The sequence below is a fragment of the Epinephelus lanceolatus genome, chromosome 18 (genome assembly GCF_041903045.1).
Source record: "Epinephelus lanceolatus isolate andai-2023 chromosome 18, ASM4190304v1, whole genome shotgun sequence".
Lineage (NCBI taxonomy): Eukaryota > Metazoa > Chordata > Actinopteri > Perciformes > Serranidae > Epinephelus > Epinephelus lanceolatus.
This window is the reverse complement of record NC_135751.1, coordinates 37,065,306-37,209,484: the sequence shown is the minus strand read 5'-3', so window position 1 is coordinate 37,209,484 and position 144,179 is coordinate 37,065,306. Positions and strand designations below refer to the sequence as shown.

At 41.6% G+C, this 144,179-nt stretch overlaps 3 protein-coding genes and 1 non-coding gene across 5 annotated transcripts in view; 1 reads left to right on the top strand and 3 right to left on the bottom strand.

Annotated features, from left to right (window-relative positions):
- Nucleotides 1–55,996, bottom strand: part of pvalb6 (parvalbumin 6) — an 88,563-nt gene extending 32,567 nt beyond the window's left edge. The window contains exon 1 of the mRNA XM_033643786.2: nt 55,656–55,996. The gene's annotated coding sequence lies outside the window, so the exon portion shown is untranslated. The remainder of the gene's footprint in view (nt 1–55,655) is intronic.
- Nucleotides 55,997–76,929: 20,933 nt separating this feature from the next.
- Nucleotides 76,930–97,893, top strand: csf2rb (colony stimulating factor 2 receptor subunit beta). 2 transcript variants are annotated; one of them, XM_033644250.2, is made up of 16 exons: nt 76,930–77,063; nt 80,423–80,505; nt 80,668–80,821; nt 84,202–84,319; nt 84,846–85,027; nt 85,133–85,287; nt 87,292–87,436; nt 87,732–87,864; nt 87,958–88,112; nt 90,093–90,226; nt 90,343–90,517; nt 91,869–91,965; nt 92,968–93,034; nt 93,159–93,238; nt 93,405–93,564; nt 94,725–97,893. In XM_033644250.2, the coding sequence occupies exons 3-16, from the start codon at nt 80,716–80,718 to the stop codon at nt 95,112–95,114; spliced, it is 2,097 nt and encodes a 698-aa protein (XP_033500141.2). In that variant the 5' UTR covers nt 76,930–77,063; nt 80,423–80,505; nt 80,668–80,715; the 3' UTR covers nt 95,115–97,893. The 2 variants fall into 2 exon arrangements, with proteins under 2 accessions (XP_033500141.2, XP_033500142.2); XM_033644251.2 differs by lacking the exon at nt 76,930–77,063 and adding an exon at nt 77,070–77,205.
- A 9,132-nt stretch (nt 97,894–107,025) lies between these two features.
- Nucleotides 107,026–129,511, bottom strand: pdgfbb (platelet-derived growth factor beta polypeptide b). Its single transcript, XM_033643731.2, has 8 exons — nt 128,767–129,511; nt 117,083–117,179; nt 114,256–114,312; nt 110,813–111,006; nt 110,517–110,699; nt 109,552–110,401; nt 108,883–109,033; nt 107,026–108,726 (listed from the first exon to the last, which is right to left on the bottom strand). Exons 1-7 carry the CDS (start codon nt 128,830–128,832, stop codon nt 108,900–108,902), a joined length of 1,581 nt encoding a protein of 526 aa, XP_033499622.2. The 5' UTR covers nt 128,833–129,511; the 3' UTR covers nt 107,026–108,726; nt 108,883–108,899.
- An 11,255-nt stretch (nt 129,512–140,766) lies between these two features.
- On the bottom strand, nt 140,767–140,838 carry trnaq-cug (transfer RNA glutamine (anticodon CUG)). The gene has a single exon. It is a non-coding gene; the product is annotated as a tRNA-Gln (tRNA).
- Between the last annotated feature and the right edge of the window lie 3,341 nt (nt 140,839–144,179).

The following is a 144,179-nucleotide window of genomic DNA, read 5'->3' as shown; positions in this document are numbered from 1 at the left end:
CACTGCACTGCCATGCAGATGATACTCAACTCTACTTCTCCTTTTCAAGGTTAAAACATGTGTCTGAGTATGCCTGACTGAAATATCTATCTGTCATTTATGACCTCCTTCTTCCTTTGGAAATCCTGCCCAAAGCAAAACTGTTTGGATTATTCTTAACAACCACCTTACTGCATCATAAGAAAGAAGGTCTATTATGCTATGGAATAGATTGTAGCGTCAGTGCATGATTAATATTGGATGACACCTACTATATACTTCTCTTATCTATAACCACAAGGTCAGCCTTTTCTAAGCTCAACAGTTTCCTTTCATTCTTTAGAAAAAGGTTCTGTCAGTTTGATACACACACATTGTTGGCAGCTTGACTGCAATTTACAACACTGATATCAACTTGTACTCCACATGCCACTGCGCTGATTCAACTCTACATTTGCTCCTCACCTTGTGCATGGCTACTATAGAAAAATCACTGAGGTATTTGTTATTCTTTTATTAATCAGCCGATGTTCTTATCCAGTCACTGGATAGGAACATCTGCTAAATGCCGTAACAGCATATGATGGTAACTGAGGTTGCAGGTCTTTGACATTACTTGTCCTCAGCAATGTGCAGGCTGTCTTCACGCAGCAGGAAGGCTTTCTCTTAGCATCTGATCATATTATGCATTTAAAGCAAAGTTCCGCCATCAGCATCTTTCTTTGACAAGGTTTTTCATTCAGAGAAAACCAGTCTGCTTGATTCATTTAGTTCGGAGCAGCGTAAAGTGCTGAAGTTTGTGCAAAGTGACAGACATGATAGACGCGGACATGATAGAGGGAGAAAGACATAACAAAGAATGAGACTGCATGGAACAAATGCTGATAGAGACTAACTTCAGTGCAAGTACATCTCACCGGGACAATACTAAAGTACTTCTGAAGAAAAAAAAAACTATTTAAAGCATGCTCTAAGATTATGTTGTGATGTTTGTACATAAATAATATCATGGGGCATTTAGGGATATTTCACTATGCCAATACTGTAAGGAAATAAAACATGTTACAATATACCATCAACAAGTCGACAATATGAGTTGTGTCAGCCATTGCAAGAACCATAAAATCCATAAAAACAACTGAGGGTAATCAAAAAAACATGTAAATTTGTGAAATGTCAATACGCAAAGGCACTCTCTTTCAAAATGTATCATGACACACACTCACAGGTGTCTGAGAGAGAGGGAGAGAGACACAGAGAGACTGTTCTATGGCATCATCCCCGTCCTCTACAAGCACTATTACATTACTCTGTCTCAGCAGTTATTTTTCCATCTGTCTCTCTCTCGCACTGAAAAGGTGCAGAGTGAAAGAGTGGACTAAGAATGGCGAGGGAAACATGAAAGGTGGAGATGAATGAAAGAATAAAGAGGCAGAGAATGGGAGAAGAATGGAAAATATGACATGTTGAGCAGAGGGGTGGGACGATAGACAGACAGACAGATAGATAGACAGACAGATAGATAGATAGATAGATAGATAGATAGATAGATAGGGGGTGAGGGGGACATGATACTTGACAGCAAAAATGAGAATGAGACAGGAGAGGAGAGGAATGATTCGCCTCTTAATAAGAAATCCAATCCAATCTCGTCTGCTGTCTGTTTCTGTGTAAGTGTGTCCAATGTCTGTATGTTTGCCCGACACTCGTGCAGCAGGATCCACCTGCTTAATCATTGTTCTTTCTGCATAAACGCTAAGGCATTCAGCACCTCTAACACTATATAATCAGGTCCTTAAGATGCAAAAGACCAGCTGCAGGGCCTGCAGATAGCAGAAGCACAGAGATACCAAGAGACTTAGAGGACAGAAAGACTGATTGACCTGTCCGTACACACACAGAGGAACGACACCTCAGCAGAGAGAAGATAGGATGACAAAAAATGGAGGCAAAGGGCTGCATAGAGGAAAAGAGGATTTGTTGAATGAGATTTAAAGGAGGACGATATATGAGTGTGGTGACCTAAGATTCTCAGGCATCTTTCCATGAGTCTGTCTATTGTGCTGGATAGTACTGGAAGATGAGATCCCTCGGTGCAGTGTTAAAACTATCCACGCCATAAAGTGTCAGAGTTGTCGTTTTAAACAGCACCTTTGATAATTTCATCTTTATAACTATCATCACTTCATTTCCACTGTCATTGGGATTATGACAATGAGGTTGCCTCATTGCTGGCCTGATACCAAATGACTTTTCAAGCAATTTCACTATCGCAGACACATTTCTAATGCCAGAATAAAATCATGAGAGTTTTGATAGAGTTGTGGCATGCTCCCGTGATCTAAAACATTTGGTGGAGTTGGTCACAAGAGGTGTCTTAAAAGGTCCACAGTGTAGGATTCAGGGGGATTTAGTGGCATCTAGTGGATAGAATTGCAGATTGCAAACAACTGAAACTTCTCCTGTTCAGATTTCTTAAGTGTTCATTGTTCAAGAGGTTTTAACCAGGGGCTGAATGATCCGCAAAGGTCTCCTCCTCTGTAGTATCTATGAACAGACTCTACATTCAGTGAATGTAGAGTCTGTAGGCAAACCCCGGAGATCTTGCCTCCGGAAGAAGAGCGGAAGAGCCCTTGTTTTCAGTGCTAGGCTGTTTGTAGTCTGCATGATATTGATCAATCACGTTTGAGCCGGCTGCAGTTGTTGCCAGGTTAAACGCTCCGTGCGGTGAACTAACGAGGCGGAGCATAATTGGCGTCACTGCAAACTCTGAATCCACCGCAATGGTTCAGCGTATTTACTTATATATAAACGGAAGTCGGAAACGGAAATTCGCCTCCTGCCCAAATCAAACCGGAATGCCAAAAAATCGGGGGTCTGCCCCCAGAGGCTGCCGAAAGTCAGACACCGAATACAGCCAACGGGTTACAAGAATGCCTCCTCTCCAAAACAAACGGACCAGGTGATTAAAACCGGTAAAAATACTGAATAAAGCAGTTTTACGGAAAAAAAAATTCTCAAAGCTCTCATTGCGGAGGGGCTGCTAATTACGGTGGCTGATGCAAAAACACAAAAATCTAGAGTCAGTGTTTGGTTTGTCCATTCTGGGCCACTGCAAAGACCTAAAAGTGCAACATGGCGATCTCTGCAGACAAGGATCTGCTACCTATGTAGGAGTGCGGTCTCACTCCGAAGTTGTCGAAATCAGGCGCTTGGGCATTGACTTGCGGCATCAGAAACCAATGAAAAAAGGCATCCTTTAACATCTGCATTATACGTGGCCTGTTACTGTTATAGTTTAACAGCGCCCATTGGCGTCAGGGGGAAATGCGGCAGGACAGGGACGAAAGTTCAGGCAGCGAAAGTCTGATTCGGGGCGGGTGGGGCCAACAAACATCAACTTTCACCCGAGAGAGCGATGTTTGCGTCCTGTAAGATTCTAAAGCCAAACCCTGTTGTTTTTTTCCTAAACCCAACCATGAGTATGTTTACATGGACAGTTTAATTCCCTTTTCATTTGGAATGAAAGTTCATTCCTATTAAAAGTGATCTTGTAAACACCTAATTCGGAATGAAAATGGCCGATGCAATGGAAAATTCAATCCGATGTAAGGGGCTGGAATATTCCGTTTCTAATTCCGAATGACAGAATTTCTCGCACTTGTATACACTCATTCCTCTTTAAGTTCATTCCGGTCTTTCTGCGCATGCTCGTTTCCTTGCCCTTCTGGCGCAATGACGTATATAGCGCGCATAGCAACGGGCTGAGATAGAGCAGTCGGACCTGTTGCACTCACTGGTTTCCATTCGCCACAGCACGGTCTTCTACCTCCCTTCTTCGACCTTCTACCTCCCTTCTCCTCTCAACAGACAAAGCATTAGCAGAACAAGGTTGTTGTCGTACTGCTGCTTCAAGAATATAAGCAAAACAAGCCAGAAAAAGGCACTAAGAACAGCGGCGTCAAGCATCTTGTTATCCAGAGCGAGGACTACAGTGTTTTCTTCCGGTAAACGTAAACATGTAACATCCGCCCCGCCCCCTATCCAATCAGAAACCTTCCCTGCCCCAAACCTTGCGCAGATCCGAAAGAAGGCGATTGAACTGATCTCCCGTGTAAACCCTCATTCGGAATGAATATTTCTCATGTAAACTACCTGGAAACACTTTAATTCCGAATGATTTCATTCAGATTTATTTCATTCTGAATGAGAAGCCATGATGTAACGTGTTTGTTGTTGAAGGAAAAAAAATGTCAATTCGCATTGTTGTGCCAACATAGTATGTTTATTTGGAAAGAGACTGTATGGAAATCTTCTTGTGAAAACAGAAGTGTATTTTGAAAGAAGACAATGCATGTAGCAGGCAGAACTTGACATGGCAGTACCTTGCACTTCGTACGTAGACATGGAAATTCCATTACCAAACGTAAACATGCGACAAGGTCGGAGTGAGAATGTGTTGTATGCTACACACTGGACCTTTAAGTCAGTTTTGGACATTCCGGCAAAATCAAACATGTTTAATATTATTGGAAGTTTTTAGTCTTGGCACAAGCAGATGCTAAAGTTTAATGATGTGAATACTGGCAACAGATAGTTGCGCTCTCTCCAGCACCAAACAGGAAGCAGCAATATGGGTAGACAGTAATAATGGAGAGGGCTCCGCGGTCTCAAGAACGTGAACAAGTATCTTTTCTTTTGTACTGTGGACAAGTAGGAGGAACTGGTTGAGATGTGGAGTGAATAAAGGCAGGTATTTAAATCTGTGTGTATCTGATTCACCAACCAGCACCCTCTTTTAGTGAGAAATTTTTGATGGTTCACCTCTTCTTCCAATGTTCCCTTCCCACTAAAATAGCGCAGCCAACTAACAGAGGCTGGTGGCAAGTTGAAGCAACAAAATCAAAATGTAAAGTTTGTATGCAAATACAGTTTATCTTTATGGCTTATATTAATACTGGCTTGAAGAATACTACAAACACATGACACCTTTATCTTGTGTTATTAGAGCTATGTGTCTTTGCGGACATGGAGGGAAGTGATAATATGTAATATTTCTTAAAGGGAGTTTGGTGTAATATTTTCCACCAGGAAATAATCTCAAAAGAAAGTAGTAGTAGTCTTGCAAATAGTGACCCTGTTAGAGAGGGCATCAGAGTTCAGTCGTATAAAGGCTATTTCAAAGTATTTTAGTGTATGGTCGGTATTATCAGCTTGAGGCTTGAGACTTGTGTGCTTAGTTTGAAAACACAGACAGTAAAGAATATTAGTGTCACTACAAGATGCAGAGCTTCTCATTAAAGAAGATTCTTCTACAACTTGTCATATTTTTATAGATGTTGCCATCTTTCTTATTGTGCTGTTGAGACCTGGGGATGTGGTGACATTTATATATGTAAGACTCTGAGGTGAATAGGAGGAGCAGTCAGATCATGGTGATGGAAATCATCCAAATAGTCCTCTCCAATTTAATATGCTATCTAAATCATGTCCTTTCAAGTGTGTGTCTGTGAGGGGGTTATTCACACAGTATCTGGTGCCGGCCTTGGCTGGCAGAATAGTGTGAACCCCGGCAACAGGTGTATGGGAGTAGTTGAGACTGACTTCAGAAGCAATATGAGTTCCAACACCGTGTTATGAGAGTCGATGAGTATTCAAAGACACAGACAGAGAGAAGAAAGACGGACAAAACTTTTTCACCATGTTTAGGAGAAGTTTCCAAAGTTGTTTTTTTTTTTTTTTCTTTTTAAATCATCAGGAAGAGGGATGTTTATGAAAGAAGTATTTGTGAGACAACAAGATGGGTTCTTAAAGGTTTCAGCCCATCATGCAGCTGAGGGTTTGTGAGGTTTTACTGAGGGTAACTGGCGTCCCTAGAGGAGGCGCACTGTCACATCTCACAGTTCAAAGAGGAGGACCCAAATGCAGATACACCAGTCAGGCAGGATGATTGCAGGCTGGTTCCAGAGAACAAAACCAGGCAGGCAACAAAAACTGAAGAAACAGTATGAAACAAAATGACAGTACCAGAAAAAAATGCAAAAAAACTAAACCAGGAAAAAGGCAGAATAGATTCAGGATCATGAGGGAGACCAGGGAAAGCACACAGACTAAATACACATGGGACTAATTAACTAATGACACACAGGTGGGAGCGAAAACAGGCGGGAAAAAGACAAAGGCAGGAAGTTAAATAAGACATGGCACCTGAGGCGTGACCTTCAAAATAAAACCCCAGGACAATGAACAGTATCTGCAAAACATAATTTAAACCTTATCTCCAGCGACATCACAGCTAACTAAATTTGTGTTCAGCAGTTTAAATTTGTTTGGCTTCTAATGGGAGGAAATGGAAAATGCTTCTGATAGATATCATACGTTTTTAGAGCATTTAAAAGATAAGGTCCTTTATGAGGAAAAATAGGATATTTTATAAACGTGAACAAAAAAGATTAAATAATAAAAATATTTCTGATGTGTAATTCAAAGATCATTCAATACATTCAACATTTTATAGTGTTTGCTAAGTGAATGTAAGTAGTATTTCCAGTGTCAACGTTTCAGATCATATATGCTAAATATTAGGATTAACCTTCGTGCAAACACAATCCTGTGAAGGTGCATTTCCATCTACCTGTATTTGTGCGCAAGTGCCCCTGAGTGGAAACACCAAAAACGTGGAGGAAAAAAACAAAAAAAATAAATAAAAATTTAGAATTGGGAAAAGTGGAAAAGTTAGGTTATCAATAAAAGGTAAATGCCACTAAGTGCTATGGAAACATTCCGTGCATAAATTATGTGCCAAGGTTCAGAATTGCCCTTTTTTTTCTACTCGCTCGGAGTCAATTTTTACTTGCTTGTATACAAATGTCTTCATTCATTAGCTGTTTTTAAATAACAGCAAAGACGAAATTCAGTTGACAAGTTGTGACCTTTTTGGAAACTTGACGTGCTTCCGAAAAACAGCCCCTTGCTCTCAAATTTGCCACAAATTGCAAAACACAGTTAGCCTGGAAATCCAGACCCAAATCTAGGAAGATTTAGGGTCTTGCTATGAGTAATGCAAATGGCCCAACTCGAGGGGCGGTACCAAGCATGCATTTGAAAATATCACTGCACGCAATTGGATAACACTACAACCAATCAGAACAATACACAGGGTGACATATCCAGAGTTTAGCTACCAGCGGAGCTAACTGGTAGATTAGACTCTTGCTGTATCCGGTCAGCAAAACAGCAAAAACATCCTTCTTGCAAAGGAAAGACTCGAGCGCCGTCTTCTGTTCCTCTTTTAGAGAAAAAGCCAAGTCTAACTCGTTCATTGTAGCGGCCAAAGCTGTTTCAAACAACTGGTGTTCATCCGTAGCCATCTTGCAGTGTTTACTGACTGATCCCGGACTTTGTCGTCGCAGCGCTGTCGTCATCTGTTTAGCTCGCCTCTGGCCCGCCTATATCAGATACACCGATGTGATTGGTGCAGCTCAGCTCCAAGGGCATGGGTAATGAGCATCATTACTGATTGCCAGAGTGACTCGCTGAGCAAATTCAAATTGTGCTCTAGTGAGAACTCTGGATTTCCAGGGTACAATACAGTTGGAGTTTGCCCACATCCTCTAATTCCACCAAACTAAATTCCTGCTTGCGCTTTAGCTTGTAAACCTTTGGCGCTTTTCAAACTCAAGGAAAGATCCTAAAACGACCAAATTTCAAGGAGGCTTCATCATCGAATCCTGCCAAAGGACTGTTGCAATGTCAAGGACCCTTTGAATTCTACCGAGGACTGAGTCCTTCCTTCACAGAATTTTCAAGGATGCACATGTTTATCCTCAGCAACACAAGGTACCCTCAATTCTCTGTGAATGATTTGTCTAGCTGAAGAAGGGCCTCTTCATTGACACACACCTGGGCACTTGCTAGCCTGTTCCGATGTATGTTCACCGAATGCTAGCAAGGAGTCTTGTCTAACCTCTGTTGGACCTGAGTTGGAAATACCTGTCCTACCAAGGAAGCATCCTTGACTTTTCTCATGATGCTCATGAGTGCCCGATCGGTAATGCAAATGTGCAACTCTCAACATAGATGAGAATGAAGCGAGCTACTTCCATCAATTACTCCGGAGAAAACAATGTGTTCAATTCTTTTTTAATTACCAAGTTGCTAGGTTTACAAGTCCAATGTGGCTTTTTTTCTTGTCCCGGGCAATCAGGCAATCTTTGTTGTTGAACCCTGAGTACAGTCGTGACATACTGTCATTGCGTAGGCCACTGCAAGCTCTGTTCGTCATCTATGAATCGCTTGTAACACGCTTATGTGTGCTCACACGGCTGTTAAGAACTCGTCCAAGAGCACATTGCTGTGATATTTGTTGTTCAGAACTCTCTAGTTCCATTGTCCAGTGTGCTTTCCATTATTATTCATCCATTCTTTTCTGTCATTTGAGGTTTGATTGGGGCGCTTCAAATAATGTCCTCACCTCATTGTACCCTCTAATCTCCTGCAGTGGCATCTGACTGGAGAATTAGTGCCACCTACTGTTTATCTCGATGACCCAACTCCAAATATTTGCATTACAGAAGATGGAAAATAATGGAAATCTGTATTTTCTTTTGCAGAATTTCTGTGTGACAGGTGAGTAGAAGCAGAGCTGAGAGGAAGTCACAGATTGGCGCTTTTATTTTTAGAGTTCTGGTTCATACAGCCCATCATACAGTTTGTTACAGGTGGATACACTGATCTGAATTCCCGTGTGCACTAGTGTGAATGGCAGTCAGTGAAGAGAACTGAAGATTTTGTGTGTCATTTCTTCATATCTATGAGCAACAGGAGCTTTACAGCATTTAAAGAAAAATAAGTAGATGAGGGGAAGAATGCCCACACACACTCACACACTCCTGCATACACGCTACATGTAACCCCCTCCTACTCTCAGTTACAAACACCTACTCAACATATACATGTCAGTATGCAAATGTGCACACATACAGTGGACCTACACACATGCTACACACATGCATATTCTAAAAATGAACAAAGAAGCATTTGACCTTGAGGTTGGGTGTGTGCACAGGGAAATGTGTTGGTATGTGTGGGGTGTTAGCTGGGAAGTATATCGAATTCCAACAAATCACTAGTGTCAGGCAATAAAAAAGAGAAAATCTCTGAAGATTATTCCACCCTTAAATCCTCTCAAGCTTGAATTACACCAGCGGCACATGGCCACATCTGCACATTATGATAATAACCACCATCGACTGTCTGTCACAGACCGCCTGACGTTCATGTGTTCCTTTTGTTAATCCAAGGGCGACTTGGTGTCACCACACTACTAAATGCTGCACATTATAAAAACATTAGAGCGATAACAAGACCGGCGTTTGTGGGGAAAACAGCACCTGCTCTGCTCTCTCATCCTGCAGATGTCTGACTTTATTTGCTCTTTATGGCCAGTATAGGTTTAAGAGTCATTCCTAAGTGGATGGTCCATTAACACACATTATGCTAACTGGCTAACAGTGTGGTGTGAAAGCCAGCCGCATTGCAGTTGAAGTCTAATTTCAGTCAAGGACTCATGCGGGTGAAGGATTCTTCTGGACAACACTTTGCCAGTTTGAAAGCCACAAATTAAAGTCATTAGTGTACATTAATTAAGGGTGTGTGTGTGTGTGTGTGTGTGTGTGTGTGTGTGTGTGTGTGGTGTCACTGCAAACTCTGAATCCATCGCAATGGTTCAGCATATTTACTTATATATAAACGGAAGTCGGAAATTCGCCTCCTCCACCCAAATCAAACCGGAATGCCAAAAAATCGGGGGTCTGTCCCCATCGGCTGTATTGCCGTCTGCCGGAAGTCAGACGCCAAATACAGCCGATGGGTTCCGAGAATGGTATGGACTCGACATGGGGATCTTATCTGGAGCCCACTTGGGTAAAATCAACCATGTGGGAAATTGGCATGGGGCTATTGACTCAGTGGACAATCCCACATAGGGCCCATTCTTCAGCCCATTTTCAACCCACAAAGCAATGTTGGCTGGGGTGTACCTAATAAACTGGCAACTGAGTGTATGTGTGTATCTGTGTGTTACAGGGAGGGAAAGATGGGGTTTGACACCAGAGAGAAAGACACTATAATTAAGTCAGGTTAATGCACTGCCATCTCATGTGCATCGATCTACTGCCTGCTAATGTCCCATAGCGGCTTGACTTGTTAGACTTATTAAGTGCACACCTACAGCAGCAGTATGATGTGATTATATGAGAAAGCACTCACTCAACCTGCACTCGGAGCCATTGGTGCCGTCACTGAATGCGGCAGTAGTGACAGTAAAGATGGTTTAACGAAGTCATGCAAATGATGGATTTTTTTTTTTTATTCCCCCAGTGCAGCACCCGAAATGCAAAGTCTTCTTATCATATTGTAAAGAGAAAACGTCACGCCGTGTTTCAGTTTACGCCGTGCAGAAAGAGAAATTGGTTTCATTTTAATTCCTGGATTAAAATGAATTCCCCCACAACTAGCTGCGGTGCATTTTATGGAGGAGATAGCAGCAGAGTGTGGTTATAATTGAGCAGTTTGGGTGAGGTGTCGCCGAGCCTTTGAACAAACTGCATCATTCATGACTTCTGGGGAAACAGGCGTAATAAATCTTTCGAAGAATGGCTCACTATCACTGTTGGCTCTGCAGAATGAAGGTCCCGAGTAACAAAAGCCGCAGACAGAACTCACCTGTATCATCTTGGATTGTCGAATATTAGTCGGCAAATGTTAAACATTAACTCAGGGCTGAATTATAACAGAGGCTCCGGAGTGCATGTAGCCATAGAAAGTGGTTAGTATTGATGTTACTGATGTTATACAGCTAATGGAAAGTTTTAAAACCCCTATGGAGCACGTTGGCCAGTGGGCACTTAAAATATTAATACACTGAGGTATGTTTTGATTTAAATATAACTACTTATCTAATTTAATTTAATGGAAGAGAGGAGAAGAAGAAAAGAGAGGAGTTCTTTTAAAAACAGTCTGAGCTCCTCTGTGGTAGGGAAAAAAAAGCATCAACAACCTCAGGATTCAATTTCATGTTCAGTTTATTTTCTCGTGCTTTCATGCAGAGCTTGCCTCAGATCAAACAGCCTCCTCCAAATGTGACTTTATCTGCCGCTGGCTTACCCTTTGGCCTGTTCATTCATCACCACACACACACACGCACTGGTACTTCATGAGTCAGTAAATACGCCTGCTCATTAACCTCTCTGATCTGTTAATTGTTACATTACAGCAGCACACATAAGGCCTGTACATGCAAGTACTACAAGCACAAACTGCTTCCATCTGATTAAAATCATTCTGATGAGAGGTTCCAGCTTGGATGCTAAATAAAGTGATCTGATAAGATGTGTGTTTACACCTCCGGCCATCGTATCCAGAGTCCAGGACAAGCTCAACAAAGACTCACTCCTCTACTCATCCAGATCATCAGCACTTCTCCATCTTCCTCTCATCTCATCTTCACCTCTACCACCGCCGGCGTCTAGACCCCAGGGGTTTCCCTATTCGACTATGGATTCATCACGCTCCTTATATCGTACCATCTCGATAGGGTCTAATCGCCAAAGACTTTCCGCATTTTTCATTCTTCAGTGCACATGTTAATTAATATTCCTTTTACTATAAAATGAGTCTCTCCAGATTAAAGTAATTGTAACACAGGCTATTTTCTGTAGCTACAAAGTACAGATGCCCCCTAAAGACCTCACATGCAGACTACTGGTAGATGCTGCATTTTACCATTGTTACCCAAATCTCTCATATGCAGGCTGCTAATGGTAGTGATAGATGATTGTTATGGCCAGCGACTCCCACAACGTTACATAAGGCTACTTTTCAAAAGCAATGAATAAATGTATTCAGAGCACTCACATAAGAACACAGCACTAGCAATGGTGTCAGTAGAGTTTGAGGACACTGGGGCTAAGCTCGCACCTCTGTAGGGGAAATCCGGGTGAATCCTACCCTAGGAAAATTTATTGTCAGACAAGCTCTGTTTTTAATGCACTGTGGCTGTTTACATTCCAGATTAATTGTGACATTAAAGATGTCAGTCGTTGTTCGTAATTGACCTATGGCTAAGTCTCGCCCTCAAACGCAATGAGCCAATCACAGTGCGTATAGCCATTCCCATACACTCGGACATTCTCTACCTGGACGTCCATTGAAATGCATTACAGAAAGTCAGTTTTGTTCAGTTTTATGAGCTTTTTCTAAGATTTGAAGTTTAAAAATGGTCAAACGGTGTGCATGGGGTACATGCAACTCTGACACAAGGTATCCTGAGAGGCTGGACGACCAGGTGTATTTTTTACACTTTAAACCACATCTCAACCGAGAAAAGTGTCTCCTTTGGATAAAGTTGTGTGGTAACATTAGACCACAACATCAACTCAACGTGAATAAGATTAACAATGATGTCTACATCTGTTCTAAGGTAAGTCAACATCGTGTTTGAGGCAACATATTGTCACTTTGCTGGAAAGAAATATATTATCTTTAACATCTCTAGCTAACGTTAGCTAAAGTTAGCCTAAGGTTAGCTCCTAGCTGCGTTGTTGATCATGTCACCTTGTTTGCTGGGAGTTCATTAGCCTATTTTGTTCTAGTTTTGTACTTTGGTGATCGTACATCATTGTTAGCTGTTGTCCAAAGGGCTCTAGTTAAGCTAACGTTAACTTCTGGAGCTTAGCTTCATTAACTTATCTGTAATGGCAGAGATAACAAAGGTTGGCAAACGTTATGCTGAATGATTCAGTGTAAATACTGTAGCACCAAACTAACGGAGAGACACTCTTGGTAAAGATGGTAAAAAGGCCGTTATCCTTTTCTCATATTCTGAGCCAAAAACCTTAACTTCAGTGGCACTTTAACTTGTTGTCTTTGATGGTGACGGCAACAAGATGCGGTTCACAAGCGTACACTGTGACCTGTAAATTTTGGCTCATAATTTAAGCTTTTCATCGACCTTCTCAACAATAAAATGATGAATATATCCCTCCAATGCGTAGTTTAGGCCCTTTTGGTTACTTCTCAATGACATCTGATCGTTATGTCCCCAAAAATCATCAGTTGCCTCCTGCGAAATGCCGTGTACTGAGACACCTGCCATAGCGCCGGGCACTGAATGTTGATAGTTTGTTGAGTGAGTGGAGGGGGCGTGGCTTAGCCATAGGTCAATTAGTATCAGTATTGAGTAGAAATAGAACACTTGAAAACTGCTTTCATTAAACACTTACAGTAAACATTTGTTTACCGTTCGTGAAGTTTGTTTTGGAGTCACACCATAATGTTATGCAACGTGACTTTACAGAACCTTGGGATAAATCAGTATTACTCTGCAATTCATTCATAGCCTGGTAAGACCATCCTGATGACGTGAACTCAATTTTCTGTTTTGTCTCCGTATCAGTGTGGCGCAGCTGCCACCCCAAACACTTTCAGTAGGTGGGAGATCTCACCTTGACAGACAAACCCTTTCAGCCAGTCTTTGTAACAAACACCTGAGAACATCTTATTCATCACCAACAAAGCCAGCTGATAAATCAAGCTTTTGCCAAATCGAGTCAGAAGAAAGGCGAAAACATCTTTTCCTCCAAGAAACTCTGCAGGTCCATACTTTTGTTCTTTATTTCTGCAATAACTTCACTTATTGCTGTGTTTGCTCTACTAATCTTAGGCCTTGTTTACACGGATACCGATACAAAGAAAAACAGATTTTTATTTATTCTGTATAAAAAAAATTCCGGGTTTACACGATCAGTTGTGAAAACGATATCCCTGTTTACACGAAAACACAAAAACTGCATCTTTTTGCTGCAGTTAGCATGCCAGGCCAGTAGGTGGCGATACACCATATGTCAAACACCATAGAAGAACGTTCTGCACATGCACAGTGATTTGTTTTCCTCTTGGCACTAGTGATAAAAACAATGATAAACTACATTTTAACCTTATGTAGCATAGTTAGCTGCTATGCACTTACTAATATTGGGCCCAGCAGAAGTCTTGATGCAGTAGCGCTAAATTCATTTGTAAGCTCGTAAGTTGTCCCAAAAGAGCTAACAAAGCGTAAATAACCCGGCATATATCCACCATTGTTGTTGTGGTTCCCGGGCGCCTAATGGGCATGCACGAACTGGGTTGCAACGTCATCGTTTTCCGCCATCTAGCCTGTTTACACGTCTCCACAGACACGGATAATTTTAAAAACTTTCATTTTGGAAGCTGTTTTTGAAAATCTCTGTTTTAGTCGAGAAAAACGCTCATTACGTGTAAATGATAGGTGCAAACACAAATTTAAATACCCGTTTTCAAAAACATACAGAACTGTATAAACAGGCCCTTACAGTTAGCACTTTCGGGAGCCACCATTACTGTTCTGCAAGCTACGGTCTGCATTTTAAGTCATCACCGACAATGCCGTCCCTAATTGGCTGCTTACATTGTGGCGGTCTTACCGGGCGAGTTGATTCGAGGTGTTTGGGGCATGATCTAAAGAGTACGGTAGCTGCAATACACTCCTTAATCACATGGAGAGAAAGTACCAAACTACCTTAAAAGATTGTGACGCTTTGTGAGTTGTTGAGTTACAGGGAACTTTACAAAATTTTATGAAAAACTGTCTACAATAAATTCTATTATTTGTCCCCTCTTATAAATTTGACCACTGCTGGTGTGTTGGTTGTACACAAAAAATAATAGGGGTGGCTCTTTTGACATGGGCCGTTTGGTGGCGGTATATTTTGGCCTTACTTTCCCAGGAGGAGAGCTGGTAGTAGTGTTCCACGTTTTTCTCCTCACTGACTTGGTCAATCCATGTGAAATTTGGCACAGTGGTAGAGGGTCATGGGAGGATGCCAATGAAGCAATATTACATCAATTGGCCAAAGGGGGGCGCTATAGCAACCGATTGAAATTGCAAACTTTGAATGGGCATATCTCATGCCCCGTATGTCGTAGAGACATGAAACTTTGCACAGAGATGCCTCTCCTCATGAGGAACACGTTTGCCTCAAGAACCCATAACTTCCGCTTATATAGATTTTCCACCATTTTGACTTTTTTGAAAAACACTTCAAATGGATCTCTTCCTAGGAAGTTTGAGCGATCTGCATGAAACTGGGTGAACATAATCTAGGGACCAATATCTAAAGTTCCCTCTTGGCAAAAGTTGGAAAACTTACTAAAACTGAGCTTCTATAAGGCAATGAATATTGCGGAGGGCGTGGCTCATCACATAAAGGTGTATAACATCTCAAGGGTTTCACCCATCACCATGCAACTTTGTAGGCATATGACCACACATAATCTGAGGGGACCCCTCCATTATTGACCCCATCAAACAAAATGGGGGCGCTAGAGAGCTAATTTCTTATCTAGGCCTAACCGCCATATGGATTTTTACTAAACTTGGTAGATATGTAGAACAGGACGCCTCAAGGTGACTGGAGAAATTTAACTCTAATTGGCAACTGGGTGGCGCTATAACAACAGAAAAATGCTTAAAAATGGCTAAAATGCGACCGATCGCTGTGGCTCCCCCTGTGGACCAATGTTGGGGGTTTTTTTCTAATTTTTGGTATGACTAAGTCATGGTATGGTATGCTGTACTCAGTGGGTATGGAGTAGTATTTATATATTCTGGCAGAGGAAAAAAAGAGCTGCGGCTATAGCCCAATAGCCAGGCTCTGAACACATCCCTGAGCACTAGCATTAACAATTTTTGAGTAATACTCTTACAAAATCAGCACAGGGTGGAACTAAGAAACAGCATGTTGTGTGTGGCAAATGCACCAGCTACGTCACCAAATGTTACCACACGGGGCAAACGTGTGCGGAAAGAAACATTTTAGTATATCAACCACAGAGAACGGATTTAGCGTTTACTGGGTTCTAGGGTGCTAATATTTTTCTATTGAACAGATCATCAGAGGTTAAACCACCCCTCTTAACCTGATAAAAAATGTCTTACAATCGGGCCGGTCTCTTCTGATTAAGGTGGCTACATGAAGCGTTTTCTGATTATTAGTGGAATATTATAGTCTGTGTAAACACACCTTGTGACTCTGTGCCTGTTCTGACCTCACAGTGTTAATGTGCATGAACCTGCCCTGGGGATACGTTACATAATGTGCATTATATATGTTCTGAGCAGAGTGAGGGTCCACATAAGTGTTTACATGTTTGTGTAGGCATGTATGCATGACCATATGCCTTCACATATGTGAGTGGGATTTGTTAGTGCAGCTTACATGTGTAGGCTGAGCAGTAATCAGTACTGGAATCCATTACTGTATCGCCTCAAGTCCAATGATAATGTAGGAGTGAGCGTTATTCAGTCAGCAGTGCTCTGTAACATCACACTCCAGTCCTTCCCCTGACCAACAAGCTCTGTAGAGGAAGTGTGTGTGTGTGTGAGGAAAAAAAGTCTTTGCTCACAAACTCACAGAGCTCGTGAGAATGAATAATGATCAATACTCTGACCTTTGTTGTTGCCACCTGAAGGGTAGCTGCTGCACCCACGGGAGTCAGCGCTCAGCGGCCTGCATCAAAACTTAAAGCACCTATACCACTAACGCATGTCAGCATGTCAGTGTGTGTTTGTGTGTGTAGGGGAAGCACACACACACAGCTGCAGGGTATACAGTACTTCCTACATACTGCACAGCACTCCAAAGAGTCTTAACTCTTCTCTCATCTCACAGAACATGAAGAGATGAAGAGAACGTGGATCTGATAGAAGATAAGTGAAAGAGAGATCACGAAACAAAGGGGGTGAATGACAGGAAGGAGCAGGAGGTGTGTTTGTGATTTCCTCCAGTTTCCTCATCCACTAGCTGGCCTTTACTTTATCATTCATTCAAGTCTCTTTCCTATGTGCTTGGCAACAAAGACGCGAACAGCTACACACACATCAGGTCACGCACATTTTTCCCCCTCTCTCAAATCATATCACACACACCCGCAGGGACAGACACACACACACACCCGCACACAGAGGATTTCAGTTGTAGTAGTTGTTGAACTGGGCCTGCCAATAACCGCAGCTGACGAGGAATCGGAGGTGACAGATTGAGGCAGGTGAGGAGGAGAGCGGGGAGGTGGGAGAGGGAGACAAGGAGACTGACAGGGGGAGTAATTGGGTGAGGCGTGTGATGTCAGAGAGGGGGATGTGAAAGAGAGGAAGCGGAGAGTGGAGAGGTGGGGTAAAGGAGAGAAGATTACAGGACTGATGTCCCCTCATTCACTGCTGAATGTGTGATTCAGCTGCTGTGATGGGACAGATAAGAGGCCAAACTGTTTATGACCCCTTTACATTCTGTTTTTGCACTTACTCTTCTTACATGCACGAGTAGCATGACTCCAGGGATGGCAGCGTTAGTCAGTCGGTTGCTCAGTTTGTCCACCGCTTTGGTCAAGACTGAAATAACTCAAAAACTGCTACAGAAATTCATGTACCACTTAGGATAAATTGTAATCTTGTTGGTTGTCCTTTAACTTTTCATCTCACACCGTCATCCAATGAAAATACTTTGGTTTATGACTAAACACTTGCTAACAGTTCCAGTAGTGTCAACTGTTCTTTACATTAAGTGCTAATTAGCCAATGTTAGCATGCTAAGATGCTAAACTAAGATGCAGATAATAAACATTATTCCTGTTTAACATCAGCATGTTAAAATTGTCATTGTGAGCATGTTAGCATGCTAATATTAGCATTTAGGTCAAAGCACTGCTGTGCCTAACAACAGCCTTACAGAGCTGCTGGCAAGGCACTAGACTCTTTGGGCTTTACAAGTGCATTTAGGCCGTGTCAAACTCCAGCTATGCAAGTTAAATGATGCATAATCTGGGTGCAAAGTAAGGCCTCTCTAACTCCGCCAGGATGCCAAAGTCCTCGCTCCCCCCCTCCTCTGTTAAATGGTATCTCCCAGGCACACTACGTCATCAAACCATGTGATGTTTGGTATTGCCGGATCCAGGAAGCTCTTGACTTTTCAAAAATAACATTGTTTTTCTTTTATTTATGATGTATTTCACACCAGAGCAGCCTAAAAACACAAAGTCCAAAATCGCGATGGGTGGTCATGTCATGCCATTTTTTGACGAAAGTTCCAGCATTACTCGCGATCTTATGTGGAGCCGTTAGCGGGGACCTTATAAAAGGTAAGAGTCTTCCTCCTACCGCTATTTTTGGCTGAGATATACCGTCTAGAAAGTGGGATCATAACTTTCACGTTTCATATGGCTTTATTCGATGATGTTTTATGGTGTTTCTGTGTCATAAAGAACATCAGCTATCATAATCACACCTGATTTCAATAAGGTACAATGTTAGAAACTGGCTGACTGTTGTTTGATCACTGATAGTACTGTTTTGAAGCTGAGTGACCAACTTGTCTTTCGGAGCTCCGCCTGGATCTTTTCATGGAAAAAACACTGTAGAATGGTCATACTTTGAGCAATCTTCTTCAAATTTGAAACAAATGTTCATTGATAGTGTGTCTACAGCCCCACAGTGTCATTTACCTGCTCAGATGAAGCCACAGACAGTTATACATCCTGAAAACATTTTTTATTTTATTTTAGGCAAAATCTTCAATTTTTTACTGATTTCAGAGGCCCATTACTCTTTCTCTGTATCACCTATAGTGTTTCTGACACTTTCACAAGAAACTTCAGAGAGTTTTCTTTCTGGCAAGACCTCATGCATGCATGTAGTCAGAGCGGCTCAGAAGCTACAGTCATTTTAATTTGGGTATGTCATTTTAGGCGTTTCTGCTACAAAATGGGGGTGGAGCGCAAGAGGGTAAGGCATAAGGGGCAAAGCAGTTGTATTTAGTCCCTTAATTTATCATAGGGGTATTTTGGGCACACCTGGCGCACTTCACCTTACATGGCAGATTTAGCAAATTGGAGAAGTGAGTGGTCTCCTGCTGAGAGTAATGCAATAACAGCAGTAATGTCACTGCAGTAAATACTGCGTAACATTAAAATAGCAAAACTAAAAACTGTAGTTATAAACTTGACAGAGGAAACAGAACTAAACTCTTAGCTTCTAAAGTATTTAAGATACGATGCTCGTTGTGCGTAAAGGTGCTCAGAGTCTTAATAGGGAGTCAGACAGCAGCTCTGCTCTGATCTCTGCTATGTTCACATTTTACAGAATGTAAATAATATTTTGCAAGCAGAGTGTACGCGCATCTTACTATTTGAATACTGCACTCTTTAAAGAGCAGGAAAATACTGCGCCACTGACCATAGACCAGGTCTTTGTTGGTCAGTGGTGCAATCACATTCTGGTGCCTCAGAATAGCACTATGCTAACAATGCACTGGACACCACCTCATTATAAGACCTACAGGCCCATGGGCGCACAGATGGGCACAGTACAAGTACATCTGGTACTTACATAATGTGAGAGCTGGGCGTGAAGATGACTACTGCGTTGGTCTGAAACTAGTACTGACAGTTGTGCTACACTATGCAAATCTTGTTAAATCCCATCTAACATGTAGCCTATCTGAGAGAAAGAAAACAATCACACTATAAGCTAAGCAAAACTTCTTTTTCGCCTAACAAAACCACCAAGACATGATGTTTGCATAGTAGAAATTTTTCAAATTCACTTGTCTCCTTTCTAAGGCTTTTTCTTTTTTCCTCCTCATTCTCTCTGCCGTACCTCGACATCATCCCATGTCTCCTTCTCCTTTTCTTGTCAAGGTAACAGCTGGTGTCAGGCCACAGGAATGTGTTCTCTCTTCCTTTCTTTCTGGCCTTCTGGGAGAAACATCTGTCTCTCTCTCCCTCTCAGCTGGGCGCTGCCATCTGTCAGTTTCATCAAGGTCTCTGATGGCTTTCTCATTTCTCTCATTTCATCATCACGCCATTCTCTATTCAGGTGAGACGAATCGAGATCAGATGCTGTGCCTCAATGGGCAGGTGTCTCTTTGCATCTCAAGTAGCCACCAAATGCCTCATATCGAACGGAAACCATTCAAATGTAGAAAATATCAATTTTAAGACCAAAATGAAACCAATGCATTTCTGCAGTAATGGAAATTACTAACTGCTCAGATTGTAACTGAGTTACAGTAACTAAAAGTATGGTGATTGATCTCTTCTGCAAGTAAGAGTTTCTTACTTTTAATAATATCAACAGTAACCATCATATGAGTTCAGCGCACAGCGGACAGCACCAAAATCAAATAAAAACCTAACATAAACTTGCAAGCAAAATTAATATTCTACTCACTTCCAGCTGTTCAATTGTCACCAGGACTTCAAGCCAAGTTACTGAGAGGTTAGACACTTTATTTTATGATTTCATTGGCATATTTCGGCACTGCATTTAATACAGTTAAGTGGTAGTTAGGAATATTCTGTCACTCTGACAGCTGCCTCAGGATCTTTATGCAGGTTCCAGGATCCTCTTCCTTTATAGTACCTGACAGTGTAACATCACCTACTGTAAAATATTCTCTAGTTCATCATGGTTTCATGTCACACCACTCACTCTTCATGTCTGTCACAGTGAGGTGCTGCTCCAATACACTGGCACAGCTAAATATTTGATGTTTTCATCCGGTGATGTCCGGCAGCGATATTTGATTGTTATGCTAATAATGAAATCTGGAGAGTGAACATCTCCTCATGCAGAGGTGACGTTTGTCAGTCTGAAAGGAGCGCTATATCAGACATTCAGAGGAGTAATATAGCAGCAAAACCTTTTTAGCCCTAGCCCTTTTTAAATAGGAACTGTGCAAATGTGCAGGAAAGCTCAATCAGTCTTTTTTCAGCATTGGCAGTATAAAAACTAAATCAGGGAGTGCAGCAAAATGCTGCCTACCTACTTTTGTTTATACAGAATGTGCCTTTTTCGGGGCAATGGGGGGCGTGAGCAAGTAACAAAACGTGTGACGTAAACAGTGACGTGGGAGGGAAGCCGTGGCTGGTCAGTCCTTCGGCGACTCTCTCATAAGTTGGCCTGTCCGTCACCGTTCCAGTCATCTGACGGTTAATGGCCTCTTTGTTTGCGAGGGCAAGGAGGGTGCACAATTCCTTGTCTCCCCAGTTGCTCATCTTTACAGTGTCTGTCAGGTTTGCATTTCCCATTGCTGCTAGCTGCTCGCTAATTCCTGCTATCAGCTGTTTCCTGTTTATCCACCACCAGTGGCTCGCACGTGTGGCATCATCAACAGCTCCTCCCACAAGTCTTCAACAGCCCCTCCTGTTGCGGAAGGGCACCTCGTTCTTTTTAAACTAAAAGGGTTCCGCCAATATGTCTACCCTACGAGGTGGAAAATTGGGCACCTCGGATCAACTCGCCAATCTGGCTCTGTGTGTCTAAACGCTTGCAGCTTGCCGGCAAAACGGCCCAACATTCGCCGAAAATCTGGCAGTGTAAAAGGGGCTACTATTTGTTACGTAACGATATAGTGGAGTAATGGCGTCCTGAGCAGTGAATGAAGTCACACTTCCTCTGTGTGTGTTGTAATCTGACAAATCTCTAGACAAAAAGACCACAAAGAGATGCATAACAGCTACAAAGTCCATATGTCTCACTCTGGAGAGGTGGTGGGTCCTTTTGCATATCTGTGCCCACATGCCCATTATGTCATAATCCGCCTGCGGCTATTAACACCCTTAGCTGCCAGCCGCCAGCTCAGCCACCTTCATGAGAACCGTGTGCAGACAATCTGAATCAGACTATGCTCTGAATATTTTATACAGCTCCTTTAGTGAAACACACTTCAAACAAATAAAACAAAAGTAGTAAGATATTTTGGACAAGAAAATGTTCTTGTATTAGACCCACTGTTCTTTCAAATGACCATTACTTTAACCTCGTCTCTCACACGTCATTCGTTTCAATCTCCCACCAAAGTAAAAGAATCAATCTGCAGAAAAACTTTCCGCAAAGACATTTCATGGCTCCCATATTAGAGATTCATTACACACTGCGTCAGCTTGTCTCTGCCAGCTACACAATTTGAAAGATGCTTTTTAGGGTGAGTGAGTTTGGGAGGGAGGGAGGGTGTAACTTTTATCCATTTAATGCCAGAATGATGTTAGAATCCCTCCAAAGTCGTGCTCTGATGTCACACATTGGGACTGGAGCCAGACCGGACAGCAGAGTTAAACACCGAATAGTAACACAATGATGTTTCCCAACCTGTTCTTTCTATTGTCTGCTTTTTGTCTTATTTCAATTACAGTTTGGCCTCGTCCTCGCCTCCATTCTCCGCTTTTGCTTTGTTTCTCTATTTTCTTCCCTTTTTTTTCAATTTCACTTCCCCTCATTTGTCTGCGTGGCCCCTCGCCATCCTCTTGAAGCTGCAGAGACAATGTGTCCCTGCACCCCAAATTAACACCCTCATCTATTTCACTGCCTCTCCATCCTTCTCCTCCCTCTCATTTGGCTGTCCTTCCCTGACTCTCTCTACTCTCGTCTTCCCATATCCAACTCCCCTTATATTAATTTCATGCTTTTATTTTCTCTAAGCAACACACATCCATGTGGCCGCATCCTCCTCCCCCTCTCCTGGCGCAGTTTACATCCCCCATTCTCCCACCCTTAAATCCTTGATTCTCCCCCCTCCTGTTTATCTCTCTTCCTCCATTCCTGAGTCCCTCCGCTCCTCTGGCAGGTTCATTTGGCCGCAGCAGAGGGGCTCTTATGCTCCAGGTGTGGCGCATTGAATGATGACCACAGGAGGACCAGGATGTGGCTCACACACACACAGACACACACACACACACACACATGCAGTGAGCAGCCAATGGTCCCATCATTGCACCAACCCTTCTGTGCCCAGCATTTCTCCCTTTTTTCTTTTCTCTCTTTCCAGGAAAACTATCTGTCATGTTTTGCCAGTCAGCCTTTCCTATAATAATGCCTCATTCAGATAAGTGTTTCACATTGTGACTCATAAATGGGCTTATATAATATATAACAATTTTAAAGGTCCAGTGTGTAGGATTTATGGGGATATACTGGCAGAGATGGAATGCAATATAATAAGTATGTTTCCTTTAGTGTATAATTACCGAAAAATTAAAAACCATTGTGTTTTTGTTTCCTTAGAATGAACTGTTTATATCTACATAGGGAGCAGGTCCTTGTCTAAGGAGATTGCCATGTTGCGCTTTTGCATTGGCCACCATAGTTAAACGCCCCTCCGAGACGACAAAGTGAGAAAAACTCAGATTTTTTTTTTTTCCCATTAAACTGCTGAAAGGAGAAGTCCGGTATTTTGGGAGCAAACTGTGGTTTCTGTGATGATTTATTTGACATTTTGTGAAATCCATTGGTTTTCTATAGAAGCCTCATTGTCCGTTGGTAGTTATCCGCCACTGGAAACGGAAAGGGGGTTGTTCATGACAAGGTTGTAATCATTGTAGTCTTTTAGCTCAGTGAAAGTGCCGGCTCAACAGTGCTGTGTGCGCTCCTGGAGGAAGAGTGAGAACGAACGAAAAAGTTTTGTAATAAGTTTAAACAACTGCACAAAGGATTACTCACTTGTAAACAACCTTGGCAGTGCGATGCCTTTGAACACAACGCCAACCTTCTTCTTCTGCTTCTTCTCTGTGTCCCATTACATTGCAATAGTTTCCTGCCGGTTGGTGACACTCACGTAAAGGAGTATTTTCGCCATCAAGTGGGCTGGAGTGTATAACGCCTCAGGGTCAAACGAATGATCAAGCGGAAGTTTACACACGGGTGAAAAAAATAGTTCCACAATCGAGATGAGTAGCGAAAACACAGATGGAAACCACAGTTTGCAACGATTTTTATGTCAGAACATCAACGAACACCACTGACCACTCGGTGAGTTTCATGGCTTTGAAAACGTTGAGGGTGGCTTTAGGACAGGTTCACACATGGCCATAGGCAGCAGTGTTAAGCCAGGCAGGGGAAAGACAAATTCTCAGAAAATGAGCAATCGTCACTATTTTGGTCTAAACCACTCTATTTCATCATAAACAACCCAGAAATGGGGCTCAAAGTGCAGAATACCAGACTTCTCCTTTAATTCTGTGTCTTTCCCAGTTTAAGTCCCGGGTCCATTTGTTTTAGAAAGGAAAAGACCTCTGTGGATAATTTGGCCTCTGGTTAAACGCCCCTGATCATCTGGATCTGTAGTTATCAGAGAAAAAAGGTAAGCACAAATGCGGCGGCCAATCTCCGACATACCAAAGATCGTAGGGGAAACCCTGATGTGTAACATGAAACTGCTTTATTCAGCCTCTTTTCCAGTTTTAATTATCTCATACATTTTTTTGGGAGAGGAAGAGACCAACACATTCTCACTCTCAACTCATCAAAAATCATTGCTTGGCCAGTGGATCACATCTACAGATTACGTGCTAAGTATCCTCCTGCATCTGTTGTTGATGTTTTGCGACAGTGTGTCAGCTTTTACGCCTGTTACATGCTTTGTCACACAAAATACACTTCCCTTTTCACAGGAAAGGTACAATTTCTGCTCACGTACTGTACATTTTGTTTCAAAATAAACATACACAACTTAAAACACCACATATTTACATTTATTTTACTGTGCAACGAACACACATGGTTAGGTTGGCTCTACATTCATACAGGAAGTGGACACCAGCCTCCTGGGTGAAAGTCCGAAGTCATTTGACTCCTTCACCACCCCTTCTGCCCACCCTATAGGGACACATTGTTGCAGTGTGGTGTTTCAAACTGATGCCATCCGACGGCGTGTCATACTGCCGCAAAAGGCACTAGTTTTTCATCTGTGTCTAACATGGAAATCAATGACCAAATGGTGGTATTTGACGACTTTGGAATGACACTAGGTTGAAGAGGCATCGGCAGATAATTTGGTCCTTGCTGAAAACCTCCTGAATGTCTGGATTAGAAAAAACTTAAGCGCACATTAACGGTGCTTTCAGACCTAGAGTCGTCTCCTTTGGACTGAATCAGGGACTCATGTTGTTCCAAAGTTGTATAATTGCCTAGAGTTGGTTCGTGTTCTCACAGCAGCATTTACAAGAGGACCAGATCAAATGCCTTGTGTGAGAAAGCTGCTCTTGATTGGTCAGAATTTCCATGTGGGAAAAATCCAGGAAGTAAAGCAAACGTTGAAGAAGAGTACACTTGCAAGTTAAATGTGACACTTTCTAATGTCACAATGGAGGGACAACTACGCAGGTTGATTTTAGCGCTGCTCATCGTGGACTATATTGCTGTCATTGTTCATTTTAGTCAAACCATACAGTTTGAAAACGAGGCACAGCTCCAACTAGAAAACAATGTTTTGATGCATTGGATGTGCTGAATGTGCATATTAAGGCAGCACAGGAGGAGGTGCACATTAATAATCCTCCAGGACTGTAACATGCTCATGTTTAATCCAAACAATGTGTCATGTGACTGCAGTTGCTTCACATCCAGGTCGGAACACCTTCTCACCACAAACGAGACCACCTCTTCGTTCACACCTGCCCAAACGAACCGCACTTAGGAGGCAAACAAACTTGAGTTCAATCGGCTCCTGGTGAAAACCCTCAACACAGTCAACACCGTAGGAATTCTAACAGGGAGAGGTTTCTGCTGGTTTTAGTCTGCAGTCCTCACCATTAGATTCCCCCTAAATCTTACACACTGGACCTTTTATAGTCAGTCAGTTTTTCACATGAGAAACACACACACCCACACAAATGAGTGCTGCAGTCGTTTGAGGTCTGAGTCTCCATGAGACAAATGAGTATTCAATGCCATCTCCTCGTCCACTGGGTCCTCTGTAAGCCATTACTCCCTCCTCCTCTCCTCTCCTCTCTCTTCTTCTCATCCGAAATGGACTAATTCATCTAGCCGATTAAATAGACAGCAGCATCAATAGTTTTCAAGACTGCACTATCATAATTTTGCCTCCAGGCGCAATGAACTGTAAAAATGGCTATTATAACTTGTTGGTGGAGACAGAAGAATCACTGTATCTCAATGGGAGTTTTCTGAATGGAAGTAATCTTTCACGCTATAAAATCAGTGAGACATTTGCAACAGCCGAGGAAAATTTCTGAATTAATTACTTTTTGTATTGATATTTGTACGAGCCTGGCTTGAGGGACAGATTTATGTGGTTTCTGTATTTATCACAAAATGGAAATAGCTCCATTGTTCAATCAAGCGAGTACATAAAAGGTTTGGAACTGCAGCAAAACAATGCTGATGTAATACATTATATGTCTCATTTATTCAGTCCCCACCTCTGCGTGGTAATAGTTTTACTCCTAATAGTCATTGTGGAGTGAATAACGTGTCACTGCATGGAATTAATAGGTATTCCTGATAAAATGGAGCTTAACCATCTGAGCAAGGTGGCTCTCTTTCAGTCGTAGCATGTACCTGAGCTGGCACTTTCTCTGAGGGCAAGAGCACCAGTGAAATGAAGCCATGTTTGAATGAAAAGAAACATTAAGATGGCCTCTTGCCCTGCTCCACCAGGCAGAGAAGAGTTTGGGATGTACTGTGTGTCAAGCTGAGACAAGGCTGAGAAACCACCTTGGAAACAAGGGCATAGGTTTTGTTTCAACATTGGGTGGGACACCAATGAAACAGAGGTTTCCAGAAAACCAGCATCTGTTCAATTGGACGTGAGTCGAGACCGCTGACAGCCAAGCCAAATGGTGCATTCATGCGCTCCTTGGATGGTCATTCTTCAGACTTTGGCGTGTTTGTGAGCTTTAAGTTTAGCTAAGTTGTTGTTGACATCTACAACAGCATTTATCATCCAGATTAATGGAGTGTTTTTATGCCTTAACCAAAACCTGATTACACGACTTTAGTGACCATGATCACATTGCCGCTATTTAAGCATTCCTTCACTGGCTGCCTGTCCATTTTAGAATTGATTTTAAAACTTTAGACTTTGAAGGCCCTGCATGGAATGGCACTGAGCAACCTGGCTGAGCTTCTAAATCATTACTTACCTTCCCGTAACCTGAGGCCCTCTGATGAGACCCTGTTAGCTATACCCTCAGTCAAGGTGTTTGCTGTTAGAGCTCCAACCCTTTGGAATTACTTGGGGAAGTTAGACTAGAAAATGTACTGCCCTGTTTTAAATCGGCTCTCAAGACTTACTTTTACTGTCTGGCTTTTCTTGAATATTTTATCTGTCACTTGTTTTTTTTATGTGCACTTTTATCCATTTTCTTATTGCTATTCTTTATGCTGACTGTGAATTCATTGTTTTTCTGCTCCAGGTGCTATATAAATAATGTTATTATTTTTATTATTATTATTTTCAGTGCTACAAAGAAAATGCATTGCTCAGAGCTTTGAACAACACATTGATAAAGAAGAGCAAGGAAACCAATGCAGTCTCACTCCAAACTTGTCGAAATGTGGCACTTGGGCAGTGACTTGTGGGGTCAGACACTGACGAAAAAAGCCATCCTTTAACACTGGCATGATACGTGGCCAATTGCTGTTATAGTTTAAGGGCACTCAGCAGCGTCAGGGGAAACTCGGTGGGACAAGAACAAAGTAAAGGCGGCAAAAGTCTGCATAGGGCGGGTGGGAGAAGTGGTGGATGGGTCCAAGAAACAACAACTTTCACCCAGGAGAGTGGCGTTCGCGTCCCATAAGATTCTAAAGACAAACCCTGTTCTTTTTTCCTAAACTAACCACGTGCTTTTGTTGTTGAAGGAAAAAAAAAACCTCAAGTCGCAACTTAGAACTTGACACAGCATCCCAGAACGTCAACAACCAACACACCCAGGGTACCTTGCACATTGTGTGGACGTGGAAAGTCCATGACCAAACTTGTCATGGAATATGTGACGAAATCGGAGTGAGAATGTGTTGAGGAAACAGATCAGGTGAGCCATGATCGGGAACTCAATTTTAAGATTATTCCAACACCACATGAATGCACCAAAAGGCTGCAAAGGTCAACAGGAGGTCTGCTACCTACAAAAAACAACAGATTGTTGATCCGTTCTTTAACACTATTGAGTTTACATAGCCTACCTACATACAAGTGGGATGCTGAATCAATACATTGAAGTGAATATTTTACCCTTACTAATCCAAATGTATAGCCTGGAAATCCAGACCCAAATCTAGAAAGATTTAGGGTCTGGCTATGAGTAATGCAAATGGCCCAACTCGAGGGGCGGCACCAAGCATGCATTTGTAAATATCACTGCACGCAATTGGATAACACTACGACCAATCAGAACAATACACAGGGTGACATATCCAGAGCTTAGCTACCAGCGGAGCTAACTGGTAGATTAGACTCTTGCCGTATCCGGTCGGCAAAACAGCAAAAACATCCTTCTTGCAAAGGAAAGATTCAAGCGCCGTCCTCTGTTCCTCTTTTAGAGAAAAAGCCAAGTCTAACTCATTCATTGTAGCAGCCAAAGCTGTTTCAAACAACTGGTGTTCATCCGTAGCCATCTTGCAGTGTTTACTGACTGATTCCGGACTTCGTCGTCGCAGCGCTGTCGTCATCTGTTTAGCTCGCCTCTGGCCCGCCTATATCAGATACACCGATGTGATTGGTGCAGCTCGGCTCCAACGGCATGGTTAATGAGCATCATTACTGATTGCCAGAGTGACTCACTGAGCAAATTCAAATTGTGCTCTAGCGAGAACTCTGGATTTCCAGGGTACAATACAGTTGGAGTTTGCCCACATCCTCTAATTCCACCAAACTAAATTCCTGCTTGCGCTTTAGCTTGTAAACCTTTGGTGCTTTTCAAACTCAAGGAAAGATCCTAAAACGGCCAAATTTCAAGGAGGCTTCGTCATCGAATCCTCTCGCGAGAACTCTGGATAGGGTAGTAAATGTATATATGATGAAAGGTAATGCATTGAAGGGAAGTTTTGTGGGGTGGGCAGCACTAAATGTCAAGTGTGCATGTACCATAACAGAGTGTCAAGAAGAAACTGATGCCATATTCTGCAATGTCTCAAAACTTGAAAGGTCCAATAGATTTACATGCATCAACTCATAGGAAATGAAACTGTGAAAAGAATGGGTCCACCCATCACTACTCATCCCCTGCGTGTGTGTTGTAACAATGGAAGTCATTCAGCCTCAACTGGCTGCAAAACATTTTAAACCTGTTTTATTTTCTTTATTTGTTTGTTGGAGCTTTAGAAAAAGCTCTGAGTGATGTGCTGTCGAGTCTGTGCAAGTCCCGCAGGTAGATCATAAAACTGTTTATATAGAGTTGGGTTCCATTCATCTTTTATACTCGCTTTATCCCTTTCTGGGTTGCAGGGCGGGGCTGGAGCCATCCCAGCATGCATTGTGGTGAGAGGCAAATTATGCTGGACAGGTTGTTAGTCTATCACGAGGCTGACAAATACAGTATGACAGATAAAAACACTCACACCTGCCAGCAATTTAAAGCCCCTAATTCATCTAACCTGCATGTTTTTGAACTGTGGAAGGAAAGCCACTCACCACTCTGCCAAAGTATGCGCAGTCATCAACCTTGTGTTTTCCCTGTTTTGAATATTAAATTGCAGATGAGCAGGATGTGATGGCATGTACTTTGCTTCACCGTCAGAATTCAAATGATACACATGCCCTTGACTTTGACTGTGAAATGTCTGTTTTTAAGCGTTGTGATCGCTGTCACCATCCTGCCGGCTGCACGTCAATCAGAGTGATCTCCCATCCTCCTTCTCTTCACTGCGCCGCCTCATCCTTTTTACTGCCTTGTTCTCTTGTTTTATTCTTCAGCATTGCAAGACACAGAGCCTGAAGGCCAGGGTGCTGCCAAGACACACATACACACACCTCCAAAATGCACCCACACACTCATGCATGGATTCACTCTAAGAGAGCAGGTACTGCACACATGCACAAAAAAAACACACATATAGGACTGTACTGGTTGGTGCATTCGTGCCAGACTGTCACTGTATGAGGGTCAGAGTCTCTTGCATGCAGTATACATGGTACTGTATGTAGCTCCATGTATGTGATGTGGGATGAAAGTTCGCAAGTGCAAGTTCTGCCAGGAAACTTAGTCCTGTGATGGTGAGGCACAACAAGCGTATTGCCGTGTGACTCAGTCACACTATGGCGAGGGTGGGAAGACACGCCTGAAGGTTCTGGGTCAGATACAACAGCAATGAAGAGAGAGTTGTGTAGAAGACGATTAAAGGGATAGTGCACCCAAAAATGAAAATATTGCCGAGGGAGGCTCAGGTGAAGTTTTAGAGTCCTCACATCCCTTGCAGAGATCCCAGGAGAGAGGAGGTAGCAACACAACTCCACCTAATTGAGGCTGACGGCGCCCCAGATTAAAACGTCCAAAAACACATAATTGAATCCACAAAGTATCTCCATACTGCTCGTCCGTAGTGATCCAAGTGTGCTGAAGCCCCGACATAAAAAGTTTCCAAGTTGTTTGGAAAAACGTCACTGTGTTTTTAGCCTCACTGTAGCCTGTAGCTCTAACTGCCTCTCTGTGTATACCGAGCTCACGTGTGCGCCCTTGCCCTTTACCAGACCCTCCCTCGGCATATGGGTGAGTAGATAATGGCTGAATTTTCATTTTTGGGTGCACTATCCCTTTAAGATTAGTTGCCGTTGCTCCATTATTGTAAAGTCTATGAATGGAAAGATCCAACATGCTAATGCACATTTGAAGACATCGCCCAGATGTGCTGATCACTGGGATGATTTGCTTTGAATGTTTAAACAAGTTTATTCAAGGAGGAGTTATTTCAAACACTCCTTCTAAAGTGTAAGTTTTATTTCTTATTATTCAGTATATTTTTGTGTTTATCATTGCATAGCATAAGAGATGCTTTTTAGTTTTATAGCCTGTTGTGAGCGGTTGTATTTTGGGAAGCTGTTTGCTCAGTGTTATAATCAAGTGAAATGTTCCTTATCTTTGTAACGAAAAAGTGTACCAAAAGATACCAGTGGACATAACGTTCCCTCAGTCACCAGCAGGGTTTTGTCCATTTTTGACACTTGCACTACATGTTCAAATAAAATGAAGAGACATATTCTTATGTATTTGTTGTCTGTACCAAAATTGTGCTGAACTGTGACTCCTAAACCAGGAAATCAACTGAACCATGACTGCTGTGCACCGTTACACCCTTGCTGTCAAATAGAGCTGCATTCCCACCCTAAAACTTTTGGTATAGTACGTTTAGTACCGTACGTAACCCATACCGACATGTACCTAGATCCTAGATCTGTCTAGCATTTCCACTGCAAACAGTACTACTAGCTCTCGCTGTATTTCCTCTTCACCGGTAATGCAGAGGGAAGTCTGCACCCCATTTATCATCCACAGAACAAGGCTGCATGCCAACATTTTCAGAGCAAAATAGAACAGGCTGCAGTGGGCGTCTCTCTCCATGGGATATTTAAAAGTAGCGTGTTTGTGCATTGTGTCCTTGAGTTTAGTGGTGCTGGAGCACTGTGGAACAATACTCTGCCACATTTTTCTCCAAGTGAGGATTAGACTTTATTTAGTTTACATACATGGTTTGTTTGTTCATGTAAATTGAAGATGTGTTGATGGAGTCAGTAACATGCAAGTTCTCGGCAGTCGGCACAGTGAATTAACTTATTTTCTCTCAGTCTAGCTGCTACCTGTTAACTAGTAAAGATAAAAAGGCAGCAAAACATGCTTTCATTTTTTAGTTATAGTTGATTTATGTATGAACAGAGGTTACATAACCTTCAAAACCAGCCACAACTCACCCCTGAGCAAGAGTGGCTGTTCTCTATTAACCAATCAGACTGCAGTGTTTCTAGCTTCACCTCTAAATGCAGGGTCAGTGTGTTCGGGACTGCAACAGAGGGGGGACCAAAAGTGGGAACAGTTCTCTTGGTACCATCAACAATTTCTCACAACGGGGACGCAGAAATAACCATTCTAATGTGCACTGATATGACCTGAACTGAACCAGACTGCTTGGTGGAAACTAGGCTCAATACAAAGTTTGTTTCAACAAGAAGCAGGTCTTTTGAAATCAGTGTCACACACACAGGAGCAGCTACAACACACACATCATTCTGTCGTCCTATACAGTGGAATTCTGCCGGCATATGATTTTCTTTGACACTGATGGATTCATGAAATGGAAAACAACAAAAAAGAAAGTGAGGCTAGGTGCAAGAAAGTGTAGCTTTAACCTTCACCTTCGACTGCACCAAGAGAACATTCTCAGAGTTACACTCTACGCCATAAGAATCTTTAAGTACTGTTATTTGTCACTGACGGCGCCGTTATAGAGGGGCTGACTAGTTTACTGTAGTGTCTTAAAAGAGTGTTGGCGCCATAGTGTGTGTGTGTGTGTGTGTGTGTGTGTGTGTGTGTGAGAGAGAGTTTGTGTCTCCCCATCTGAAAATACTGCAGTCTTCGTCATGCCTGGCTGCCTCACAGAAGTGTGATGTAAGGGCCTGGTTTTCTCCTCGGCTGCTTTAAAGTGATGAAGTCCAGTTTGGCTGGGCTTTGTTTAGGGAAAACACTAAATCAAACCAGACAGACATCGATCGTGTGTGTGTGTGTGTGTGTGGTAGCTGGGTTGGCACTTAGGGCAATGCAACACAAAAATGGTGTGAGTCCTGAATAAATGGGGTCATGAGAGTCACGTGTCTCATTTCCTACACACACCTCTTGCAGGGCAGCGGTCTACACACTCATACACACACACACACACACACAAAATATGAAACATAAGCGTCCATAATCACACAAACAAAACACCCCCCGGCCTTTTGGTGCCGATCCTCCTCTCCCTCCTCTCCTTCCTCTTCCTCTCCCCCTGCCTTCTCTTTGTTTCCTCTAATGTTGTCGCTCTGTCTTGCTCTCTGCCAGCCGCCCCACGCAGCGTGCCAGCTTGAGTGAAGCTTCGACAGTGTTTGCCCTTCCGTCCAGCGGACACGGCTTGGGATCCTATGAGGTGAATGGCAGACAGGCCCGATTTGTGTTGATTTTAATATGGGTTGATGGATTCTGAAGTCTGACTCACTGCCCGCCGTCTGTGAGGGGCGCAGGGCAACCTTGCCTGGTTAAGAGTAACCGCTTACTTCATCGGTGCCGCGGTGGGTCTAACACTGGTCTTGTCCTTCTCAGGATGGAAAAGCCGCTTTTGGTGTCCTGCTCAAAGGCACTTCAGACACATGCTTGTTAGAAAAACAGTCTTTCTACTCACTATGCAATCCTGATGCGTCAATGGCCTGAGGGACTACGCAGGGGTGAAGTTTACACACACACAGAGAATTCCCTTCAAGTTCAGTTTGAGTTCTGTATTTGCTCTAGGTCACTGAAAGACACATTTACAAATGAAAAGACTCACCACCGATTACACACATGAAGTTCAGTTTACTCATCACCAGGAGTGGGCTACTGCTCAGGCAGTCAAAACATTTGTGTCACTCTGCTTTCCAGAGTTTTAAACAGGGTCATTTTGAAAGAAGGGGCATTTAAGTCCAGTTCAGACCAAAGATTCATGCCGAGTCAAAACCATTTTAGTACGTTGCAGAGAAAACTCAAGCCGGCTGATGATGTCACCTGCAACTCCACTGGTCAAATCGTTGATTTAAGAACGTAAGGCACGTCGCCTGTTTCTACAGCTAGTCAGCTTGTAGTGAAGTCAAAATGGCTGCAGAGGTGGTCCGTCCCCGCCAAGCCCTCTGTTTCTGTCCTCACATGTGCCGGTTGTCAGATGGTGTGATGCTGCTGCTGGCTGTACGTGCTTACGCCCCCTCAACGTTTCATCACTACTACAAATGCAGCTGTAGCCAGTATCTCACTATCACTGTCCTCATTCATATTTCAAGAAGCTACAAATTATATTCAGCCACAAAATAAACCTGAAAAGCTGCAAATCAGAACAGAAGTACAGAGAGTTGTTGCATAGAGATGATACACCATCTCATGTAGTTGCATTAGTGTGATTCGGCAGGTTGTTAGAACGTTGCAGAATGGCGCATTGCAAGAAGTTGCCTGTTTCAACTCGTCCCGCCGAGAATCTTTGAGTGTGAGCTGTGTTGTAGAAGGTAGGGAGGGTCTAAAGAAAGATTGTGCTATCAAGTTGCATTACGGGAAACACAAGATTTAGTGCATCTGCTGCTTCATAATCAGTCTCCTCCCCAACTTTATGGACGTGCAATACCAAACCACTGGGTTGGCCTTGACAAACGTATCCATGTGGCCGCAGGCACTTTCGAAAATGCTTGGCAAGTGATTGGATGAACCATCTGTCTGTCACCTTTGTCGCCAGGAGAAGTGCAAAAGCATCTGTTCTACTGAGGAAAACCTTCCTTTCTTTGCTCTTGTTTCAATGAAGAATACTCTCCAGTTCTGATTTAATAACTGAAACTATTTCAGCATCTATGCTGACTTCTTTAGGAGCTGCCATTTGTGTTTTGAACTACTGGTGGTTCAGACACGTATGCATTGTGATCTCATGGTCTCTCAAGTCTTGCTTGATCTTGAAGTATTGTGAGAATCTAGGTGCTGTGATGCCGTACCTGATGTGTGTTACAGGGCAGAGTAAAAGTTATTTGGATGTAATTCCAGCTATTAAACAGTTACTGTGAGGAATGTAATTAAAACAGCCTTATCACGTACCTTTAGTCCTGCTAGTACTGGGGTGAACTCTGACCCTGAAAATCAAAACCTGTGTTGTAGATATCTGTGGTGGGACTCCTGAACTGCTTGCATAATGTAGAAATCACGCTTAACAATTCCACTATCTGTACACTTGTGCATGACATCACCAATTGAAGTCTGGCAAACAATAAACAAGAGTAGAGAGTTTCATTCAAGTTTAGAGAGCAAAGCAGGACTCAAACTGTTAAAATGAATCATTTAGACGTTTTATAACCCTATTTAAAATTAAAATTATTTTTAGTTTGTTTGTCACTTGCTCATTTCTGATCCAAAAAACAACTCAAAGGGAAAGAGAAATTGATCTCATTCTTACGTTTGGATTTGTCACGGGTCACTTTTTGTTGCCCTTTATTTTAAAGCCACATGTGATGTCCCCTGTGAAAGCAGACTCAGTGTTACTGGGATTATCTTACAGAGGAAAGTCAAAGCTCCACTGATCGATATAACTGATCTGGACATGGAATGAAAGGACTCGCTGTGATGTGAAAGGGTCACTGATACTGTCGATCCCACTGAGAATCAGCACCCCACTCTGCAACAACATGTCATTTTCATTCACAGTGACCCCATGACACATTTTGATGTGTTTTACACACTGTTGGAAAAACGAGAAGTGCACGTCACACACTGAGCGAGCCGCCTGTTAATGACGCTGTGGCCTAATGGGCATGTAGCTACTTCCATGTTTCAGATGATACGTCATGTTTGTAGTCGACCAATGAAGATGAGTTTACATATCACCTTGGTTTCGTCCTTCACCTTCTCAAAATGATCCCACACTTTGGATTTCCTGCCCGACATGTTATTAACTAGCCTGTGGAATAACCGCAGGTACCAGCCCTGGAAATTAACCTGACTCCTGTCTGACTGCTGAGCGTGGACACTTCCTGTGTCTGTCCTTTCAGATTAAAGTCCCACATGGTCCAGTCATGTAGGTTTGGATTTATTTTGACCAATGAAATCTTGACAACTAATGACCTTTCTGGCTGACTGACATTTGGTCGACCATTAATGGGCAGCCCTGACGAAAACCCACTGTCCTGGATCCTGCCTTGTTACTATAACATTAAGCCTTTCATTCACAATTTCAGGGAGACAGAGAGGGAGAGTGGCACTGAGTAGGACTAGAGTGTGGTTGTTGAGTGTTCACTGCTCCCTTGTCATAATTTATGCCTTTAAAAGCTCCAAGCTTGTGTTTATCGTCTGAATTTGGTGATGAGTTTCATATTCCGAAAGCCAAGACTTTATCTGAAACCCCAAATTTTCAAGGCTGAGTTAGGGTACCCAAATGCAGGACAGCAGGCTTTCAATGTAGCTGGTAGAAGACATACAAAACAGGTCAGCAACAAAAGCGACAATGCCGGCAAAAGTAACTCAAAGTACTAACAAAAAAAAACACACTAACTGAGCAGGATGGCATGAGGAACATGAGGAACAAACACAGACAATCTGACCAAGAACAGAGGAACTGGACAGGTACAAATAGGCACAAGGTGAGGTGACTGCAGAACTAGCGAGGTACAGGTGAAACGTATCAGGGCAGATCAGACAATCAAAACTGGAGGGAGAACACACAGAGGCAAGAAGTGAAGTGGTGAGGTGAATAAAACAGGAAACACTAAATGAAATGAAATAAAATGAATAATAGAATCAAACAAAAGACAAACATGATCTCAAGAGGAGATCAGGGCAGATCTTGACACAAATGACCAAAAATCAAGACAAATCCATGTTTGTCTATAAATGAGGTGTTGCGTCACCCGCTTTGCTTTGTGAGCAGCTTTGGGCCATGATCGAGGAGACTCTGTATCTTCCTTACTTGGAACGAACAATGAAACCACATCTCTGAAGACTATTCAACAGCCCGTCCTTTATCAAACACATCTCAAGTACACCTTTGTTTGTCTTCATTCTACCTTTTGTCTTTGTATCTTTCCTCCCCTGGTCCTGTATCTTCTTTTCATCTCTACATATTCTCTTTCCCTCTCGGCGTGTCTCTATTTCCACCTCTCTTTGTCATCTCGCCTTTTTGTCTGTCGAGCAGCTTTAGCGCCCTATTGTCGCCTCCCTTTTCTTTTGGTGGGACGCATTCACTCCCGTCTCCCCATTCTCTTCTGGCCTACAGCATTATGGGCTACCCAAATAAAGAAAGGAAAACACAATTTGTATTCTGGACCACGTCTGTGATGTGAGAGGAAAGCAGAGAGAGGGAGGGGAGAGAAAAGAGGCAGCGAGGAGAGGAGGGGTTGTTAAAGTCACAGTTTGAAGTTGGTTAAATTCATTGGACATATAGTGGGATGTCTGGAGGCGTTTGCCTACATTGTTGGAAGATTTGTTTCTTCTTCAGAGGGGAAGTTTGACCTTGAGTCAACACGGCAAAATGCATGTCAGATACCACACCGCCATTCACTTCCTATCATGAATATGACTCACTATGCTGCTACTTTAAATTAGGCATTTATCTTGAGCATCATTCATCCATCTCATTTTGAGCATCATTACACAAATGGTTTGTATATTGACACATGACTTGACTGCACTGCGCTTGGTGGTTGTTTAGGACTGTCTAAATATAGACTGTATCCTCACAGTTGGATAATGATGTGTTTAGCAGAGTAGGAGAGTGTGTGGGATGGCGATCCACACATCAACTCAAGCGCTCATCGATACACTTCTCTCAGCGCTGGTGGCATGCTGTGTGTACAAGCACTCGGATCTGCATCTCCGCGAGTGAGCAACGCTTGCCCGCACGCATGAGTGTGCACGGGGATGCCAATTTATGCCAGTATGTGTGTGTTGCCCTGTATCCCTAACCCCGGCAGTGATGCCTGGTCAGCAGCAGCAGCTGACACCCTCTTGTCACTGACAGCAACTCCTGCAGTGGTGAGGGAGAGATTGAGCGGGGGGGGTAGAGCTCCACTGACCTTGCAGCAGAAAGCCCCAACAGTTACAGCAGTAGTAGCATCCTCTCCACTGCTCAAACACAAAGACACTCGCTCCAAGAGGGGCTTTCACATCAACACACACACTCCCTCACAGCGTCTCGTGTTCATTCTGACACTCGGTCCACACTCTAGTGCTTAGGACTCGCCTCGGGCTTGTTTGACGAGGCAGGCCTTCTTACAAAGCGAGAGAAAGAGAGCAGGATGGAAAATGGGTGGAGGGCAAGGGGCTGAGGATGGAACACGCACATTCACATAAAGGGAGGAAATGTGCAGTCATTCATGAAGCCATAAAAGACAGAGATGGTGTAGCTTAGGTAGATCTTGAGGAGAGGACGTGAAAAGAGAAATACCGAGTCCTGATGGTTTGCTGGATCTTCCTACAGGCAACTGTAGTCTGTAGTCGGGGTATCACCTCTAGTCATGGCAATGCAGTTGACCTTAAAGGGATAGTTCAGATTTGAAGTGGGGTTATATGGGGTACACTGACTACAGATAAGATGTCAGTCAGCACGCCCGCCCAGTTTGGAGAGGCAGGTTGGAGTCTGCTGTTGGCAGGGGCTGCAGCAAAATGCATTTTAGCCACCTAAAAAAATCAATATCATTTTAAGTGCACACTACATTATGACTATTTTCACCGCTTAACTTTTCTGTCACACAGTCCGCTTTGGTGAAGAAACTGTTTTCCCCCATCTGTGTTCTCATCAAAGCCAGACTCCATTGAGAAAAACAGTTCTAGCTCACTGATCACAGGAGCTGCTGGTCGACTACTACTTTGATCAGTTTGTTAGTTTGTGTGACTTTGGCATTAAAAACAGTCAGTTCGGATTCGCCAAAGTCACACAATAACACAAACTAACTAACTAACTTCTGTGTTCAGCGATGTTAAATCACCGTTTGTCACAATGGAGTCTGGCTTTAAGGAGCGAATATAACAGCTTCATTTCCCTGCTGGAAATCAATGTATGGCATTAAGGTAAAGCAGTGAACATACTCTCAATGGCATGCACTTAAAGTGACATTGATTTTTTTAGCTGGGAATTTTTTAGTTGGTTAAAATATGCTTCGATGCTTACCTCTTCACAGTTGTACATTGTTCGGCTGCCATGATGGACCCCACAGCCTGATTCTCCAGACTGTGGGCATGAGTGATGAAGACTATTATCATTGCTCCATTCTTCCAAATGAATGGCATTTTTTAGAGGTTAGAGATGCTCAAAGACTCATGAAACTTTGCACACGCAGCAGAAGTGGTTCAAAATTTGATAATTCATGGGTCTCATGCTGGGGGGACTGTAGCCCTTTTTTAAACAGGAGTTGTGCAAATTTGCAGGAAAGCCCAATCAGTCTTTTTTCAGCATTGGCAGTATAAAAACAAAATCAGGGAGTGCAGCAAAATGCCGCCTGCCTACTTTTGTTTATACAGAATGCACCTTTTTCAGGGCAATGGGGGCGTGAGCAAGTAACAAAACGTGTAACTCAGCGTGTGACGTAAACAGTGACGTGGGAGGGAAGCCGCAGCTGGTCAGTCCTTCAGCGATTCTCACATAAGTTGGCCCGTTCTTCACCGTTCCCATCATCTGACAGTTAATGGCCTCTTCGTGTGCGAGGACAAGGAGGGCGCGCAATTCCTTGTCTCCCCAGTTGCTCATCTTTACAGTGTCTGTCAGGTTTGTGTTTCCCTCTTGCTACTAGCTGCTTGCTAATTCCTGCTATCAACTGTTTCCTGTTTACCCACCGCCAGTGGTTCGCACTTGCAGCGTCATCAACAGCTCCTCCCACAAGTCTTCAACAGCCCCTCCCGTGGCGGAAGGCCACCTTGGTCTGTTTAAACTAAAAGGGTTCTGCCAATATGTCTACCCTACGAGGCGGAAAATTGGGCACCTCGGATCAACTCACCAATCCGGCTCTGTGTGTCTAAACGCTCGCAGCTTGCCGGCAAAACGGCCCAACATTTGCGGGAAATCTGACAGTGTAAAAGGGGCTTATGACTCAGTATGAACCTACAAAACTTCAACAAAGTGACCCCCATGGTACGTTTCACCTACATGTAAGAAATTTGGTAAGCATATATAACATCTCCAGACGTACAAAAAAGCGCCTTGGAGCCAAACCCTAAACCCAACAGGAAGTCAGCCTTTTTGAATTAACTGTGCAATTTTACTGTATTTTAGAGATTTTACTCAATTGACTTCAGATTTCGTATGCTTGCCTACCGCACTGAATGTGCTAGGTTCAGCACTATGGTAAACATGCCTCGTCTCCATGAGCATACAGCTGCTGTACATGTAAGGTAATGTGTTTCCACTTCCACAGAAAGGTCCCCCTGTAACAAAAACCTTTTCTCCCTAGAAGTGCAATATCAAGGTGTCGTCTGTCTCCAACTCAACGCCTCTTACTGATGATAACGCAGGCCTCAGCCCGGAGTCACCAGATTGAATATGACACTGAAGTGAATGGGTCTCATGAAGGAGCGCAGTATGGGATAAACATTGTAATTGAGTGTCGCTCCTGCTGCTGGCTTCTGTTTATCCTGCTGGATCAGATCACTGATATGAATTCTGAATGAGAACATCACGGTATTTAAACCCTTGAGATGTGTTTTATTGCCTGCAACCTACAGAGAAATACTATTCAAGTTCAATCATTTTCTTTGCTGCGTCTCACAGAGTTGTGGAGACTTAGTGTGGCATATTGATCCATGAGAATGAGACAAAGTGTTTATACTTTTTAACTCTGCAGACCTTTCGACAGATCTGTTACCACCACAAATGCACTCTGTGAGCAACACTTGATTTAAATTTTGGTCAGGTATCCAAAGACATCAAGTTAAATTCAGGGTGGTAATGGCAGACTCCACCACTAGCAATGACAACTGCTTTGTAGAGAGGTAGTTTCAGACAGAAAACATTAAATTGTCATCACTGAGAAGATGTTTGTGATCATGAAAAGTATAATAGTCAAAATTGGGTTATGTTTTCTTGAAAATCATTTTAGAGCTGTAGCTTTAAAAAACAGTGTCAACCTACTGTGTGTTTATGTGACAAGCTGGAGCAGTCTGAATTTTATTTTATTTTTTAAGTAATTTACACATTAAGGGTGTTTTCAATTTAGGTACGATTATTCTTACTGTGCCCAAGTACAATGCCCCCCATCTCCACTCCCCACAATAGTAATGTTATGTATTGGTGCAGCTGGGGGTGTCATCAACAGGGACTGACGGAGCAGCAATGGAGCAATTGCTTTCAGGTGCAGAGCTCTTCGAAGACAGTGAAACCAGATCTGAGTCCGCCCAACGGACTCAGCAGCTGCACTGCTGTCTGATATATTTGTATTAAATTCATAACGACTTAAAATCTCCTTGTAGTTGTGTTAAATACCAGTCTGCTTCCATGTTTTGGAACAGTTGGTGTTCACACCTGATGAACGTCCGAGAGTACACATGAAACGTACTCAAGACTAGCCTGGCGAAACTATCCTGATCTCGCGAGCTCATATTCGATTTCGCTCCTCAGATCAGTCTGGCTATGCAATCATAAAGGCGAATTTTGGCATCGGTTTTGGCTAAACGGGCCAATCACAACCGTTTATTACTTTGGGGCGGGTTATTTGAAATCACTGAAAGCTTTCATTGAAAAAAAGGATGTGTTTGCCGTCCTTCCTACGGGGTTTGGTAAAAGTTTTATTTACCAACTGGCTCGGTTGATCGGGAAAACGATGGGACTCAGTGAAAACCCAGTGGCTATTGTTGTTTCTCCACCAGTTGCTCTCATGGAGGAGCAGGTCAGGGAAGAGACCAAGCTGGGAATCACAGCCATGCAACTCGGAGTTACAGTGAGGAGGAAATCCACAAAGACGGCAACACTCTTTCCCAGACATCATCACAGCTCATCTCCACTGCAGCTTGCTGGTCTGTTTACAGTGGCGTTGTGCTAGCCTACGTCACACATTTCCTTTACTCTGATTGGTTTTCCGTCATTCCAATTGCGTGAAGGGGCTCTTTGAGTGACAGCCATCGATACCGCCCCTCGGGAATAGAGGAAATGTACAGTCCGTGTCCAGACCCATTCGCGTTTTGCAAAGTGGGTCTGACAACGCCAGGCTAACTCAAGACCACCTTTTCAAGTGAACTCAGGCACAGATTGGCGTACCATGCCTGGGTACGGTACACAGTGCTCACACTGATCAATTATTGGCACTAATGGACTTTGGAGTCATGTGTACCCAGAACCTGGCCCAGGTCTCTGATATGAAAACCCCCTAAAGGTGGTCCAATAACCCCTATTAACCTCAAGTCATGTCACTTCAGAATCTGTTTAGTCTCAAGACTACAAGTAAAGAAATGAAAAAGATTTGGGGGTGTGGAGTAAGAGAGAAGTGACCTCACCAAATCTCTGCAGCCTGCTTCTCAGCTCCTTGGTAGTGGTTCAAGGCTACGTTAGCTGCTATTAGCATAGCACAAGCAAATCTCTGAAGCGTTGGCAGTTGCACTTGAAAAGAGCCTTTATAGTCTTCCAAGCACTCAAAGTGCTTTTATACTACACTACACACTGCATGTTACATTCACCCATTCATTCATACACTGTTGGGCGAGGCTACCATACAAGGTGCCACTTGCTACTCACACATCTACATAAAGCCCCGTTTCCACCGAGCAGTACGGTACGGTACAATTTAGTTCGGTACGCTTTTTTTCCAATACCCCATTTTTGGTCACCCTTCTGTTGGAGTACCTGTACCAATCACATCGGTGTATCTGATATAGGCGGGTCAGAGGCGAGCTAAACAGGTGACGACAGCGCTACGAAGACGAAGTCCGGAATCAGTCAGTAAACACTGCAAGATGGCTACGGATGAACACCAGTTGTTCGAAACGGCTTTGGCTGCTACAATGAACGAGTTAGACTTGGCTTTTTCTCTAAAAGAGAAACAGAGGACGGCGCTTGAATCTTTCCTTTGCAAGAAGGACGTTTTTGCTGTTTTGCCGACTGGATACGGCAAGAGTCTAATCTACTAGTTAGCTCCGCTGGTAGCTAAGCTCTGGATATGTCACCCTGTGTATTGTTCTGATTGGTCGTAGTGTTATCCAATTGCATGCAGTGATATTTTCAAATGCATGCTTGGAGCCGCCCCTCGAGTTGGGCCATTTGCATTACTCATAGCCGGACCCTAAATCTTTCTAGATTTGGGTCTGGATTTCCAGGCTAGCACAGTGGTACTGTTTGCCGCGGAAACGCTAAGCAGACCTAGGTTCCAGGTACCATGTCTGATAGGTTACTTTTGGTTCCAAAGGTTCCATACCGTAAGTGTTTGGGGGAAACAGGGCTTATCTGAAGCAATTTGGAGCCAAGTATCTTGCCCAAGGAGGTGGGGATCGAACCACAGATCTCCTGATTAGTGGACAACCAAATCTCCGACTGAACCCCAGCTGCCTTCTGCTTTATAGGTGATGTAAGTGCCAGGTTTTGAAGAGAGAAGAATATGTGGAATAAAACGGGTGATAACTCTGGTTCTGCTGCATTGATTAATCAATGTTTTTTAAAGAGTGCAATGTAAAACAGTAAGTATCAGTTGTTTCTGTTATTGTCCTCCAGACTCCTTTTTCTTCTTGTCTTTCTTTTTTATAAAGAAGAGTTGTACAGCCTGGCGTATGTTAAGCACCAATACACCAAAGTAAATTCCATGTATGTAAAAACCTTCTTGGCAATAAACCAGATTCTGATTCTGCACAAATGTTTTACTTAATTTTTAGCATGTTTCTTGCATGGACACCCTTTACCTGGTCACACCTTTAAATCCGTCCACCCCTCAGCAGTTATGTTTACAAGAGAGATAGGCGGGAAGTTTTGATGTTACAACATTTGTTTTGGATTGAGGTCAGCTTCAGGTCAGCTGTGTGCTCAAAGCTTTGGGCCAAAGCCCAGACCAGGCTCAATGAATCGGGCTATAGTGTCAGAATTTTCTGGCCCATGATCTGCTGGGAATGTTTCAGCATAAAGCCGAGTATAGTAGGCAATAATACAGAGATTGAGCCAGGGACGAGAGCATATGGGTGATGGGATAAGGATTGCGGATTAAATTAAATGTAGAGTCAGGGAATTGGAAAAAAAAGGTCAGACAAAAGGGGAATACAGGAAGCGGAGGAAGCGATAAATGGAAGAAAAACTTCCCTGGCCTTTGTTCCTGAGGGGGCAGGATGCGTCCGGGAGATATGACACTCAAGGAGGATTGATGGATATTGTTCACAACGATTGCTGCTTTGCAAGGCCACAGCCACGGCTCATCTCGCCTAATCTCTGCTATTGAGATGAGCTGTCATTCACTTCACGGGTTGATAAGGCAATTCCATCTGACCACTGACAGTTGGTTGCTCTACATTAACTTGAGCTGTTTCAAGATAACTCTGCTTTACATACAGGGCACCAGGCCTGTACGGCACTTCTTCCTTTTCCCAGTTGTTCTCTGGTGTTGCGCTGGGAGCCAAGAAGTTTTCACTCACTTTGAATAATCCTACTTTGAAAACATGAGATGTGGAACAAGAACGGGGAACAGGTAAAGAATTTAAAGTGGTGCTCCATTTACGGAAAGTTTTTTTTTATGAACTTTTAAGAACAAAACTACAGATTAGCAAGTAGGAAAAATATGCAGGTATTTTCTACAGAGATTTTCAAGGACATTTTTAAAAATATTCACATACAATATGTATTGTAAATTTAAGGATTGGTGACCACTTAGAATAGTTTGACATTTTGGGAAAAAAAAAGCTCATTAACTTCTTACCAAGAGTCCCATGAGACAATTGACACCACTCTGTGTCTCGAGAGTGGCATCAATGTTTTTATCTAACTCAATACATATCCCAACATCTGTCAGACCCATCTTGTCCCTGTTTAAATGGAAATGTAAGACTATGATCAAATTAAAAATGAATGTGGACCAAATCCAATTTTTTTGCTCTCCCGTGACATGGATCAGATTTTTTCAGATCCAGTTTTTTCCAATCAGATTTAGGACACTTTCATGTGTGTTCCCTCATCCGATACATGTCAGATCACTGGCCATTTGACCACTGTTAGAACACTCATTTATGTTCATGGTTGTTTTCCTCATACATTCATAGTTTGTCCGACTTATGCCGGAATTCTACTGGATGCTTGTCTGTTGCCAAATGGCTGCGCTGGTTATCCACTGCGTGCTCCGCCGTCCGTCAACACCCACCGGCTGCGTACCACAAAACCAGAGGAGTAGTAGGAAGACATCTCGGTGCACCTCCATGATTCTCTCTTCGTCCATGGTGTCAGCTGGGTGAAATGACATCTGAAAACCTCTGACCTGTTGACTTCCTATGCCCATTATTACGTTTTTAAGGTGTAGTGCAGGGAAATATGATCCACCGTGAACACTGAGTATTTTATTTTGAAAATTAACCTGATGTTTTATTTTGTTTCTGTGCACGACTTCCTGCCCCGCACGATCTGCTCTGTGCTGAATTGCTGCGTTGTGCTCTGGCATCTGGCTAAAATAGAAGTCCTGCGTATCTGTTGTGGAAACGTATCGGCTCCGCTGCCGTTCCGAGCGCAGACGCAGCCCACACACATCTGGTGGAATTTGGGGGTTATACTTGGGTCTGCAGGTGCTGATCACTCACCATACAGTGTTGAAGTCGTCTGTTAAAACTACAGAAAGCTGTTGTAGTTGTACTGCTGCTGCTGTAGGCTGCCCCAGTTGCAAGCCAATAGAACTAACAGACAGGCTTTGTTTGCCTTTATAGATAGGACAGACAGACAGAAAAGTGGGAGAGAGCAGAGGATGACACTTAGCAAAGGGGCCACAGGTTGAAATCAAACCTGTGTTGCTGCAAAGGACTCGGCCTCTATGGGCCGCACACTCTACCAGGTGAGCTAGAGGTCCCTGCCAGATGCTTTCTATCAGGGACTGCATACCGGGTGCTGTAACCATAGACTGTATGGATAATGAATGATATGACAGCTCACCAAAAGCCAAAAATCCTCGTCTGTACAGTGGGAGAAGGTAGAGACACACTGTCCATCTTTATATACAGCCATTGACCATGACAGCATTGTCATCAGGGGCCAACAGAGATATTAGAAAGTAGCCTTGGACATTCTTAGGTTTTGCAAGAACTGTTCCTCCACGAAACTCTCCACCTCACAGCCCCGCCACTCCTGACTCTTCTCCTGGTCGCACCCAAACCTCTCTCTCCACAGAACTACCAGCAACAGCTGCTGATGGACCTTGTGGATCGAAAGCCTGTTATGCTGAAAACATATGCCCAATTCTCCACAGGACCACTTCTTTAAAAATATGCTGCACAATCTCCCAAACAGAAGCACATGGTTAATTATTATGCAGAACAACCTCATCGGACATCCCTGCTATGACGATCATTTAGGAGATGAAGCTTGCATCGCTATGTCGTTCCTCCTTTGCAAATGTCACGTCTTTTATTGCCATTTCAACGTGCATGTGTGTGATGTTACTAGATGCATGTGAGGCATTTTGGGGCAGAGATCCATATGGGTCACATCAAACATGAATGTGAACAGTCAAGGTAGAAAGATCAAGCCGTGAGATGTAGCCTATGTCTTCGTTGTCAATGAGAGTGAAGCCTTATGGTGAGAGATACCTCCCCCAGTTAGCCAGTTGCTTAACCTGAAGCCTTAATTTTAGAAAGTAGTTGAGGCTACAGTTTGTTCAGAAAGTCTTGCAGCTTGCTAAGGATGACACTGAAAGTGACGTTAGCTTAACACAAACCATCACCTGTACGCTACCACTTGCTGTCATCACTACCACAAAGGGCCCCCTCTCAATTCATCAGAATGGACAATGGGAAAAAACACAAATGATGCTGGGCACTTTTTCAAGTCCAAGTTTTTCCACCCAAGGTGTTAAGGGCACTCCTGTAAGAACCAATGAATGAGCAGGATTTCTATAATTCAGCACTGGCAAAACAAAATGACATTTCTCAACCGAGTAAACGTTTAAACTTTGAATAGATACACTGCGTTAAAATTCAACCACGACTTTGTTCCCTAAAGACGGAGGCTTTAAGTGGCTTAGATAAAATAGGTCACATCATCATCCTACTTAATTTTTCTTTTCTTAAAAAAAGATCGAGCTCTAAAATAAGAAATGTCTCGATCCATTTTTACTCGCTCTTCCTCCCAGCTGACCACAGGTTGGTTAATGAGCTCATTTAAGAGGTCATGGGTTTTCTAATTGGAAGTGGCTTGACTCCTGTTGCACTGGGATGACCTCTGTGACCGTCTAAAGTTAGTATCAACTTTCTGACCTCTTTAAAAATACTCGCGCTTCTGCCACCGCTGTCCTTACATATAACACCTAACCCTGAAATAGCTCAAAGAACCTTCTGGACCTGAGTTCTCCCTCAAGGCAAAGAAGTGAGTTGCTTGAGGAACATCTGACAAAATTGAGGTGTAAGAGCAGAAATGAGCTGCAGGACAGAACATCCTCAAACCAAAGGCCCTCAGAGTGACGCTGGTATTGCAGTTTAGCCACCACTGGGCAGCATAACACCTGAGACCTTTCCATTCATTGCGTACAACACCTTCACATGACCTCACAAATTCCAGCTGAGCATTGTCTGGCAGGACACCGTGCCCCGCTTCAATCCCATCACTTATCCAAATATTAGCTGAACCGCAGCATCTGATGTTTCAATAGACGCTGTTCACTTCACGCTCATAATTCCTTATTAGTAGGTGGCTCCGTTCCCGTGCCGCTGCCACCCACACAAACAATGACCTGTGCATTACAGCATTACACCAGTGTCTGCAGACGTACACACAGAAGCTAATAAGCCCCGAACCTGCAGTGTCAGGCACGTTTTTCACTGTTCATCCTGCGTATCGGCGAGACCATCAAGCACCCTCCAGATGCCAGTCGTCTAGCACAACATCTGTCCTTGACCTTGGCGATGAAGACTCACCAGTGACGAGACTGTCTGCCTATCACAGCCCTCTGTCTGGGCCCATTATGATAACAAGTTTTACGTGTGTGTGTGTGTGTGTGTGTGTTTTGTGTCAGTGTGATTGGCTGGTTGGTGAGAAATTCATGTTATCTGTGACCTGCTCTGCATCAGTGCACACTTTGTCTGTGTGTGTGCTTCTGTATAAGCCCATTTGTATCAGTTTGCATCTGCAGGACAAGGTCCAGTGACCCGTGTTGCTATGGTATATCGTGTGTGTGTGTGTGTGTGTGTGTGTGTGTGTGTGTGTGTGTGTGTGAGAGAGTGTGTGTATTATCAACCCAAGATGACTTTGCATGCAGCCTGATAAGCAAATGCAGTATAAAGTATACTGCATGCATGTTTGACACTGAGTGTTTCTGATTTCCCTTCTTTTCTCAAACCCTCAGCAAAAAAAAAAATCATCTTCCTCATTCTCTTTTATCAGAATCTGTTCTTTAATTTAAGGGCCCTGAACACGGGGTTAATTGTGTTTTCCATGACAAAATCAGCCCAAATGCAAATCATCTCTGAGCGACCTCTGCGCCGCGGCTGAATGGTGTTTTAATTATCCAGACAACCCCTTAAGTGGCGGAGAAACCGTAGTGGCCATATGCTCAGCAGTCACAACTTATCTCACAGTTGCATATGAGCTCACAGGTGGTGGGGGGGCCGCGTAGAAAAAGATGACAGCTGATTTAAACGACAGTGAAACGAGGGAAAATTGGTTGTGGGAAGTAGGCAGGCGGGAGAAAGGAAAAATAAAGGTCAAGGTGAAAAACTAAGATCACAGAGAAAGCTGTTTCCCAGGGCGCATCTTTCCATGGATGTTTGCCCACATGAGCGCCCTGCTTCCATCTGACTACTCGCAATTAACTGATCCTCTCACCTACGATAACAAGCCCACACAAACAGCCGCCCCTCTATCCTTCCCAGTAAAATGACATTTCCCTAACCAGTCCACCCACTGGCAGGCTTCCATCTTACTCACATTCACTGTTATGTCTCCACACAACAATGAACTGCAGAGGAGAGAAAATAGACAACCAGAGGGCAATTGGCAATGTGGGACACAGGATAGGCTCCCTGACCATACGCGGGAATACACACAAACATGCTGTATCACACACACACATGCGTGCTAACACACAATCATCACCCCCAGTGGCTCATAATGTTTTTTTCATTGTGTGTGGTCTGGACAATGCAGCCAAGGTAGTGAAGGATAATGAATCCATTTCTATGGGCAGTTTGACAATACATGTAGCTGTGTGTGTGTGTGTTTCTGTTGCTTTGTGCATTTTTAGCCACGCTAGCTGTGTGGCCCTGGGAATGGCTATGGCAAAATATCTCTTGGTTGGTCCAACACTGTGGCTCTGCAGACCAGCGTTTGAGATCAACTGTAACTAAATGGTTTTATTGTGCCTAAATGTGACCACACATTAACTGACATAATAATAATAATAGTTTTATTTGTATAGCACTTATGTAAACAAGGTTACAAAGTGCTTCACAAAGTACATGAAAGGAAAAGGAAATAAAATTCAAAAGCTTCAAATCAAAAAAGTACAAATTGTGCATTAAAAGGAAAACCTCTCATATGAAAGTATGTTTTAAGCAATGATTTAAAAACAGGTAATGTGCTAGCCAGCCTAATCTAGCTAGTAGAGAATTCCAGAGCTTCGGGGCCTCAATGGCAAAAGCCCGGTCACCTTTAGCTACCAAGCTCGATTTAGGGATGACTAGCCAAGGTAGACTTGAGGATGTCAGGTCACGACTTTGAGCATAGGTAGTCAGAAGCTAAGCTACATAACTATAACCATGTTGAGCTTTAAAAGTTATTAAAATAATCTCAAAATCAATTCTGGAGTTCACAGGCAACCAGTGGAGGGAGGTGAGAATTGGGGTGATATGTGACCTATGATTCGACCCAGTTATAATACGAACTGCAGCATTCTGCACCAGCTGAAGCCGAGCTACTGAAGATTTACTGAGGCACGTAAACAATGCGTTACAGTGGTCAAGGCAAAGAGAATACAAAAGCATGAATAAGCTTCTCTAGGCCAGGAAAAGAAACAACTGAATTAATTTTGGTAATATTTCATAGGTGGAAGTAACAGGATTTAATGAGATTAGTGACATGTATCATCTACATAATAACGTATAAATGTAATGTATCTCTGATTTGAAGAAACATACGATTCCAAAATTCATTCTGGTGATAGGGTTATTGTTTGTATGTTTTCTGGGGGTAGTTTTTTGTGAAATGTCTCAACAACTATTGCAAAGACGAATGCATTTCCATAATTAACCCTTTGACCTCTTCAATAGAAATGGTCAGCCAGTGCCTACATTTGTATTTTTGCTTACTGTGATGTCGTATCTTCAAATGCCTCATATCCCTAGAATCTGCACAACCTAAGCTAAAAAGTTATTTAAGTCAATAAACCATAATAACTGATAAAAGTACGCAGATTGTGCCTTTGGGGGAAAAAAATCCAGTAGGTTTTTACATCAAATTTTACAAACAAAAAAACACAAAACATGTAAACCCAAACAATTTTTAAATGTAGAAACATAAACAACATATTTCTTAACACTCCCAAGTTTCTTAACACAAGCACAAGCACACACAAGTTATACAAATTATGCACATTATTTAGTTTTGCAATATTGTCATTTTTATTGACAAAGTGCAAAGGCATTTATCACTCATTCCTCTGGCACCACCGTACATTTTTGCATGGTTTTGCACCGAACGTGAAATAGTACAATGATGTCACTACTAGTGTACAATGTAACGACACTGAAGACAGAAGTCTTAGCCTTCTGCTATCTAGCTATTCTGGTTTTTATTTTAGACAGACATAGATATATATACACAAGATTATGCAAACAACAATCTCAGGCATTATGGGGAACGTCCAGCACAATTATGATATAATACCATGTTTGCACTGCACGTAAGGTAAGGTGTTAAAGGTGTTAACATGATGACAGGGAAGACAAAAATCTTATCTTTCTGCTGCAAAAAGAATGAATGGTCTAGCTATTATGATTTTATTTTACTTCTGTTTAAGCCACAGTGATCTTAAAGGGTTAATACAAGCAAAGCAAGTGATACCAGCCCTACCTGTACTTTGTGTTTAGTGCTATTTAGTAAATGGTACTGTGGCTAACATGCTAATGTACGATGATGAACATTGTATACGTCCTACCTGCTAAATATCAACATGCTAGCATTATGAGCATGTTAGCATGCTGAGGTTAGCATTTAGCTCAAAGCGCCACATTACAGCTTCACAGAGCTGCAGATTCTTGTTTTACATTAGTGCCATTTGAATGAGTCAGAATTTAAACCAGTTGAGATTTCAATATTTAAAATGACCCTCCATTACACCTCATTATATTTCAAATAATTTCATACTTTTAGATTGATTTTTAATTTGCGCTAACATAAGGGCAGATATATGCACACCCTGTTAATGATAACCATTAAGTGTAAGGACTTAGTCACACATTTTAGAACAAGCATTGAAGCAAGCTTTCTTTGGATCATTTACCTCATAATAGACTAAAGCATGGGCCATTATGCTTTAGTGTAGACAAAAGAACAGTTTACCAACCCTCCATGTGCCACGTCAGGGGAGAGCACATTACAGGAGTAGTCTACAGTATCAGAAAAATTACTGTTTGAATGCAGTTTAGATGTTTGTGCCTCCTTTAGCAAGAGTGAGCGTCAGCTTTTTCCAGTGGTGGATTTTCTTGTGACAATTTTCACATGAGGATGTCCGTTCAGTTCAGCAGATGTGCCGACTGCCCTTCAACCGAGCAAAACATGGATATACAAGAGTGGATATTGTGTCGGTGTGAAGGACTGTGCCTGGATCTTTGTACTGTGACAGAGGGAAGTGCACACAGACAGACACAGATACACACCTTTTTTTTATTCATCTCAACTGACAGGCCACAGGGGTCACCTCAAACCAGCACTTAGCAGCACTTAGAGCTCCTGCAGTTAATCAGTGCACTTAATAGGACCAACTAGACCACATATTGTTAATGCACACGCACATATACACACACACACGCTGAGTGAAGTCCCAGTCTGACTGTTACGGTGCTTAAATACCTTTCCCGGTCCACCTGTCCCAATCCCACCGACGCCGGTCTGCAATTTCTCCTACACTGGTTCTCCACGCTTCCCTAAACACAACAGCATCTGCACTGCATAGCTAAACACACACACACACACACACACACTTTCATTTATTTATTTATTTATTTATTTCTCTTTCTTTCTCCTTCTCACCCACTCATCCACCTTCCTGTCCCTCCTCTCCTCTTCCTCTTCCAATCTATACACAGACTTAAAAAACCATTCCCTCTCACACAAACGTCCCATACCCACACTGTGAGGTCTCCTCCCAGAGGAGCATTATATCACACCTGGGTATTTCACACTCCACAGAGCTCCACCCTCGTTAAATTACTGATTTCCCATGAAATCAGGAGAGGATATGCTACCATGCATCACGCTTGACTTTTATATCTAATGGAGAAGTGGTGATAAAGTTTATGGGTACGTATGATGTGTGAGTGTAAGAGTGGAGAAAGATGGGCAGGAGGAGAGGTCCACAGGGGCATGTGGATGGTGTAAGAATAGCCTATATAGAAAAGGGAAAGAATAGGATTTTTGAACAATAATGGCTGCTTAGTTTTAGGGTCTCCTCTGTATTGAGGCCGATTAAAATACTTCCATGTCTCACCCTGTCTTACCCAAATTATCTCTTAAATGGGTCAAAGCCTATCTGTCTAACTTTCTCTATTTCCTTGCCTATGAAACATACTTGTGGTGTACCTCAAGGATAGATTCTGGGCTCTGTTCTTTTTTCTATTAAAATGCTTTCCTATGGTCGACATATTGTTTTGTATATATGCAGACGATGCACGATTATATCCTCCTGACAACCCTGCTGATTTTTTAAGTTTGGCTGCCCTAAAGGACTGACTTGAAGATGTTGGATGATGGGTACCTTTGTCCATTTTAACAAGGACAAGATTGAGGGACCAGTTTCCTTACTCAGTCTGAATTGAACCTATTCCATTATTGGATTATTGCAGTTTGCAGTCAGAAAAAAGGCAATAAATCATCTGCAGTTTGTCCCAAATGCAGCTTCTTGGATTTTAACTAAAACTATACGGAAAAAATACGTTAAACCAATTTTAACAACTCTTCATTAGCTTCCCATTGTTTCCAGTGAACTCTGTCTCCTAGAAATGATTGTATGTCACTAAACTGCATCCTCAAATACCTTTTTGTGGCAACATAATCGCTGCCTGGTTTATGTTCAGAGACTTTTCTTTCAGGTAACTAAACACTACATTTAGGGTCCATGCAGGCTTCATAAGATAAGAGGTAGCTGAGGATAGGGATATCAGGATCAAGGGTTTTTATTAGCCCCTAAGTTTCTTCCTGATCTGATACTTCTATTCGTCTAGAACATAATGCATCATCAATGACAGCAAAGTGCAAGAGACTCCACTCTGAGCTGAAATGAAATGTGAGCTCATAACTTTGACAAATAACATAAATAAAAAGTCTCATTCTTCATTTTACTGTTGTTTATGACACGTGGAGGAGAGATGGGGAGTTGGAGAAGTGACCAGAGCTGCACTCTTTGCATTGCTGTGCAGGAAAGCTACGCGAGCTGTGTGACAGCTGATGTAAAACAAAGGATCAGATTGAGTTCTCGATATATAGCTCAATATAGCTGATCCAAATCAGTTTGAAGAAAATGCCTTGGTTGGCCCCAGTAGTGATTTTTGAGATCAGATGAGGACATCACTAATTCGGGCTATGGTTCGGTGTGCAAAGTGCAAGACCTTGAAACAAAAACCCCGGGTTCATGAGTAGATGCTGTATTGCGAGATTGCCAAATTTGGTGAAAACAACTGAAATAAGCTCTCAGGGAACTTTTTGCTAATACATTCAGTATCAAATTTTTTGTCAAGTACGTTAATTAGCAGCATTTCCTCATTATCTTAATAGAAAACGTAATTTGCTCAGCATTACGTTTCCCTTAAGACATATTTGTGGTTTCAATTTTAGTATATATAAACTTAATTTCTAGGAGACAGGGCTGTTCTCCAGGACCATTAAAATGATTGACTGATGATGACTCACTTACAAGGCTCCAAGCTATATCTCTGAACTATCATACCCATTCATATAGGATGACCATGCATTTTCTTTCATGGCCACTAAACTGTGGAATGAATTACCGTTCACAATCTGCACCTCTGTTAGCTCACTTTTTTAAAATTAGTATGATTACACACCCCCGGGGCCATATTACACTTCTTTTTTTAATTTATTATTGTATCAAATTTATCCAAATTTAATTTCAAGCTGTGCCAACAGCATGAGTCCAGGCATGGAAATGTCACTCAGTCCATTGTTTTGGTCCAGACTAAAATATCTAATTAAGTATTAGATGAATTGCCTTGACATTTTGTACAACCATTCATAATCTCCAGATTCCTTCTGATTTTGGTTATGCCCTGGCATCTCCAGCACCACAACAAGGTTGACATTTATAGTTCAAAGAAAAATATCTTGACAAGTATTGGACGGACTGCCGTGAACTTTGCTACAAATATACAAGATTACCAGAGGATAAATTGTAATGACTTTTCCTCCAGCGCCACAGCATGTCAAAGTTTTTCTTTATAACATCAACTTCTATCAACATCTAGACGTCTAAACTTCTCATCAAATATTGACCTTATTGTTCTTATCTTTGTCTCTACACTGTGACCTGAGAGGGTATCTGAAGTTACCCATCTCTCCTCCACCCTTTCTTACCTCCGTCTTTCCCCCTCCTTCATCACCTCCCTGCCCTTCAAGTCTAACGCACCAACAGCTCTCCATCCCCTCCCCTCCCCAAACAAATGTCACTTTCTAATTGGCCTGGTTTGGCGAGGCAGGAGAGCATCGCTGTTTGGACAGCTGTTAATCTAAGAGGGTTGGCGATGGCAGAGGGATTGTGCCAGTGACGGTGGCGGGGAGAGGGATGACAATCTGGAGCAGCACTGAGAATGACGCAATGAGGCAGAAAGACTTAAAAGAAGAAAAAAAGAAGTTTGAGTCTGGCGCAAAATCACCGCTCGCGCCAGTCTGTCCACACATCTGTCATTGTGACACTCTGTTGTGCTGATGAAAAAAAATAAAATAAATGGGAACCACAAATTAAAATGCAGCGTCACTATACATCTCTCACCCTCTGCACGTTCCTGTACAGTAGACTGTGTAGGTAATATTAATGTACAAGCGCATACCCTGCAGTTTCATTCAAGCATCTGCTCCGAAGCCTCAGCATCACCCTCACAGGAATGTAATGGGTTTTCACCCCTCTTCATTCTCTTTCTTTCACACACATACACACACAATGAAGCACACACAGGCACACAGCGCTCGGGGAACCAATCACCATCGCCTGTTTTCAGGTCCTGTTTGTGAATGGGATTTTTTACGGGAGAGGAGGAGGCAGGCACCGCTGCATTTGTAGGCATGCAACTGCCACACCGGGGGAAACATCAGCATCCCGTTTCTGAATTATTTCTCTCCCTCTGTGTTGGCTGCTCTCTAATCCATTTTTTATGTCTTTGGTTTGTTTTTTCTCACGCCCTCATTTCCATTTTTGGTTTTCTTTGCATCTTCTTGAACTCTGTCTGACTCTGTCTTTTTTGATGCAGCAGTCGATTGTGACTGCTGCATCAAAATAGCATTTCTTTTTCCATGCTTTTCTTCCACTTTTCCCCTCACACACCATCACCGCCATCATCATCATCATCATCATCATTGCCTCTTTTGCATCTTTCTCACTCTCCTGTCATGTCACTCTCCCATATACTGCAGAACAGCTGGCTTTCTCCACTACCCTTATTCTCTTCTTTTCACCAGCCATCCCATCTGCCTCCTGAAGCAGCAGCTGATGCATGTAAGGTTAATGACCACCAACACACACTGACACACACACATAGACACTTACCTCCAGTGACAGGGTCTTCGTCCCGAGTGCTTCTGAATCCTCAGTAGTTGGAGGAAGAGCGGCGAGCCTGCGAGCTTCTTGCGGCTGGAGAGAAGTGGAGGACAGAAAGAGAGAAAGAGACAGAAAGAGGGAGAGAAAGAGAGATAAAAGACAAGAGACAGCAGAGAGAGTGAGAGGTATGAAGAGAGAGAGAGAGAAAGTGGACTAGAGCAGGCGGGCTGTGTGATCCAAGAGGAGGAAGAGGAGGAGGAGGAGGGTGCTCCGGCTGGCTGGAGGTGAGATGAAGGGGAGAAAGGGAGAGGGAGGGAGAGATAAAGGAAGAGGGAGGGAGAGAGTGAGGGTGCGCTGGATTGGGATAGGAGGGGATTGTGTGATGTTTGAGAGGAGGAGGAGGGATTGCAGGGAGCGGAGGGTGAGGAAAGTTGGAGCGAGGAGGGAGGAAGGAAGGGTAAGGATGCAGAGACTGAGGGAGGGAGGGAAAGGTGATTAGAGGGGACAGAGAAGGCAGAGAGCATAGAAACAGGTATGCTGTAATCCAGAGGGCTTTGATTTATTGGCAATAAGTGAAACCATCACACCTCACAACTCTCTCTTTACTCCATTACAACTGCAACCTTTCACAGCCGTCAAAATCACACAAGCACCACTCATGTCAGGCCGTCACATGCCGCCCGTCTCATGGACACAGTCAGTTTGAGAGTGGAGAAAATGCCCTTCTATCCATTAAATCACACTGTAATCCAATCCTGTGTTGGTGTGTTGCAGTACGGATACCGCAATTAACTTTGCAGCAATAACTTACAGGAGCCGGCGGACAAAGAGGCCGGGTGAGAGAAACAGCAGAGCGGGAGACGCAAGAGAAGGTGAAGGAAGAGGAGCTGGCTGAGTTCTGTGAGAGCTGGAGACCAAAATGGAATCGGGGGAACGTGGTACGCTAAGGAAAGGATGCAGTGATAATGACAGAGGGCATTAGACAGGACATGTGGAGAGTGGAGGGAGAGGAGCAGATTGGCCTCTGGCTAAATGCACTCAGGGATGAAAGAACGTTGAAGAAGTGAGGAGGAAGGGAGAGGGAAAAGGAGGCTGAATGGAGGATGGTGATATTGTGAAAATCAACTGATCTGTCATGTGCCTTTCAGAGAGTTTAAGGAGGGTGACATGCACGGTAATGTACAGTATGTAACCTAGAAACACATTAGAGTCATGAAACAACAGGCCCCCGGGCACACACAAGTAAAAGCCCCCATCCCTCCTGTATAAGAGCTGGGAACCAAGGCTGCAGGTTTGTCATCATTTTGCACCTTGTTTTAGTCATTTTCCATCTCTATGTGACTGTTGTTTGTCTCTTTATGATGGTTTTGTGTCTGTTCGGTATTTTGTGTTCGTAGTTTTTTGTTTTTGTGCTTGTTTTTGTCTCTTTGTAGACCTTGTGTGTCTCTTTGTAGTAATTTTGCAGCTTTTTTCAGTCGTTTTGCATCTGTTCGTGATTGTTTTTTGTCTCTTTGTGGTTGTTTTGTGTTGCCTAGTCTCTTTTTTTGTTGTCATTTTTTTTTTTACTTTTTGTGGTTGTTTGGTATTTTGTGTTTGTAGTCTTGTTTTCATGCTCCTTTTTTGTCTCATTACAGTCATTATGTGTCTCTTTTTGGTCATTTTGCAGTATTTGTAGTCATCTGTTTGTGGTTGTTTTTTGTCTCTTTATGCTCATTTTGCATCTCTTTGTAGTTGTTTTACATCTGTTTGGTATTTTCTGTTTGTGGTCTTGTTTTTGTCGTTTTTGCAGCTTTTTTTGTTATTTTGCATTTGTTTTTGATTGTTTTTTCATTTTTGTCATTCTATGGCTGTTTTGCATCTCTTTGTCTCATTTTGTGTCTCTTTGTAGTCGTTTCGTGTCTCTTTGTAGTCATTTTGCAGCTGTTTTTGATAGCTTTTTGACTTTTTATGACCACTTTGCATCTGTTTGGAATTTTGTGTTAATTTTTGTCTCTTTGTAGTCCTCGTGTGTCTTTGTAGTCATTTTGCAGCTTTTTTCAGTCGTTTTGCACCTGTTCATGATTGCTTTTTGTCTCTTTGTGGTTGTTTTGCATCTCTCTGGTGTTTTGTGTTGCCTAGTCTCTTTTTTTGTTGTCATTTTTTTGTCTTTTTGTGGTTGTTTGTTTTCATGCTCCTTTTTTGTCTCTTTATAGTCATTATGTGTCTCTTTTTGGTCATTTTGCAGTATTTGTAGTCACCTGTTTGTGGTTGGTTTTTTGTCTATTTATGCTCATTTTGTGTGTGTTTGGTATTTTGTGTTTGTGGTCCTTGTTTTTGTGCTGTTTTTTGTCTCTGTAAACGTCTCTTTGTAGTCGTTTTGCATCTGTTTGTGATTGTTTTTTGTCTCTTTATGGTTGTTTTGCATCTCTGGTGTTTTGTGTTACCTAGTCTTTCTGTTTTTGTTGTCATTTTTTTTTTACTTTTTGTGGTTGTTTGGTATTTTGTGTTTGTAATCTTTTGTTTTCATGCTCCTTTTTTGTCTATTTATAGTCGTTATGTGTCTCTTTATGCTCATTTTGCATCTCTTTGTAGTTGTTTTACATCTGTTTTTGATAGCTTTTTGACTTTTTATGACCACTTTGCATCTGTTTGGAATTTTGTGTTTCTAGTCTTTTGTGTTCATTTTTTGTCTCTTTGTAGTCCTTGTCTCTTTGTAGTCGTTTTGCATCTTTTTTCAGTCGTTTTGCATCTGTTTGTGCTTGTTTTTGTCTCTTTGTTGTTGTTGTTTTGCATCTCTCTGGTGTTTTGTGTTGCCTAGTCTCTTTTTTTGTTGTCATTTTTTTGTCTTTTTGTGGTTGTTTGTTTTCATGCTCCTTTTTTGTCTCTTTATAGTCATTATGTGTCTTTTTGGTCATTTTGCAGTATTTGCAGTCATCTGTTTGTGGTTGTTTTTTGTCTCTTTATGCTCATTTTGCATGTGTTTGGTATTTTGTGTTTGCAGTCTTAGTTTTTGTGCTGTTTTTTGTCTCTGTAAACGTCTCTTTGTAGTCGTTTTGCATCTGTTTGTGATTGTTTTTTTGTCTCTTTATGGTTGTTTTGCATCTCTGGTGTTTTGTGTTACCTAGTCTTTCTGTTTTTGTTGTCATTTTTTTGTCTTTTTGTGGTTGTTTGGTATTTTGTGTTTGTAATCTTTTGTTTTCATGCTCCTTTTTTGTCTATTTATAGTCGTTACGTGTCTCTTTTCGGTCATTTTGCAGTATTTGTTTGTGGTTGTTTTTTGTCTCTTTATGCTCATTTTGCATCTCTTTGTAGTTGTTTTACATCTGTTTGGTATTTTCTGTTTGAGGTCTTGTTTTTGTTGTTCTTGCAGCTTTTTTTAGTCATTTTGCATTTGTTTTTGTTTTTGTTTTCTTTTTTGTCCTTTCATGGCTGTTTTGCATCTATTTGTTGTCATTTTGCAGCTGTTTTTGATAGCTTTTTTCTTTTTATGACCGCTTTGCATTTGTTTGGAATTTTGTGTTTCTGGTCTTTTGTTTTTGTGTTCATTTTTTGTCTTCTTGTAGTCTTTTTGTGTCTCTTTGTGATCAGTTTGTAGCTTTATTAGTCATTTTTGCATCCATTTGTGTCTTTTTATGGCAGTTTTGTGTGTCTGAGGATGTTTTGCTTCTGTTTCGTATTTTGTGTTTGTAGTCTTTCATTTCTGTGCTCATTTTTTGTCTCTTTGTCATCATGATGTGTTTCTTACAGCTTTCTTAGACATTTTGCATCTTGTAACTGTGATTGCTTTTTGTGTTTTGTATCTCTCTGTGGACAGTTTGCATCCGTTTTGTATTTAATGTTTGTATGTTCTTTTGTTTCTGTGCCGGTTTTTGTCTCTTTGTGGTCATTTTGCAGTTGTTTTTTTGTCATTCTGCATCTGTTTTTAATTGTTGTGGTTGTGTTTGTTTTTCTTTGGGGTTTTTTGTCCTTTCAGGCCCGTTCTGCATCTCTTTAATCATTTTGCATCTGTTTGGTGTTTTGTGTTTGTAGTCTTTTGTTTTCAGGTCTGTTTTTTGTGTATTTTGCAGCTTACTTAAGTCGTTATGCATTTGTTTTTGATTGGGGTTTTTTGTCACTCTATGGCAGTTTTCCATCTTTTTTTAGTTTTTTTTTTTTTTTGCATTTTTCTGGTATTTTGTGTTTGTAGTCTTGATGTTTTTGTGGTTGTTTTCTTTATAGTAGTTTTGCATCTCTTTGTAGTCACTTTGTTTTTCTTTGTGGTCATTTTGCTGTAGTTTATTTGATTTTGATCATTTTCTGTCTCTTTGTAGTCATTGATATTCATGGACAGGATCTGAAGGCACAGCTCGGGGTTGAAGGGGTCCAGTTTGGTGAACTCAGAATTGCATCTCTGCTTTTTGCAGATGATGTTGTTTTGTTGGCCTCATCACACCGTGACCTCCAGCATGCACTGGGACGGTGTGCAGCCGAGTGTGGAGTGGTCAGGATGAGAGTCAGCACCTACCAGTCTGAGGGCATGGTGCTCTGCTGGAAAAAGGTGGATTGCCCCCTCTGGACTGGGAGAGAGTTACTACCCCAAGTGAAGGAGTTCGAGTATCTTCGGGTCTTGTTCACGAGTGAGGGTAGAAGTGAGTGGTCTTTTCATTTTTTTGCAGTCACGTTACGTCTTTTCTTACACCTCTTTGTGGTCGTTTTTGTCTCTTTTTAGTCATTTTGTGTCTCTTCTCTGTATCTTTGAAATCATGTTGTGGGTCTTTGCACCTGTTTTGTTCTTACAGTCATTTCTTTGTGGTCATTTTCCATCTTTGTTGTCATTTGCTTCTTTCTGTGGTTGTTTTGCTTCTGTTTTTAGTCGCTCTACGTCTCTCACACTTCATTGACTTTTCAACAACCAATGTTAACAGTCACTTCAAATAGAGGCTCTGTCTGCCTAAGCCGGATAGGCCTGTTCGGTAATCCATCCATGATTACAGAGTGGTGAGAGAAATCCTGCAAGGTGTTGAATTATGTGCAATTATAAGCTTGTGTGTTTTCTTTTTGCATATTTATGTGGCCATGTCTGTGACTGTTTTACCTTTGCAGGCGTGTGTATCCTTGAATGCACTGAAAAATGCAGCATTGGGAAAAAAGAACACCTTAGGGACATGGTTTTGGAATAAAGGTACTGATTTACGGGTCAAGTCTCATTCATCACAGTAAGCACCTGAGGGGCATTAAAGGACCTGCGATAATACAGATGTGATGCATTTGAAATCTCTATTTGTATTCCGTGTCAGAGGTCCAGGTCAGCTACGGCGCCTTGGAGCTGACGAGGCAAAGATTCATTTTCTCAAGGTGAGGACTCATTTGCTCAAGGACACTTCAGCAGGGTGGATGCTGGCCAACAAAGAGCTTAATCCTGGGACTTCTTGTCTCTTTTTCAAAAATAGCTTTACTCAGCTGTTTAAACACACCACTGACAGGAGCAGTCCATTTCCATAAAAGCCAGCTAAAATCAAGCTTTCAAAAAAAAAAAAAAACTAGAATGGCCCGAGGCTTGCCTGTAATGTGTTGTTTTCCCACACACTAATGTGCTGCACTGTGATTCTCGGGCAAATCACCCTCCAGAAAGTCTGTGCGTGGATTTGTGCTGCGAGCAAAGTCCAATTTTGTGTTTGTAAAATAGATGGACAGCGAGAGATACAGGCGCAGTTCCAGCTTTGAGGGATTTTGCCTCACAAGTTGCTACATTTCTGTCGACTCCAGAGCTGCAGATCAGACTGTGGCTGTCAGTCCTACACGAGCACCACTGGCGGTAAAAGAGGAAGTGAAAGCTCACACTCTGAAGTAAAGCACAATTTACTTATTCAGATATAAATCATGGTTTGGTTCTTGACTTTTCTCAGTGCCATTTTGAATGTTCTGTAGCCGTCATTGAGAACATTACTATAGCAGCAAACAGCTATTTGCTATGTAAAGATGTGGACATCCTGAGCAGATAATGAAGTCACACTCCCTCTGTGTGTATTGTAATCCCAACTTCTCTGTGTGTGTTGTGGTAGACGATCAGACTTCAAGTGCATGACTCCTGTGTGTATCCCATTGGCTAGCTAACTGCTGCCTCTCTGCACTGCGCTCATATGACAGTTAACGTTGACAACGGGACAGCGGTTTCCCTGAAGCATTGTGCCCATGTTGTGGTTCCCCCTGGTTGACAATGACAGCTCTGTCAGCACTGTTGCAGTTGTTAGCACTGCTCACGCTGTTAGCACTGTTAGCTGCTAGCCACCAGCTCAGAACTGTGCAGACTACCTGAATCAGACTCTGAATCATGCATACAAAGGATGTCAATGGTTAACCGCTGAGAAAATTTTTGACCAGTTACTACTAGGGTTGGGAACGATTAACCGATACGACCGGATATCCAGTTTGACAAGCGAGAGATACGGCTACGTCGGTAGCAGCCTCCTCAATCGATACGAATCAGCCATGAATCCTTAGATGAATCGATTGTAGAGTCATGGATCGGGTATCGCGAGACTAGCAATCGGTTGACTGACTTTAACAGTTTGCATCTCAAAAACAACGCGAGAGCCGGCGGCATGCTCTGTAGCAGGCATTACTGACAACGATAATGGATGTAAACATCAGCACCAGCTTGACCAGTGCAGATGAGGAACAGAAGCTAATGCTGGTTGGATAAACCAGGGAGCAGCCAAGCCGCAGCAGAAACTAAAGGCAAATCCTGCCAGGTGTGGTTGAACGCGGGGTCACAGACACAGACAGAAATACATATTCCTGTCAAATACGGAGACCATAGTGCTCCGCGGCGGCGACCGAGAAGCCCGGCTCCAGGTCCAAGAAGTCTTCGTCGGTGTCATGACTGCCCAGAAATACCAGGCGAACCGTGGCAGCACACAGGTATGTGACATGTCAGAGGAGAAACGAGCCGTTCACATTTCCACAAACCTCACCACACTTTAGGGACTGTTCTTTACTTGTCAGGGGAGGAGGGTGGCTGGTTGATTTTTATTTTATTTATTTATTTTATTTTGATCCCCCCCCCCCCCTTATGTTAATCACTTATTGATGCTGTTTTTGAAGTATGAATAAGTCAATAAGTAATTTATTCCACTGAAATATCATTGATGTATTATAGAAAAGTGATTTATCTTTTTATAAATGACAAACACAGAGTGTAGCAAACACAGAGAAATAGTCTGACATGCTGTCAGTGATAAGCTGCTAGTCATCACAGTCCATGATATTAACTAATAACAGGAGATGTCAGATTCAGCCCCTACATTGCATGTTATTATTTTATTCTGCTTTATGTTTATATTGTACAGCGTTATAATAAACTTTATTCCAGACTCAAGTCCATATAAGATACATACAAAAACACAGACAATACAATAAAAACAACACAACAAGTAGGTTTAAAACACTTAAATTTTACTTAAAGTTCACTTAAAGTTTAAAACTTCTTCTCATTTTTATATTGATCCCATCCAACAAAATGATGTTCATTCAGCAAGACTTATTTTTGGTCCATGTCTAAAAATAAATACATTTGACATTTGATTTTGTTGTTGTTTACAGTTGACTTTTTATTTTATTTTTGCCAGTGCCATACAGCAACAATGCTTGGGGATGTGGTCTTTTACAAATTTGAAAATACTGTAAGAATGTCACTTTTATAGAATTGGCTTCTTTATTTTATAATGTAGGATTAATGTCTACATCAACAAATGTTAACCATAGAATCGTATCGAATTGCATCAAATCGTATTGTTCCTGCACTGTATCGAATCGTATTAAAATCATATTAAAAATATATTGTTTTTGAATCGTATCGTAACCCGTGTATCTAGATACGTATCGAATCGTCTATCACAGAGAGATTCCCAACCCTAGTTACTACACATGTTGGTTTATAGGTTAACTTTGCCACTCTTCAGTTTACTGCACTTCGCAACAACCAGGTCTGGTGGGAGTTATCTAGCGGTGCCTCTCGTTATGTGATTACCTCTAGTAACAACATCCTGACCCAGCAATGTTGCTGTTGAAATATTGTACCCTTCCACCTTCTGGTCTGCCCCCATACAGCCCAGGTGAGTTAGCAGCTCATTTTTTTAGCCACAAACCCCCTTTGGCATTGCTGTTAACTCTGTCAGCACAGTTAGCAGTGTCAGCACAGCATGTGGTGCTAACATAGTTAACAATGCTAAAAAGGGTTTGCAGCTCAAAAAGAAGCCACTTCCCATCCCAATCGCCCACACTGATGGCTAACCAAGTACGTCCCACACGGTTATGCGAGGGCTGCCTTGGTACCAAGTGGGTATGGGCCCAAAATGGGCATCTTATCTGAGGCCCACTGAGGGAAACCCACCCATGTGGGTAACCCATGAACAATCCCATATATGGCCCATTTTTCAGCCCATTTATTACACAAATGGGTCCCACATACAAATGTTGACTGGGTTACTTGCGCTATACTGGGGGAGACTGGAAGGTGGCTACCATGCAACACCGTCCCACCACCGGAACTGCATTACCAGTGCTTTAATGCCTCTGCACCAGTAATAGCTGTGCACAAAGGCATTATGTTTTCGGGTTGTTCATCTGTTCCATCCTTGTAAACGCAATATCTCAAGAACGCCTAAAAGGAATCTCTTCAAATTTGGCACAAATGTCAACTTGGACTCAAAATTAACTAATTCGTTTTTGGTGGTCAAAGGTCAAGGTCACTGTGACCTTGTCTGTCTCAATCTTGTGAATGCGATATCTCCACAACAATGTGAAGGAATTTCTTTAAATTTGACACAAACGTCCACTTGGACTGAAAAATAAACTAATTACAATTTTGTGGTCAAAGGTTAAAGGTCAAGGTCAGTGTGACCTCAAAAAATATGATTTGGCCACTATTTATGACAAAATTTCACACAAATGTCTAACAGGATAAATATTATTAAGTGGTGACATTTTATATCCAAAAGGTCAAAGGTCAGCTTCCACGTGACATCATAATGTTCCGCATTACACACTTTCTAAGGCCTTTACTCAGGGTCATATTTCAGGAACAGATGGTCAGATACTGTGTTGGTGACTAATCTTTGGTGTCCACATTGAAACTGTTCATTGTACAGATCTTCTGTGCTGCTGGGGGAAGATATAAGTGAAGCATCCATGTTTTTGAAGACATAGATGTAAACTGTACGAGAAACTTGACAGGTGCACAGAGGCGTACAACCACAGGGCCTTATTCTAGTTCTTAGAAAGTAACAAAAATAAAAATTTAAAATTAATTAAACATTTGTTACCGTTAATAGGCATCAGGCTCTCAGGCTAAACTAAATTAACTGAAACTGACATCCCTAATTGATAGACTACGCTCTGAATGTTGCAAACAGCTCCTCTACGAAATGAGAGACGTAAGAGAAGTACCATCATTGCTCTCGGGCTATAACATGCTTTGTATTGCTGAGGGAATTCTTTTGAATGCTTATGTCATTTCAATGGCTGCATGCGCCAGCGATGACACTGGCATAAATTTCAATGTGATTTTTCTTGCTTTCATTGTTCTCAAGTGATTTTGGGAAACAGGCAGTAATAGAAGTCAACTGTGCTGTGACGGTTACAACACTGTGTGTGTGTGTGTGTGTGTATGTGTGTGTTAGTGTGTGTGTGCCCTGTGATAGAGAGAGACGGAGCAAAATTAATGAGACAGGAGAAAGAGAGCAAGACGTGTCTCCTCCAGCTGTTTATCAGCCCAGAGCACTCTGCTCAGATTAAACTACAACTACTTTATAATTACTATAATGTATTCTTATTGGACAAGTATGCCTTTCTTAATAAAGAGTCCAATAATTGACTCTCCCCGTCTTTCTCCTGCTCTGCCCCCCCCCCTCTCTCTGAAACACTCACTATTGATCTCATTAATTTACATTACATTCTCATTAGCCTCAAAGAGTATTTAATTTTACACCACCAGGATGATGGCTGTGCAATGGTGAAAGAAGCACTATTACTCAACACCAACAGATGGGTCCAATCATTCCAATCATGCTCTATATAAATCCCATTAGCACTGAGTAATTAAAATCATACAGTCAGGTCCATAATTATTTGGACAATGATACAGTTGTCGTCATTTTGGCTCTGTACACCACCACAATGGGTTTTAAATGAAACAATGAATACCTGCTTAAAGTGCAGATTCTCAGCTTTCATTTAAGGCTTTTTTCAAAAATGTAGTATGAACCGTGTAGGAATGACAACCATTTCTTCACACAGTCCCCCGACTTTAAGGGCTCATAAGTATTTGGACAAACTAACATAATCATCAATTAAACAGTCAGTTTTAATACTTGGTTGCAAATCCTTTACAGTCAATGACTGCCTGAAGTGTTGGACACATAGGCATCATCAGATGCTGGGTTTCTTCCCTGGTGATGCTCTGCCAGCCCTTTACTGCAGCCGTCTGCACTTCCTGCTTGTGTTTTGGGTGTTTTGCCCTCAGTTTTGGCTTCAGCAAGAGAAACGCATGCTCAGTTGGATTCAGGTCAGATAATATGACTTGGCCATTGCACAACATTCCACTTCTTTGCCTTAAAAATGTCTTTGGTTGCTTTTGCAATATGCTTCAGGTCATTGTCCAACTGCACTGTGAAGCATCGTCCAATGAGTTTTGAAGCATTTGGTTGAATCTGAGCAGATAATGGTGCCCCAAACACTTCAGCTTTCATCCTGCTGCTCTTGTAAGCAAGACAAGACTTCACTAGAATAAATACAGAGGGTTTATCACAAGATGCAAACCATTGGTTAGCCTTAAAAATGGAAGGCCAGATTAGAGTTTGTCAAAAACCATCTAAAAAGCCTGTACAGTTGTGGAACAGCATACTATGGACAGATAAAACAAAGATCAACTACCAGAATGATGGGAAGACAAGAGACGGAAGAAGGGAAGGAACTGCTCATGATCCAAAGCACACCACCTCATCAGTGAAGCATGGTGGAGGTACTGTTATGTCATGGCCATGTATGGCTGCCAGTGGAACTGGTTCTCTTGTATTTATTGATGATGTGACTACTGACAAGAGCAGCAGGATGAAAGCTGAAGTGTTTGGGGCACCATTATCTGCTCAGATTCAACCAAATGCTTCAAAACTCATTGGACGATGCTTCACAGTGCAGTTGGACAATGACCTGAAGCATACTGCAAAAGCAACCAAAGACATTTTTAAGACAAAGAAGTGGAATGTTGTGCAATGGCCAAGTCATCTCATCTGACCTGAATCCAACTGAGCATGCGTTTCTCTTGCTGAAGCCAAAACTGAGGGCAAAACACCCAAAACACAAGCAGGAAGTGCAGACGGCTGCAGTAAAGGGCTGGCAGAGCATCACCAGGGAAGAAACCCAGCATCTGATGATGCCTATGTGTCCAACACTTCAGGCAGTCATTGACTGTAAAGGATTTGCAACCAAGTATTAAAACTGACTGTTTAATTGATGATTATGTTAGTTTGTCCAAATACTTATGAGCCCTTAAAGTCGGGGGACTGTGTGAAGAAATGGTTGTAATTCCTACACGGTTCATACTACATTTTTGAAAAAAACCTTAAATGAAAGCTGAGAGTCTGCACTTTAAGCAGGTATTCATTGTTTCATTTAAAACCCATTGTGGTGGTGTACAGAGCCAAAATGACGACAACTGTATCATTGTCCAAATAATTATGGACCTGACTGTATTGTTCTTATTGATCAATTAATTCTTTCATTTAATCTGTCAAAATGACTTTAGTTGCAGAATACAATCCTTTAATATGACTTGTCTTGTCTGTGGAAATCAGACTGTCTGCTTTCTATTCCACTGCTTGTTTCTGCTGTGAGAGTTGTGTGTCTTCATAAATGAGATTCCTCTCTGAGTTGAAGGTGGAATTCCACCCTAAAAAAGCATTTTGCAGAATACACTCTGATCCCTGACTGTAAATCTCTCAAATCCTTTGCATGCAGATTGCTTTTACTTAACTGTTGCATAGGTGTGCAAAAATCGCCAAAAGGACGAACATGTCTCTGTTAAATCAACCACAGATCTGTAATTGAGACCATAAATCCACGTACACATACACTGCTCAAGCTGCAAGGCAGGATTTATAACGGTACAACTTTGTTATCAGTAGGAATCACAAAGTGGGACAGCAGCAGAGGTGCACCACATCCTCCGAAAATGATTCACTGAAATTTAAAGGCAGTGCACGAACTCAGCAGAGAGCGCTGGATGTGCCTTTTGTACAAAGCTGTCACATGTTAGAAAATAAAAACAACCTTCACAGACAAAAGAAAATAACCTAAACAAACAATAATCTTGTGTCTCTCTCTTTGTGTATATTTGCTATAGGGCTGAACAGGATGCAGAGTGGTGAAGCTGTTAGTGGTGAAGAGGAAATAAAAGTTTCCGTTTGGCTCATGCTCAGTCAAATCAACTAAACCACATTATTAAAAGGGACAGTTGATCCCAAACTCAAGAGTACATATTTTTCCTTTTACTGGTTAGGGTACGACAATAATAACTGCCCTAGATTTTCATGTTGGGCTAGAAAATCTAGCAACTCATTTGCCCAGCTGAGCGATGTTGAAATTGAATTAATCACGTTGTTTTTTTTCCAGGGCTGATGATGAGAAGTAGTTAAGGAGTGAGCCATCTCACTTCCTTGTCATCTCTATTGAGAATTGAATATGCAAACTACCGATCAGGCACTTGCGAGAAATTGCGCTGTTTAAAGTCAAAGGTTATGGGCTGAAGCACACATGAGCATTTCAGCTATCCTGAAAACAAGTTTAGTTGGCTGGCAATAGAAGATGTGGGCAAATTCCAATTATGTTTTGTATGGTTTTATATTGGAAAGAAGGCCGACTCTCTACAGCTGATTACACTCTGTGAGCCTGCTGCAAATGTGCTTTAAAATCTAGTATTTTGCTTTATAATGACCATTGACAATAAATTTTATTTTAAGTCTGGAGTCTGAATATAAATGAATGTGTGACCATGTCTTCTCTTAAACACTTGTAATGTGTTTTATGTGTCCAGCTTTTGGTGTGTGTGTGTGTGTGTGTGTGTGTGTGTGTGTGTGTGTGTCTGACGCATTGTGAAAACACGCTGTGGCTGTTGACATTTCATTTGGAGCTGACGGTCTCTGGAACTGATGTTATTTACCGAGAGATAAAGTCATTCAAACAGAAACAGATTGGAACCCCCAGAGGTGGTTGCATAATTAGATAACCCAAACCTCTGGCACTCAGCACTGCTGGATGGTTTTTATGCTATCCTGTGAATTTATCTGATTCAGTCCGCTCTGTGGGAGCGAAAGGCTCTGTTCACTCAAGACAAAATCATTTGACAAAGACTGAAATAAACTACCACAAGCATGTTGTTATCATCCATCCATCTACAGCAGAGATGTGTTACTGAACAGCAGTTGTGGCTTGCGATCACTAGGTGGCATGATTGAGGTTGAAATAAGACTGCTGAGCTGCCTGGTGTATTCACAGTGACATTATTATAATGCTTAGTGATTTTACTGTTGTGTCATTGTATGATTATGGTGCAATCTCAAGACTGCACAAGGAGTGAACAGCTGGATATGAAGATATGCTGCGTGCATCATGGGTGGATTACTGAACAGGCCTACCTTCCAAAGTGTCCCTCAGATGCACTGACAGGAAGAGACTCGACATGACCACAAAGAGACCAAAGATAGAAAAGAACTGTAAAGTGTCACAGCAACACAACCCATGGGCACTCTGGGTGCTATGTCTTGGGGCTAACAGTCGACGAGGGCTTCCAGGGCTTGGCTGCCCATACAGCGTACATACCTGTACATTACCAGAGTGTGAGCATTCTCTGCCAGGTTTAAGGTAAGGGATGTGGGCCTACCTGTTGCATGGCTGTCCCAGAACTGATCCAGCAGCCGTCACTCGGTCAGCTCGCTCTGCACGGTCCAACACTGCTTTGCTGTTTTTGTAAACATTAAAGACGCAGACAATCACAGCATTCAGAAACATCTTTCCCCAACTGCAGTTCCCCACCTGGTCTGAATTGTCTCCTTTAATTACTTTGGCACGCCCCCTTTCAAACTTACACAGGCTCTATGCCTAGGTAAGCCCAACCCACCAGTCTGACAGCCACACAGGACAGCCAGCATGAAGAATTAGCAATAGAGACACAAAATGGCTACAAAGAGACAAAAAAAACACCAAAAAGTCAACAAAAGCCCCGTTTCCACCGAGTTCAGTTCAGTTCAGTTCACTTTTTTTCCACATTTCCACTGTGAAAAGTTGTGGATGTTTCTGTCCCGTCCCCATGTTTGGTCCCCCCTCTGTTGGGGTACCTAGCACACAGATCTGGTACTAAAAGGTGGAGCTGTGAACACTGCAGTCTGATTGGTCAGTAGAGGACGGTCACTCTGCTCAGGGCTGAGTTGTGTCTGGTTTTGAGGCTCATGTAACCACTGTTCATACTGTGGAGAGTTTTATTAGTAAACTGTGACTATAAAATGAAAGGATGTTTTGCTGCCTCTCACAGCAGCTGGAGTCTGAGAAAAAATAACTTCATTCACTGGGCCGACTGCCGGCAACTTTTAAGGTGGAACGTTAACTTGTGATGTTGTCACTTGACAATATGAATCAACCAACACACCTTAAATTTTAATACGACCTTTCAACTTTGACCATTCTATTGTTTTTTATTGTCTCTCTTGGATGACATACACTTATAGTACTGAGTGGATCTTCAAGCCTTTATGTATATTAATTTTGCCTGGGTTATATGAGCTGCATATTCTAATCCTCACTCGGAGAAAAAAAAAAAAAAAGCGTTGCAGAGCGTCGTTCCTGTGGACTCCAGCAACACTAAACCCCTGAGCTTGCCTGAGAAGGACTAAATGCACAAAGCTGCTATTTTTAAATATCCCATGGAGAGAGAGTCTCACTGCAGCCTGTTTTGTTTTGTTCTGAAAATGCCAACGTGCAGCCTCGTTCTGTGGACAATAAACAAGGTGCAGACTTCTATTTGTGTCACCGGTGAAGAGCCAGGACATACAGCAAGTGCTTGACAGACCAGTGAGTGACCCGCCCACATTTAAGGGTACTGTTTGCGGTGGAAACACTAAGCAGACCTAGGGTCTAGGTACCATGTCTGAAGGGTTACTTTTTAAGTTCCAAAGGTACCATACAGAAAGTGTTTGGTGGAGACAGGGCTAACATTACCACAAAGAGACACAAAACAACCTGAAAAATGATGCAAAATTAGTGAGAGATGCAATACCACCACAACTTTTGTGAGTCTTGCTCCTGTGTAGGAGAGGTAATGGGGCCTTTTTTCACCCTGCGCCCTGTCTCACAATCCACCCATGGTATGCCTAAGAAGTCGAAGAGTGACCTATGTCACCAGTATCTAGTCACCCATGTGAGTCATTAACATCGGTCATCATTTTGGTGCCATATGTAAATTATTTATTTGGCATTTCTTTGTAAAAACCACAATCTGATACACTTCTCAAGAAAACAACCCTCTGAGCTCAGGTCCCATCATTCAGCCGTGTCCTGTTCTGACCACATGTCATGTCTTGACACAAACAAACCTCAAGTAGCTGATGTGTAAAGATCAGCAACTTGGTTGGTGAGTTCCTCATTGTTTCTGAGAACTAGAGGAAAGGTTTTTTTGTTTTGTTTTTTAAAGGTCTCTAGAGAAAGAAGCTATTCTAGTCTTCCCAACACACCAAACCCACTGTGAAGTGCTGAAACTGACAGCTCTGCAGCAACACTTGTGGTTGAATATCTGTTGGTATTGTCATGAAAAACAACTACACCCTGTGAATGTTCACGCAACACACAGAGGCATTTTGTTGTTTTAATGATATGTTTTTCATCTATTTTGATTCAATACATGTTTTGTTTTGCAGACTTCAGCTTCACTCTACAGTAACGACCATTAGATTTAAAATCAATGTGTGAAGTATTTGAAGTATGAACTGCAGCAAAGTGGCAGCAGCTGAAATGAGGAATTGGCCATATCTTCACTCATCATCAACTTTTCTCAGGCTGAGGCGTTAAAGTTATTCGTTAGCAGGAAGTCTGAGAGACAGCGAACGAAAGGGTCAGCTTTGACTAACAAATAAGCAGAATAATGAAGCTGACTTGACGTGAGCTGGGTTTTCGATCAAAAGCAATAATAAATTACCAGCAAATAACAACACTGAGCTGTGTTTTTATCTACTACTTTTCCCATAAACATCTAACGCTATCCAAGCATGTTCCTCGCTTTTCCAGCATGGCCTTAAAACGTCCTTTACATTTTACATCTGTGTCACGTTGATTCTGCAGGGTTTTTCTTCTGCCTCGTGACTCAAAGGCATCAAGACTGCGATGCGGCTCATGATCTGAGACAAGTGAACCGCTGCATCTGTCAGACGGCATCAAGACTTTAAAGCCGCGTTGAAACGACAAGTGTAACTGTAGCACAAATGCAATGCATGGCGCGCTGCCATGTAAACTCCATGTGGCAGAGACGTGGGGACGAGACACAAGACACTGAGCATCAAAGAGTGTACTGTCTTTGCTGAGAGAAAAAAGATCTGAAAGACGTGTGAGTCAGAGCTCAGTTTCTAAGATGTTTTGAGGAATTAATATTGAAGGGAAAGTGAAAAGGGGCTCCTATGCAAACTGAGAAAAAGCCCACTTTCATATGTGAAATGTCACTTAGTTTTCCTATTAAATGGATACTTATGTTTAAATGTATATTTTGTGAGCTCTATTTATTTAAAAAAAAATAAATTTTAATCAACACTGAACTCATCAAAACAGGTGAAAAATCAGAGCACTTTTTATTTTATTCATTCTATCGATGTAAAGATGTTCTGTGTGTGATTCATGTGTGTAGGGTTGGTGGTTGAGGTGTTCTGACTCAAAATGAGTTCAGCAGACTAGAAAGCGTCCACCCAGAATGAGTCAGTATCACAACAGTAAAGCAGAGAGACAGCTTTTACTCTGTTTAAACATTTAACTCCTAACAAGGTTTTACCAACATTTAGGCATTTATAAAATATCCTCTTCAAAATTAGAACAGAGATGTAACTCATACTCCCAACCACATGCTCAATATTTAACTACAACTGTACAATATTAAATACGTGTTTTTCAATTGGACAAATCCATCTACCGTTTTTATTTCTTCAGCAGTAATCAGTGTGTAGTTGCTGCCATGTTGAGGCAGAGGGTACTTCTTTGTAGCTGTGGCTGAGGGTGAGAGGCTGTCAGCAGATAAACAGATCTGTGTGGGTACATGAGACCCTAAAAAAGAGGCTGGATCATGGGGAGTACCACCAGTTGGTCCAGGAGCTTCTCCTCCATCATGGACGTTTACAGGCAGATTTTAGGATGACTCAGGGGCAGTTTGACAACCTGCTGTCTCTAACTCTGGATATCCAGCAACCGATACCACCAGTGTCAAGAACGTGGCACCACTGGGACTCAAATGCACACTCTGGAGACGGTAGTGAGGTTTAACAAAAAATCTTTACTTGAAAACACACAAAACAAAAACACTCTCAATGGAGGAAAAAGGTACTAACAAAAAACGCTCTCTTGGAGGATCGAACAATTGTACTAAGGCTTGCAAACAAAACAAAGATGTGAAACAAAAACCTGGTAACATGAATGGATGGCTTGGACACTAGACAGTACTCTCCTGATCAACAAGACAAGACGAACTGACACAAGACAAAGGGAGACAAGGACTATTTATACATGAGGTGGGAGGAACACAGGTGAGACCAATCAGGGAGCGTTGCCAGGTGTACGATAATTATCGTATTTGTACGATAATTTGGCCCTCTGTACGACGTACGATCAATAATCCCAAAAAAGGCCAAATGTATGATAATTTGACCATTTCATGAATGTGTGGTTGTAATCAGTATGCCGGAGTTTTTTTGTGGGCCCTGAAGGCATCTGTTCCCATGTGACATGTTTCCAGCCAATCGCACTGTGCTTAGTGTGAGATACGGGTAGCCTCGCGTCACCAGGCTCTTCAAGTATGGCGAAAAGCCTGGTTTCCATTCACTCTGAATTTTGTCTGGATCTGGTTCCGGTCTAGAGAGTGGATCTGGAATTCACCAAATTCGCCAAAGTACGAGTGTTCACCAAAGTAAAACTTTAAATTCTGGCGCACCATCGATTTCCATCTCCAGTTTACTACCATATTGTTGTTGTTGTGGTTGTTGTTGTTGTTGTGGTTGATAGAGCATGCTACATGGCGAGCATCACGCAGTTTTCCTCTCTCTTCCGCCCCCACTGCCCCAGACTTTAGTGAAAAAATGCATTTACAAACTACAGGTAAAATGTACAAAACTAAGATCAAGTGCCTGTTAAATAAAACAGACAACTGAAATAGACAATAATTTGTAATACAATTAAATACAATGAAAGAAAAAGGTTAACTTTCTTGTAAATTCTTTAAATTAAAAAGTTTCACCGCATTTTTATTAGCTTGGTGCTTTTATTTTGACGGAAAGGCGCACCCATCGAATTCCGGATCCTGTCTCTCTCGCCCTGGTTCCAGTTGCTTACCAAAATGGCCACTAAACGCCCCAGACTAGATACGGGTGACGTTTGTCTCTGAACAATGAGCACGATTGGCTGAATGGTCAGCTGTACCCGCCCCACGAGGCGCTAGGACCATTGTTTACCAACTGTTAACTTGTTGTCGTGACCACCACAGAAGGCCCGCCTCTCAAATCATCTGATTGGACAATGGGATAAAAGATGATGAAAAAATAAGATGACGTGAGGTTTTTCAACTCAAGGAGTTCAGAGTGCTCTGCGAAAAAGGCCAGGCGCCTAGAGCGCAGAAATGCAAGGCATGCAGCAAAAAGTGCGAGCAAAAAGCTTCAGTCTCATTTTAAACAATTACAAAAAGCTACGTCAAGCTGCTAAAACGCTTTCTGTGTGATCAGGGCCACACTCTGCTGTCAATCATGTCAAACGCTCCATGAACTGTGATTAAACTTTCAAACTAGACAGCGCTGATCGAATATGAGTCGAGTCTGTCACTGTGTTGCCTATTTCTCACCTCAAATGTTCTCAGTATCATATTTTAGCGTACAGTTTAGCTGTAAAATGAGAAGGTTGGTCGAGCCAGTGGGCGGTGCTTGGTACTTTCCAACATGGTGGCTGAGTCACAAACCTTGTTTTTGTTGTTGTTGTTGTTGTATGTGCGGCAGTCGATCCTAGCCAAGTATGTCTGTGTCATGTACTTCCTTCAGAACATTGTGACAGTTTCATTAAATATGACACCAAGGAATTTTTTTTTTCTGTGTCGACAATATTAGCGACGCAACAACTGGGTGTTGGTCATTTTCACTGGAAAGTGGTGACATGAAGCAACAAACTGACGCATGGCACTGTTGACATGCTACAAACAAAGGTTGAGACTAGACACACCCTCCACACACACATACACACACACACACACAAAGCACACAAAACACTCACAGAGAATATGGGGGGAAAAAACAGGAACTGAGGAAGTGCTATCATAGGTGGGGAAACACCAGAGCTAGGTTAAAAACTCAAAAGAGAGAACAATTTTAACAAAATAGAGGAACATGCCAGCTAGAAAAAAAAGAATTAATATAAACAAATACATAGAGAAATACACAAAAATAATAGATACAAAATAAAAAAGACATAAAGTTCAATTTAAAGCCAGACTGATAAGGTAACAGTGGGGATGATTGAAAGGCCACTATAAGATAAGACAAGACAAGACAAGACAAGACAAGACAAGACAAGATAAGATAAGATAAGATAAGATAAGATAAGATAAGGTGAGGTGAGGTGAGATGAGAGACGAGATAAGATAAGATGAGATAAGATCAGATGAGATGAGACAAGATGAAAGGAGAGATGGGATAAGACGAGATGAGACAAGATGAGATGAGGTGAGATAAGATAAGATAAGACGAGATAAGACAAGGTAGGGTAAGATAAGATAAGGTAAGATGAGATGAGATGAGGTGAGGTGAGGTGAGGTGAGGTGAGAGATGAGAGACGAGATAAGACAAGATAAGATAAGATAAGACGAGATGAGACGAGAGACGAGACAAGACGAGATAAGATGAGATGAGAGGAGACGAGACGAGATAAGACGAGACAAGACGAGATAAGAGATAAGATAAGATAATGTTGCAGCTGCTCTAGGTGGAGCTAATTTTACCTACTTTATATCCTGTGTCTGTAGTTTATTAATCTGCATTAATATAAGACAAATAGCAGTGAAGTAAGTGCCTACATTCAAAATATTCAAGCAAAGTACAACTACCTCAAAACTGTACTCTATACAGTTTAATTCTATTCTATTAGTTTTTTTTCACCACTGAAAATATGCTTAATTTACTTTATCTCCATCTTGCAGATCATTAACTTATATTTTATCTTTTTTTTTTTTTTACTAAATTTACTCTCGTCAGTCTAATCTACTGTAAATCACTCATGCTCTGAAAAGGAACAAATTTTGAATTCAAAATTACACATTTTCCTCATGTAGCAATGTGAAACTGTTCCCACTCAAAAGAAGTGGGTGAACCACACACCAAGACATCAGCGGATCACCCACGGACGACACATGCATTACACCCACCTCTGACTTATAGCTGCGAGGTGAGACCAGTTCTTTGGGGCGTTCAAAGTCACTTGTAGGAAAATGGAAAGCATCTGAAGTAGCAGTTAAAGTAAGCCAGTTTAAGGGGAAGTAGCTGTAATCATATAAATGTGGTTATTTCTATTGTTTCAGAATGTAAACAATTATCTTAATCATGATATCTGACAGATGGAGGTTTCAGCCACATGTGGCAGAGCTAAAGGAAATGTGCTGTTATCTCAAAGCATGAGGTTCATCAACCACTGATACTTGTTTTGAGGCAGATCTTGAGCAGCCACATCATGAAACCAAAATATGTATCCTCTGTGACACCAGAGATCCAAACTGGTTTGATTTATGGCTTTTAAACAGGAAATGTGAAATGGATGTCTGTTACAAGAGGGGCCCTGATTCACCAGAGCATCAGATGTACTTAACTTTTATTGAGCCTTTGTCATTTCTGTTATCGGATAATTTTAAGTGTTTCTGTGTTTATATACGTCGGTACGTTCTGACTTTCTACAGCAGCTCCAAAATAATTCAAGTCTTCAAATCAACATTTGCAAACCAAACCAAAGAGCTGACTGTGCATGAAGGTCAACATGACATTAAGTGTCAGAGTGGACAGAAAGGGGAAACTGAGATCATCACAGAGGAAACTCCCACAGAGTTCTCGACAATCTTCATGAGGACTCAGCTGACAAGAAGGAAGCAACACTGAGAGACAGACAGACCGACCAAAGGAGTCTTTATCATGTCAGGTAGGAGGCAGATTTACTGGATATGAAAGAAAGTCTTGCAGGGAAAGTTATGTCACACTGATTCTCACATGAATCAGTGTGTCGTTTCAAAGCTTGAACTCGTCTGAATCTGTAAATATCACCAAACAAGAAGAGTTTATGTGTAAGTTCAGCTCTAATTCCACAGATATGATCATCTGAAAGGAGTAAGTCAAAGGCAACTAGACTTTGTTAGATGTAATGATTAAATGTGTTGATGACAGGTTACATGTTGACATCCTGTGACTCAGACCTGACTTAAATTACAGTGAATTTTCATCAGACAAGAGTTTTGTAACTCTGTAAACGTAGCAATAATAACTGTGTTGCATTAAAAAGCTGATCATATCACCCAGACACCAAAATCAGTGTACATTTATATCATTTTATGATAACAGGACTTCTCAGGTGCTTTACTGTCACTTTCCATCATGTGCAGGTTTTCCACGCATCTGCTCGTATTTGGGTTAATCTCAGTTTGCCTTTGAGTTCACCCGTCTGATATTTTTCATGTGAGCGTCACTGTGAGACGTGTCGTCGTGCTCGGCTGTGTGGCCACATCACCATATTATTTGGTTTCAAAGTCAGTGTTGGATTCCCACATTCACCTGAAGGGGCTGTCCCCACAAACCTGCTACTTTAAACAGCAGCTACAGAGGAAGAAGATGAGTCTGTTATGAGCGACCCTTAAAATCCCCCCTCTGGTTTATCGTTGTTTCCCTGCGCTGAAATTCTCACAGCTCTCCTTTATTCTCTGTGGGCTGTCTGTTGATGTTATTTCTTTGACTACATATTTCCTGTTTTATTTGAAGATACTCTAACTTTAAAAGGCTACAATGGTGTGCCGTAGGATTTAGTGATAACCACACATTTTATTATTGCAATATTCAACTGGGAGTATACATAAAAGCTATAAATGAATTTCTAACTGTCTGTATCAGTATGTTGTGTGCACCCATGTTCTTGGACAGAGGCAAACTCTAGCTAGAAGATTTAATTTAATTTAATTTAATTTAATATGGGGCGTCGGTGGTTTAGTGGATAGAGCAGGTGCCCCACGTACAAGGCTGTTTGCCACAGCGTCCCGGGTTCGACTCCAGCCTGTGGCCCTTTGCTGCATGTCATTACCCCCCTCTCTCTCCCCTTTCATGCTTAGCTGTCCTATCTATAAAGGAAATAATGCCCAAATAAATATTGTTAAAAAAAAAATATATCTAATCTAATCTAATTTAATTTAATTTAATTTAATTTAATTCAATTTAATTCAAATACACTTCACGTGGACCCTATTTGTTCCTGTTTGTTCACGTGTGGGAATTATTAGTGTGTGACACATCAGAGAAAAAAAAAAGTCCCAAAAAAGCACATGTTAAAGAAGCGATTGTGTGCAGATATAAATACAGGTGTGCCTTAAGATTTTGGCCCTTTGGTGTGACTTGGGCACGAAAAGTTTGAAAACCACTACCTTAAACTACTCAGACGCCATGTTCTGTCTGTAGTCATCATCAACTACGTTCGAAAAAAGAAGAGGTTTTGTTATTTGTTTCTCTCACCCTTTCCTGTCACTCTGAACTTGTACAGTTAAATAAAGGCTGAATAAATAAACAAATAAATATCACATTATATTTGTATGTACCTGAATTATTTTTCTTGTATGCTCTTTGTGCATATATATGTATAGCATATCTTTATATATCGTACAACTTCAATTAAAAGCCTAGTCCCAGTTAAACACCCAGTCCCTTTTACCAGCCCAGTGTGGCTACAGATTTACCTCAAATTATGTGACTCAGCTACCCTGTAAGTTATTCATATTCCTTTAGTCCTTAAGGGTCCTCAGATCAAAAGAATTAAAGGGGTTTTTCATAAGAATGAACCCAACTTGTGAGGATTGTTTTAACAGGATAAAGTGGTGTTGTGTTGGTATGCTGAGTGCCGTAACTCATCCTCTTTCTGATGCGCTGTCAGTCAGAGCGAGATCAGATGAATGATTCATAACTGATAGATTGTCTGAAGTCTGATTTTACACGTAATATTCATACTGGTTTAAATAAGCAATATGATTGTATTTCCTGATCTTTGCTGAGCAACAGTTTTGTGTTAAAGGTATTAAAGGCCCGTCCCAAATATAAGCCTGCTGAGCCCGGGCAGATATTAGCCCGGGCTACTAATTTACAGTATTCATGTATTTAAAACTGTTTTTAACACCTTTTTTACCACTCTCTTTTATTTATTTATTTATTTAGTTAGTTAGTTATTGATTTGTTATTGGTCGTGTTTTCATCATTACTTTATTCTGCTTCTTGTATCTGCTTTTATTGTCTTGTAAAGCACCTCATAACATCTGTTTCTAAAAGTGCAATATAAATTAAAAAAAAAATTATTATTAATTATTACTATTTATTTTAAAATGACAGTAATTGTTTAATTTATTAGAGATATAATAATAAAAATAATAATAACAATAATTATTATTATTAGTAGTAGTAGTATATTATTTATTATGGTTTTTAGAAGCTGATAAATGATGAATTTTTTGTTAATTTCATGGTGCAGAATGGATTATTGTCCAGAAATGACAATGTTGTGTTAAATAAGCGTGGACACAGATACTCAAATTTACAAGAAAAAGCAAATTTAACAAAACAAATTAATAAACAATGAAATTACAACAATAAACAAATAAAAAATATCAACCCTAGATTTGCAAATCTCTCCAGAGCTACTTTGAAAATGTTTTGTTTTGCAAGTTTTTATGTGTCACTACACTTTGGCTCAGGTTTGGTTAGGTTTCAACACAAACAGCACTTTGCTAGAGGTTGGCAAAGATCATGGTTTGGGTTCAAATTATTTCTTGAATCATGGAAACTTAAATCACACCAGAGTTTGCCTGAATCTGAGGTTACCATCTAGACACAACCCAACTTAATGGAAACAGAATTTGCATCATAGTGGTGAAAAACTGGATTTTATTAAAGGGATTATATCCATTTGGCACAAAACATTTAATTCTAAAATGTGCATAAAATAGGCGCAAAACTGAAATCAATTACACTGCACTATGTCATGTTGGATCAGCATTCTATTAACGACCTTTTGCAGCTCACTTCCGTTATATTGAGATTCACTTCTGTCCCAAAAACTTTAAAAAACAGCCTTTTCTTAGAAGTTTTAAGCAGAAGTTTTCTCTAGAGCGTGATCTGTGCCAGGCTGCGTATATTAAAGCAGAGTAGTAAAGCCACTCGTCTGTGTCACCAGCATTTGGTATTTATTTATTGATGTGTTTGGTCCCCAGTGACAGCGTGTGTGTGTGTGTGTTTGTGTGTGTGTCTTTCTCTCAGGGCCTGTGACATGTGAGACAGAGAGATAAGAGGCAAGCGGATGTGAGGTGACATCCCACAACAAGCAGACACTCAAAGAGGAAGTGAGTGCTGGGTCCTGTGGTCATGACTCATTTCTTCACTATTTCTAGTAAATGAACATATTCCCCCCCCCCCCCCCCCCCCTCCCCGCTGTCTGTTTATGCACAGCTGTTCGCCTCGTGTGCGATCATCTGAATGATGTTAACACTCAGTAAATTTTACAGAGACCAGCTCAGAGAAAAAGGCGCACCTGGCCCCATGTGTCACCAGGAATGATGCCTCTCTTCTGGGTTGTGCTTTGGTCAACGTTTCCTCCTCTGGTTCTCCTCTGTGGTCAAGATTGTTGTCGCGTCCATGAGAGCAGCAGCTCACAGAGCGGTGAGTCTCCACAGTCATGTTAATGTTTTAGTATTAAATCCTTGAAAATTGTCTGTTTGAATATTTCAGATTATAAATTGAATCATTGCTGAGCTGATTCTGTACATTTTGGGATGTTTTTCCATACTATCTCTGTGACACATCATATTTATATAAAGACGTACAATCACTAATGGAAGGTATTTAAGTGCATTTACTTTAGTATTACTATTTTCTGCTACTTTATACTTCTATCCACCACAATTCAGAGAGAAACCTGTACTTTTTGACTCATTAATCCAACTGACTGTTTCCAGTTAATTTGCTTGTTTTGCAAATGATAATAATTTCCCATACAAAACATGTTGTCAGTCTTTGAAATGGGATCGACTGTTCAGTGAAAAAACAGTTTAAGACATCCCAGACTAGATAGATAGATCCTTTATTGTCATTGTATGTTACACTTTGTTGGAGCAATCCAGTTGGCAGCATATAAATGTTTGCACATGCACCAACACACACTCGCTCATCGCATAATTCCACTTATTTCCAAGTCCGTTATGGCACCTTGGGTGGGTGAGGTGGAGGGTGGGTGTCACAAAGGCTTGATGGGGGAAGCCGATGATCCTCTCAGCCGTCTTGACAACCCACTCCAGGTATTTCTTTTCAGCCGCAGTGCAGGTGGCGTAGCACACAGTACAGCAGCATGTTATTATGCTCTCAATTGTACAGCGGTAAAAGTGGATCTGAAGTTCCTGAGGAATCCTGTCACATTTCAGGGTCCTCAGAAAGAACATTCTTTGCTGCTGCTCTTTTGATGATGTGGGAGGTGTTCAGACTCCAGCTATGTGCACCCCCAGGAACTTAAAGCTTGCAACTGTCCCTACCTCTTCCCCGTTAATGTACAGTCCACTGTGATGAGTTTATAATTCAGTTTTATATTTTTATGGAGAGTGAAAAAAAAAATTTGTTGTAGCAATACTTGAGTCTCATTTCATTGCAACTTGTGTCTCAAGAATGAGATGTTTCAAAACACTCTTAGGTTTCAGTATTCTTATTGCACAAAGGTTTTTAAGACAGAGATATCCTCATAAGATTGAAGTCGTTAAAGGAAATGGCCACTTTAGAATGAAAATACAGACAGTACTTAATCACCCTCATGCCAACAAGAAGTCCAGTGTAGTGTTTTTAATGCACAAAACTCATTCGGGGTATTGGAGGATAACAGCCAGCCGGATTTTTCCATACACTTGAAGAGCATGGAACCCGCATTTTGAAAATGTAATAAAACTCCGCTAATGCATTTCAAAAACATCAGAATGGCTCGTTCGTCGTAATCAAAGTGCCCTGAAGTGGCATGCAAAATTGACTTGAAAAGACGTAATTTACCCCACTTTTATAGCATCATTTCTCACCGTGGTCAGTTAGCATGCCCTGCAGGCGTGCTGTGTTTACACAAAAAGGTCAATTATGGTGTACCACAAGGGTCTGTGCTTGGTCCCATTCTCTTTACTATTTACATGCTACCCCTCAGTTCATTAATCAATAAATACAAATTAGGTTCCCACTTTTACGCAGATGATACTCAGCTCTACATATCCACCAAGCTTGACACCTCTCATCAACTGATCCATCTAGAACAGTGCACACAAGAAATCAAACAATGGATGTCGTCAAACTTCCTTCTCTTGAATACTGAAAAAACTGAAATGTTAATCCTAGGTCCAAAGCACATCAGAAACAAATTCTGCAATCTCACCGTAAACTTAGCTGGTTCTATCATTTCACAAAGCCGCCGTGTTATAAATCCCTGTATTTTATTCGATCCTAATCTCTCCTTTGAAGACCATATTAATAATATAACAAAAACAGCATATTTTCACCTACGTAATGTTGTCAAGATTCGTCCCATTCTCTCCATGACTGATGCAGAAACACTGGTTCACGCTTTTGTCTCATCCCGATTAGATTATTGCAATACACTTTTCTCTGGCTCACCAAATTCAACCATTAGGAAACTACAACTCGTTCAGAATGCTGCTGCCAGGATATTAATCAGAACCAGAAAATTTGACCATATCACCCCTGTTCTCATTTCATTACACTCGCTCCCTGTACACACTAGATCGGACTTCAAGATTCTGCTTTTAACTTATAAAATATTACACGGACTTGCACCATCCTACTTATCATCTCTACTTACTCCACGTTTATCAATCAGGCCTCCACGATCCCATAATGTCGGTCTCCTATCCATCCCCAAAATTAATAAATCATCAGCAGGTGGTAGGGCCTTCTCATACCGAGCCCCTCTCCTCTGGAACCGCCTTCCCATTCAAATCCGTGAACACACCTTTTTGCATCTACTTTTAACATCACTTAGTCTCTGTCCTTACATACTACATCATGGTCATCTACTACTACTCAGTCATTGTGCGCATCAATTTATCTTTAGTTTTTTATATATACAAGTGCCAATGTTATTTTTGTTTTTCTTTGTTTTCATTTTGTTTTGTTTGTTTATTTTGTTCTACATAGTCATTTCACTTGTTTTTATATATTTTATTTGTAATTTGCTTATGTGTTTTTATGTACAGCCCAATGAGGCATTTTTTGACTTGACTTGACTTGACTTGACTTGACATGGCAACTCGCATGAGGCTAGCTGATGGCTAATGGTGGTGCTAGTTCTTGAGGCCATTTCCTTTAAAGATTAAATGACCCAAAACTCAAGTAGTTAACTGAACCAAAAAAGCCTTAATGTCTTAATACTACTACAATATATATGTAAAATGCAATGTAAATGCATTTTACACAAAAGAATCTCAAACTTTTTTCCACCTCTGGTTAAGGCTTTGGTTCCTGACCAGGGGTCCTGACCTCCACTAGGAGTTGTCAAGACTTCACACTTGATTTTTAGTTGTGTATAAACTGACTTATATCAGCAATTCATTCATTTCTGGAAGGAAAAATGAAACCGTTATAAATGAGATAAGATACAGACTTTAAAAAAACAACAACAACCTTACAGCACAAGGGCACAGTGAGGGCCTGAACACGAGCTACAGTCACAGAGCCATCAGTCGCTGCTATACAGCCTCATCCTGCATCACAACCAAAGACCTAATAGACCAATGGCAAGTGTCAGGGGGAAGAAAACACTGAGTTTGTCCCAAAAAAAAAGATTAGAAGTGTGTTTTAAAATAAATGATAAAAAAAATACATAATTTGTGTAAAAAGTTACTACAAATATCAGGAAAATTCATTCAAATCGCTCATTTTACACAAACTTCCTGCTGTTATTGCGCTCACTATTTGTGTAAATAGTTGCAATCAATGGCAAATAAGAGCAATTTAGCAACTGACCAATTACCAACAACACTTCCTCTTCCCTCTGTCAGTGTCTGTGTTGCTGAGATCCTTAAAATGCTACAATGACTACGAGTCCTACGTCCACTGCTATTGGAGGGAACGTGGAAACACGACACCGCAGCTCTGGTTCAAGAAGGGAAAAAACAAGTAAGAACAACATCAGGGGGAACAACAACCCAAACGCCGAAATAACTGTTGCCATTGTGCATTTATGCAAACCAGAAATATGTCACATTTGTATGTTTTATATGAAGTGTGTAACATTTCTTTACACTTCAATTGTCAGTGTTATGTTGTGACAATGCTGTTGTTATCATGTTAGGTTTAGGCACAAAAACCACTTGATTGTCGTTAAGAAAACATCATGTTTTGGCTTTAAATACCTGATTTTGTCGCCACAACCACAGCTGGATATGTCCCAACCCCTATGCTCACCTTTGTTTCCCATCATCCCTTTCTCCTCCTGATGAGAGACGTAGCTGATATACATAGCATCTGAACTTATTCCTTTAGAAATGTTGATATGATACACATAAAATGTACAAATGTGACGTATCTGTGGTATGTTTGGAGGCTGGCTGGTTGTCAAGACTCAGGATATAATGAAGGATTATGAGCAATATATCAGTGTGTTAAGTGTTCTGTCCCACAGCTCTGTGTCGTGTCGTTGCAGGGAGCAGTGTGTGCCTTATGGCACTAAAGAACAAGATGCAAGTGGCCACAGGACTGTGCAGTGCAGGTACAAAACACGTGCATTTTCCATCGGCATCGAACACACCGTCTTCTTCCTCAAGGACAAAACACAGAGAAATTGCTCGTCTGTCCAACACAAGCGTCTGGATCTTTCTCAGCACTGTGAGTTTATCTGTCCATCATAACTGTGACATTTACTGTGATGATAACGATAGAAATATTCAGAAGTGTCATGGCTTGAGCTCTGTGTGTTTTTGTGTTGTGCAGTGAGGGCACGCCCACCAATGAATCTGTCCATACATGATGGAGGTGATGGAGGTCAATGGCTCAGTTGGTCCAGCCCTTACTCCTCGTCCTCCACCCTGAACAGAAACATCACATATCAGCTCAGCTACAGGACAGATGGACAGGACAGCTGGACGGTCAGCATCACACATAATGTATACATACCATAGATGGTGTAAAGGAAGTGGACATAGTCACTAGGAAGTCACCCATTGGTTTCTGGACTATCGTTTCCTTACGCCAAAGGTGACCTGGCTACAGCGTATAAGGTCACTAAGCATAGCAAATGCTAAGTTACTAGCTAACTCAAGCTAACTAGCTTGGTTAGCAAGGTGCATTTGTAATTAATTTAGATGCTAATTTTAGCTTGCGGAAAAAAAGACTTAAGATAAAATGTACTTACTGGGAAAAAAAGAACAGCCAACTACGTATGCTTGATTTATAATGGACACATCCGCAAGGTTCGCAAGGTTTTCACCCGTCCGCGTTTTGTAACTACACGAACCTGGATGTTTCGGGGAAGTAAGTTTGCGAAAATATCAGTTTGCCATGAAGAGAAACACAGAGTATAAAAGTTCCAGGTTAAACGTTTTGTCGTAACGATTCCACGTCATCTTTCATCTGTATACGACCGTCCATTCAGAAAGCATAACTGAGGCTTTGGAGTGTCTTACAACTGGACAAGATTGTTTAGGCACCAAAAAAACTTAAATGAACTGAAAACAGACTGTTTCTGTAAATAGACGCACTTGTATAGCTCTATAACTATTCAGTAAGCATTCACACGCTCTCACACACTGATGGAACAGACATCGGGAGCAATTTTGGGACCAGCTTCTTGCCCAAGGATACTTCAACATGCAGACTGGAGGAGCCGGGGATCGAATCGTCGATCGGCGGTTTGAAGACAAAAACACAGACAACACCCAAAACCAAATTAACAACTATTTAAATGTACACTGTCCCACGTTGCTGCACCTCTGTCCTTAGTGACAGGTTGTCGTGGCAGTGACTTGTCAGTCACAAGGTAGTCACGCCGTAAAGCATACCCTGCTTTATCGTCTATTTTACTCTAAATGGGACCATAATTTACCAAATGGACACCGTGCTGTATTGAAGAAGACTTTAAAGTAGCGACTGAGGCCATAAACACATTAGGAAAATGTTTACTGAGGGAATAAATCAAATAAGAAGACAGATCATTTTCTCATTGACTTTGTAGGTTTCCAATCAGTGAAGCCATAACTTGACACTCCAATCGTCCCGTTCGTCTTAATCCACAAAAGCAAAAGTCCACAGGACTTTAACTGATTACTTCAAAACCCAGAGATGGTACAGAAACAATCTTTAATTTCCAAATCCAAAAATATCCAGAAAGAAGAGGAAAAGAAAAAGGTACCAGATATAAAAGATAGTAGGTCAAAAAAACTGTCTGGCTCCACTGTGATTAACTCTCTCAAATCCAAAAACTCCCCCTACTGATGAGAGTTTAAAAAAGTGGCATTAAAGGTACAATACAATTATAATAATAATACCTGTATCTTAAAATTGCATTTAGGCTCCCACAGACTTGTATACAATCAGACTTATTTCTGCAACAAGTGTTGTCACCCTCTGCTGGCCATTAGAAAAATGCATGTTTAAGGCACTTGAGCATTGGCGTCACTTTTCAGACGCCGAGGCTATGTCCACTTCTTTTATACTAATACACACTCTACCAGCTTTTGACCATGTGACAAACAATTGTTGTTGAAATCATGAAGTGGGTTTTGAAAGTTTTTTAGAATCTGAGAAACTTTTGTAAGTCTACGAATTTCTAAAACATTCTGCTATATATTTAGTTATGATAACAAAATGATGACAGTGATATGGCTAGAATGCTGATGTTTAGCAGGTCTAAAATCTACCATGTCACCCATTTCAGTTTATAGCATGTTAGCATGCTAAATGTCACCATAAAAACAAATAAGACACTCCAGACCTATAGCTAGCTGCTAATGCTAATAGGTGTATTTGATTCTTTAAATCCCGGCACACTGACACAAACACAAAAAGGTTACTGTTCCAAATATTTCTGTGATCTTGAATTCAACATTCTGTAAGCCAGAGCTCTCACACATTTCTTTCCGTCCTCTGTACAGTCTGAGGAGGTCACAAACACCAGCGTGAAACTAGAGAAGCGATTGTTGCTTCAGGGTCGCAGGTATAAAGCCAGGGTGAGGGCCCGGGTCAGCGTGGGTCAGTGGAGCGACTGGAGTCCTGTGGTGACTTGGCACACTGAAGAAGGTGAGTCAAAGACAGCATTCAGTGTCATTTTAAACCTTATATGCGATTATATAACAGCCACTATGGATCATTTTCTGTACAAACTTGTTTCAACTCTGAAATTTCTGAGTGAAACCATTTGGCTCAGATATTTAATGTACTGGATCATTTGAGTCCAGAAGGGTCTTCTGATACAGACACTGCTCCTTATCTTCTGTCCTCACATTTCTAATCTTTTCCCTCTGTCCATTTTCATGGGAAAAGTCTGGAGCTTTGCAGCTGTTGTTATTAACTCTCTTTCTCTCTGTGGCTCTAGACACTGGGCACTTTCCCAGTTTGCACTGTGTGCTGGGCGGAGAGAAGGAGGTGGTGTGTAGCTGGGAGGTGAGCAGAGAGATGGCTCACTTCATTACCTACCAGCTGGCATGTGGACACAGCCAGGATGCAATGTAAGTCGACAATACCACCTGGCTGAGGCTGAAAAACTGCATCCAGTTATCATTCATTCATTCCTCTCCTCTCCTTTTAATCCCTGCCTTCAGGTCTGAGAGATGCTGTGTGAACCAAACCGTCAGCCCTGACCTCAGCAGGGCAGTGGTGAGGTACAGCTGCTCGCTGACTGTCGCAGACCCTGCACATCTACTCGTCGAGCTCCAACCAGCACGCAATGCCAAGAGTTTTAAGGCCGACCAACACAGTGAGTGGAGACGAGACAGAGGGCACAACATTGTAGAAGAGATTTTGTGTGTGTGTGTGTGTGTGTGTGTGTGCGTGTGTGTAAGGGGTGGGGGTGGGTCTCTTTGAGCAGAGTAGGGAGCAGAGATAACGCGTCGTGCCAAATTAAAAACACACAATGGTGTGATAAAACTGCAGAGAGCTGTGCAGAGCAACTGTGATGTGATTAAGTGTCCCCACCTAGTGTTTGAATGACACTACTGCATCCCTGTTAGCCAGTAAGATCATGGTTTGGTCATTAAACCACTTACACATAACACACTTGTCCAAATATTCACCAAAAGACAAACAAGACTCTTTTCATGTCGTCAGTAATAACTAAAAAAAGTGTACGTCTGCTTTTAAAAACTCTACCATCTAGTAAGCTGTTAATCACAGCCAACCACACAATGAAAGAATATAAATTAAAAAGAGCCATATTTATGAATTTTAATGTTTATTTTAATTTGAGTTATATTTATGCTAGTTTATAGTACACTTACACTCAATAATCTGGCACCTCACCATTTAGGCATTCATACACATGACTTGCTGCTACAAACTTAACCCTGTTAGCAATGTTTAACTATTTTAATTATTTAAAATGTCCTGTACATAAGTATGTTGTTTCATTGGAATAAAAATTGTAACCAGTCATCTAATTTATAAAATATTTAAGCAGGCATGTTGTTGCAAAGATAGAAGAAATTATATGAATAAATATTTCTTTTATTTCAGTTACGTGCATATGGAGAAACAAAGATTATTTCACATAAATTTTCTCACAGTCAATAACCGAAAAAAGGAACAGGCTGAAGCCCCAGGGTTAATCCTATCCTATCCTATCCTATCTTAACCAAAGGATAACCCAGAACATCAGCAATGCCAAAGAAAGGAAATAAATAAATAATTAAATACATTATACTCTAAATTATAATCCTCAATTCTTTATTATAATCATTTTACATTTTAAGGGTTTTTAAAAACTACACAATTTCAAATCAGCACTGAGTCAATTCCATAACTTGACTCCTAACACTGAAACACATCTGTATTTTACGTTGGTTCTCACTGTACATTTTTAAATTATAATTTCCTTCCCATAATTTAAAGGATCTTTGAATACAGACAGGAAGGCTTCTGTTCCCAACTAGAAGAAATATTTCCAATGATTGATGAGTAGATTCACAATGACCTGCTTTATGTATTTCTCTAAGAGCTCTTTTGTGAAGTCTAATTATAGGGTCTATATTTGTTTTATATGCATTTCCCCAAATTTTAGCACAGTAGGACATGTATGGCATTACAAGTGGACAGTACATTATATACAAACATCTCTTATTCAACAACTCCCTAATTCTAAAAAGAACACCAGTACATTTAGACATTTGTTCTATATGTGGCTTCCAACAAAGTTGATGTGTTATCATGCCCAAAAATGTTGTTTCATATAATCTTTTAATTAATTCTAATTTTAAATTCAGTTTTAATTCAATTTTATATTTGGTTTTATCTTCATTTAGTGATAACTTATTATCAGCAAATCATTTTTTCAACATGATCAGTTCCCTTTCTACTGTTTTTAATGAGTCTTTCATGTCATCACCTGAACAAAAAAATCAGCATTTGCATCATCAGCAAATGTTTCAAATATCAATGTCTTAGATACCATAAAAATATCCTTTAAAAAAAAAAGTATAAATAATTTAGGTCCCAATACCGAACCTTGTGGAACGCCACAGGGACTCTCCTATTCAGGATGAGAAATACTAAATGGATCCTTGAGGGGAAAATTATGATCCCCCTTCATTGTTTGATTGATTGTTTTGTGACTGTTAGACATGCATAGTCACTTCTTGATTGTATCAAAGCCGTGAAGGACATTTCTTGATACATTTTTAATCCAATCCAATCCAATAAAAAACGTTTCTTTCATTAAGTTACAAATTGTTTTGTTGTGCAGTTCGTCCCAACCCACCAAGGCAGGTGAAAGTGAGGCAGAAAGGCAGCAACTGGATCGTGGAATGGACTGAGCCCAGCACAGCTTCAAAACTCAGACTGAACTATCAGGTGTGCTATTACAGGACACAAGATCAGGTGAGACACTTTTATATTAGTGTTTTTCTTTCTGTCCAACTGTACACCTGTATTACAGTCCCTTCATACTACCCACAATAACCCTTTCATTGATTCTATTCGCATTCCTTTTTAAGGGATCTTCCATCTTGCAAAACATTTCTGAGGGGTCCATGTCCCTGAGCATTCTGGGAGCTTCTCTGGCTCCATCTGAGAGCTACAAGGTCAAGGTCAGGTCACTGGTTTTTCCTGCTCACTACAAGGGAATCCCCTCTGAATGGACCGACCCTGTGGAGTGGACCTCGCTTAAAGGTACTTTACAATCGCAGCATGCACGAATACATGCAGTGCTAATACATTCCACATGTGTGTGATCTCAAACAAACATTCAGAAACAGAGTTTGGGGAATTACTTTTTGTTATTTATTGCATTTTATTCTTCTCTGGATAAAGTATCCAGTTTATTCAGAAATAATAACATGAGCCAAAAGTCAAGAGTGGTGATGTGGTAAGAAGATAGTTTTGTTGTAGTGGAGGATCAAGACGGGGCTGATGGCAGGGAATGGAGTCTGGTGGCAGCAGAGATGATTGAGACCAGGGCTAGTGTGAGTGTGGAAAGGGGCAAAGTGTGGAGTAGTTTGGCGACTAGGAGGTTGCAGGCAGGTAGGACAGGAGACAAGCATTAGGACAGGCAGGTGGGTGAGGATCCTGGGACACAGGAGAGACAACTGAGTCACACAAAACACAGGGACAATAATTCACTAGTGACTTAAGTTTGCATGTTTTCACAATTGGTCCTTTTCAGCCCTCATAGCAGACTCAGAGCAGTGACTCAGCATTTTTTGCACATATGTGAACACTCTAAGAGAACTCAGACCCCTCTGAAGCAAACCGAACTCAGACTCAGTTCGGTTCGCTTCAAGTCCGTTGCATGGTTCACTTAACCTGTGCATTGTGACCACAAAGCGCTCCAAGTTTGCTTTGCTCTTTGCCATTGTATTTAGCCCTCTAGATCACATGCTGTTGCACTGGGACACTTGAGAAAATATATAAAACCATGTTGGCCTGTAACGCTTGGACGCAGGATGAGGAGTAGTTTTGTCCAAAGAAAGTTCTGCATGTCTTCAGATGTGGAATGCAGAATACAGCAACAGTCCACAGCACAGAAACACTAAGGTTTTCCTCCAGAGAACTGAGTCCTCTTTCAAATGAGTCCTATTTCTGTTGGTCCACTTTTTGGTGCACTTTAAGAGGACTGAGTTCAGTTTGATTTAAAAGGACTATATGTAAAAACACCCATTAGCTGGCCTGAAGGGTAGCTGCCACTGTGTTTGAAATGACTGTCTTGCAAAGAATGGTTGAAGAGCCGGGGTAGATATACTGCATGCTGATGGGCTGATGAGCTGATAAGCAGTAGGTGAGCAGAGTGGAGGTGGTGATAAGCCGATTGCAGACAGGTGAGCCTGATGAGCAGAGCCACAAGCCGAGAATAAGGAAGAGAGACCACACCACACCGGGACACACACAGAAAACACATGAGAGAGAAAGACAGGGGAGCACTGAGAACACAGGGAGGGTACCGCTACTGTCATTGTACCACATATCATCAATGATCACCATCATTCTCAGTGACATCATAACTTGGTTTTCTGTTCCCTGACAGCCGCCTGGTCCCTAACAACCCTGATATATTTCACCATCAGCGTATTAGTGGCTGCAGTCTTCCTCACACTCTATTGCACCATTCCAGCCTGTCAAAGGTACTTTTTCATGTCATATTTGTGCATCTTCCTTTTCCTCCAAACTAGAGATTGCCTGAAAAGTTAAAGTCTTGTTAAATCAAGTAAAATGTCTGGACCCACTGGGTGTCAGTCTGACAGCGATAAGCCTCTGGGGGCGAGGGCCAATGGGCCTCAGTGCACAGACATGAAAAATGGTGCGTTGGTTTTGTACTCGGAAGTCGGAAGTGGGAATGACGTCACCTCCGAGTTGACAACAGTTTTTTGCATTCTAGTTGACGATGGTGGACAAGTTGGGAAAAAACATGGACGCCCGCAAGAAAGCCTTTGTTGCCTTTGCACTTTCAGAGACAGCTTCAAAACCATCATGAACTCCAACTGATGAACGCTGCAGATGACGCTGACCTAATGTAAAACAAATAAGATAAAACTGCTATAAACAGTACAGAGCGTTTACTCACTATGTATGTGACCGGCAGCCATCTTGAATTCGTAAGTCGGGGTTGATGCGGTTGCTCTGAGTTTCCGAGTTGGAAATCCAATCTCAGGGTGCGTTCAAGTTTAAACTTCCGACTGGGAACTGGGAACTGGGAATTTCCAACCTCTGAGTACAAAACAAACGCACCAATAGGCCCCACCATTTTTCCTACGTATAGGACCAAGATACACAGACTTTTATCTTTTGGGAATTTTTGGGTTAAGATATATATATGATTCTAAAAAAGCTGACGCATTTGAATACTGATTTGGGTGTCAAAAATACCATGGCAACAGTAGATGCTCCAAAGCTTCGAAGCATTTGGGACAGTCTTACTAAAAACATTTTAAAAAAAAATTTAAGCATCAATGTTTTCACTTTGCCCCTACATATATTTACCTTATGGAAATGTTTTGCTTTTTTAAAACATGAAAGAAGCACACTTCACCATTTGACATTTTATTTACATGAAAATAAATAAATGACAGGTGTGTTTTCAGTCATGGATGATAAAACTTTTTGCATGCTATCTTTTGTACAAACAGGAAGGTGGTTATGTGGGTGGACTCAGTTCCTTCTCCAGGCAAAAGCAAAATCCTGTCTGAGCTCAAGGTGAGACTGATTTTATAGTTTGGCTGAATTATTCCCATTTCTGCTGTGCCAAGAAATAATTCTGCATATTTATGGATTTGTCCAATTGTATTTTCTAATGTGTAAACCATGATGTATTTTCCAGTCTGCCACCAGCCGGACCCTGGTGCAGAGTGAGAGCACGTCCATCTGCAAAGTGCAGCATTTGGACAGCATATCCACATGGTAATAAGTTTCACACTCAACATTACCTAATAAATGATATTAACATATTTCTTTATCATGAAGGAAAAAAGGAGGATGTTTGGATGCAGCTGCAATAATTTAGGAAAAGCATGAAAGGATGAATAACTGATGATTCCCTGCTCTCTCTCTCTCTCTCGTGCTGCAGCTCCTCAGACGTTTCGCTGTGGTCAACTAAGGACACTGAAAGACAGCTTCTGGAGCAGGACGAGGGCTGCTGGCAGTGTGACCCGCCCTCTCCTGCTGAAAAGGTTAACGTCTCTGACACGTCCTCCATGAGCTTCAGTGGGCCGTACATCTTCTGTCAGGTCAGTTACTCACAGTCAGTGGAGTTTGTCAGGTATCCAGGTGAATTTTTCAAACAGTATGCTTTTGTGTTTTATGTCAGCTGATATATGTATTTATAAAACTGCCACAGATATTTGAGTGCCTTTCATGCAAAGATCTGTAGATGAACACATGTCTTAAAGGAATAGTTAGACATTTTGGTTAATAAAAAATAATAATTCGCAAACTTGCCCGCTTTAGATGGAAAGAAAACTGTAAAAACGACATGTTGAGGTTTTACGTTAGGTTATGTAACAGACGATTTCTTGGCCAGTTTCGGGACAAGAAATGATGCATCACATCACCCTGGACAGAGCCAAGCTAGCTGTTTCCCTTCTAGCCTTTATGCTAAGCTAAGCTAACCGACTGCTAGCTGTAGCTTCATAAGAAAAAAAGATGATGAACTATTTTGTTAACGTGTTAATAGCAGTAAAAGGTAATGCAAATTCCTTTTAATGCCACCAATTATTTTTACACATGTACCTTCTATAATTATGACCCTCCGCCCACCCGTTTGGGAAATCAGGAAGCGATGCAGCAGTAACATTACAAGCAGAAACAAACCTCCGTGAGCAGAAATGGATAAAGAAAGGCATCTTTTGAACAGCAAGTTCAGCTTTAAAGCTCTGCCATGATTCTTTAGGCAAGACCGACGTTATTTGCATTTACTATCGATAGCGGAGTTACCACCAGAGTACGTTCGGCTGCTTTAAAAAATGGGAGTGTTTAGTCAACCTTTACGAGTGTAAAGTTAGACACTACATTGTGTTATAGCATATTTGTCCACTCCCATGTTGATAAGCACATTGAAAACTTGAAAAATATCCCTTAAAGGTACATTTAGAACAGATAAATAATGTGCGATTAATTTGCAAATAATCATGAGTTAACTAAGGACAATCATGCCATTAATCGGGATTTAATATTTGAATCATTTGATGGCCCTTTAAATGCTATATCATGCCTCAAGTACTAGAGAAATATAGTGAGAACAAAAGCAATTCAGGCTGCAGACTTGCAATAGGATCACTCCAGCTTTGATACAGCGATCCACAGCTTAAAACAAATGTGGTCTAGGGGCGTAAAGTGGAGGGACCAGCCGTAAAGTTCCACACTGAACTGCATTGTTTCTATCTGACAGTCATCAAGCCGCAAGTCAGTGGATGTCCAGTGTGCAGAGAAAGAGGAAGAACAAGAAACACCATCAGATGACTCCCCGACTTCCTCGGGGACTTTCACTCTTTATGGTGAAGGTTATGTTTGTCTGCCACACCGCAGTGTCTCCAGGTCCACGCAGGATCTTGTGTCTCACAGCGACGCCAACACCAACAAACACAGGCACGACAGCGCTGAGCAGGACCGGCAGTGTCCAGATAAGTTGGACGTCCAGCCAGCCCTCAGCGAGCCCACCAGCAGTCACCACCCTCCAGCATATACCTCAGGACCTTGCTCTCCCTGGCCTCAGGAGGGCAACGTGCAGGCCTCGGGGTACTGCCACCTCCCCATGGCTTTCATGAGAGCAGCAAAGTGATGTGCAGCATGCAAGCTCAGAGCATCTCAAGGACAAACTGTGAAGCTTTCTCAGCAGAGATTAAGAACAGTTAATCAATCAGTATTTTCTTGTTTTATTATAAGCTTTTCACTTTATTCTATGCTAAGTGTGCTTCCATGTGAAATGTGTTATTAATGGGTTTTTACACATTAAAAAGAAACCACATTGCTTGGTTTCATGTCTTATCAGACCTAACATCAGGTTGGACGTCTAACCAATGGAGGGCAGCAGTGAGCTGAGCCTGGGAGTGCAACGCAAGTAAATCTAAGGGATGGACTAAATAACTCTTTGTCTTTGAGCTTTTTTTGGAAACTTCCTCGCACATTCCAGCTCAGGATGATATAACAGGAGCATCCTGCGATCTAATGCAATGCAATACAACAGCTTTGTTTAAAGGACTACTTTTGTTCAGTCCAGAATATTTCATTTAATGTTCAAAGAGATTCTTCATTTCTCCAGAAAAGGAATCATTTACTGCACCTTGTACATTTCTCTAAGCATGTACAGAATGTGCGTGTCTGAACACAAACTCTTAAAGCCTCTGGAAACCCAAATCCACAATAGCCTTCTAACTATGTAATTTAAATTGCATAAATTTAAATTGTAAAACAATTAGAAATCTGTTTCCATCCAAATTCGAAATATCTGTCTTTTAAGTTTTTGTACATTCTTGAAATTGGGTTTAATTTGGCCGTGGTTATCTCTGAGATTTATTAGGCAATAAATTCCAAACCAATCATAAATCATCAGTCAGTTGTCTCATCCCGCCCCCCAGTGGCAGCGCAACAAAACCTTTCTGCTCCAGCTAAATCTGCCTTTTAGTCTGATGTTTAGAAAATACAGATCGTAAACTGGCTGAACCGCTCGGCTGCGACCCAGCGGAGGCTCTGCCTCCGGCGGGCTCCCAGCAGCACTCGAATCAGGTTGACTGGCTCCAGAGCCCGGACAATCCGAGCCTTTGCAGCTCATGGAGCTGCAGGAAGAGGCGGCTTGTGAGCGGCCGGGCTTGCCCCTTGGGCCCGGTGCCCGCGTCGGCTCGCGGGGAGGGGACGTAATGTGCACCCTTCCTCACCCCTAACCCCAAGCAGTTAGCTTTGCTACGCATAAACATATCCCCAATCGCGGAGGTGATGCTGCAGGAAACAACACAATTTTAGCCGGAGGGGAACATTATTCGAGGCGGGCCAATACTTCTACACAACGCCAGAGAGACGGCCAGCCGGCACCGGTCTCTCCCGCTTTGACGGTCGGTGTGTGTGTCAGAGTAAAGACATATTTAATCTGTTAAGACTGGATGTGTTTGAATGAAAAAGGCTATTATCAGAAAAACGGAGCAGATTTATGTTTTCAATGAAAACGTATCTCAATGAAGAAAGGCAAAGCGCTAGCCTCCCGTTGTCATTCATCTCAGCTAACGGCCCGGGCTCAACCGGGCACGTCTGCAGCGCGAGTCCGTAGCAGCTCGCCCCCCTGTTAATCAATTACAGCGGCTCCACCGGCAACGAGAGTGGCGCGACAACTCTCTATTTAACGCGGCTCTTCTATTGTTTATCCGTGACACTGTGTCCGTGGCGGACATTTGAAAGCGAGTAGATGACAAACAGTACAGTAAACTTGTAGATAACTCAAATATATGTAATAACTTAGGTGGAAAATGCTTTACATTTCATGCAGCCTACATGCAGCCTCTCGGCTCAGCAAACGGTAAACAACCCCGCTGGCTTCTCTACGTGTCGCTTCCGTACGCAGTCAGTGGAGCCCAAATGAATACGCCGCAATGTAACATTAATATGAATCACGAAACATTTTGAAACTTACCAATCAGTGACCACCTGAAAGGAATCATTTTCAGCTTCTGCTTCGTCCTCTGAATCATCAGAGGGCTCAAACATGTACAGCTGGATTAAATTTGTGGCAGCCATTGCTGAGCCAGGGAGATGTCAATCAAATGAGGGAGCTGTCAATCAGAGCGTTGTCTGCCACGCCCACTCTGTCCTGGCAAGTGGTCTAAACAGCAAAATGAGCTGTTTTTAAACCAGGTTTTCTAATAGTTATTAATGGTTATTTTCACTCAGACTTTTGTGGATGATTAATGAGACACTCGACTTTGATATAATATATGCATTTTTACCATTTCAAGCTGTGTTTCCTAAGGCTTTAACTCTTTTACTTAAATTTCCTGCGACTCACAGCTGGTGTAAGAAGCAGAATTATGTAAACTGCATTTCATGGGAAAAGCATGTAAGTTTATTGATACCATGTTCGCTGTGGTTGTGTATGCGTGTTTGCACAAAGGTGTGTGAGTTAGGACCTTGTTGTCAAGGCTGTAGCCTATGTGTTGCTGAATGTACCTGTACCTTACATATATAAAGGATGTTGATGAGCTGATGCTATCTTCTGTGTGGCACTGTTAAATGACAACAGAGACATTTGAAATGCCACTGATAATATGTTAAAGCTACCTTTAATACATGAGACGTGCCATCTTCTGCAGGTATGTTACTTTTATTATCGATCTGTGTTGATGTCAGTTGTTGATCATAAATGAGATGCAAAGTTTGCTGCACTTTTGTATAGTGATATGGTTTTAAACTTGTAAAATTGTGTATATGTTTTATGGCACAAACATACAGTTTTCAGACTGGCTGTCAAACTGCGTGGCATATGTTGACAGTTTATTAGGTACACCTGGCTAAAGCTAATGCAGCTTACACAACTGTCCTACAATAAATCCTACGGTCATGAAGGTTATAGTGTAGTGGAGTAGTTTTGCGTTGCTATGTGTGGTATTTATTCAGTTTTGGGAAATTACAATGTCTAGAAAGCATCAGTGGCTGCAGCTGACAGGGACAGCTAACAGCAGCAGCAAAGCTAACATCAGGACTTCATCTGTTAAAAGCCTCCCGTTGTCGGATACGACATGAAACTACTCCAGTTAGCTCAATCATGTTGTAACTAAGACATCCGCTGGGAAAAAATATTTTTTTCACACACCATTTATTGAGTTACTGAGTTAGTACAGACACCACTAACGGCTAACAGCTAACAGTTAGCCCAGCTAATCTACGATAACCATGTTATTAATTACAAAACATGCACACAGAAATAGTAATGTTTGTTAAATCTTTGTGTTTATAGACTTTACAAACATATATACAGTACAGGCCAAAAGTTTGGACACACCTTCTCATTCAATGCGTTTTCTTTATTTTCATGACTATTTACATTGTAGATTCTCACTGAAGGCATCAAAACTATGAATGAACACATGTGGAGTTATGTACTTAACAAAAAAAGGTGAAATAACTGAAAACATGTTTTATATTCTAGTTTCTTCAAAATAGCCACCCTTTGCTCTGATTACTGCTTTGCACACTCTTGGCATTCTCTCGATGAGCTTCAAGAGGTAGTCACCTGAAATGGTTTCCACTTCCCAGGTGTGCCTTATCAGGGTTAATTAGTGGAATTTCTTGCTTTATCAATGGGGTTGGGACCATCAGTTGTGTTGTGCAGAAGTCAGGTTAATACACAGCCGACAGCCCTATTGGACAACTGTTAAAATTCATATTATGGCAAGAACCAATCAGCTAACTAAAGAAAAACGAGTGGCCATCATTACTTTAAGAAATGAAGGTCAGTCAGTCCGGAAAATTGCAAAAACTTTAAATGTGTCCCCAAGTGGAGTCGCAAAAACCATCAAGCGCTACAACGAAACTGGCACACATAAGGACCGACCCAGGAAAGGAAGACCAAGAGTCACCTCTGCTTCTGAGGATAAGTTCATCCGAGTCACCAGCCTCAGAAATCGCAAGTTAACAGCAGCTCAGATCAGAGACCAGATGAATGCCACACAGAGTTCTAGCAGCAGACCCATCTCTAGAACAACTGTTAAGAGGAGACTGCGCCAATCAGGCCTTCATGGTCAAATAGCTGCTAGGAAACCACTGCTAAGGAGAGGCAACAAGCAGAAGAGTTTTGTTTGGGCCAAGAAACACAAGGAATGGACATTAGACCAGTGGAAATCTGTGCTTTGGTCTGATGAGTCCAAATTTGAGATCTTTGGTTCCAACCGCCGTGTCTTTGTGAGACGCAGAAAAGGTGAACGGATGGATTCCACATGCCTGGTTCCCACTGTGAAGCATGGAGGAGGAGGTGTGATGGTGTGGGGGTGTTTTGCTGGTGACACTGTTGGGGATTTATTCAAAATTGAAGGCACACTGAACCAGCATGGCTACCACAGCATCCTGCAGCGACATGCCATCCCATCCGGTCTGCGTTTAGTTGGACGATCATTTATTTTTCAACAGGACAATGACCCCAAACACACCTCCAGGCTGTGTAAGGGCTATTTGACCAAGAAGGAGAGTGATGGAGTGCTGCGGCAGATGACCTGGCCTCCACAGTCACCGGACCTGAACCCAATCGAGATGGTTTGGGGTGAGCTGGACCGCAGAGTGAAGGCAAAGGGGCCAACAAGTGCTAAACACCTCTGGGAACTCCTTCAAGACTGTTGGAAAACCATTTCAGGTGACTACCTCTTGAAGCTCATGGAGAGAATGCCAAGAGTGTGCAAAGCAGTAATCAGAGCAAAGGGTGGCTATTTGAAGAAACTAGAATATAAAACATGTTTTCAGTTATTTCACCTTTTTTTGTTAAGTACATAACTCCACATGTGTTCATTCATAGTTTTGATGCCTTCAGTGAGAATCTACAATGTCAATAGTCATGAAAATAAAGAAAACGCATTGAATGAGAAGGTGTGTCCAAACTTTTGGCCTGTACTGTATATATAGCTAAACTCTGCTGGTTTTCTACCCAGAAGTATTTGTAAACAACAAGGCGATTCCCTCTATACCTAACGCACCTGGTACCCGGTGTTTCTATCATTTTGTCCACTTTATTTACATCAGTGGAAGTAGCCTTCTGTAACAACTGGTGAACCAGGTGAGAGTGGACTCAAACGTTGTCCAGCTCTCCTCATGTAACAGCCAGTCTCCCGGTATCTCCTCCATGCTCTTGAGACTGTGCTGGGCGACAAAGCAAACTTTCTTGCTACTGCACGTATGGATGAGCCATCTTGGATTGTGATGTGACATTCGTGAACAAGTCGAGTCTTTGAACCGGCTCTTTGAAGTGAACAAGTGAATCGGCTCTTTAGAGTAAACGAGCCAGTTCCTAATTTCTTTGTTTGTCTAGTTTGCATGTTACCCAGCATGCAGTTCGGACACACTGGAACAAGTCTGAATTTAGACTATAAACTTGTTATTGAGAGCGTTTTGGGGGTGTTTTGGAATAGGGGGAGGTTGTGGGTTATTCTGGTACGAACGGGACATGTTCTGGACTGTTTTGTGAATGTTTGTGTGCACGTGACCGTGACATTTTATTCACGTCATGTTGATGACCCCCCACGGTAGGAAGCAAACCCACTATCCACTAGCACTTGCTTGTATTGACAGGCTTGTTGATTATAAAGGGCGTTGCTATGGCTACACCAAACTTTATATCTGCAGAGTCTATTCTGGGTCCACGTCACAATATCCAGATCACATGATGTGATAAATCAGCAATGCGATTCGTCACTGAACCCACTAAACCCACACACACAAAAAAAATACAAAAACAAACAAAAAACAACAACGAACGAACCGCATCTTTGAACCGGCTCTTCAAAGTGAACTAGAGCCAAAGAACCGGCTCTCACAAGTGAACGAGAAATCCCATCACTAATCTTGGAGGAGCTGGACTACCTGTGCAACCTGATTGGGCTGCAGGTACCGCCTCATGCTACCAGCAGTGACAAGGACACTAGCAGAAGACAAAACTAGAGAAGAATCTGCAGGAAGGATAAGGAGAGAGCAACTGTCTGTGGACACCACATGTAAAACCGTTTCTGGGGGTTGTCTTGCTTTTGCCTCTCCATTGCACCTGTAATGAGACCATACATGTACGTGTGCTAAAACTGGAGCCAGAACAGCTTTCAGTTTACTTCGGGTATGCTTTGGACTGGCATTTTAGGTGAATTTAGGTGAATTTCAAAGGGTGCATATTAAGTTTTAACAGGTGCAGCATTTTCAGTTTAGACATGTAGGCCCATGTACAGAAGGTGTATATCACTGCGTTTGCAAAACTGTATAACTAGAGTCTCTCTGTCTCACTCACATGCACGGAGATGCATATTCTCATTATTATCTAATTTATTGCTCTGTTTATCTGCACATCTGTCGAGCCTCACAGGGCTGTGCAGAGCATTCAGGTTTATCAGTTTCTGGAGGCATCTGCAAGTGTGTAATACAAACGGTGTACATACGTGTGTGCGGTTGCAATGCAGAATTACTAACAGCTTGATATTGTTAACATATAAGCAATGCATAAGTCTTTCTTGTCTCTGTAGAGAGAACACAATGCTGGAATTCCAGGCATGCTGATATCAACTTCCTGTGTTTTCAGCCCATCGCTAGGTACAACTTCCTGTCTGTTGAGGCTTGAGGAGCAGTTTGACACACAACAACTGAGTCATGATGCCCGCGAAGACGTTAACCCACTCCTTTATATGGCCTTGACCATGGTAGTGGAAGGAGAAGGGACGGTGGGTTTTCCCAGCATTCCTGGATTTTTCAGATGCACCACAAAACAGTGACATTCCTCACAGTCTCCGTCTGTCGGCTATTGTTCACTGGAAGGACAGGGTGCTTTGAGAGAGTGAGTGTGTATATGAACGAGTGACAGATTCATATTGATCTGCATCAGTGCAGAGAGAAAATGAAGGACAAAGGTTGACCAGAGTGAGTGTGTATGTGCTTGATGACAGGGTGGTTATGTGGTCATCTGTGTACAGCATGTCCCTGTCCTTTGTCGTACATAAAAACAGGAAAATAAAAGCGCTGGAAGGTGTAGGGAGTGCGTGGCGCCACACGGATGCTTGTGTAACCTCCTGTTCAAAGGCCTCCTGTTTCCTCGCTACTGTACATCAGGGAATTCAGGTCATACCCAAACACAGACAGTTGTGTCTTCGAAGGCAGCTTGTCAGGGCAGATTTTAAAGGTCTGAAACCTGTCCTCATAAACCAAATCATTCTTTTGATACCACAAATGGGTGATCATGTAAACTCACACGCTCTAGCTCAGTAGAAACTACCACCATTCACAACATGACAGTTTAAAGTCCCTGTGAAACAGGAGTTAGAGTGTCTTTGTCTTCCGTACAGCGATGTATTTGCCCGTGAAACAAATTTTTTGATTGGTGTACAGTTACAAAAGAGATTTAAATCAGATTGGACTGCTGAAAGTGGGTGGGTTTAGAGTTTAGAGTTGAAATAAGAGCCTAAATTTGTACGTCGCGGTCATTCGTTTTTTGTTTCGAAATAACAAATTGAAACACGGAAAACCAACCATTATCCGTTTTTTGTTTTGAAATGACCAAACGAAAAAGGAAAAAAACGATCCATCTCCTGTTTTTTATTTGATAATAAAGAAAAGAAAAACGGAAAACGAATCGTTATCCGTTATCCGTTATCTGATTTAATTTTAGAATTTAAGAAAAAACCCGTGGGAAACTCCTTTCTCTATTTTTCACCATGAGCAAGCCACCACTTTTTTTTTTCAGAGGATGAGAAGGAGCGTCATCAGAGGGCGTCAACCTGCTGCGCGTGTGTGTGTGTGTGGAAGATCTGTGCATGGACCTGGTCATGAAATGTACATACAGAGCATGTACATTTCCTATAACTACTAGAATATTGCTTTGACATGTTATGCTAGGTCACTCTACATGGACAACAACTAACGGCATATCACATTACACATTACATGTCCGCAAAAATGATATGCAATATGTGAATTAATAAAAAGTTTTATTGCCATGGACCAAACCTTCCTTTTCGTCCACCAGTTTTCTGTGAAAGTGACGTCAATTTCAGTCAAGTCGGCATCTCCTGTTCCAAAATTATCTCCAAGTTGTTTTTCTGACATGAGCAGGCGTTCATGTGTATTTTCCCAGTCGTTAAGTCATTTTTCCGATTATTCCGACACCACATGAATGCAACTTACTGGTCACAGAGAAGAAACGAATAAAAAATAGAGAAAGGAGTTTCCCATGGGGTCTTTTTAAATTCCCAAATTAAATCGGATAACGGCTAACGATTCATTTTCCGTTTTTCTTTTCTTTATTATCAAATAAAAAATGGGAGATGGGTCGTTTTTTTCCTTTTTCGTTTGGTCATTTCAAAACAAAAAACAGATAATGGTTGGTTTTCTGTGTTTCAATTTGTTTTATCGAAATGAAAAACGAATGGCCGCGAAGTACACGGACCAAATTTAACACAAATATAGCAGAAGTGACAGAGAGGTAACTGGAAACGTCCTCACCACCACCATAAATTCAGCCCGCAGCCCGTAACCACAGTATTTTGGGGAAACGGGGACACACTGAGGTATCATGCTCTTGCTAGCTTGCTAACTAGCTCTGTCCAGCCAGAAGTTGCACATTAACTGATGGATGGATGTTGTGATATCATTGGTTGAAACTGGCTGGTAGCTTGCGTAAGCCGATAAGGCCTTTGCCATTTCATTGACTTTGAAAGAAATATTTTTAATGATCTTTTCACTATTTTCTATGACTATACAGCTCTTTTGCTCATGAAGACATGAAGCAGGGGCAGTGTTTTGTTGAGATAACAGTGGTGTGTTCTCATTGATGTCTAAAAATATGCATTTTGACATTATCAAAAATGGTAGGTGCCCCCACCCTCTGATAAACAAGATTAGAGAGAAGAATAGACCTTAAATAGGCTTTTTATTAAGTGATGTTGAAGCTGCTGCTGTTCTGCATGGATGCACATTCCAGAGGCTCACCACATGTTTCAGTGCCTGATTTCACACACATAAACTCGTTTCCATCACTTAGGAGGACAATGCATTCTTTAATTCTCTAGAGACTTACCCTGACCCTGATCATAACCACTATGTGCATTCCCCAAACCCTTATCCTAACCTTAACAAAAGGTCAAACCTTTGAGGACACACTGTTTGTTCCCAAACATGAGATGAGTCCCCACAATGTGACTGTGTGACTTGTGTCCCCATGACGTCAGGAAAGGCACCAGCGTACTCCACCAATGAATCCTAACACAATTGATATTATGCAACAGGCTTTAACTGGTGATTATGGTTGGGTCATGGTTCTAAACCAGTTTGGTCTTTGTTAAATTGTTCATCAGGTTCTGGTCTCAATGGGTCATTATGTTGTTTGCTGGTCAGGTAACCGTGTTGTTGAGACCCAACAAGCCATATCTTTCTTTAAGGTCAGCCAGTGAGCTATGAACCATCTCACGTCTTTAGTCACAGTCTCTGGTCCCTCTGAGACCCTCCCACGCTGTCATGGTGGTTGACCCCTGTGTGTGTGTTTGTCACAGTCAACAACCCTCCACGCACTTCTCTTTCCCGCTCCTGTTTGAAGTCAGCGGGGGTGGGGACCTGCTGGGACACCCGCGGAAACACAGGCATCCCACCTCGATGCTGAATTTGGAGATGGTGTGCTGTTTAGAAGTAGTATGTCTGTGTGAGATTGACAGTAAGGCAACGGGAAGTAATACATGAATAGCAGAATACACAGTGAATTTTAGGAGTCATGTACAGGGGGATTAAGGGTGAGACGCTGATGCTAGCAGCTTTCTGCAAAATTGTCATTTGGTGCAGACATCAAACCTGGTGATTCATGGAAATTACATCAAGTCAAGACCAAGAACGTGGCTCCTTAAGTCCTAAATGTGTGAGGACCATAATTACAACTGCATACATGTAAGTAAACGCCCGTTTACTCTAAACATGGTTTAAATCTGACATTTATTCTGCTTCAAAGCCACTCCTCGTATGATTTCATTTAGACAGTGGAGCAGATGACTTCTTGACTCGATAATTAGCAGACATAACTGTGCAGATGGCTGCTGAGAAGGGGAGTTTTTACAGCCAAGAGTCAAGTGGGTAAATGTGAAAACTAACCACAAAGAGTGTGTGCCAGAGTTCACCTACAGCACATCAGCCCCCACTCTTTCTTTACTCTCCCTCTTGTCTCAGATAGAGCAAACCTCATTGCGCATCACTGGGACTAACGCTCAATACCAGGCAGTGTGAATTTAAGGAGTCAATGTGATGTCTCCGGGGAGCTGCAGATGCTCTGTGTAGACGCAATATGCCAAACAGGCTTAGTAAATAAATCCACCTGGGTTCACAAGGGGGTAAGAAAGTCAGAGAGTTCACAGTGTCATAAAAAAGTCAGGCTTTATCCTTCCTTAAAGAGTTTGGAGTGTTAAAAAAAAGTTTGTTTTCTGCTTTGGTTCAGACTGAAATATCTCAGCTGTTGAATAAATGAAATTTGGGACAGACATCCATGTTTAGAGGATGAATCCTAATGACTCAGATGATCTCCTGACTTTACCTCCAGCAACACCGTGAGGTTGACATTTTTGGATTTTGCTTAAATGTCATTTGATTTGATGGATTTCCATTAAATTTGTTTTAGGGCTTCCTCAGGTCTAAGACACATTTATGTGACCCTCAGGGTGAATTTAAATCACTTTGGGAATGAGCCCAGTCAACAGACACAAATGTTGGCATTGTATGTTTCTGCAAACCACGAATACCTTACATTAACACATTTCTGAAGGTGGAAGCTGGAAGGTATGGTGGATGGCACGTAACCTTGGCAAGACGCTTCCCAAGGTGCTGACCACAATAAACAACATAACTGTTTATTATTTCGGGAGTCATTGCTGTGTTTCCACGGCTTTTTAGGCAGCAAACATGAGTGTGTTGTGATGGCCCATCGCCATGTTTCTAGCAGCTATTTAGGCATGAAAAGCAATTGTTTTTCACGGAGATATCACTGCTTTTCCAGCCAGCATTGTGCCCCCAGTTGTGTATTTTAAGCCAAAACATGATCTTTTCCTAATCATAACCACGTGGTTAACCACAATGAAGTTGAAATATAAAGTTCCAACATATCCGCTGTAGTGCTGTGCTATCAATTGTCTGGTGATCGCGATTACGATTTTGAGGTCAAATGATTTCAAATTTACTGAAATCGAGGGTAAACGATTTTTGGTCACGGACACCTGGAGATGTTATTTTGTCTTCTATGGAAGCCACGCTTGCACAATACCACCCCCTCCCCTCCTCTCACTCCACAAGCCAGTCAAGTAGGTGAACTACGAATGATGCGAGGGGCAGGTGATTTCAAAAACAGCGTGTGGAAAATGGCAGAGGGAGAGCGAGAGAGATTGGTCTGTGTGTGTGTGTGCACATTGGGGCCGAACTCCGCCGTGCGCGATACAGAGCAAAGCAGAATTGTAAACGTGCGACCATGTAGAGACAGAAATTACATGCCGTCGTGTAAACAATATAAGTCATCACATGCGCCGCATAATTGTTTGCATAATCGTGATTTCAATCTTGACCAAAATAATCGTGATTATGATTTTTTTCCATAATTGCACAGCCCTAATCCGCTGCATAACAACATGCAAAGTAATCTATCCATGGTTTGCGCAAAGGTTTCTGACTAAATAACCTGCAAAACTAATGGCAACCCAACTCATCTGTTCTTTGTGTTTGGTACTAATTAGCACATGTTAGCATGCTACGTGCTAAACTAAGATGCTAAAGATAATAAAAACCACACCTGCTTAGCATCAGTATGTTAGCGTGCCAATGTTAACATTTAACTCTAAGCACTGCTGTGCATATGTACAACCTTATGATGCACTAGCATTAAAACCAGCTTTGCTTTATTTGTCTGTTGCTCATTCACTGTCGGCCCAGTTAGAGTTTAACAAAACTTTGGTCTTATGGAAGCTAATTCGTGGAAAACTGGTGAAAATGAATAAAAACACAAAACAAAGTAGATTTAAACACATTAGCTTCTTATACCCATATGAAAATAGCATTAGGTGGCAAAGTTATCACAAACATTCTGTTTCTTATCATATTTTACAATAAAACAGACACAATCAGTAACAGTTGTAAGTTGGCATGAGGAATGTACAAGCCATGTTTTTCAATAACTTAAGATGTTTGGCTGATTATGGATTATTGGACACAAATAGCATCACCAGTATTTCTAAATGTACTAATGGAAATACAAGGGACACAAATACATTATCTACATTTGCAATGTTTGGATTCTTGCTGGCTCTTTAAGTGACTTTTGATTTACTTAAATGAAATGTCAAAAACAATGTGTTGTAGATTAATGAAACAAATACAGTGGGGGCACTTGAAGAAAAATGTGTTGTACTGTAGGTAGGCGTTTCTTTCCTTTCCTCACAGAGTTTAGAAGGAATGTGATTGTTTCAGTGGAAGGGAGACGTGTCTTTATCAAAGAGACAAACAGATAAATGCTTCTACGTGAGTATTGAGATGCATGACAGAAGTGTAGGTGCAGGCACAAGCCCACACACACACACTACACCACACACTTTGGCATACAAAACAAATGCACATTTGACATAGAGGTTAAACACAGCATGACCCTGGGAGGACACAGAAGGTTCTGATCTTTTAAAAACCTGTCTTTCTGTTCGAACCACCCAGCCATCATGAAGCATCGTTACATATCTCGACCACATCTTGTTTGCAGTAGTTGAATAAAAAGTTAATCCACAGTAACGGCAGAGATAAATAAATAAGAAATATAGTACAACGTCAGCTCACAGGTGTAACGCTATCACCTCGTCTTCAGATAGCACCTTTTTCTTCACACCTGTGATGAGATTTTGAAATGCAACATTTGATGTTTTTGTCCTCTAATCAGATCTGTGTAATTCCAGTGTTTGCAATGAGTTAAATATTAAATATGGTTAAAGAGAGACCACCACTGTTTTACAAAGCTAATAAATGATATCAGGCCTTGGTACGGTAAATCTACACAGCTTCGTCTTCCCAACACTGAGACCTTCACTATGTAGTTCTATCCAACACGGAAATACTGCTCAGTTAAGTCAACATTACTTGTTGTTGCAGTCCATTGACGATTGTCTCTATGTTTATCCAATTACAACACAACAGATTCTTCAGTGACACAAAGAGTTATGTCCATTTGAATGTCCATTTTTCCACCAGATGCGCTTTGTAGTCCAGTCTGACTGTGGTTCAGTCTTTAGCAACAAACTTTGCCATTTAAACCCCACATAGACTCGCTTCTGTCAACATATAAGTGCAGTTTCTCTCTGTTGATATCAAAACAAGGTTTCAAGAAGAGTTTTGAAATTGCACTTTTTTTCCACAGCTCTACAGCGATGCAGTTTCAGTCCCCCACAGGTGCTGTGCTCGCACACAACTTATCAGTCTTTGGATGCGACTTGTTACTTCATACCAGCAACTCTCTTGACAAGGTCCACCTTTTATTTATATTCCATTTTCTTCTTACCCTCCTCTTATTCCACACAGGTGTAGTTACAGGTTCACCAGACAGTCATTAGTAGTGTTACGGAGGAGATCTCACAGGACGACCAGGTTACTGACAAGTGAATAAATACTTATATGAAGGGAGTCACTCTGCTTCACAACTGGATCCACGAAATACACCGAGTTCCTTTGTGTCACTGAAGGGAAAACACAGGAAGACATAATTTAAACCCCTTACATGCTGGTGACTAAAACAAAATGCATTATTAATCAGTAAATAGCAATATTATTCACGGTTATTCAAAACTGATTGATTTACTTTCCTTTATTACCTAAATATTCGGTGAACTCACCTCGCTTTATTTTAGGTTTACATTAGCATCGCTCTCATAGCTGCCTTGCTGATTTGTTTGCGATTCTTCCTCCTCCTTTTCTTTGGACGGGCTGGAGGTCTGGGGCCTGCTGGAGCTGATGGCTGCCGTGTGGTAGTCGTAGATGTTGTTGCTGCCAGAAAAGGATTTACATATTACTAAAAAAATACTAAAAATCTGTTTGTTGTGGCTTTGTGTTACTGCGAAAATCCTTGAGTTAAAAATATACAATCCGCTTTCTCATCCCAGGTCATCAAATAGCGACGCTTTCTCATTCCCTTGGCGTGTGATACCCATGCTAAATTCACCCTACAATACAATATTGTACCTTACAATATTGCCACATAAAAATATTGTGATGCTATGCTGTATCAATTTTCTCCCACACCCCTACCATCTACTATCCCTCCCACCGACCCTACACAAACTTTCTCACCCTTTAAACTACATCAGTTGCTCTGAGTATCAAATCTTGCAAAAGGGTGGGTTTACGCTGGAGGTAGTAAGTGAGTCTCATGGAGATACCAAAGGGTGCTTTTGGTGTCACACACCAAGGGGCATGACAAAGCATCACTATTTGACGACCAAGGAATAAGAACAGGCTCTTCTTTGTATTTTTATCAGTTCATAGTTCTCAAACATGTCTCTTACCTGGTTTCTGTGTGGTTGTTTGCAGATGATGATGGTGTTTACCATGCTGGTGATGCTGACTATCCGTTTCCTTTCCTCTCTGCCTTTCCTCCTCTTCACGTTTCATCTGCTGCTGTCTCAGTAGCTCCTTCTCTTGGTCCAGCCTCTTGTGGAGAAGCAGAAGCTCTTTTCTCTCCTGCTCCAGTTTCTCCTCCTCTGTCTGTAATATCCTCACCTCATCTGGAGTCTCATTGTCTCTCCGTCTTGCCTGATCTCGAGGCTCTGGATTCGGCTCTTTGGTTGGTCGGAACCTGCTCATGACTCTCTGACTGGGCGCCTCAGTAGGACTGAACTCGGCTTGAGGAATCTGAGTAGCAGGGTGAGAGGAGCCACTCGTGTGGCTCTTTGAAAGTTTGGTTTTGTCTTCTTGCCATGGTGGCCTGTGTGTTTGTGTGCCTTCGTCCCTGCTCCTGTTTGCATCATTAACTTTCCCTTCAGTACTGTTGAGCAGCAACCCATCTTCACCTTCCACCAACTTGTTTTTTACCTCAACACCAACATTATCCTCTGAGGAAACAGTCTTGTTGCCATCCGAGATCTGACCATTCCTCCCATCCACATTCGCCGCATTCTCGGTTTGGTCTTTAGTCCCAAGGAGCCTGGTGGCGTTATGTGCCCAGTGTGGAGCAAACAGTACAGCCTCTCCAGAGCGAGATGTGTCCTCCCCAGCCAAACTGTACCCCTCACCAGGCTGAGTGAAGGTGTCTCCTCTGGGGCTCCAGTGCTGCTCCAGGAGGTCCTCCAGGTGGGCCCTCTGGTTCTGCTTCAGCTCATCCCACTGATGGAGTTCATCCTTTGAGTGCATCTTGACCTTTTACAATAAAATTAAACAAAATGCAAATCAGCTAAATATAAAGTAAACAATGTAAGAAGTGAAGCGGTAATGCACTGCCCTGACAGTATAACAAACAACATTCACACTGTACCTGTCCGTGTCCTTGGCTGAGCGTCTGGTTTCGATGCTGGTGGTTGTGCTGTCTGCGAGATGATTTTTTCTTGGGCACAGGAGGACGTGGAGTGGGCTGACATCGGCACTCCACATGATCAACCACAGACACCACTGCTTTGGCGTAAGTTGGTCTTTTGTTGACGTACTCTATCTTCATGACCTGGTGAGGTTGATAACAGTGGATTGGAGTGTTACGCAAACAGCCTTTCCAAGATGTTGTTGATGTGTGTTTTTGTGTACTGTTAATTTTTGTGTGTGTGTGTGGTTGTTTACCTGCAAGTATCTGGTGTGTGTGACGTGAGGGACACACTGCAGGCTCTTGGTGTTGCAGCAGCCAGAGCAGCGCTGCACCTCCACGCAGGGCGGCCACAACAGGAAGTTAGCGTTGCTGCGGTCCAACATCGCCCTGGTGACCTCGACCACCTCTGTACGAACTTTACACAGAGCTTGCTGAGCTGGCTGGGCATCTGAGGGATGAGACATGACTGAGTGAGAACATGGACGGATTATGAAACAACAAGCTCCTGAGCACAGACACAAGTCATTTGTCTCTTTGAGAATGTTTTGTGACTTCATGTCGATTTGCGTCTCTTGTTTTGGTGGGTCTATTGGTCATTTTTTAGTTGTTTTGTGTCTCTTTGTGGTTGTTTTGTGTGTATTTGTGGTTGTTTTGTGTCTCTTTGTGGTTGTTTTGTGTGTCTTTGTGGTTGTTTTCTGTTTCTTTGTGGTTGTTTTCTGTCTCTTTGTGGTTGTTTTCTGTTTCTTTGTGGTTGTTTTGTGTGTCTTTGTGGTTGTTTTGTGTCTCTTTGTGGTTCTTTTTTGTGTCTTTGTGGTTGTTTTCTGTCTCTGTGGTTGTTTTCTGTCTCTTTGTGGTTGTTTTCTGTTTCTTTGTGGTTGTTTTGTGTCTCTTTGTGGTTGTTTTGTGTGTCTTTGTGGTTCTTTTTGTGTCTTTGTGGTTGTTTTCTGTCTCTTTGCAGTTGTTTTGTGTCTCTTTGTTGTTGTTTTGTGTTTCTTTATGTATGTTTTGTGTCTCTTTGTGGGTGTTTTCTGTCTCTTTGAGGTTCTTTTGTTTCTCTTTGTGGTTGTTTTCTGTCTCTTTGTGGGTGTTTTGTGTTTCTTTATGGTTGTTTTGTGTTTTTTTGTGGTTGTTTTGTGTTTCTTTATGTATGGCTTGTGTCTCTTTGTGGTTGTTTTGTGTTTCTTTATGTATGTCTTGTGTCTCTTTGTGGTTGTTTTGTGTTTTTTGTGGTTGTTTTCTGTCTCTTTGTGGTTGTTTTGTGTTTTTTTGTGGTTGTTTTGTCTGTCTTTGTGGTTGTTTTGTGTCTCTTTGTTGTTGTTTTGTAACTCTTTGTAGGTGTTTTGTGTCTCTTTGTGGTTGTCTTGTTTCTCTTTGTGTTTATTTGTGGTTCTTTTGTGTGTCTGTGTGGTTGTTTTCTGTCTCTTTGTGGTTGTTTTGTGTGTCTTTGTGGTTCTTTTTTTGTGTCTTTGTGGTTGTTTTGTGTCTCTTTGTGGTTGTTTTGTGTCTCTTTGTTGTTGTTTTGTGTTTCTTTATGTATGTTTTGTGTCTCTTTGTGGGTGTTTTCTGTCTCTTTGAGGTTCTTTTATTTCTCTTTGTGGTTGTTTTCTGTCTCTGTGGGTGTTTTGTGTCTCTTTGTGGTTGTTTTGTGTTTTTTTGTGGTTGTTTTGTGTTTCTTTATGTATGTCTTGTGTCTCTTTGTGGTTGTTTTGTGTCTCTTTGTTGTTGTTTTGTAACTCTTTGTGGTTGTTTTGTGTTTCTTTATGTATGTCTTGTGTCTCTATGTGGTTGTTTTGTGTCTCTTTGTTGTTGTTTTATAACTCTTTGTGGGTGTTTTGTATCTCTTTGTGGTTGTTTTGTGTCTCATTGTGGTTGTTTTGTGTTTTTTGTGGTTGTTTTGTGTCTCTTTGTGGTTGTTTTGTGTCTCTTTGTGGCTGTTTTGTGTTTTTTTGTGATTGTTTTGTGTGTCTTTGTGGTTGTTTTGTGTTTCTTTATGTATGTCTTGTGTCTCTGTGGTTGTTTTGTGTCTCTTTGTTGTTGTTTTGTAACTCTTTGTAGGTGTTTTGTGTCTCTTTGTGGTTGTTTTGTAACTCTTTGTAGGTGTTTTGTGTCTCTTTGTGGTTGTCTTGTGTCTCTTTGTGGTTGTTTTGTGTTTTTTTGTGGTTGTTTTGTGTTTCTTTGTGGTTGTTTTGTGTCTCTTTGTGGCTGTTTTGTTGTTGTTCTGAGTCATGATGTTAATTCGCATCCCCTAATAATTGTTTTTGCAGGTTTTTTTGGTAATTTTGTGTCTCTTTTTAGTCATTTGTTTATTTCTTTGTGGTTGTTTTGTGTCTTTAGTCTAAAGCATCTCTTCATATCTGTTTTGGCAAGTGTTTTAGTCAGTGTGCATCTCTATGGATTGTCTTTATGTTGCTTTTTGGATGTTGTGTGTCTCTTTCAAGTTGTTTTTTTCTGTTTTATGTCTTTGGGGTTCATTTGCATTTCTTTGTGGTTGCTTTGTATCTATTTGTGGCTTTTTTGTGACACTTTGTGTTTGTTGTGCCCCTAGACCTGTGCCAGATTCACTCATCCATCCATGAGTGTGAGTATGACTGGTTTGACTTGTGTTAGGATTTTGTATTAAGCATTCTAAAAATTATTATTATAATTATTATTTACTCTATGTGACTGTTAAGACAACTAACCACTGACTTTGGAAAACCCCTTCCCTTTGTGTTTGTTGAATCAATAAGTAAAGGACAAAAAAAAATGAAATGCACATGGGACTCCTCATGATTTCCCACAGAAACCCTCCCAAGTTGCTAAAAGAAGAGCACAAATATGAGAAGCCTAATTCCTGTCAATTCCATTAAGCTCACTCATTCATCCACAGTGACTCATCCAGCTTGTTTGCATATGTATTAAGTGTGATAAGAGGCTCTCACCATTAAGCCCAATTCACCATTTTATACAACAGTGGCTGTGACTTGTGCAGCTCTCCAGTGTAACATCCACTAAAGCCTGTTTCTAGGTGTTGCAGAGCACAAACACGCAGGCTGATTATAATGTGAAACTCATGCATTTTAAATGAGCTGATGTGCTACAACTTCTCTCAGTCAGACTTTGTGGATTATTGTATTGTATTGCTCTGTTACACAGAAACACGGAGGAATTTAATTCCACTTTGCCTCACAGAAATTCACTGTTGAATTGCGCTGTTCTGTTGAAACATATAAGGACACATCCAAGATATTAGGCCTCGTGTGAATGATGATTAATTTAGGCCCATTAGTATCTGCTCATGCTAGAGGGAATCCAACAAAGTCACCCTGACGCTTGTAGATTGCTGTCTGGTAATTCAGACATCTGCTTTATCATGATGGCGGAGAAAAAGGTTAATGGGAAGAATTTTACCGTATCACTAAAGCCATACTTGTCACATCAATCAGCTCCCAGGAAGATGCAGGGAACACAACCAGTCCTCCACTAATGAGGATAAAGTACTTTTACATTCATGGGGAAAATCAGGAATCCTCCATGTCAATGGCAAACCCTTTTAACATTTAATCAGTAGGAGTGATAGCAAATGTCGACATCAGCGATTGCAAACATATCCATAATGTGACTTATAGCAATTTTAATTAAAGATATCTACAAGTGCAACAAGAAACCAGTCTCTCTAATGACACTGAGTAAAAAGGAAGGAGGGGGCTCAGCTCACCGAGGCTCCTTGGTAGTCTGTGACCTCCATTGGCTGCAGAAGTCGCGTCCTCCTCATCTGAGACAAAACAATAAACACACACAGATTTGACTTGGATGTACAGTAAACTTTATTCTAAGGCTTTCAGCGCCCTCTGCGTGTGTAGTAATAAAACATGAGCTCAAGAGCGCCATTGTTTCTCCATTTGTTTGTCCAAGTTGGTTTTATTACTGCGATGTTTACAAGTCACAATTAAGTTAGAGGAGCAGCCACTTATTGGTGTCATGTTAGTTTTCAGTTTATCATTGCATTGCCACTCACACAGTTTATTTAATGAACTCTTATTACAATTGCTTGGCATTAAAGTATCATCTCAGTCGGCATTCACGAGAAAACATCTCAACATAAATCATATTGTGTATTGTATATTATTGAGTTTGTGCATCACTGGCCTTCATATTGTTATTCATGTGGCATTTTTTTATTGATATCAAAATGATGTTGTACTTTATTTTGAACAGATACTCATAAGCCCAAAGGTTGTATAACTTTCTTATGTGTACATGTACTGATAACACTGTATGTGGTAACACACTGATGATGAAGAGCAGGTTGTCTATATATTTTAAACTTTCTGCCTTGGTATTATAGCATAACCATACTCTAAACAGCCAAAATGTGTTTTTAATGAATTTGTAATAAATGAGCTCCAGATATAGAAAATTAAGGATCCCACCAGTGTTTTAGGTTGAAACAGCATTATTGGTGAGAGTTAGGTATATGATCTTACTATATAATGACGAGAACTCTGTCTGTCTGACTTGGTCAATCCATGTGAAATTTGGCACAGTGGTAGAGGGTCATGGGAGGATGCGAATGAAGCAATATTACATCAATTGGCCAAAGGGGGGCGCTATAGCAACCGATTGAAATTGCAAACTTTGAATGGGCATATCTCATGCCCCGTATGTCGTAGAGACATGAAACTTTGCACAGAGATGCCTCTCCTCATGAGGAACACATTTGCCTCAAGAACCCATAACTTCCGCTTATATAGATTTTCCGCCATTTTGAATTTTTTGAAAAACACTTCAAATGGATCTCTTCCTAGGAAGTTTGAGCGATCTGCATGAAACTGGGTGAACATAATCTAGGGACCAATATCTAAAGTTCCCTCTTGGCAAAAGTTGGAAAACTTACTAAAACTGAGCTTCTATAAGGCAATGAATATTGCGGGGGGCGTGGCTCATCACATAAAGGTGTATAACATCTCAAGGGTTTCACCCATCACCACGCAACTTTATAGGCATATGACCACACATAATCTGAGGGGACCCCTCCATTATTGACCCCATCAAACAAAATGGGGGCGCTAGAGAGCTCATTTCTTATCTAGGCCTAACCGCCATATGGATTTTTACTAAACTTGGTAGATATGTAGAACAGGACGCCTCAAGGTGACTGGAGAAATTTAACTCTAATTGGCAACTGGGTGGCACTATAACAACAGAAAAATGCTTACAAATGGCTAAAATACGACCGATCACTGTGGCTCCCCCTGTGGACCAATGTTGTTGTTTTCTAATTTTTACTCACTGACGTGGTCAATCTATGTGAAACTGCACATAGGCATTGAGGACTGGCATAGGTAGAAGGTGACAAAGCTACCAATGGGTATGGACTAGTTAAGAATGGTTTAGGAAAGATTTAGTTTGCTCCGTTTAATGTTAAAGATTAAAATGGTCGGGGCGCCCAGTGGCTCGGTCGGTGGAGCGGGTGCCCCTTGGACACAGGTGTCCTTGTTGCAGCGGCCACAGCCAAAATAGTTTTGTGTTTTTGAACATTAAAGATGTATTTAAGGGTAAACTAATGACATGGTCAGACTGTTACTGTGTCAGGATCCATAAAAAGACTTCCAATACTGAGCCTGGTTTCTACCAAAGAGTATTAGGGCTAGGTGTAACTGGAATAAATGAGAGAAGGAGAGATTTATTTTCTATTTTCAATCTTGCATTATGAGAATAAAGTCAAAATGTGGACAATAAAGTTGATTTTCAGTATTTGAGCCAGGCTTGAGGAAAAAATAAGTTGGAGGAGAGAGTTTTTTATTTTTGGCATTACAAGAATAAAGTCAAAATATCGAGAATAACCTTGACATTTCAAGATAAAAATCAAACTTCTGAGAATACATTAAATTGCTGGCGCTTGCACAAATGTCTGCCTCTGTAAAATATCTTGTGTAGATGAACTGGTGAAACTGCAAATCAGAATCAATGAAGAAATTATTTCTCTGTTAATGCATAAACACTCGGGGTGGGAATCACCAGAGGCTCTTTGATACGATATTATCACAATACTTTAGTCACAATAAAATATTATTGCAATTTTAAACGTGTTGCGATAAGCTGAGTATTGTGATGAAATATTTTGCGATATATTGCAATTTATTACCTTTTTTCAGTTTTCAGTCTGTTCATCTCACTTCAATCTTTTTTTTGCAATTTTATTATTATTTTTTTTTAATAATTTATTTTATTAAATAAACTTGGCACTGAGTAACGATACGATATTGCCAAATAAAAATATTGCGATAACTTTGCTGTATCGCTTTTCCCCCCTAATAAACACAGTGTGGTGATAACTGTTAGGACTTTGAAAGATTGTGCTGAAAATTGCATCTGTTCAGAGAGAAAACCAAACAATACTGTGTCTGAAGTTAATTTTTCTTCCCATGTGCTGAACAAAAATCTTTCTTTTGTCATTTTTCTTCCTTATACCTGGCCCTCATCGTCTCCCATACATTTCAGCGTGTGTTATAACAGTAATATCAGAATGCGCTGGTCTTTACCTACGGAGTCAGTGAGCAGCAGCAGCTGAAGGTCCTCTATGGACGAGATGGGGCTGTTTCTAACCAGCTCCACCAGGGCTGCAGGCAGAGGCTCCCCCTGAAACACACAGGTATTTATACTTCAACATGAGAGACCAAGAAATAAAACACAGAACTAGTCTGAACCATCTTAGAACATGAGTTATGTTTAAAAAGACAAAAGGCACGTAACCATTTAGACTCTTTGCAGCTTGACTATAAGAATAGCTCTTTGAGAATTTCCCACCCTGTGTTCATCCTGCATGTGACATTACACAGTTTTCCAAACAGTTCCTCTGAGGAAACGGAATCACTGCAGCACGTCTGCAACAACCACTTCAAGTGTTTCAGTTCATGTGTGTGTGTGTGTGTGACTGAGGCACAATAGGTGATCAAAAAGTAAACAGAGCATTATCCCTTCTATCAAAATATGAACTTTGTACTAGTAAGAGTACTATATGAGTAAACTGTGACGATAGCTGTACTCCTGATGAGGGGAAATCCTCCTTTGGGTAGCTTGGGTTTTCAATCTCTTACTCTTTGATCAAAAATGACCTGAAGCTCAACTCTGAGATTGTTGTATCCAAATAGTTTTCTAATAAATTATAAATAATGCAACTTCTGATCAACCCAAATCAATTTCAGGCTTAAAATAACAACTTTCGATTAGACCACACCCACTTTCAGTCCATTGCGAGTACAGGTACAGATACAGATCATTCAGTTGGTTCAGCAGGTACAGATAAAGGTGTAGTCACTCATCACTACCTGATATCACTCTCAAACTGACAGTTATTTGAGTACAAAGACCGACAAGGTTTGTTTATATCAGTGACGGCTGTAAACACACTGAACGGGGTGCAATTCCAAATCTTAATGGTCCAAAATCACTGACTGGACCGTTAAATGACTACATCGAATCTAATATTCCACTGTTATTCCAACACATTCTCACTCCGACCTCATCCCATATTGGCGTTCAGTCATCGACTTTCCACGTCTAGATACGACGTGCAAGGTACCCTGGGTGCGTTGGTTGTTGATGTTCTGGAACACCGTGTCTTTTTTCAAAATAGAGTGTGCCAGGGCTGACGTCAAAACCCGGAAGTTCAGCATCGCGCTGGTTCCCGGAAGAGAAAGTGAATGTGATTTTTGCATTGCGTTTTGGATTATGTCAGAAAATAAGCTCTGTGGCTAACATAAGTGTATGATACTTACAGGTTTTGTTCAGTGACATAATCTTCACATATGAACACCTTTCATACTGCATTTGAAGCTTAAATGCGATCGCCAGAAGTAAAAAGCTAACGTTAGGCTTTAACGGACTACATGACTACTCCACGGTCGCATGACTCTTGACGTCACCGCCACTAAGCTTTCAACTGATTTCGGCCGCTTTATTTTAAAAACATTGTATAATGGGGAAATCGGACTGTTTAAGCTAAATAAGAAGCTGTAATGGCAGACTGCCAGCACTCTCGCCTGTTCGGGGGTGATGACGTTTAATCTAATTGCATTCTAATTGTAGTCGTATAGAGCAACTTGTTAGCAACCGCCTTTTTTACGACACGTAAAAGCTTCAAAATTCACAAGTAGGGTATTTACTGATGTGTTTTATGTCGTAGAACAAAACCTGAAACTCGCTTAAGCTTTTGTTAACCACAGACCTTATTTGAGGCATTTTACCAAAATCCCATTCAAAAAACGTATTGACTTTTAGACGAGAGAACCCAAAGTGCTCAAAGCGCTAACGGAGTTCCGGGTTTACTGGCACACTCTATAGAAGCACTACGTCAGTACAACAACACAAATTGACATAGACGTGGTTGGGTTTCGGAAAAAAGAACAGGGTTTGGCTTTAGAATCTTGCGGGACACAAACACCGCTCTCCCAGGTGAAAGTCAGTGTTTGTTGGACCCATGCTCCACCCCTCCCACACACCTTTCTTATGCCACCTTAACTTTCGTTCCTGTCCTGCCACATTTCCCCGACACCACTGAGCACCATCAACTATGAAGGCAACCGGCCACGTATCATGCCGACGTTACAGGACCACATTCTTTGAAGCCGTAAGTCACTGCCCAAGTGCCAGATTTCGACGATAATATCATTCCAAACATGACAATATTCTGAACTTGATTCGGGCCACATAAACAGCATGTTCTGTTTGGATATTCTGAATTAGGCCTTGTTCCAAATGAAGCATTTTCTGACTAAGACATGTGGGATATGCTGATAATATCTGGGTTTTAACATCAGTCTTGAACATGTATACAGCGCATTCAGAATATGTGGCTCAACTGGGATTTTTACCACAGATTGCAACACACCTCGTCTCTGTTTACAGTCAACTTTGTGCGTTGTCACTGATACATTGTACATAAACCAGAAACCAATGTGAGGACACCCACAAATCTGGTCAGAAGGAGAAACAAACCTACTTTAAAACATTTTGAAAGACTTGGATATCAACACGTTTTTGGACTTTTTAATTTTTGTAAAACAGAGTGCCTTGGTATTTTTGTGGTTTTGACTACCAATTTTTATCTCTGGACGTTTTTGGATATGTTCAAATATTATAACAGTCTCAGGGCTGCTGTGAAGCTGCGCCTACTTAGGGCAACAAAAAAGTTCATCTGAAAGGACATGAAAGGACAGCAGAGGAGATACCTGCACACCAATGAAGCTGGGCTGGACAGCCACAGAAAGGGTTCACAGGCTGCGATCAGTGCAAAAAATGAAATTCAGTTAGGACATCTGTGCACAAAAAGAAGTGTAAAAAATAATAAGAGGTGACTAAAAACAGCAGCAAACGTTTCAGTCCTTGACTATCATCAGTGCTGCTGACATGAGTGCTTCACAGAACACACAGAGACACGGACAGATTCCTACCAGGTGTGATGAATCAGTCAGGAGGAGCCACTAATTAGATGAGATTGAGATGCCGTTTACACGTTGCCGGCTATTTTCATAAACGGACATTTCACCGTCTCCGTTTTCAAAAAGATCTTCGTTTACACTTACCCATGTATATATACACAAGAGCATGCCAAACCTGTAGGTGGCAGTGTAACGAGAAGCTCAAGCCTTCCATGTATCCATTGTCACCATAGCAACATAGGTCGCACTTTTTACACAGGCGCAAGTTCCGGCGCATACTGTGACGTCGGCTGCCTATAACTCCGTTTATCTGCGTTTATCTCAGTTTACATGCAAACGCGCAACCGGAGTTTTCCAAAATCTCCACTCTGGCCGGAGTTTTTAGAAAGACTCGTTTTCAGAGGAGAAATCTCCGTTTGCATGTAAACAAAGGGCACAAACGAAGGAAGATGTCTCCGTTTATCAAAATCACCGTGTACGTGTAAACGGCCTCCTACTCTGAGGAGCAGAGGCCTGACTACCAGATCACAATCACCTGTCCTATTCACAACATTCTCAAACACCAATGTATGATAGCAGAAAAAAAAGCAAAATAAAATAAAATACAATAAAAAAATAAGAAATTTAAAAAAATACAAAATAAAATAAAATACAATGAAAATAAAAAAAAGAAATAAAAAAATACAAAATAAAATAAAATACAATAAAAAAAGAAATAAAAAAATACAAAATAAAATAAAATACAATAAAAAATAAAAAATAATTAAAAAATACAAAATAAAATAAAATACAATAAAAAAAATACTTAAAAATATTTTTTAAAAAAACAAAAAAAAAACACCTTGAGCAACCTCCTTTTTGTGCACAGATGTTCTAAATAAATTGATAATTTGTTTGCACTGATCTCAGCCTGTGAACTTTTTTGTGGCTGTCCAGCCCAGTTACACTGGTGTGCAGGTATCTCCTCTGCCGTCTTTTCCAAACATCATAACAACCTTTTCAAGAAGTTAGTTGAAGGAATGAAAAGGGAGGCTTTGTTCACATGGTCAAACAAGTCGGCCACCAGTAGAAAACTTTGAAAAACTCCTATTTTGATGCAAAGAGTCAAAGTGGCACAAGCAGCTCCAGCTGTTCCACTATTCCATATTTTGACACGTTATTCGGAGTGTGCACGGAGTGGGAAATTCATTTTTGTTAGCCATGTAAACACAATATTGTCTTTTTCGGAATAAGGGCACAAAGTGGAATATTTTGTGCATGTAAACGTAGTCACTGACTCACTCTGTCAACAGCAACAAATGAATATGTCACACCATGCAGCTGTATGACTCTTTTATGGGTTTTTAATAGTTTTGAAAGACAATAGCATGAAGGCTATAAACAGAATCAGGTTGTGGCTCCACAGGAAATACTTGTTAGTAGGAAAATTCATTTCTGGTTTTGTTTTTCTTTGTTGATAACAACAAAGGGATGATATAACCTTAGCTTTGCACTTACAACACACATTTGATCATAAATATGTCCATACCGCCACACCAGAAACCAAGCAACAGCTCCACACTGTGATTGCATGGACCGAGTGTGGGTTTAACCCCCCGAGTCATTAATGGCTGCGAGAGCTGAAGGGGTTGCGGGGGAAGTATTAACCAAAGCAGACACACAATGGTCACTAAGAGCAGGGTGAATGAGTATTGGTGTTGTGTCTTCTCATCTGCTAACATTTAGGGGTCAAAGGAGTCAGGAAGGAGTCAGGAAGTGGGGGAAGGAGTGATACGGAGAGGAGGAGAGAAGGGAGGTGCATCTGAGGGATAATAGATGAATAAAAGACAGGTTAAAGTGGACAAGGATCAGACATGGGTCGAGACACTTCCTCACGTTGGTTTGAATGCTGTGGATGTGCTTCATTTGCTTTGACGTCCCAGAGATGCCAGTGACGATGAGCTTAAGGAGGCAAATGTGGTCCGGCTAATATTATGATTCATCAGCAAACATACAATACTGATTAATTTTATAGTGGGAGTCCACACCAGTAAACTGCAGTGCCATTCAGGTCCTGGAGAATATAATGAAAGGAAGTAGTCATCCATGCGTGGACATGAATTGTCATCCTGCCTGTACTATACACCATTGACTTTCCTCCATTGTTGGTCGGCCTTTCAGAGTCACATCATACAGCGGGGAAATGCCTGCTCTATTACACTTACATCTCTGTTGCCGAGCTGTCGATGCCCCTAAGGAGTCATCATGATGATTCCTTCCCCCTCGCCAAACGGAGCAAACCCGCCTGCTCGGCTAATTGTGCTAATTATAGGATGTGTGCCTTTGTTCACAGTGGTGCCTGCTGCCATGACGATTTGTGTCTAAGCAGGAAATACTAAATAAACACCTCGGTTCTGATAAACAAAACAGATGTAAATAGACGCAGAGTCCACAGACAGAACATGCAAACACAGTTACAGCATTCAGTGTGTAACTAGGGCATAAAGACTATGATACGTTACATAAATCAACATAATAAAATAGCTGCGTATCAGCCCAGTCGCCAGAACAAAACATTGGCATTGTACATTTCTGCAAACAATGAAAACGTTACATTTGTACGCGGCACAGATATCATATCAGCGTCTCTAAAATGGCATAGTACATAAGCTGACTTTGTCATCAGGAGGTGAGATGCCTGCCAAGCTGCCGACCACGGCTCAAGACCAACTAACAACAAAAACAGTTGTTTTCTGACGAGTCATTGCTGTGTTTCCAGCAACTTTTTAGCCCCCAAATTTGGGTGTTTCTTTCTTTTTTTTTAGCAACCTGTAGTTCTTTTTCCAGCAGCTTTTCAGCACTCAAACATCAGTGTGTTTTAGGGACCTGTCACCGTGTTTCCTGCGGCTTTTTAGCCCCTAAAATGTGGATGTTTTTGGGCCACCCGTGGCTGTTTTTCCAGCAGCTTTCAGCCCAAAAATGTCTGGGTATTTTAGGGAAACTTTACTGGGTTTCCTGCTGCTTTTTAGCCTCTAAACATGGGTGTTTTTTGCAGCTATTTTTAGTCCCCAGTCATGGAATTTTTAACTTTTAAGTTAGTGATTCTTGCTCTTGTTTTTCCAGCAGTTTTTAGGCCACAAACATTTGCATTTTTTAAGGGACCCTTCACTGTGTTTCCTGCAGCTTTTAGCACCTTAACATGTGAGCTTTTAAGCAACTGGTGGCTTGCTTTTCAGTGGCTTTTCAGCCCAGATTTTCTTTTGCATGGTGTTTTCAGCAGCTTTACAGTCCCCTAACAGGAGTGTTTTTTAGCAACCCGTTGCTGTTTTTCCAGCGGGGATTGTGCCACAAAAAGCAGTTGTGCTTTTTAGCACTCAAACATGGGTGTATTTTAGGGACCTGTCACTGTGTTTTCTGCGGCTTTTTAGCCCCTAAAAATGTGGATGTTTTTGGGCGATCCAAGGCTGTTTTTCCAGCAGCTTTTCAGCCAAAATATGTCTGGGTATTTTAGGGACCCTTCACTGTGTTTCCTGCTGCCTTTTAGCTCCTAAACATGGATGGTTTTTAGCAACTTTTTCCAGCCATTTTTAGTCCCCAGTTGTGGCTGTTAATCAGTGATACTTGGCTGTTTTTCCAGCTGCTTTTTAGCCCACAAACATTTGTGCTTTTTAGGGATCCTTCACTGTGTTTCTTGCAGCTTTTAGCCATTAACGTGCATTCCTTTTGCGACCGGTGGCTCTTTTTTCAGTGTCTTTTCAGCCCACAAACATGAGGGTTTTTTTTAGCAAACTTTCAGTGTTTTCAGCAGCTTCGTAGTCCTCAACTAAAGTGTTTTTAGCGACGGGTTGCTGTTTTTCCAGCGGGGATCATGCCACAAAAAGCAGTTATGATTTTTATAGAATTATCGCTGTTTCCTATGGCTTTAAAGCCCCACAATGAGGGTGTTTATGGGCTGTTTTCCCAGCTGCTTTTAGCCCACAAACATTTGTGTTATTCAGAAATCCTTCGCTGTATTTCCTGTGGCTTTTAGCCTCTCAACGTGTGGTTCTTAGTGACTGTTGGCTCTTTTTCCAGCCCCCAGTCATGGTTGTAAGTCAGTGATCCATGGCTGATTTTTCAGCGTTTTTTAGCCCACAGCCATTTGTGGTTTTTAGGGACCCTTCAATGTGTTTCCTGCGGCTTTTAGCCCCTAAACGTGCTTTTCAGTGACCAGTGGCTGTCTTTCCTGTGACTTCTCAGCCCACAAACAGCTTTATAGTCCCCTAACAGGACTGTTTTTTAGCAACCCGTTGCTGTTTTTCCAGCGGGTGTAGTGCCACAAAAAGCAGTTGTGTTTTTAACAAAGACGTCACTGCATTTCGTACTGGGAATGTGCTCCAAAAACTGAATATTTTAAGCCCATACATGATCTTTTTTCAACCATAACCAAGTGGTATTTGTGTTAAAGCCTAACCAGACTAATAACCACAGTGTTGTCTGAACATAAAGTTTCAACGTATCTGCTGCATAATAATGTCCAAAAGTAATATACTGGTTTCCAGAAACTAAAGTGGCAACATTTTTTCTGGCAACTGGGTTATGCTTATAGGGGGAAGCTTTTATGGACTGCATGGGTGAAGGATGTCATCAGTGTGCAAAAGCAGCACCCTATTCATAATGAAAGACACAGCTGTTTAACGGGCATCATACTTCAATGTTGTGTTGTCAAAAATATCTATTTATGATAGATTCTGAATATTTAAAACAGTTTTAATACCTGTTTTCCGCAGTATTGATACACTGATACAAGCTGCGCTTTTTTGCAATCATTCTGCTGTTCTCTGCTACTAACCAAAAAAAGAAAATCTGTCATCATGTTTTAGGTTTTTCTTTTAATAAAAAAATTAAATCTTATGCCCTCAATGACCATTTCTGTCATGGTATCGAAAATGGTGTCAAATATTTCTCAAGGTATTGTATCAAACATAGAGATTCCAGTATCATGATGTTGACCTACTATTAATCAACAGCACCACTGTCAGCAGTGCCATTTCTTAGAAACTGAATTGTATAACCAAACTGCTCCCGTACAGTCGTTTCTCTTTCTTAAAATCATGAGCATTCAGGTTGTCTCGCACACTATCTGCCATTCAACACCACTGAAAAAACACATTTTTGACATCACCCAGCACTTAACACCTGAAGCAAGCTCCCATCCCCTGAAGGTCTTTTGGCCATACTGAGGAATGCCAGGTACAGGCAGCGGCTGCAGTGGGCAGGGGAGGAGAGGGAACATCTAATCGTACATAATTAGAGGGTTGAGCCTGCTGCCGGCACAGCAGCACCAGCAGCCACAGCACACGTGTGAGGTTTCACATGTAGTCACTGAAGCTGCGCCTACACATGCGCGACACTAGAATGTGTGAATGGATGTGACTTTAATTACCTTTGTCATAGCTGTAGATTGGAAAGCCGCCTGATGCAAAGGATAATGAGGTGTCTGTGTTATCTTAATGTCTGTGTTCCTCTTTGGTGGTCCACAGCTGAATGTATGTGCACTTCATATATTAGTAAGCTTTTAAATTATCTCCCTCTCGTGACTAGCTCTGTCTTAAACCCATTCTCTTGTTCTTTTTACACAGGACGTGATTGAACCTACAGACTCCATCATTTCACAGCTGCCATACTATAACTTTAAAATCAGACACGGGGAATTCCTGGTTGGATACCTCAAAGCCTTTGTAGATTTCTCCCTTTAAAACACTCGGCCTGTCAAATTTTCTTTTACATGTGGTGCCTACAGAGGCCATAAACTGAGAAGACGGGTTGATGACAGGAATTTAAAGTCATCCATCACACACCCTAAATCTTATGTGAAGTAGTCATGGTGATGGTAGAGTACATGCATACGCTAAAGTATATGGGTTTAGTGAATGAAAGGAGGAGTGAAGCCACTTAAGATGCCACTTCACATCCTGCAGAAACTCTTTATTTTATCCCTTCTTTTATATTGTTTCTACATTAACTGAAAGACAATAGTTTCCAGTGTGTGCTGACGTTAGTCAGACCTTGGTACAATACCCAATACTATCTGTCGGATGAGAAAAGGGCAGGTTGTGCCCTCTTTTTGACTTGTTCAAATATCCACTTCCTATGACTGATGTGTTAACTGTGTGGGTTTTGACCCCATTTACAAGTGACTGACACTCATTGTGTGGCTGAACTTCCTGGGTTGGGAACCCAGATGAAATCTTATCAGAGGCAGAAATACAGATAAAATCTGACTCAATGTGCATCTGAACCCACTTCTATGGACTTTACTTGGGCAAAAGAAGCAAAGAGTTTTGCCAAAGTGAACATAACAATGTCACTTATCACGAGGCCTCACTTGACCTGGACGAGACCTTCAGTTAAGTTTTGTCTTCCTGTTTGACCCCAGCAGACGGTTAGACTTTGCCCGTCTATCCTGCGCCTGTATTTCATTGCTGCCTGTTCATTTTTAAGAGTTTTAAAGAAAGTGTTGCTCCGATTTGTGTTGAAATGGAGCAGCAGTGCAAAAGTGGTTCTCTGGCAATAGAAACAGCACTAATAAGTGCATTGTCTGTGTCTATGTGGTAACCCTGTCACAAACTTAAAGGGACAGTTCACCCAAAAATCAAATATACATATATTTCCTCTTACTTGTAGTGCTTTTCATAAATCTAAATTGTTTTGTTGTGAGTTGCCAAATGTTGGATATCAGCTGTAGAGATGTCTGCCTTCTCTCCAGTATAATGGAACTAGATGTCACTCAGCTTGTGGCGCTGAAAGCATCAAAAAAATACATTTGAAAAACTCAGCAGCAATGTCTCTTTCTGGAAATCATGACCTGGTTACTCAAGATAATCCACAGATGGTGTTGTGAGCAGTTTCATGTGCAGTAGGAACTATTTTCTTTCTGGCAAACTCACCCACCGACTGTGTCACTGCGCAGAAGGAAGTGTGCATCAAGTCATGGACGAGAGGCTCATGACAGCACAAGATGTAAACTTTAATTACATCCTGCTTGGCTGAGATGTAACGTTAGCTAGCTGAGTAGTGCTAGGTGAGCTAGCAGTAGATGCACACTTCCTTCTGCGCTGGAATACAGTTGTCAGGTGTAGTTAAGTAACAAGAAAATAGTTCCTAGGTCTGTGGATTATCTTAAGTAACCGGGTTATGATTTCTGGAAAGAGACATTGCTGTTGAGTTTTTCAGTTGTATTTTTTGGTGCTTTGAGCACCACAAGCCGAGTGCCATCTCGAAATCCACATGGACGCCCCTTCAAGTCGGATCAACCACTCGGAAAGTCAGCAAAAAATCTGGTATGCAAGTTGCAGACACATGGCCGACGAAAGTAAATGTTCGGTTGATGGTAATAAACTTCTTATTGAGTCACATATTGCATGTCAATTTTTGGTCAAATGTATTTTTTAATATGGTATTAGGTTGTAACCGTCAGATGCTGTCCGTGTGGAGTGATCTCGATTAGGTAGAGAGGTTATTTTTCAGCACGTAGTTTTAGGGGATGTACTGGTGCAGCAACAAGTCTGGGACAAAATGACTTTGGAATATAAAGCTTCAAACTGTTATTAATGCGCTGTTTAAAGGCTCTGAACAACAACATACAACACATCTTCTCTGTAGTGTCCATATTGATTCCACATCATGACATAAAGCTCATGAACACACCAAATTCTGAAGCATGACTTCCCAACTCCAACTCGGAAAATGGGACCATTTGAGGAGCACGTGGACGCAGCATGCAGGAGAAAGGCAGACATCTTTAAGGCCGATATCCGCAACACTCTGCAACTCATTCCGAAAAATTCTAGACTGATGAATAGCGCTACAGGAAGGAGGTAAAATATGTCTTTAAAAAGCCTACATTTGTAGCTGAAAATGTCATGTGGTTCCTCATTTGTCTCCCTTTAGATATTATAAATCTAAGTGTTTTAGATGCCCAACATTTGGCAAGATAACTAATTACACTAACTAATAACTAACACAGCTCACACTCTGTGTCATCTCCCCTCTCCGATATATTTCATAAACGTGTCCCTGCTGCTGTGGTCTCTCCTGGTTCCTCTCCTGTAGCTGCCATGTGGCCCGTACAGCATCATGTTACAGTACGATGCTGCTCACTGACTGATTTATGGCCCTCGCTCAACATCTGGAGCAGCATCCATAAATGCACCACGTGGAGCATCCAGCTGTATCATGGCAGCCTCTGTTTCCTGGCTCATCACAGAGGACTGACCTCTGCATGTGTGCGCCCCTGGGCATCCATTCATGACGCCAGTTAATGGGGGGAATAACTGTTATTTTCTGCGAGGATGGCACCCCTCTCTGAATCAAAACAATAAGGGAGGGAGTGGGTTTTATTGTGAGAGTAAACTGAAGCAGGTGCACTGGATTACAAGTTGTAAGAATAACCTGGATTTGATGAGCATGTTAGTCTAAGTGGTTTCTGCTGTGTTTATTAGGAAGAACACAGATGTTTTTGATATTATGACTCATAATTTAGATCCAAAATAGAATAAAAACAATAGAAATATAGGCCAAAGTGATCAATTATATTACTGAAGACACATATATTAGGATACATACGGTATTTTACTTACTAAATTGCTACAACAGCTTTATAGTTTATATATCCAGCATGCTTTAATGTTATATCCCGTTAATGCTCGTGCACTCATACTGTTTGAACTCCCTTGTTGCTTCAGGTTTTGCTTTAATATTTAATATAGTGCACCATAAGAGGTGAAGCATCTCCCAAAGTTGGTCAAACTGTGATGACGACTCACCTCGGTGACGCCAAACCGCAGACACGCCGCCAGCAACGCGAGCAGCAGCTGTACCCACGAGCTCATCTTGCTGCCCAGCCTCGAGCCTCCTCGACGGACCGGGCATTTATGGAAGCGCGAGAGTCCGTCTCTCCTCAGCACTGCGCGCGGGGGGACAGCGGCTCGCCCTGCGGAACTGCGCGCGCGTAGACGGTGTGTCCACACTGTTGTCTCTCCGGCAGAGATATCCGAAGAAGAAGAAAGAGGCACGCAACTTTTTAAGTCCCCCTCGTGACAAAAATAAGAAATAAACGTCCACGTTTTAATTCAGGCGCTTCAGTCTTTAGTTCACCTTGCGCAAAAGTGCGTTTCCGACTAAAAGCGCACTAAATTAAATTAACAAAATGCCCAAAAACATCTCCAAGTTTCAAAGCTCACAATACAAAACTATCCAGGACGCACAGAAAGTGAGCAAAGTTTCAGTTATTCCATAAAAAAAGTCCCGATTTCTTTAAAATATACCAAATTAATCCACTTGATTTCTCTCCTCGCAGCGTCTCTGTAACCGTGATGCGACCCCACAGTCCAGCTCTCAGGCTGAACGTCTGAAATAACGTCGCAGCTCTGCACGGTAGTTTGCGGTCCTCTCCTTCCAAGTTGTCTTATCAATACTCAAAGCTCTGTGAGGCTCGGTGCGCCTCAGCCCTGGACCTGCCTGATTACGCAGCGGTGGAGATGGTGGCGGTGGTGGTGAGGGGTAGAGCAGATTTCCAAGAGTCTCTCTCCCGCCCCCTGCCTGAAGAATGGGCGATAATCTGCGCACAAAGAAGCGACATAAGTGCACAAACGGCCGCCTCACAGCAGCAGCAGCCACTCTGAGCAATATTTCCTCTGTGGTGAATCATTAATGCAGATATTCCTGAGGCTGTGCCAACAAGTCCTGTCCTTGTGTGTTGATCTGAAGTCTGATTCTGCTTTAAAATGTTGCTTTTATTAACTTTTAGGGTGTGGAAATATCAATAGTGTCAGTGTTAATGAGCAGAGTTCATTAAATACTTAAGTAGTTTGCTAAAGTACTGTATTCAAGTATAGTTTTGAGGTACTGGAGTATTTCCATGCTTCTGATTATTTCTTTAACAACTTTAGTTTTTATATAATTAGGTTATAAAATATGATGCATTGTTGTACATTAACCCACCAACAGCATATTAAGTGGTTAAAATTTGCTGCAAATTGTCAAACTACAGCAGTATTCATCTGTATTACTACAACCCAAACACCAGAATAAAAGATACGTTAAATTTGTGCATTATTATGTAGCAGTTTCCACAACACTGTGGTTAATGTGTATTTATGTTCAGGCACATTTTGGCTTAACTACCCAGTGTTAGTGGCTAAGTGGTCGGGCAGCAGTATCTCAGACTATCGGGACTTGGCTTGGGAACCGAAGGGTTTCCGGTTTAAGTCCCCACACAGCCCAAGTATGGAGCGTGGACTAGTAGCTGGAGAGGTGCCAGTTTGCCCCCTGGGCACTGCTCAGATGCTCTATAGTAAGGAACTGAATCCCCAACTGCTGTCCAAGGCTGCCTCATCGCTCTGACATCTCTCCATCTAATGCATGCAAAGGTTCTGTTTGTGCATGTGTGTGTATCTCGGGCCTGTGTGTATATGACAACAGAGTGAAAAAAATTTAATTTCCCCTCTGGATTAATAAAGTATTCTTATTCTACTTTTTCTGGAAAGCTACTAGAAATGCAGCGAATGACTTTTTATGCCACTATCCCCACGGGACACACAGCGACAGGTCAAGAAAAAACACCCAAGTTTGGGGGCTGAAAAGTCACTGGAAAAAGGGCCATGGGTCACGAAAAAAACACTTACAAGCCGCAGGAAACACACCAACATGTCCCTAAAAATCACTCTTATTTCCAGGCTTAATGCTGCAACAAACACAGCAACAGGTCTTTAAAAATGCCCTCGTTTGGTATGGGGTGCCGTTTGTAAAGTGGCTCACGATGAAAATAACATCAACATTTTGCCACATTTAGCTTCAAACAATGTTTAAAAAAGTGTTGTGAATTTTTTAACATCACCTTTTACCACATTTACAGCAATATTTGTTAACTTAGAAATATATTAAATAGTTAAATCTAAATATTAAATGTGGCACCTAAATGTTAAATGTTAAATCTAAATATTAAATCTAAATATTAAATCTAAATATAAATGTTAAATCTAAATGCTAAATCTAAATGTTAAATGTTAAATCTAAATGTTCTGGGTGAAACTAAATATTTAGCTAATATGCAAATTCACACTGCCGGTCACCGGAAGTACCAAAATAAAAGCTTGAGATGGTCAGACTGTGTTTATAGAATCAAATAACGAATTAAAACCAACTTATCGGGGGAAATGAACACTTGAACATACATTAGCGTGATAATAACTACCTAAAATAACAAGAAACGTGTTTGGAGAAATTTTATTTGATGTGTACTTTGAGTTGTTAGTGTCCATTCGGAGGGACTAACAACCTGAGCTAAGCTAACAACCGTTAGCTCTTAGCACCATTAGCAGTGTCTATAATGACTCATTAACTCTTAAACGGTCCGTGAAAAAAATATTTTTTTCCAGCGGATGTCTTAGTTACAACATGACTGAGCTAGCAAAGCAGTTTTGTGTTGCGATGTGTGGTATTTATTCAGTTTTGGGAAATCACGAAAAATTCACAACACTTTTTTAAACATTGTTTGAAGCTAAATGTGGCAAAATGTTGATGTTATTTTCAGCGTGAGACACTTTACAAACGGCACCCCATAGTTTGGTGGCTAAAAAGCTGCAGGAAACAGCAAAGGTCCCTAAAAAACATCCTCCTTTGATAGAAAGCTGCAGGAAGACACAGCAGTGTCCAGTGAAGGACATTAATACTTCCTCCACTGCTGTTTGTTAGTGCACAACACACCCATGTTCTACTTTTATTTTAGAGTTTAGAACAGGTTCCCCCGTATACTCAAACTCTAGTTCTGATAGCCAAATAATGAAAGGCACACTTGATGATTTTCAGTCAGCTTTGTGTCATAAAAATATTGGTAATGATGTGTAAATGAACTGTGGTGAACTTTCCTCCATCTTACCAATGCACAGATCTACCTGCTCTCCTCTTAGCTCGAATCCGCCAGCAGCTTTTTGCTGTCTCAATGGCGGTTGCTTGAGCAGATTGTACTTCTGCATTTTCGTACAGCCGCCACCACAGACACAAAGAGTAGGCTAATAAAAGTGGATCAAGAGAGAGACCCACCCCTTCCTTTTCCTCTCAAACGCAGTGCTGATCAAATATGAACCAAGATTCTGTTACTGTGTTGTCTATTTCTTGCCTAAAATGTCTTCAGAAGCATTTTAGTGCACTGTTTTGCTGTAATAAGAGAGTTTTTGAACAGGAAGTAGGTGCCATACTGTTTCCTGCACTGTAAAACTGAGATCAAAAAGTAAAACTAGGCACTTTGCCTACTATTTAACTGCAATTCGTGATTGTTACTAGTCTGCCACCGTACTGTTTCCTGCCTCAAAATGGACAAGCCATGGGGACAAACTTGCATTACATCACCCACCAGCGGGAGCATCTATAGACCAAATTACAGTGTTTGTTTCGAAAAACTTGCAGGTAGAAAACCCCACAAGTGAAACTGTGCTGCGCAAACAATGCCTCAATTTGTTCGTTTTTAGCCTTCTAAAAAATGTTCAGTTTAAGTGTACGCTAGATTTAGAATTTTTTCACTGCGGACAACCCTTTCGGACGGGGACCTGAATCCATTATCTCAAAGCCACCAGTATCCATTGACAAAACAGTCATTCAGAACATGGGAGTAGCTGGCTTTACAATGCAAGTAAAGCAACACAGTACATAAAGTGAGCTCAGCAGAGACAACAGATGGGTCAGACCGTCATGTCATGGTGATGGCTGAAAGTGACAACAGAAATAAACACATTTGCTGATTTTGCATATCTCTGCGATTACAGTCGACCCAGAAGAGATGATTGTTGTTAGCATGACGTCATGGTGATTTAGTCTATTGGTCCGCTGGTACAGTAGGTATAGGTGTTTTACCTCCTGAGCAAAAGAATGCCGCAGCCCTTTTTTTCTGTTTTCTCCAACCCATTCTCGCTCCGACCTCGTCACATATCGACGTCACGGGCTTTCCACGTCTACATACAACGTGCAAGGTACCCTGGGTGTGTTGGTTGTTGACGTTCGGGCACCGTGTCAAGTTCAGCCTGTTACATGCATTGTCTTCTTTCAAAATACACTTGTGTTTTCACAGGAAATTTAACGATTACATGCAGTCTCTTTCAAAATAAACGCAGCAATTGACATTGTTGTACAAACCCAACAACTAATGCACATGGTTAGGTTTAGGCAACAAAAACACGTCGGGGTAGCACCGGGGTAAAGGTCGGTGTTTGTTGGACCCATCCACCACCCCTCCCAGCCATTCTATCCGGACTTTCATCACCTTAACTTTCGTTCTTGCCCTGCTGCGCTTCTCCCTGTTGCTGCCAAGCGCCATTAAACTATAACGACGACTGGCTACATACCATGCCGACCTTAAAGGATGGCTTTTGTCGTCAGTGTCTGATGCCGCAAGTCACTGCCCAAGCGTCGGATTTCAACAACTTCAGAGTGAGACCAGGTTGGTTTTCTCTCGTCATATAGCACCAATTTTGAAAGTATGTGTGTCTCTCTGCTGCATCGACAGCCCAGTTCTATGAAAAGATCCTCTTTTCAGCAGTAAAATGCTTCTTTAACAACAACAACAACAACAACAACAACAACAACAACCCTGCAATCAACTGTTTTCACCTAAAAATTTAGGAGCTTGCATCCACTGTTTTAATTCATGAAATTAATGCAAAACAAAAGTTGCTTAAAGCAAAGAGAAGACGTATGAATAACCCATGACCCTAAATTCAGCCTATTGCATAACAGACCTTTACACAGCCACCATTGCTGGAGAGGTCACCGGGATAGTTGCTATGCCAACTGACTCCTCTGGTTACATCAGCATCGCAGCTATAGCTGGACTATCAGGAAACAAAAGGTGTTTCTAAATATCACAGGAGTTATTCTCAGAGTCCTGACCTTTGACGGTCACCCGTGTTTAGGGAACATTTTTGAACAATGCCTAACGGTGACTCCGCATGTTCAAACTCAGGCGACCCGGGCCAAAAACAGTATATCAGCCCGCCAACCTCGTGGATTAATAATGATACATGACAGGGGGTAAAGAGCAAGAAAGTTTTTATCATGGAAAAAAACATCTGAAAGGTGAAGTGCATTAAAGAACTGCTCAATAAATTCACGCATTGTTTCTGACTGAAGGCATTTCAGACAGACTGTCAGAGTTTTCTCAAACAGCACTTTACTGCAGCGCTGAACAATGTCCCTGCAGTTAGTCAAGACTTTTCTCTCAGTTCAATCATGGCCCGGTGAATAATAGGATGCCATTGTTTTTCTAACAAGAGTCAATGGAGGAAACAGCATGAGCTATGGAGCTATATTTACACTCCGTTTCATATTCGCACGTTTGGCCAAGGCCACTGGCAGTGTGGGTAGCAGTGACTTAGGATACTGGTGCAATGCAGCACTCAGGAAGTGATAGTGATGTAAAATAAAATGATCACATTGTAGAGCTTTTTTTCTTGTTGTAGAAAATAGATTTTGTTACCATTCCTATTTACTCTAAAGTTCCAAAGATACTTCCCTCAAAACACTTTTTAAAAGGTCTACTTTCTTTTAATTTACAGTTTTTACTACAGGAAACAGGAAGTCTGTAGACGCGACCATGATGAGTAAAATGTGGGCTTGATTTCCATCACAAATACTATAATGTATGGCAGATTATTAGTGCCAGGCATCAGGGGGAAAAAATTAAAGGAGGATTTTTTTTTCATTATGAGAATAAAGTCGAAATGTTGCGAATAAATTTTAACTTTCAGTATCATTGCCAGGCATAAGGATAGATTTCAAGTATGGCTGCCCCCTGATAGTCGACCAAACGTTAGTCTGCCAGAAAGTTCATTAGTTGCTTTCACTGGTCGCTTAGTTGCAGGAAAAAAACATGTGAAACTCTATTAGGAGCTGCACCTTGTCAAAATAAAGACCTATATGACTGGACCATGTGTGACTTTAATTTGAAAGGACAGACACAGGAAGTGTCCACGCTCAGCAGTCAGACAGGAGTCAGGTTAATTTCCAGGGCTGGTACCTGTGGTTATTCCACAGGCTAGTTAATAACATGTCGGGCAGGAAATCCAAAGTGTGGGATCATTTTGAGAAGGTGAAGGACGAACCCAAGGTGATATGTAAACTCATCTTCATTGGTCGACTACAAACATGACGTATCATCTGAAACATGGAAGTAGCTACATGCCCATTAGCCCACAGCGTCATTAACAGGCGGCTCGCTCAGTGTGTGACATGCACTTGTAGATAAAATATAGGCCTATATTAATGAAGGTTCATTAGGACGGTTTTGTATTTCTCTGTAATGTAGCACAGTGTTAACAATGTTACTGATACTATTCTTTCTCACACCTTCAACTCAAACCACCAAAATATATCATTTAATCATTACATTCATATCAGAAACATGCAGGAGACTAGTCCACTGATGGACATAAATGATGACTATTGGTCGATTAGGAAAATTCTTTGTTGGGGGCAGCCCTAACTTCAAGGCATTTCAAGAATGATGACCCATACCTGTTTATTGTCAGTTAGCACCCTCTAGTGGCTGTACTAATTATTACAGGAGCAGGGGAGGAAGTAAGGTGGCGTACAAGTGTCAAAGTTCGCGTAAGGTTGTATAAAGATGGAAGAGGTCCCAATAGAGCAAATCACCATTACGTCATGCTAACAGCAGCAATCACTTCTGGGTAGACAACTGGCAGTTGATTACAACTACAGAGATATGTAATGTTTCTGATATTTCTGCTGTGCTTATTACCCCCACCAAGGAGGTTATGTTTTCGCCGGCGTTGGTCTGTTTGTCTGCAAAATAACTCAAAAAGTTATGAACGGATTTTGATGAAATTTGCAGGAAAGGTGGATAATGGGACAAGGAACAGATGATACAGTTTTGGTGGTGATCGGTTGAAGCAAAATGGATAAAATAATAATAAATATAGTCTATCTATTCCAATTTCTAAAGACGGTGAAAATAACGCCATCTGGTGGCCAGAAAGCACGTCTTGTTCTACTTGCTAAATATTGTAATTCTAAAGTTGAAATTAATGTTCTGTGTTGGAAAAAACGAAAGTGAAAAATACAAAAAAACATATTATATTCTGTGTTGGTACAAAATAAAATACACCACAGTGTCTCCATGGTGAAGGCATATATAACCTAATAATGATAGTGATGCAAATAACCTAACTGTGATGCAGGCTGCAAAATCTGACGCGGGGGGGGGGGGGGAATCACCTACTTGGTGGAGGTCTGCACTCTGAGTGCTTTTCTAGTTTTATGTTCTGTGTTGCTTTGCTGTCATCTTAATCAGTATCAGTGTATGCATACAATATATTTGAATATCTGCACTGCTTTACCTTATATGCTTATTAATTAATTAATTAATGTGTTATTCAGTTCTTGTCAGCAGAGTCTGGTGGCTTTGATATAACAGCTTCAATTCGGACTACACAAGGCATTTTGTAGAGAGGCAGCCTGGAGGGAATTCCATAACATTGGGCACAAACGTTCGCCTGGATTCAACAATGAACTGATTTTCCCCGTTAAAGGGTTTTTTGGGGAGTTTTTCCTTATCCGCTGTGAGGGTCCAAGGACGGAGGGATGTCGTATGCTTTAAAGCCCTCTGGGGCAAATTGTGATTTGTGATACTTGGCTTTATAAGTGAAATTAAAACTGAAACTGAATCAGATTTTGGTGGTCACGGGTCAAAGGTCACTGTGACCTCACGTTTTTTTTTACATTGTCATGAACATGATGATATCTCAAGGCAGCCTTGAGAGAATTTCTCCAAATTTGGTGCAAACGTCTATTTGGACTCAGTGATGAACTGATTAGAATTTGATGGTCAAAGGTCAAAGGTCAAGGTCAAGGTCATGGTGACCTCACAAAACATGTTTTTGGCCATAACTTCAGGATTCATACACTGATTAGGATAAAACTTCACACAAATGTCTGATAGGATAAAATGATGATGTGATGACCTTTGACCTTTTGGATATAAAATGTCAACTTCACCGTGACATCATAACGATCTGCAAATCTTCACAGACATGGATGTAAACTGTAAGTGCAACTTGATTAGTTCGCAGAGGAATACAACCACAAGGCAGTGATCATTTCTTATGCCTGGCTCTAATATTAGAAGTTTGACTTTATTCTCAACTTTTTGACTTTATTTTCATAATGCAATTTTTTTTAAGTCTTCTCCTTTTATTTTTTTCCCCTGATGCTTTACCATAATACTCTTACGTAATAATGTGATCTCTATGCCAGCAGCTGAGCTTAACATTTTGGAAAAGACAACTAAATTTAAGGGTTTCTGATAATGATCTTCCTCTCACCTATGCCATTAGTGTTGCCAGTTTTACAGCCCTGTACACGTCAAAACATATTTTATCTCATTCTCAGGTTGTGGCTCCAAAAACATGCGTGTGTGGTGTGTTTGAGTTCTAAGGAGAAAGGGAAAAGGAGGAGGAGGAGAAGGAAGAGGAGGATGAGGAGGGGGGAAGCAGGTTCTTGACTAGAGGTAGGGATTTTCCCACTGGGAGCTGCATTCGTTTCGCACTATAGCGGAGTTTCTCTCACAGACACACACTCACACCTGCGACTGTAACATCTCACCACAATCCCACAGAGAGAACGCCATCCATCATCTTCTACAAAGACGACGGCTTAATAAGAAACATAAAAATACTGTATATGCACCCGTGCAAGTATGCGTGTGAGGGTGTGTGCCTACAGCTGCACGTATGCATGAATCTTAGGAAAGTTAAATTCTGTATACACACACAGAAGTACACACAGACTCAATGAAATTGCCCATGAGGACCATTCACACACGCTGAAGCACTGTTGTGTGGAGCAGATCACACCCCCTCAAATATTGGCTCACACACACACACGCTCACTGTCCCGAGCCGACAACCAGTTTCACCATGAACGGAGGACAGAGGGCCTTCTATGCTTAACAATTGAGTGAGAAATGACAGCACTCGCTCAAATATTTAAGAGCTTTTCAGAAGATCCGGAGAAGGTCACAGCACCCTGAACCAATCTCCTATCTGAACAATGATGCCATTTGATTTCCTGTGTTTTTTCCGTCGTTGGCTGAAAAGCTTCAGTGGTTAATTTGACGCAGTAATCGCATAGCTGGGTTCTCCCCCCCACGGTCAGCTTTTCTAGACAAAAAACATGAATGTACTGTATTTGTATTGTACAAAAGGACCATGGGTGCACGTGTGTGTGCAGAGGTGCACTTTGGGCTGCTGTCACATGCATCAGAGTTAAGAGGGGAGACGATTGACCCTCGATTAGTCGTGGGGATAGACTCTCTCCAGCGCGTGTCTCTGAGATAATAGAGGATCGTGTAGACCAAATGGACTAATGGGAAGTCATTAGTTGGCCCCTCGAGCTGGCAGTATGACCGCTCACCCTGGCTCTCAGGTTTCTCGATCCTGGGAAGAGGAATGTGCCTGAATCACATCAAAAGAGGAAACAGGGGTGGATTCAGGTGCAGAGGCTGATTTATTCATATTAAGCAACAGCATAAGCTAAAAATATGATTAAAATACGTCACGGAAATAACATGAAATAACATAACTTAGATGTGGGACCTTTCTAATGATTGACCAGTGATCAGTTTGGCAGAGTTAAAGCCGTTCAAGGCCTTCATGTCTCAGCGAGGATCTGTCAACAGCATCTAACGAATGGGTCTGAATGAGTGAGAGCGACAGAGACTGACAGTGAGGAATTATCGGAATGCACTCCACTGAGACAAGGACGGAGAGAGAGGACGGTAAAGAAAAGGAAAGACAGACAGACAGAGAGGGAAACACTGAGATATGCAAAGTAGCAGAATAGATTGAAACACAGAAAAGACAAACAAAAAAACTGGCTGATAAAAAAAGCCTCAGCAAATCTATGTGGAAATATATCAGGGTGCACGTCTGAGAGAAGAGCACACAGAGTCAGTCAGTTTCTCTCACGGTGCCTCTGGATGAGAGCCAACAGCCGCCCCCCCCGATGTTGTGGCTGAGGCTAATTTACAGCCATGTAACTCTCACAGCTGATATGGACTCTCCTGTCCTACTCGTCCGTCACATTCTCACCAGCAACCTGTCAAATACCATTGCTTGGTCAGCGGCTCTACACCTTAGGGTGCTTTCAGCTCTAGAGTCGTCTCCTTTGGTCTGAATCAGGGACTCATTTGGTTCCAAAGTTGTATAATTGCCTAGAGTTGGTTCGTGTTCTCACGGCAGCATTTACAAGTGGACCAGATCAGATGCCTTGTGTGAGAAAGCTGCTCTTGATTGGTCAAAAATCCAGGAAGTAAAGCAAACGTTGAAGAAGAGAACACTTGCAAGATAAATGTGACACTTTCTAATGTCACAATGGAGGGACAACTACGCAGGTTGATTTTAGCGCTGCTCATCGTGGACTATATTGCTGTCATTGTTCATTTTAGTCAAACCATCTAGTTTGAAAACGAGGCGCGGCTCCAACTAGAAAACAATGTTTTGATGCATTGGATGTGCTGAATGTGCATATTAAGGCAGTACAGGAGGAGGTGCACATTAATAATCCTCCAGGACTGTAACATGCTCATGTTTAACCCAAACAATGTGTCATGTGACTGCAGTTGCTTCACATCCAGGTCGGAACACCTTCTCACCACAAACCAACCGCACCAGAGTTCGTTTGTAACCGGACTGAGACCACCTCTTCAAGAAGGTCTCAGTACGGTTGTTTTGGTGCACACCTGAGTGTGATTGCTGTGTTCACACCTGCCCAAACGTACCGCACTGAGGGGCAAACAAACTTAAGTTCGATTGGACCGAACCAAACAGGGCAGGTGTGAAAGCACCCCTAAACTATGACACCAGCAACTGTGTTGGACATTCAGGAATGGCGCAATTTATGCTTGTTACATGCATTGTGTCTTTTCAAAATAAACTTCCTTTTTCCACAGGAAGTGTACAGTTCTGCTTGTTAAATGTGCACAGAACACAGGTTAAAAAAAAAACTTAAATTTTAGGTTTACTTCCTTGGGTTCAGGCAACAAAAGTGCATGGTTAGTTTTCACCTGACATACCTCACTAGCAGTGACACTAACAGTCTCCCAGGTGAAAATCTGGAGATTGATTTACCCATTCACCTGACCTCCCACCTGCCTCATTCAATTTCAACTCAATAGAACTTTATTTATCCTTTATTAAGGAAATTCTTGTGCGAGTGAATGCTTCAAATACAGTAACACTAAGTACACTAACAACAATTTGATCGATTCACAACCAGACAACCAGACAACTAGTGGGCTCTCCAGGTCAGCGGCCCAGTTTTAGAACATTAGATTATTAAATATCTGGCAATATATACAAATATACAAGATATAAGTGTTTTCAAGGAGCAAGAAGCAAAAACCAGTGCCTAATAGAGTAAAAATAGGAGTAAGACAAGAACAAGAGTTAGTAAAAATGAACTAAAATGGTGGAAAAAACAGACTGCTCCTGTGGTGTGCTGTGGTGCTCCTTGGTAGGGTTGCAGGCCGGAATTGAGCCTGTGGCTGCTGCGGCTGCTGCGGCTGCTGCTGCGGCAAAGACATTGCCTTCATGTATGGGACACCTGCTCTACCCACTAAGCCACTGGGCGCCTGTATAATAGAGAGAACTGCTGACTTTTGTGTTGCAGTGTTACCAACAACAGCAACATTCCAAGAGTGTAAGACCTGCTGTCAGGAGTTTATTTCCAAACTTTAACCTATACTGTGGTCATAATGCAGGTTCCACCGAGATTTGAACTCGGATCGCTGGATTCAGAGTCCAAAGTGCTAACCATTACACCATGGAACCTCTGCAATGTGGTGTTTCCCGTTCTGTAAAGTACAGCAGTTACTCAGGGTGTCAGAACCTGTTTCTGCATTTGCTGCCAGTGTCTGACTGATGAAGTGTCAGTATTTGATGAGTTGGGAGTGAGACCAGGTTGACCTGTCTGTACTCTTAACTTCAATCAGCAGAAAAATGTTGGCATTGTAGATTTCAGCAAACCATAGATATGTTGTACATTATTATGTAGTGGGTACGCTGAAACTTAGGTTTAGGCACAAAAACAACTTGGTTATGGTTAGGATGAGATCATGTTTTGGCATAAAGTACCTGCTTTTGGCAACACAATTCCCCCTAGAAATGCAGCAATGTCTCAGTAAAAAACAACCAGTGGAAAAATGATGACAGGGCACTAATATACATCCCTGTGTGGTGACTAAAAACCTGCTGGAAACACAACACCTTTGTTTGTTGGTCTCAAACACTGGTCTGCAGTGGTTTTGCTTAGATGTCACACCATCCACCTTCCTCTCAACCTCTCAGTGACAAAGTCAGCTCATACACTACGTCACTTTAGAAACGCTGATATGATACATATGAAATGTACAAATGTAATGTATTCATGGTTTGCAGAAACTTTCAATGCCAATATGTTCTTCTGGCGACTGGGCTGGCACTTGGTCCGTCCCACATAACTGTACCAACATGTTTTAAGTGGTGCAGTAAACACATTTTGCATAGTGTAAAGGGTTTTATAAACTTATGTAGCTTATTTATTCCATACACAAGGATATGGACGTAAATTAAATTAAATTTAATTAGAAATAAAATAAAATAAAATAATATATATCATCACTGCACTGAGGCTTTAAGTGTGAAATTTAATCACAATACATACATCAATAGAATAAGTAAACATGACAAATATGTACAGTTATTTGCATGATAAAGTCGTATACTGACTCATACTGTATCAAGGTGTCTGTTACACACAGCACTGACTTCTAAGGGGTGTCAATGCTGAGCCAAAATATTAGCATCAGTCAAAACATGTTTTCTGGCTCTGATTGATCAGAGAAAAGTAGAGAAAGCTTGTTATATAATGTTGCATAAGTCTAAAGGAAAATATACTGTGGAGAAATAACATGAATTCTACATTGCACATTTCTGACAGCCCATCCTACTGTTGTTGTTATTATTGTTTGCAAATGTCACCACACTGCAAAAATGGTTTATGCAGATTACAAAATGTAACAAAAATGTGTTTTAATTGTATTTCTAATATTGTTTAGATTCTCATTATCTCAGTGTCGTCAGCAAATTCTATGCCAACATGGGGTGTACAGTATGTTCTATTTCCTACAAAGGGCCAAACCAAACTGTTCACACTGTGTCAATATTTCTTTTACAAATTATTTCTGTTGGATGAGTTTGCTGCTGACGCTGACATTATTTAGACGCTAACAAATCCAGTGAGGATGGACCACACCACGCTGCAGAGTATAAACACCTCCATGAGGAATGCCTGGTTTTGTTCAGCTCCAAGAGGCTGTATACAGCAGCATTCCTCTGCCAGCCTCCCCTCCCTGTCCCGGTTCACAGGGGACTTCCCTGCTGTCTACTGTACCCAAACTGCTCTAATGAATACCACAGGCCTACTGTACTGCGAATAGCTGTGTAATTGGTATCGCCATGCGCTAATAAATTACCTCTGTCCTCTAAGTGATTTATTCTCACTCTGACATTTATCCTCAAACACTCCAGTATTATATTAATGAATACTGCAGTGAATTTAAGGCTGCCATTCAAGCGTGCATGAGTCTAAGCCTTTATGTACATGTGCCAGCTTGTCAATAAGCCACATCTATCAGCACTGAGCCCACTCACTGGCTAGTTGCACAATTTCAAAGGCCACACTGCAGATTAAAACTGCAAGTATCAGCACAAACTTTGAAGGATAAAAAGCAAATATAATGCTCAAAAAATTGTTTGCAAATATATTAAATTGGATTTCATGACCACTATTTTTCTACTCAATGAGCATATTTGTTTTTGGCAGCAGTATGGCTCTAGGAATAGCTGGTCGGCCCATCATTTTGGTACAGATTGAAATATCATTCAAATAAACACAAGAAGTTTGTGCTCTAGATAAAGGATCAGCACTCAGTGAATAACCTCCTAAGCCCTATGTTAAGCTATTATGGCAAGGCTTAACTATACAGACCAGTGAGCAGTGATAACTAGCACATCTTTGGGGTCATCAGATGGGAACCTCCTTTCACCAGTGTTTCGTCTAGTTTGTCCCACGACACCTCCAGGAGGCTAGACAGTGATCTCTGGCGTCCCAGAGACACTCCCCTAATGCCAGGTCTCACTGCTCCCCGCACCAACCCAACAACCTCCTTTACCTTACTTACACATGGCTTTCTCAGCCCAAACAGCACTGCCACCTTCAACAAACCCAGGCTCCGTTTATGCAAGCTCCAGGTAGTGACCGTGCTGATACTACCTTTCCTAGCACATTCACCATACTCTATTTCACATGCTACATATTATAACTCCAATATAAGCTGAAGTTAAAGGAGATAGAGAAGATAAACTCACAGGCTTTCTCAGCCCAAACACCACTGCCACCTTCAACAAACCCAGGCTCCATTCATGCGAGCTCCAGGTAGTAACCGTGCCGATACTACCTTTCCTAGCACATTCACCATACTCTATTTCACACGCTACATAGCATAACTCCAATATAAGCTAAAGTTAAAGGAGATAGAGAAGATAAACCCACAGGCTTTCTCAGCCCAAGCAGCACTGCCATGTTCAACTAAACCCAGACTCCATTCATGCGAGCTCTAGGTAGTGACCGTGCTGATACTACCTTTCCTAGCACATTCACCATACTCTATTTCACATGCTACATATCATAACTCCAATATAAGCTAAAGTTAAAGGAGATAGAGAAGATAAACTCACAGGCTTTCTCAGCCCAAACAGCACTGCCACCTTCAGCAAACCCAGGCTCCGTTTATGCGAGCTCCAGGTAGTGACCGTGCTGATACTACCTTTCCTAGCACATTCACCATACTCTATTTCATATGCTACATATCATAACGCCAATATAAGCTGAAGTTAAAGGAGATAGAGAAGATAAACTCACAGGCTTTCTCAGCCCAAACAACACTGCCACCTTCAACAAACCCAGGCTCCGTTTATGCGAGCTCCAGGTAGTGACCATGCTGATACTACCTTTCCTAGACATTGATATTTAATTGAGTTTAGGTTGTGACGTGAGGTGACCAAAATTCAATGTCAGGACGTCTAGTACGAACATCAATTTGGAATAGAATACTGATGACCGATGACATTGA

Coding starts and splice junctions, on each gene's coding strand:
- csf2rb (XM_033644250.2), top strand. CDS start 80,716: ATGATGCCTCTCTTCTGGGTTGTGCTTTGGTCAACGTTTCCTCCTCTG. Junction 85,028..85,132: donor TCTGGATCTTTCTCAGCACT/GTGAGTTTATCT, acceptor TGTGTTGTGCAG/TGAGGGCACGCCCACCAATG. Junction 90,227..90,342: donor ATTACAGGACACAAGATCAG/GTGAGACACTTT, acceptor TTCCTTTTTAAG/GGATCTTCCATCTTGCAAAA.
- pdgfbb (XM_033643731.2), bottom strand. CDS start 128,832: ATGAGCTCGTGGGTACAGCTGCTGCTCGCGTTGCTGGCGGCGTGTCTG. Junction 110,402..110,516: donor TCAGCCAAGGACACGGACAG/GTACAGTGTGAA, acceptor TTATTGTAAAAG/GTCAAGATGCACTCAAAGGA. Junction 109,034..109,551: donor AACAACCACACAGAAACCAG/GTAAGAGACATG, acceptor CTTTTCTGGCAG/CAACAACATCTACGACTACC.